Genomic DNA, 101,129 nt, shown 5'->3' on the forward strand with positions numbered 1-101,129 from the left:
GTCTTGTACACTTCAGAATTCATCCGGCTGCTTCTGTCTTCAGTCACATCATCAATAACCACCAGTGCCCCAGGTCATTGTTAGCCCTGCATGCCCGCCCGCACACCGCCTCCGCCATGTGTTACAGAGGATGTACTGTGCTCTGGATCAGGAGCTGCTCCAAACCTTCTCCAGACTTTCTTCTTCCATCATTCTGCAGTGGCGAGTCCAGGGGGGCAGGCAGGGCATTTACCCCGGGCAGTGTTATAACCAATTTATGGGAAATACTACCCCAGACAGCAGGGGAGATTTTCCTCCTCTGTTCTCAAGGTACTAGATCTCAGAGAGCCTCAATACCGATATATCACTATCAATGTCCTGTCTACTGTAGGTCTCATGTAGACCTGGTACCCACTCAGTATCCTGTGTGATACTGTCTGCTGAGCTGTGTATCTAATCCTATCCTGTGTGATACTGTCTGCTGAGCGGTGTATCTAATCCTATCCTGTGTGATACTGTCTGCTGAGCCGTGTATCTAATCCTATCCTGTGTGATACTGTCTGCTGAGCCATGTATCTAATCCTATTCTGTGTGATACTATCTGCTGAGCCGTGTATCTAATCCTCTCCTGTGTGATACTGTCTGCTGAGCCATGTATCTAATCCTATCCTGTGTGATACTGTCTGCTGAGCCATGTATCTAATCCTATCCTGTGTGATACTGTCTGCTGAGCTGTGTATCTAATCCTATCCTGTGTGATACTGTCTACTGAGCTGTGTATCTAATCCTAACCTGTGTGATACTGTCTGCTGAGCTGTGTATCTAATCCTAACCTGTGTGATACTGTCTACTGAGCTGTGTATCTAATCCTATCCTGTGTGATACTGTCTGCTGAGCCGTGTATCTCATCCTATCTTGTGTGATACTGTCTGCTGAGCCGTGTATCTAATCCTCTCCTGTGTGATACTATCTGCAGATCCGTGTATCTAATCCTATCCTGTGTGATACTGTCTGCTGAGCTGTGTATCTAATCCTATCCTGTGTGATACTGTCTGCTGAGCTGTGTATCTAATCCTCCCCTGTGTGATACTGTCTGCAGAGCCATGTATCTAATCCTGTCCTGTGTTATACTCCTGCTGTCCTTGGTGACACTTTAGACATTTCTGGTCACCAACAAAATGGCTCTGCACTGTGTCCCTACATTTCATCTTCCCTTATTCTTTGGAAACACCCAGGTTGGGAGGGGGAGGTGACATCACACACAGGAGAGCAGACTCCGCCCACTTTACTGCAGCTGTAATCCAGGCTATTTCTACAGTAGGATTTCTGTAGGATTTCAGCAGCTGCTCCCCTTAGTATTTAAGAGTGGAAAATATCAAACTTTTTTTTTTTTTTAATATTTTGCTCAATTAAAAACAAATAATATTTAAACAAAACATTAATACTTTACATTTTTTGAGTTAGGCTGCTTTCACACTACGTTTTTTAACATGTGTCCTGAACGTTTTTTTAACGCAAAAACAGATCCAGTACAAATGCGTTTTCATTTCAATGCATTTGCAATGGACTCGCGTCAGCATGCGTTCACATGCGTTTGCGTGCGTTATAGTGAGGATCCAGCGACTTGCAGTTTTTTAACATTTTTCAAAAACGCTACTTGTAGTGTTTTTGAGCTGCGTCCAAATACTGCAAATTGCTGGATCCTGACTATACTGCATACAAACGCATGTGAACGCTGGCATGCTGATAGACAGGATCCTGCTTGCTCTACTGAGCATGCCCAGAAACCAGCCTGGCGTGATCAGTCTCTCTCTCCCCCTCCCCCTCTCCCCCTCCCTCTCTGTCTCTCTCCCCCTCCCTCTCTCCCCCTCCCTCTCTGTCTCTCTCCCCCTCCCTCTCTGTCTCTCTCCCCCTCCCTCTCTCCCCCTCCCTCTCTGTCTCTCTCCCCCTCCCTTTCTCCCCCTCCCTCTCTCTCTCTCTCCCCCTCCCTCCCTCCCCCTCCCTCTCCCTCCCTGTCTCTCTCCCCCTTCCTCTCCCTCTCCTCTCTCTTCCCCGCCTGAGAGCTGCGGACACTCGTAACCAAGGTAAATATTGGGTAACCAAGCAAAGCGCTTCTCTTAGTTACCCGATGTTTACGTTGGTTACGTGTGCAGGGAGCAGGAAGCCCTGCTCCTAGCAGCTGCAGATGCTCGTAACCAAGGTAAATATCGGGTATCCAAGCAAGTTACCCGATGTTTACCTTGGTTATGAGCCTCCGCAGCTGTCAGATGCCGGCTCCCAGTCTATCACGTTCAGTTCCACTGACTCCCGATCACATGACTCCAATGCCCGCCCATAAACTTAAAGTGGCAGGATCCTGCAAAATAACACATGCGTTTGCATGCGTTTTTTTGCTGTAAAAGCAGGATCCGCTTTTACAGCAAAAAAACGTTTATGACGCATGTTAAAAAAAACGTAGTGTGAAGGCAGCCTTATTGAATTTTTTTTTTGCCGACACCTTCCCTTTAAGGAGACCAGATATAGATATCAGTAAAGGATTCCAAGTAACCAAGTGAAAATAATCCACGTATTAGTACTTAGAAAATGATCTTAGATGCATCAATTAGATCCATCGTTATCTCGATACGCCAAAATTGATCTCAAATCAAAAACTAAATTACATGCAATAGTTCAAATAGTTAGGTTAAGTTGATGAGATAAACCAGAAGTTGATTAATTGTAGCACCCTCCGGGGTTACTCACTAGTAGTAGATACCCGACTGTAGTTCATTCATATTGTGGAGGTGGCACTAAGCAATAGCTTGTTTGTTCAAACGTAATAAGAATATCTGTGTATATAAATAATCAAAATATAGATGTAGTTGTATAATAATCTGTCTGTCTATGCAGCCATCGCATAGACCCATAATATATATTTTTAGGTTGTATAGCCATGAAGGAGTTAACCAAAAATAATGAAGCCAGAATGTGAAGCTGCAAAAGTGTTATCAGTAATGTTCACACAGAAGGAATGTACGGGAGGCAGGCAATGTGCTGTGAGAAATTGGGGAGTGAAGCACTCCCTGTTTAGCTTCAAGGTTATTCATGCTTACTGTATAATTGGATCTATCGAATACACGAGTCAGTTGATGACGCTAGCTGAAAGAGAGAGCATGTCTGTGTGTTCATTGTCGGATACATTGATATATCGGCACTGGTATACAGCTAATACGGCACCGTCTCTGGATATCCCAAACGAAGACTCCATTAGCAGTCTTCAACCCAAATTCCTCCCTTGACAATATCTCAGAAATATATAAAAAAAATCATTCCTGCATGGAGATAAATAAATCTACACTCCAACTCTAATATGTAAACCCACAACTGAGAATGACCCGACGCGTTTCCCCTCGACAATAGAGGAGGTTCATCAGGGGTTCAACAGATCATTTTTCGATGTAGTTACATACAGTTTGAAAGAGATAAGTCCATCCTCAGCCACCTTAGATATAAATCACTATTCACATTAAGCAATGATAGTCCAGAGGGATTTCCTGGTTCATAGGAATCATATTTATATCTTCTCCTGATCTTTTTCATTCCAGCTTCATATAGCATCTGTTTCATTCCTCTCTGATAAAAAGATCTAATTTTCTCCCTGTGGGATGATGATCTAACTGGTATACCACGGCAGGAACATGGACCTTAATCTCCAAAGGAGTATACTCAGAAGACTCGCTACCAATACTGGGTCAGAATAGATAACCTTTTAACCCTTAATGTATATTACGTTGTATGTACCCACTAATAATGAAGGGGATTTGGGAAGCACCCCCAAGGTCACAGGTGAACCATCACTGCAAAAAACCCACCTAATCTCAGATGCTAGAATGCTGTATATAAGAGCCCAGTGGTGGTGGCCGCAGCTTATTGCCAAACAAAGTGGTGACAGGTTCCCTTTAATGTTTTCAAATGCACAAAGGAACAAAGCTTTATTTTTGGAGATGTCGTGTGGTCTGACAAAACTAGAATGGAACGGTTTGGCCATAATGACCATTGTTACGTTTGGAAAAAAGGAGAAGCTTTGAAGCCTAAGAACCCCATCCCAACTGTGACACACGGGGGCCGCAGCATCATGTTGTGGGGATGTTTTGCTGCAGGAGATACGAGTGCACTTCACAAAATAGATGGCGTCATGAGGAAAGAAGATTGTGGCAATACTGAAGAACATCTCAAGACATCAGCCAGGAACTTAAAGCTTTAGTGGAAATGGGTCTTCCAAATGGACAATGATCCAAAGCTACTGCCAAACTGGTTACAAAGTGGCTTAAGAATAACAAAGTCAATGTTTCGGAGTGGCCATCACAAAGCCCTGATCTCAATCCTATTGAACAGTTATGGTCAAAGCTGAAAAGGCCGGTGCGAGCGGCGACCTACAAACATGGCTCAGCTACACCAGATCTGTCAGGAGGAATCGGCCCAAATTCCATCAACTATTGTGAGAAGCTTCTGGAAGGATCCAAAACGTTTCCCCCAAGTCACACAGTGTAAGGGCAATGCCACCAAATACTAATGACATGATTGTAGAAGTGGCACTGACATGTATGTGCCGCTGAATGAACTGTTCATGTTAAACCTTTATGTCCAGAAGAGGCAGATTTAGTTGTTGAAGGATGAGCCCCTCTTGTGTGATATTGCAGGCTGCTCCCCCCGGGGGTCTCCAGCACTCACATCCCCCCACCTATTAGTGGTGGTGCAGCATTACCATGATAGATGATGGGAGTCATCCTCTTATTGGCGAGCCGCAGATTAGCTCAGCATGAACGTAACAAATGATCCAATATCCTGAAATAGATGATTGCCTGGATTATGTAACAACTGCAGACACCGGATTCCCACGGTCGGGCGCTGGGCAGAGCGATGTCCTCCGAGGAGGGGTCCATCCTATACCAGGACGCGGTTATATCATATTGCTGGGGTGGGCTGCACAAAAATGCTTTATCAGGAGGGTGAACGTCCCTTATGTGGCGACAACTCAGGATCAGTAATGTATGTACACAGTGACTGCAACAGCAGAATAGTGAGTGCAGCTCTGGAGTATAATACAGGAGGTAACGGGATCAGTAATGTAATGTATGTACACAGTGACTGCACCAGCAGAATAGTGAGTGCAGCTCTGGAGTATAATACAGGAGGTAACTCAGGATTAGTAATGTATGCACACAGTGACTGCACCAGCAGAATAGTGAGTGCAGCTCTGGAGTATAATACAGGAGGTAACTCAGGATCAGTAATGTGTGTACACAGTGACTGCACCAGCAGAATAGTGAGTGCAGCCCTGGAGTATAATACAGGAGGTAACTCAGGATCAGTAATGTATGCACACAGTGACTGCACCAGCAGAATAGTGAGTGCAGCTCTGGAGTATAATACAGGATGTAACTCAGGATCAGTAATGTATGTACACAGTGACTGCACCAGCAGAATAGTGAGTGCAGCTCTGGAGTATAATACAGGAGGTAACTCAGGATCAGTAATGTATGCACACAGTGACTGCACCAGCAGAATAGTGAGTGCAGCTCTGGAGTATAATACAGGAGGTAACTCAGGATCAGTAATGTGTGTACACAGTGACTGCACCAGCAGAATAGTGAGTGCAGCTCTGGTGTATAATACAGGAGGTAACTCAGGATCAGTAATGTAATGTATGCACACAGTGACTGCACCAGCAGAATAGTGAGTGCAGCCCTGGAGTATAATACAGGAGGTAACTCAGGATCAGTAATGTATGTACACAGTGACTGCACCAGCAGAATAGTGAGTGCAGCCCTGGAGTATAATACAGGAGGTAACTCAGGATCAGTAATGTATGTACACAGTGACTGCACCAGCAGAATAGTGAGTGCAGCTCTGGGGTATAATGTACACTCATGATTACATTACTTATCCTGTGACACTGATGATGCACCTTCCACAGATCTATGACTGGGCAGTTTGTGGAAGGATTTGCTCATCTGATCATTGTGACTTCTGCCTTTAGTCTACTTGTTTTCTTCAGTAACTTCCTGACTACATCACTGTCGGCCATTATACTCTTATGGTGCTTTGTTTTCTGTCCAGCGGTCCCCCAGAGACCCCACGTCTTGCGTCTTCAGCTCTGCCTGGCAGTGAACCATGGTGAATGGACCCCAGACATGATTGATTAGGGCCTTATCTGCTGAGTTCTTGGGGTGCAGTTGCTTTCTGGGTCTAGTTGTGTCTGTTCTTCTCATTGATACAGATGTGCCCGGTGTTCCTGACCACTCTTCTTATCGCTGCGCCCCACCCTGACCTCCGGCTGCCGGTGATACGCGTGACGTACGTATTGTCACCTCTGCTTTTCCAAGGCAGGGGTGACGATCTGTAATATTGGATGTATCAGTCACACAATAGTGTAAACTTTCCTCTTTATACAAGAAGCCAAATATACAGCCCCGTGCAGTAAAAGTAGGTGATGTCGCGAGGAGAGTCTCTGTAAACAGTACGTCACCCAATAACATCATATATCACCGGGCGGAGTTACATTTATGACAGCGACTCATATATCTTTACAGGACACGTCCGCTAAGAGCCGATGTAATGGCCGTACAAAGTAATGTTTATCCCAATCCTCCGAGTGCATGAATAGAACAGAAGAGCGGTAAAGACTGACACATCCAGAGAAGCAGAGGACGGGAACAAGCTGTCCCTGATCTCAGAGATACCCCTTATGGTGGAGATGTCTGAGCCGCCTTCCTGGCCCTCAGGTTATGGAGACCCTAGCTATACCTTAACTCAGATATACCCCTGAAGGTGGAGATGTCTGAGCCGCCTTCCTGGCCCTCAGGTTATGGAGACCCTAGCTATACCTTAACTCAGATATACCCCTGAAGGTGGAGATGTCTGAGCCGCCTTCCTGGCCCTCCGGCTAGGGGGACCGTAGCTATCCCTGATCTCAGATATCCCTTATGGTGGGAATGTCTGAGCCCCCTTCCTGGCCCTCAGGTTATGGGGATCCTAGCTTTCCCTGATCTCAGACATACCCCTTATGGTGGGGAAGTCTGATCCCCGTTCCTGGCCCTCAGGTTATGGGGATCCTAGCTATCCCTAATCTCAGAGATACCCCTTATGGTGGAGATGTCTGAGCTGGCTTCCTGGACGCAGGCTTGGGGGATCCTAGCTATCCCTAATCTCAGAGATACCCCTTATGGTGGGGATGTCTGAGCCCCCTTCCTGGCCCTCAGGTTATGGGGACCCTAGCTATCCCTAATCTCAGACATACCCCTTATGGTGGAGATGTCTGAGCCGCCTTCCTGGCCCTCCGGCTAGGGGGACCGTAGCTATCCCTGATCTTGGAGATGCCCCTTATGGTGGAGATGTCTGAGCCGCCTTCCTGGCCCTCAGGCTAGGGAGACTCTAGCTATCCCTGATCTCAGACAAACCCCTTATGGTGGGGGTGTCTGAGCCACTTTCCTGGCCCTCAGGCTAGGGGGACCCTAGCTATACCTTAACTCAGAGATACCCCTGAAGGTGGAGATATCTGAGCCGCTTTTGTAGCCCTGCTCCTGACCAGCCCTGATCTTATACCCCCTCTCCCCTATCCCAGGGGAGAGCCGGGACACAAGTGTAATAAAACCAACAAAGATAGACAAACTCTATCTTACAGCACGCTCACACAGACGTAAGGAGGAAAATAAGAGCAGGGAGGAAACAACAAGATGATGGGTGAATTCCACACTTCCAAGCTCCATGCAATATAATCACCAGCAGGACTGGGACACAACAATAAACTATTGTCGGCATGGGTAGACAGATTCCACTATCCTAAAAAGGCGGGAAGTAAATGTGATAGGTTTCTAATGACATATATTAGAGGTAACCTGCAGACTAGCAGAGGTTAACTCTTGCTAGCCTGACTATAAATGAGCACACAGCTGGTCAACACCCGAGCCTGCCTGTGTAACTTAGAAACAGCAGACAAACCATAGTGTGGAGTGTCAGGATCTGTAGTGTGAACAGCGTCTGATGCCGCCCATGACAAACGGTGCGTTTTGAGCAAAACTCAGTGTGACAATATATAGCTGCCATCATGGCAGTATTTCAGATTTTGCCCGTAAAGCCCAGATAAATGTGACAAAGACCAAATATCACATGGAGGAGACTTACCTAGACAGGGGTGGAGGTGCGGGGGACGGGTCATTGGGAGATTTGGCATGCAGGGGCACGTGTATTTGTTCCTTACTGTTGCGGAGGGTCCTCCACCATTGTCACAGTAGTGATGAATCAGTTATGAACAAAAACGCAAGGCACCAGCTCCGGCGAGCGACGAGCGCCCTCCACACCCATCACCATAGAAACTTGTTTTGAATGAATTTTATAACAATAGTCACGATGAGGGTCCGATACGTGACACCCCCCGCTCTGGTCGATAGCGCCTCGAATTGTAATGTCTTACGATCTGACATTCCATCTGTATAGGACCCCGCAATGTCACTCCCACCGGGCTCCAGGAAGCTGAGATGTGTTTGTAGAGCACTTCCAATGGAGTTCACACGCTCTTGATCACTGTCTGATGTACACTCGCTCCTGATCACTGTCTGATGTACACTCGCTCCTGATCATTGGTCCATGTACACTCGCTCCTGATCATTGGTCCATGTACACTCGCTCCTGATCATTGGCTGATGTACACTTGCTCCTGATCATTGGCTGATGTACACTCGCTGCTGATCACTGTCTGATGTACACTCGCTCCTGATCACTGTCTGATGTACACTCGGTCCTGATCATTGGTCCATGTACACTCGCTCCTGATCATTGGTCCATGTACACTCGCTCCTGATCATTGGCTGATGTACACTCGCTCCTGATCATTGGCTGATGTATGCTCGCTCCTGATCACTGGCTGATGTACACTCGCTCCTGATCATTGGCTGATGTACACTCGCTCCTGATCATTGGCTGATGTACACTCGCTCCTGATCATTGGTCCATGTACACTCGCTTCTGATCATTGGCTGATGTACACTCGCTCCTGATCATTGGCTGATGTATGCTCGCTCCTGATCACTGGCTGATGTACACTCGCTCCTGATCATTGGCTGATGTACACTCGCTCCTGATCATTGGCTGATGTACACTCGCTCCTGATCATTGGTCTATGTACACTCGCTCCTGATCATTGGTCCATGTACACTCGCTCCTGATCATTGGTCCATGTACACTCGCTCCTGATCATTGGTCCATGTACACTCGCTCCTGATCATTGGTCCATGTACACTCGCTCCTGATCATTGGTCCATGTACACTCGCTCCTGATCATTGGTCCATGTACACTCGCTCCTGATCATTGGTCCATGTACACTCGCTCCTGATCATTGGCTGATGTACACTTGCTCCTGATCATTGGCTGATGTACACTCGCTGCTGATCACTGTCTGATGTACACTCGCTCCTGATCACTGTCTGATGTACACTCGCTCCTGATCATTGGTCCATGTACACTCGCTCCTGATCATTGGTCCATGTACACTCGCTCCTGATCATTGGCTGATGTACACTCGCTCCTGATCATTGGCTGATGTATGCTCGCTCCTGATCACTGGCTGATGTACACTCGCTCCTGATCATTGGCTGATGTACACTCGCTCCTGATCATTGGCTGATGTACACTCGCTCCTGATCATTGGTCCATGTACACTCGCTCCTGATCATTGGCTGATGTACACTCGCTCCTGATCATTGGCTGATGTATGCTCGCTCCTGATCACTGGCTGATGTACACTCGCTCCTGATCATTGGCTGATGTACACTCGCTCCTGATCATTGGCTGATGTACACTCGCTCCTGATCATTGGTCTATGTACACTCGCTCCTGATCATTGGTCCATGTACACTCGCTCCTGATCATTGGTCCATGTACACTCGCTCCTGATCATTGGTCCATGTACACTCGCTCCTGATCATTGGTCCATGTACACTCGCTCCTGATCATTGGTCCATGTACACTCGCTCCTGATCATTGGTCCATGTACACTCGCTCCTGATCATTGGTCCATGTACACTCGCTGTAAAAACATTAAAATTAATACATCTAGTTATCAAATATTTTATAGAAGGACATATAAGTTCACAGTTCTGTTTATGTTGGAGGGCATAGTTTATTAATTAAGTTTTTATAAGGAATAAGTATTAAAATATCTATATTGAGTATACTTGAGTACTGACATGGAAGGATATATATAAATCCTTCCCGAAGCTTCCAGAAGGTTACGTAATATGGAATTATATATTCAACTAAACACCCTATATGGACTGAACAGCTGGTATATAATACACGATGGAGGGGGCTACTCGCTCGCTCCTCCACATTGCCTGCGGTCAGAAGACTCCAGTGCTGCAAGATGAAGACACGCTGTCCGGCCTAAGGGATGACACCCCCTGCCTTGCCATTCAGGACCCAAAGAGAGATGGGTAAAGACTTCCCATTGATCAGTATGGACTAAATGAACTCTTTGCGTAAGCTATCAAAGTATATTATTTTTCCTTTCTGTAACTGAACCCTGGCAACCATTTTTAAATAGATAAAATATTTATTTTTTACATTTTTGAAGTCCTTTCTTTCATGCGCCTTTACGTATTTGAAGAAAAATATATTTAAGAGTATATTTTTTAACACTCGCTCCTGATCATTGGCTGATGTACACTCGCTCCTGATCATTGGCTGATGTATGCTCGCTCCTGATCACTGGCTGATGTATGCTCGCTCCTGATCACTGGCTGATGTACACTCGCTCCTGATCATTGGTCCATGTACACTCGCTCCTGATCATTGGTCCATGTACACTCGCTCCTGATCATTGGATGATGTATGCTCGCTCTTGATCATTCGTCTGTGTACATCCGCTCTAATCATTGCCGGTGTAGTCACACGGACAATATTTGCTCTCTCCTGATGACTGGCCGGTGCACTCTGCCTATCGATCATTGGCTAGAGCACGCTAGCTCCCAATGATTGGCTGTTGTGCGCTCGCTGCTGATCATTGGCAGGTGCACACTCGCTACAGATCATTGGTTAGTGTGTGCTTGCTTCCGATCATTCGCCGATCTACACTAACTCTTGATCTTTGGCCGGTGTACGCTAGCTCCCTATAACTGGCAACTGTATGCTTGCTGCCAATCTTTGGCCGACAAACGTTCGCTACTGCACTCGCTCCAGATCATTGACTATTCTATGCACGCTGCCCACCATTGGCCAATGCATACTTGCTGACGATCATTGACTGGCGTATGCTCATTGCCAATGTACAATCACTTCGCAAAGTACATCCTCTCCCGATCATTGGCTGACTCGCTCTCCATCACTGGCCGCCGGTATTCAGTCCCAGTCATTGGCTAGTGTACACGATCAGTGGCCAGTGCACACTTGCTGCCGATTATTGGCAGATGTATACTCGCTCTCGATCACTGGCCACCATATGCTTGGTACAGATATTGGCTTGTGTACAGTCGCTCCCGATTATTGACCAATGCACTCTTGTGCCTGATCATTGGCAAGCGCACACTCACTCCTGATCATTGGCAAGCGCACACTCACTCCTGAATATTGGCTGGTGAATGCTTGCTCATGATCATTGGCTGGTTTTCTCTTGCTCCTAATCATTGGCAGGTTTACATTCGCTCCTGATCATTGGCCGGTTTGCATTCTCTCACCATTAGTGGTGGGTGTACGCTCGCTCCTGATCACTGGCCGGTGTACGCTCGCTCTCAATCATTGGCCGGTGTACGCTCCCTCCTGATCATTGACCAGTGTACGTTCGCTCCTGATCACTGGCCGGTGTATGCTCGCTCCCGATCACTGGCCGGTGTACGCTCGCTCCCGATCATTGGCCGGTTTGCACTCTCTCACCATTACTGGTGGTTGAATGCTCGCTCCTGATCACTGGCCGGTTTGCGCTTGCTCCTTATGACTGGCCAGTGTACGCTTGCTCTCGATCATTGGCCGGTGTACACTCCCTCCCGATCACTGACCTGTGTACGCTCACTCCTGATCATTGACCAATGTATGCTCATTCCTGATTACTGGCCGATGTATGCTTATCTTGATCACTGGCCGGTGTACGCTTGCTTCTGATCATTTGACGATGTAGGCTCACTTCTGACCACTGGCCGACATACGCACGCTCTTGAGCATTGGTCGGTGTGCGCTCGCTCCTGGTCACTGGATGGTGTATGCTCGCTCCTGATCACTGGCTGGTGTACGCTTGCTCCTGATCACTGACCGGTGTACGCTCGTTCCTGATTACTGGCCTGTGTTTGCTCACTCTTGATCATTGGTCGGTGTATGCTCACACCTGATAAATCATACACTCGCTCTTGATCATTGGCTGGTGTACGATGACTCCTGCTCACTGGCCGGTGTACGATCACTCCAGCTCACTGGCCGCTGTACGCTTGCTCCTGATCGTTGGTCGGTTTGCGCTCGCTCCTGATCACTGGCCGGTGTACGCTCGCTTCTGATCACTGGCCGATGTACGCTCGCTCCTGATCACTGGCCGGTGTACGCTCGCTCATGATCACTGGTCGGTGTACGCTCGCTCCTGATCACTGGTCGGTGTACGCTCGCTCCTGATCACTGGCCGGTGTACGCTCGCTCCTGATCACTGGCCGGTTTGCGCTCGCTCCTGATCACTGGCCAGTTTGCGCTCGCTCCTGATCACTGGCCGGTGTACGCTCGCTCCTGATCACTGGCCGGTGTAGACTCGCTCCTGATCACTGGTCAGTGTACGCTCGCTCCTGATCACTGGTCGGTGTACGCTCGCTCCTGATCACTGGTCAGTGTACGCTCGCTCCTGATCACTGGTCGGTGTGCGCTCGCTCCTGATCACTGGCCGGTGTACGCTCGCTCCTGATCACTGGCCGGTGTACGCTCGCTCCTGATCACTGGTCAGTGTACGCTCGCTCCTGATCATTGGTCCATGTACACTCGCTCCTGATCATTGGTCCATGTACACTCGCTCCTGATCATTGGATGATGTATGCTCGCTCTTGATCATTCGTCTGTGTACATCCGCTCTAATCATTGCCGGTGTAGTCACACGGACAATATTTGCTTTCTCCTGATGACTGGCCGGTGCACTCTGCCTATCGATCATTGGCTAGAGCACGCTAGCTCCCAATGATTGGCTGTTGTGCGCTCGCTGCTGATCATTGGCAGGTGCACACTCGCTACAGATCATTGGTTAGTGTGTGCTTGCTTCCGATCATTCGCCGATCTACACTAACTCTTGATCTTTGGCCGGTGTACGCTAGCTCCCTATAACTGGCAACTGCATGCTTGCTGCCAATCTTTGGCCGACAAACGTTCGCTACTGCACTCGCTCCAGATCATTGGCTATTCTATGCACGCTGCCCACCATTGGCCAATGCATACTTGCTGACGATCATTGACTGGCGTATGCTCATTGCCAATGAACAATCACTTCGCAAAGTACATCCTCTCCCGATCATTGGCTGACTCGCTCTCCATCACTGGCCGCCGGTATTCAGTCCCAGTCATTGGCTAGTGTACACAAGCTGCCGATCAGTGGCCAGTGCACACTTGCTGCCGATTATTGGCAGTTGTATACTCGCTCTCGATCATTGGCCACCATATGCTTGGTACAGATTATTGGCTTGTGTACAGTCGCTCCCGATTATTGACCAATGCACTCTTGTGCCTGATCATTGGCAAGCGCACACTCACTCCTGATCATTGGCAAGCGCACACTCACTCCTGATCATTGGCAAGCGCACACTCACTCCTGAATATTGGCTGGTGAATGCTTGCTCATGATCATTGGCTGGTTTTCTCTTGCTCCTAATCATTGGCAGGTTTACATTCGCTCCTGATCATTGGCCGGTTTGCACTCTCTCACCATTACTGGTGGGTGTACGCTCGCTCCTGATCACTGGCCGGTGTACGCTCGCTCCTGATCACTGGCCGGTGTACGCTCGTTCCTGATCACTGGCCGGTGTACGCTCGCTCCTGATCACTGGCCAGTGTACGCTCGTTCCTGATCACTGGCCGGTGTACGCTCGCTCCTGATCACTGGTCGGTGTACGCTCGCTCCTGATCACTGGTCGGTGTATGCTCGCTCCTGATCACTGGCCGGTGTACGCTCGCTCCTGATCACTGGCCGGTGTATGCTCGCTCTTGATCACTGGCTGGTGTACGCTCGCTCCTGATCACTGGCCGGTGTACGCTCGCTCCTGATCACTGGCCGGTGTACGCTCGCTCCTGATCACTGGCCGGTGTACACTCCCTCCTGATCACTGGCCGGTGTACGCTCGCTCCTGATCACTGGCCGGTGTACCTGATATCTTGATGAATGCCATTGTTTACTTGTGTGTGGTTGTTACTGACACGTCGGGGGAAGCACATTTACTGTAAACACTAATGGCGGAGAGGGAGCCGCGAGTCTACCCCGCAGTGTCCGGTGTGGCGGTCTCCTCGGTGTCTCCCCCTGTCCGGTGTATTATCGCCGGTGACTATCAGTCCGGGCCCGGGGAGGAGACGGACGCTCCTCACTCTCCGGGTCTCTCCTCCTCCCTTTGCCTCAAGTGAAAAACAACCCGGATCAGTCCCAGTGACGTCACTGTCGCCATGACAGCCGCTGAAGAGACTCAGGCCAAACCCAGCGCTATTCATCCTCCTTCGGAGTCTCCATGACAACGGGCGGGTGGCGGGGCGGGGCTATGGGGAAGAGCGCGCAGAGCAAGGACGCGGACCGCAACTGAAGCCGGGGGTGTGGCCGGGAGGGGGGGGGGAAAGAGCGGGATGCCTCCAAAGCCCCTCCTACAAGGGCGGGGCTGGAATTAGACATTATTTGTTCCCGCCCACAGTTTGTGTTTCTGCCCACTCGCCATTGTTTCTGTGAAGGAGGCGTGGTTCTTTTACGTGACGCCCTCTTAGTAGTGATTGGCTGCCCCTCCGCCGCTGTCCCCGCCTGCTGGGCGTGTCCATATCGTGTTGTGACGCGGCTCCGCCCGGCTTGCACTGCTCGGCTCTGGTGGTGGACGGTGAGGGAAGCGCAAAATGGCGGACGGAGAGCTGAACGTGGACAGTCTGATCAGCCGCCTGCTGGAGGGTGAGTGTCCGCGGCGGGGCGAGGAGGCGGAGGGGCCGAGGAGCAGCCGGGGGTGAGAGGCGGCCGAGCGGAGGGCGCTGAGGGGTGAGGGAAGCGGGAGGAGGGCGGGGAGCGGGGCCTGGGGCCGAGGCCCGGAGCGCAGGAGGCAGTGACGCCCCTCACGGCTGCCTCTGACTGCTCCTAGGCTGCTGGTGGTTACCATGGAGACCCGGGGGCCATTACCATAGAGACCCAGGGCTCGGGGGCCATCACTGAGGGGACCCCGGGGGCTCGTTACCGAGAGGAGCGCCGGGGCCTGTTTCCGAGGGGACCCCCGAGCGCCATCTCCGAGGGGACCCCCCGAGTGCATGGCGGGGTATGAATACTTGGGGGTGCTCAGATTCCTGTCTTTGTGTTGCCCTTTGGCAGCAGGGCCGATGCTCTAGAGAGATGGGGGAGTGAGTACTTGTATCTCCCTGGTCACTGGTGCCGGGTGTGAATACTTATTAGTATGCGGTTCTTTCTTCTCTAATGCCTGGTGTCGGAGAGCTGGAGATGGGGGTGTGAGTACTTATTAGTATGCGGTTCTTTCTTCTCTAATGCCTGGTGTAGGAGAGCTGGAGATGGGGGTGTGAGTACTTGTATCTCCCTGGTGCCGGGTGTGAGTACTTATTAGTATGCGGTTCTTTCTTCTCTAATGCCTGGTGTAGGAGAGCTGGAGATGGGGGTGTGAGTACTTGTATCTCCCTGGTCACTGGTGCCGGGTGTGAATACTTATTAGTATGCGGTTCTTTCTTCTCTAATGCCTGGTGTCGGAGAGCTGGAGATGGGGGTGTGAGTACTTATTAGTATGCGGTTCTTTCTTCTCTAATGCCTGGTGTAGGAGAGCTGGAGATGGGGGTGTGAGTACTTGTATCTCCCTGGTGCCGGGTGTGAGTACTTATTAGTATGCGGTTCTTTCTTCTCTAATGCCTGGTGTAGGAGAGCTGGAGATGGGGGTGTGAGTACTTGTATCTCCCTGGTCACTGGTGCCGGGTGTGAATACTTATTAGTATGCGGTTCTTTCTTCTCTAATGCCTGGTGTAGGAGAGCTGGAGATGGGGGTGTGAGTACTTGTATCTCCCTGGTGCCGGGTGTGAGTACTTATTAGTATGCGGTTCTTTCTTCTCTAATGCCTGGTGTAGGAGAGCTGGAGATGGGGGTGTGAGTACTTGTATCTCCCTGGTCACTGGTGCCGGGTGTGAATACTTATTAGTATGCGGTTCTTTCTTCTCTAATGCCTGGTGTAGGAGAGCTGGAGATGGGGGTGTGAGTACTTGTATCTCCCTGGTGCCGGGTGTGAGTACTTATTAGTATGCGGTTCTTTCTTCTCTAATGCCTGGTGTTGGAGAGCTGGAGATGGGGGTGTGAATACTTATTAGTATGCGGTTCTTTCTTCTCTAATGCCTGGTGTAGGAGAGCTGGAGATGGGGGTGTGAGTACTTATTAGTATGCGGTTCTTTCTTCTCTAATGCCTGGTGCTGGAGATGGGGGTGTGAGTACTTGTATCTCCCTGGTGCCGGGTGTGAATACTTATTAGTATGCGGTTCTTTCTTCTCTAATGCCTGGTGTCGGAGAGCTGGAGATGGGGGTGTGAGTACTTGTATCTCCCTGGTGCCGGGTGTGAATACTTATTAGTATGCGGTTCTTTCTTCTCTAATGCCTGGTGTAGGAGAGCTGGAGATGGGGGTGTGAGTACTTGTATCTCCCTGGTGCCGGGTGTGAATACTTATTAGTATGCGGTTCTTTCTTCTCTAATGCCTGGTGTAGGAGAGCTGGAGATGGGGGTGTGAGTACTTGTATCTCCCTGGTGCCGGGTGTGAATACTTATTAGTATGCGGTTCTTTCTTCTATAATGCCTGGTGTAGGATTGCTGGAGATGGGGGTGTGAGTACTTATTAGTATGCGGTTCTTTCTTCTCTAATGCCTGGTGTAGGAGAGCTGGAGATGGGGGTGTGAGTACTTGTATCTCCCTGGTGCCAGGTGTGAATACTTATTAGTATGCGGTTCTTTCTTCTCTAATGCCTGGTGTAGGATTACTCGAGATGGGGGTGTGAGTACTTCTGAGATTTCTGTCCTGTGTTGTGTTTGGCTACTGGGGTGATGGGGAGAGTCACTGAGTCCTTGCAGGTGTCAGACCTGTCACCCAGTGGCCGTGTGTGGTCTCTTGGCCGCAGAGCTTGCCATCTGCTGACGAGCCGGCGCGGCCACTGTAATGTGCTGGGTGATGTGCAGTAACAGACGGGACCAGTGTGAGCAGTTGTTCCTCTGTCTGGGGGTCTTGGCTCCTGCAGTGTCAGTGCCGTCCCCTCATACAGCACACATGCTGCAGTCACACACCACGGACTGCACGGGTGTGTGATCTATGGTGGTCCGTAGGCCACACCGGATCCTTATAAGCAGTTATGGGTTCTAGTCCTGTCCTGGCAGTGGACGTTTTCCGGGTCGGTTCCTTTTGGGTTTGCAGACTGCGGTGACGGGAGATGCTATGCTAAGTATGGGGGACGGGCTGCTGACCAATAGGGGATTCAGTACTGAGTCTTCTATGCTTAGTGGGGTGTAAGTACCCGGACCCCCCACTCTTTTTGACCTGGTGCTCGGAGTCTGTGGTTGCCCCTGACAGATTTTGTCACCACCTTGTCGGATCTGCGGCTGCATAGTGACCGGTGCTTCCAGTGCAGACACAGTGTGGCACACAGGACCCTGCTTCCTCCATAGTGGGATTACCCAGCATGCCCTGAGGGTGACCACTGCCTGACTGTATATTCCAGGTCTTCTGTAGCTTGTGGTTGTCCTCATGTGAAAACTACAAGTCCAAATGTGCATGGCATGCTGGGACTGTCTACATTGGAAAGTGGCTGCCTGGAAGAACTAGCAGAGGGACGATCAAGCCTTATATACAGATTGACATTGGCCCTTTATCGCCAACAAGAAGCAGCTGAACAGTTTATGGGTACAGACAGGGGCCGGGGGAGCACCTGATGTCTGGTAGGGGGGGCTACATTATAATTAGACTTCAGGCTGGTGCTGTGGTACTGATAACTTTGACATGTTAGTAACAACCTGTGGACGCGGCGGCTGGCCCCCTAGTGCAGGCGGCTGGCCCCCTAGTGCAGGCGGCTGGCCCCCTAGTGCAGGCGGCTGGCCCCCTAGTGCAGGCGGCTGGCCCCCTAGTGCAGGCGGCTGGCCCCCTAGTGCAGGCTCTGCAGTTTTGAACTACAACTCCTATAATGCCCTTGGTTCCGCAGATGTGTTTGATCCTTCTCTGTATGTGACGCTGTCGATGTCAGGCGCTCGGTGTCTTTAGGGCGTGCGGGGTGTGTTTTCTTTGCTTAGTGACTGGTGTGTTTTAGTAATGCATGGGCGAGGGTCTGATAAGACTGGCATCTAAGAGGTGCTGCAGCGGCCTCAGTAATCAGTTTCCTCTGTCTAAGGGCTCATGACCTCTGTGGATTTGGGGGGGGGGGTCTTTTCACTGATGGCTCTTGTCAGTGTGGCTGTGCACATCTCTCACCGTTGATCTACAGATGGAATAATCTAGGCCAGGACCCTTTGGCCAAGCACAGAAACCCGAGGATTTACATCCCGGGAATCCTCCTGCGCTCTGACGCCTCCGTGGCTCAGGGAGAAGACGCTTCTACTATATTTGGCCTTTGTTTGGAGAGAGCCGAGATTTCCACCCGAGACTCAGGAGGAATTAGTAAGCGGCTCGTATCTGCTCTGCAGGAGCCTCCTCCCGATCATGGGGGAGAGCTACCGGGGTCACCGTCATCTCCACCAGTGCATGTGACAGCGATGATCTGGTCTGACCAAAGTGGAGAATGTTAGTGACCCCATGTTATCTGGTGATGGAGTGTAACAGACGTGAAGCTGCAGGGGATGGGATTCGTTAGCGGGAAGGGGGTTATTTATGGAACTCGTTTTCTTATGGTCAGGATGAGATGCCCTGAGACGCGCGCACCTCTGACCCCAGCGCTGCTGTTGGCACCTTTCTGTTTAGGAGGGGTGACTGCAGTCACCACCATGGGGTAACTTCTTCACACCAGTGGATGGCGCTTGGCCTAGATGTGTGCATGATCAGCCGTGTCCTGACAGAATACATAATGGCATAGACAACTGCATATTATAAAGTATACATATATATTGATATATATATCAATAAAATATACACATCATATGCTACGCAGAAAGGGACTGTAATATGTGAACCAAATCGCTAACAGCAGACAAAAACAAACACAAGTGAGGGGCGATCAACGGTTCAACTCATTTTTATTTTCATATTGAGATTTAGAACATGCAGAGAGGTGATGGGGGAGAAGAAACGGTATACATCACCACAGACAGTACAAAAATGGTAGCAATGTACCAGTTATATACAAAAAATGGTATATTGTCATATCTAACCAGGGAATGGTGACCCACAGATCAGAAACACATGCTCACAGAGATGGTGCGCCAGGGCAACTCTTAATATAAGATGTAATATAGAAATAAACTAGAGAACCTAGTATATATAAGAGGAAGCCATGGATAACAATATTTAACCTCTCAATGTAGAGAGGAATGTATCATATAGAATACACCATGTAAGCATGTATCCATGTTGGTGGTGGAAAACCACACCGCAGCGGGAAGGCACAAGGACCACAAAAAATAATTATAGTGAGAGAAATTTAAGATAATACAATATATATGTGTATTCTCACATTAGGGTCAATGTGTTTTTCCAGCAGCAGTGGTGTAGATCAGTCCAACAGGGGCATGCAATGCTACTAGTTGCTGGAGATCAAAAGATCCACATAATTCAATTACAGCATGGCGGTAAAAAGCAGCATGCAGCCACCAATTCAAGGGTAGTAACCACTGATTAGAACAAGGCAATCATACGATAATAACATTACCTAGATTAGAAGACTGCGGAGGGAATGCGCCCGATGCGCATTTCGGAGTGTACCTTCGTCAGGGGGTGTGACCGGAAACAACGGGGGTGCCATTAAAATAGGCCTTCATCCCCCAGCTGATTGGGCAGACAATCAGACGCGTGCGCCGCCAGCCGACCGGAAGTCCCGCCTCACGGACACGTCATGGCCACTCAGAACGCCGGGTAATTAAACCCGGCGTCCCCGTCGCCATAGAGACGCGCCCGGGAGAACAAGGAAATCCAGGCAAACGGCACATGCGTCAACCACCCAGCCATAAGGGGGATGAAAAATATAGAAAATAGGAAATGCTATGCAAGCAAATAGACTCGGAAGGATCACTGCACAATGGCCGGATCATGATAAGAAGATATATATCACATAGTCTCATAAGAGAGAGAATATATCTGAACAAGGAAAAAGAAATAATACAGCTAGCGGGACATACATATCATGATCACAACTTCAATTGTATAATACACATAATAGAGCTATTAAGTGCAGAAATTACATCTATACATTTATTACATGAAATTGTACAGATATGCATGTAGTACAGTATAGAAAACAAAAAATAAAATAAAAAATAAAATAAATAAAAAATGGGAAAAACAGGCAGATTATCGAAGAGTGAATGTAGATTGATTATTGTTAAGGGTCAGTGCTTTTCTTTGCACATGTCATGCCAAGTGCGGCTCTCAGTGCTTGTGTAATACCGTCTGCCTCCTGTAGTGGCCGCTGCTGGCGGAGCTGTGATCTGCTCTGCTTGCGATCAGGATTGTGATGGAGACAGAACTGGTCACGTTTCCTGTCCTGGGTTTAGACGGTCAGCTCTTTGGGGCAGGTTGTGTCTCGCTGCTGGTACAGCGCTGTGGGTGTTATAATTGCGGGAGGTTGCAGCGCCACCTAAAGGTATGTAGTAGTTTGGGGGCATTGCGAGTTTCTGATCTTGTTTTTACACGACTATGTTGATAAATGGTTTCCGCTGACTTGCCGGACGCGCTGTCATCTATCTACTGCCCCGGGGTGTTGGGCTGCCGGCTCTGCCGTGGCCTTGCTGTGCTGTTTTTAGCCTTCGTGCGGGTGGTAATGTCAATGTCATCAGATCCTCCTGGTATATTTATCCCACAAGTGACTGTTGTTCCGGTGGCGGCGGCTCAGAGGGTTGCTCTGGAAGTCGCCCACCCAGTGAAGTGTCGTATGGTGACGGGAGGGGGCCGCAGCCTGAGTACTGACCTGTGGCCATGCTGAGCTGATCACTGGCCCATTATCAAGTTTAATCACGTAGTACAAAGTGCAGAGAGATATCAAACCTGCAGAGATCAATGACCGGAGCATTCGGCTCCTCCATACGGGAGTTTGGTGGAAATCCTGGACATTAGCGACTGCTCCGAATAGTGGGAACACCTATCCATGGGAACCGATGTCGGCCTGGTTCTGCATACATATGTATGTGTATGTGCAGCATTGGTGCAGGACATCAGTAATGTGTCGGGGGTTCGCGTCTCGGGACGTAGTGCTGCTGTATACACTGGGCCCCGTGTATGTGCAGCATTGGTGCAGGGCATCAGTAATGTGTCGGGGGTTAGCGTCTCGGGACGTAGTGCTGCTGTATACACTGGGCCCCGTGTATGTGCAGCATTGGTGCAGGGCATCAGTAATGTGTCGGGGGTTAGCGTCTCGGGACGTAGTGCTGCTGTATACACTGGGCCCCGTGTATGTGCAGCATTGGTGCAGGGCATCAGTAATGTGTCGAGGGTTCGCGTCTCGGGACGTAATCCTGCTGTATACACTGGGGCCCCGTGTGTGTGCAGCATTGGTGCAGGGCATCAGTAATGTCGGGGGTTTGCGTTTCGGGGCGTAATCCTGCTGTATACACTGGGCCCCGTGTATGTGCAGCATTGGTGCAGGGCATCAGTAATGTCGGGGGTTTGCGTTTCGGGGCGTAATCCTACGGTATACACTGGGCCCCGTGTATGTGCAGCATTGGTGCAGGGCATCAGTAATGTGTCGGGGGTTAGCGTCTCGGTACGTAGTGCTGCTGTATACACTGGGCCCCGTGTATGTGCAGCATTGGTGCAGGGCATCAGTAATGTGTCGGGGGTTAGCGTTTCGGGGCGTAATCCTGCTATATACACTGGGCCTCGTGTGTGTGCAGCATTGGTGCAGGGCATCAGTAATGTCGGGGGTTCGCGTTTCGGGACGTAATCCTGCTGTATACACTGGGCCCCGTGTGTGTGCAGCATTGGTGCAGGGCATCAGTAATGTCGGGGGTTCGCGTTTCGGGACGTAATCCTGCTGTGAATGGAGTGTTTCACTACAGCTGATCCTGGAAGAATGAGCTGGGAATTCTCCCTGCCATCATTTATTTATTTCCCCTTCTCTAATTTGTTTGCTCTGCGCCTGAAAAGGATATTGGTTTTCGGATTTCACAACCTCCTCAGATACAGAGCTGTTTGTTTCAAGCAAAGACACAAATTAAAGGGGCTCGCGGACAAGGATCTTACTCAGCAGCGATGAGATCAGTGGCAGCGGCTTAATCTGGTAAACAGGTTCACGTGGCACCGCAGGACCGGGACATGCGCCTTTATAGCGACGGTCAAGTAACTGAACCCATGGGATTAGGAACTGCACAATGGAGACCAAGTACTGGAGTGTAATTGGTTTATCAGCTTTATTAGGATCGTAGATCCTATTACTGGGGGCCGCGCAGCACATTGCACATATAGGGCTGATCTGCAGCGAGTGTCGGGTACAGGGGCAATCCGAACTGTTCTCCCCTTCATGACAAGGGTCTTTAGTAATGAGTAGAGCCCCTCTGGCTGTTATAACCTGCTACATATGTGATGCATCAAACACCCATCACTAGCTATGGCAGCGTTCCTGAGGAATCTTAGCCCAATTATTGATGATCTGGAGATTGTGTTCGGCACTTCACATCCCACTAAAGATTTTACAGGGGCTCTGGCGATTAAAAGTTACAGGTTCATCACTCAACTGTTTTTTGGTTTCTTATGATGTTAATCTTTTCCAAGATGACTATTCTTGTGTGGTTTGGGTGAGTAGAGGTGACGTCTTGAGGCTCGGGCCTAGAGACCTTCAGTGTTTACTGTGACATTCGCTGCCGGCTGCCCCCTAATCTTGCTTTTTTTGCGGTCAGTCGAGGGGTTTTGACTACCTGCCTCATCTGGACTCTGGTGGCCGCAGGTGATGGCTTCCCCTTACTGCCCCATCAATGTCTTGTAGCTGACTTTCCAGTGACTTTGTACTTGTTGCAAACTCTTCTCCCAGCAGTTTCTTTAGGGCCATTATGTCAGAACTCCCCCCCCCCCCCATGCAATCCAAAAGAGATTCAGTGGGTCTGTATTCGCTCCCACCTACATATAAAGCAGGCAAGTGCAATGCAAAAAAACAAACACATTGCACTTGGACCCATGATATCCAATGAGACAGGGCAGGTCTTCTTTTATTTTTGTTCCCCTCCTCAGCTGTAATCGGCCCGAGGAAAATATTGCACCTGGCCGTGTATATGGGACGAGACTCTCCAATGAGTGTATGGGTGCAAGAGGAAAAAAAGTACTGTTTTGTACTGACATATTACAGTTCTGTAGCATAGAACACTGTAAGTGACTGTAGAAATTGAGGGGGGAAAAAACATGTCATACTAGACAATGGCACAATTGCCACATAGATAGCAATCACCCCACTTTTCTTGGCTGAGAAATAAAAAAAAATATTATATATATCTCTATCTCTGAGAGTTTGTAAGCTTTGTTAATCAAATATTGATTGCACCTAGACATCCTGTATTATACACCAGAGCTGCACTCACTATTCTACTGTTGCACTCGCTGTGTACATACATTACTGATCCTGAGTTACCTCCTGTATTATACTCCAGAGCTGCACTCACTATTCTGCTGTTGCACTCGCTGTGTATACATAATTACATTACTGATCCTGAGTAACCTCCTCCAGAGCTGCACGCACTATTCTGTTGGTGCAGTCACTGTGTATACATAATTACATTACTGATCCTGAGTTACCTCCTGTATTATACTCCAGAGCTGCACTCGCTAGTGTGCGGGTGCAGTCACTGTGTACATTTACTTATCCTGAGTTACATCCTGCATTATACTCCAGAGCTGCATTCACAATTCTGCTGGTGGCCTTGCTGTGTAAATTGCTCTTGTTACCTGGTGCAGGTGACAGATCAGATAACTGTATGGGATCTGCAGAAAAGATGACAATTGCTGGAATGCAATCAACCATGTGAAGCTGTGTGCAGGGAATGTCAGAATGTGTTGGTAGATTTCAGCTCTGAAGCCTGCAGAGTACTGCCCACATAGATTACATTGTACAGAAGGTGTTGTGGCTTTGTCGTTTACCCCAGTTCTTTGCATAGATGTGGAGCTCTCCTTTTATTAGCCCTATATAAGCAATGTATGTGGGGGGACGACCCTCTGTCCTTTCACGTCTTTACAGATCGTCGTTGTGCTTTAAGGCCACTTTACACACAGAGATACATCTTTGGCTGATCTGTGGTTGCAGCAAAATTGTGGACAATCAGTGTCAGGTTTGTGGCTGTGTACAAATGGAACAATATGTCCATGATTTCACTGCAACCACAGATCTGCCAAAGATTTATCTGTGCGTGTGACGGGGCCTTTACACTAGCGGTGTGTGTTCTCCTCTGCTCTATAAACTCTTCTCCGAGGCAGTGACCAGGTCGCCCCCTATTACTGTTCTTGGTCACACCGGCTGCTTTGTGGGCCGCCATGCTGCAGGGGCCTGTGCTGTGTCCTGTGCTCGGCCGTACATGTGCAGTGCTGGTTCATTCTTCCCTTTTTCCTTGCAGTAGTCACATGCGTTGCCGACACAAGGACTAATTACTAATCGCAGTGTGGCCCTCCAGCTCTTGCCAGCCCGGTAAAGTTCCGCTGTCTGAGCCAGTGATTTTCCAGTGACTTGTTGCATCCCTTTAAAGCAGCCGGCTGGACAGAACAATGGATCGGCTCATCTGCTGCTGATTGAATATTAAGACCAGCTCTCGAGGGGTTAATGTCCGGATTTTTTTTATTTTTAATCATGAAAGAATCGGTCTATGGTCCTAGTGACACATAAAAGGATTTTCCGGCACCACTCATGGCGCGTCTGTGTGCACCTTCCGAAACGTTGCTGTTGTGTTCCTGTACTGATACTGGAGGAGGCGTCACAATAAGGACAATCTGCACCATTACCTGGGATTGCAGCAATCCTTGCTACCTGTACATCCTCAGCCCCCACCTGTCCGCCCTCGGTGACGTGCCCCGGCCTGCGCTCGCTGGTGTAGGGTGTCCCCCGCTGTATCGCTTACCTCGCTGTGTGGCTGCCGGGGACGCAAGGTGTTACCCTGGATCGGCTTTTATGAATAGCTCATTGTGTTGCTGCACACGCTGACGATCTCGCCATCTAAGGGAATGAACGAGAAGATGACGGCGCAGCAATAAATTGATTTTTAGTAGGAATTATCTCACTTACAGGAAAGGCACCGCCATTCAGAGAACATGATCGTCTGCACAAGTTGTGGACCACTGCCCGCCAGAACGTCATTCATTACACCCCAGCTAGTGACTGCTCGGGGTACTGCTGGTCAGACCAGAACCATATGGTGTAATAGTAGGGGTGGGGGGCGTAGATTGGGTCTCTGGTCATGCCTGGTACATAGGACTGGTGCACATATCTGCAGCATTATTTCTGTGTGTAACATGTGGGTTTCTCTTCAGGGAGTGTCCAACCATTAGGACACCCCTTGCAGTGGGGCTTTTGGTATTGTGTGATGGATTTGGCGGTGTGAACAGAACCAGAGCGGACGGAGACTTTCTTCCCCTGAATAGAGTAATAGGAGCGGACCTGTCTGCAGGAGATAGGATCGTCCATATTCTCGTTTGTTCCCCCTGTGCCAAACAGAAGCATAAATGAAGTGGAGGGCCGGGGTAAACCGTTCACTGCTCTGGATCCAGTCTGTGCACAAGGCAGGAGCTCTGGTAAAATCCCAGGCAGGAGGCAGCCATAAATGGTCAGGAGCCGCCGCTCCGGAGAAGATTTCCACATGGAAGGAGACTTTTCCTCCTGACTGCACGTTTAAAAATAGAAAATCTGCCGACGTCTGATTCCGCAGCACGTTCTCCGCTACATGCTGGCTGGAGGATAGAAAGGGGCAACTAGCGGGCACGGTCTGCGCTGATCATTGCTGTGGCTACTTACCTGTCCCTACACAGCGGTGAATGACGTTCTGTGACCCATTAAGACGAGCGCAGATTGGCAGTTGTATTCCTGGACAAGCCTTTTTTTTTTCTTTAAATTAAGTAGTTTCCCTTGTAAAATAAAAATACCTCCTGCAGGAACAGCACTGGCACTCATGACATGCCAGGGCTCCTGTGGCATGATGTCATAGACCTGGTACTGACGTCACTGATACAGAGCGAGAGGTGAGGGATTTTGGCATTGGGTGTCCCTGGAACCCAATTGACACCCCAACATAAGGCGAGCCCCGATGCCAGCTCCAATGGTCAATTACAGTGGAACTTCGCTATATGAGCAAAGCTTGGTAGAAATTTGTAACTGAGTTTACGAGCAAGCTTTGGCGTACAAGGAAATACTCACCGCACACACTTCCGGTTCCGTACATCCACCGCACTCTAACCTGCTCTTGCAGTCCGCACAAACGCGCACACATTATGCTCACCTTACCTTCTGTTCCATCGCCGGCCTCCTGGTTCTTGTAGTTCGCTGATACAGGATGTGTATCGGGTAACCATCGTGACGATGGAGGAACTTCTGTCAGCTGCTACTCAAAGGCAGCGCGCTGACCAATCAGAGGCAAGCAGAACATGCCTTTGACGTCAGTGCGCTGGCAGCGGAAGGTCCGGCATCGGTTGTGATGGTTACCTGATACACCTCCAGTACTGGCGAACTACAAGAACGATGAGGCTGGCGATGGAACAGAAGGTAAGGGGTGTGTTTTGTGTGTGTTTTGGTGGAATGGGACATTGAACAAGTTGTGAAACGAATTGTTTGTGTGACGCCCCTGGACTGTTCAGGTCGTCACAGGGTACTGCACGCTCCTTCTCTTTAGTGGAGTATTCCACCTCCCTCTTGGTTCTGGGTCCCCATCTTACAGTGCTGCCTCCAACAGCAAATCAAATCCTAGATACACCCTGCACCAGACACACCAGTGGACGGCTTAAGCGGAATAGGGTCGCCCACCTAGGGGTCAGGTAGGGGAGGTGAGAAGTGGAAGAGGTGAAGTGAGGTAGCCCTCGAGCTGAGGGGAGCTCAGAGGAAGCTGGGAGTAGTGGCTCCCAGGAGAAGCTGACTAGGTTGCAGACGGTGATCTGGCCCTAGAGGAGTCGGTCGGTCACAGGGGATTTAGGCTAGGTGCCTGGACCTGTCACAGGACGGCCAGCAGCCTGGTCCTATCACCGGTCCGGAACCAAAGGCACGTCGGGGTCCACGGACCCTAGGTCGGGGAGAAGCTTCAGGCAACCCAGCATTTAACCTGCGGAGAACGGAGCTTTTATGGACTGTTCCCACTAGCTCCAGAATCAGGGCATTAGCACAACGAGGGGGGGGTAGGGCCTTCCAAACAAGCGGCCTACTAAAATCCCAAGTGTGAGCCCTGAGAGCAGGCTCCCACACTTGGCCATAGTGGGGAGCGAGGCTCGGCAAGTTCCAGACTACTGGGCCAGTACCGTGAATTTAAACTTAGTGCCAGGAAGCAGGTCATGGATCACCAGGCAACACCATAGTGGACGGGACCCGGTCGAGCTCCCCTTTGAGCAGCAGCGGTACCCAGAGACTTGGTTTACCTGGTTGTCAGCGTCTGCTTTATGGCTGAGGGATTACCTGAGAGGATTTTCCCCTTCACGGCACCGAGTATCACCATCCAGAGTCTTGGTGTCTACCCCTACCCGTGGAGGGCAACGACACCTTGTTGTCCCCACTCAATCACCCCGGGTACTCCCAATTACCGCACACCACGGGTGGTGTCACAAACTAGAACTCCCCTGTAAATATTCCTTCTTTTACTTTAGAGTGTGGCCCCTAAGCCCCTGGGTCCGGAGACCCTCGAGCCACGAACGGACACTACCCCCGGATCCGAGCGGTTCGATCTGCTGCTGGGGCGGCACATTTGCATTTCAATGATTTCCTATGGGAAAGTTAGCTTTGCTAGACGAGTAACTTGGTTTACAAGCACACTCCCAGAACGGATGGTTCTCGTAAACCAAGGTTCCACTGTAAATCAAAATGAATCCGCCATTGTTTATCTGCAGACCATCGCTCCATACGCTGGGGTCTCATCAGCGTAGCACTCGCAGACTCGGCCGTGCAGTTCTCCAGCTATGGCTTTTGCTCTTGCGTACTAGGTTTGTTTTCCTGATTGCGATTATCTCCTTTCTGTGTTTGTTTTCTTGTGAGGGTTTTTTTTTTTTTTGTGCAGGAAGTCTCCCTCGTCAATGCTGTTGATGGTGGCCCCTGTCATATAATCTTCCAGCCTGGAAAAGGGGCACAAGGGGCTCCACCCTGCACCAAACTAAAGGGCCCTTTCATCTCTGGCAGATCTTGTCCGGTTCATGACTTTGGGGCTGTTTAGGAGCTACTTTCATGGGTTGCTGCACAGATACGGCTCAATGACCTGTTTTAGGGTTTCCCTATCAGGCTTGGTTTTTGTTTTGTTTTTTTTTTCCCCTTCTTCTAGGGTTACTGCACCACCCATCATTTGCATGGGCGCTTGGCACATTTGCCACCTTTATCCCCTCGGCTTTTCTGTGTGGATGAACCACCTGTTTATCTCTTGTTATTGCTTTATTAGGCTGGGGATTTATTGACCTTGGCACTGTCTGCCCGGCTCAATGTATTGTATCACATAGCAGTGCCTACCTTTGCCAGCGCTGAGTTGTTTGTGACAATCGCGTGAACTCCAGACTGATACATTGCAACAACCAGGGCAGAGATTTTTACTGCTGATTATTTCTCCCCCAAACTATTTCTATGCACATCTAGCTCTTACGAAAGCAAGTCAAGCTATTACTGATCAGCGTTTGGGTTGATATGCGCATGAGGCTGAAGAGCAATGGTAGATGTGAAGCCTCCGTCACTCCAGCTCTATTCCACACCTCCTGCTTGACTGATGGCTCCTTTGGCTGACGTCACACAAGAAGGCTGTCAGTTGAGGAGGTGGGCAGGGAATAGAGCTGGAGTGTCCGAGGCTGAAGAGCTACGGTAAATCTGAAGCCTCTGTCACTCCAGCTCTGTTTCCCATCCCCTACTTGACTGATGGCTGGTGTCACACAAGGGCTGTCAGTTGAGGAGCTGGTTCTGTGTGGCGAATAGAGCTGGAGTGACTGAGGCTGAAGAACTATTTGTAGTTCAATCCGAATGCTGAATTCTCAGGAAAGGACATGCCATGTTAAGGAATTGCTGGACTTTATCTTTGAAAGTTTAACATGTGCATATAAATTATTTGTGGGGTGGGGGGATTTAAATCCTGCTGTCAGGTTCCCTTTAAAGGTGTTGGCTGGGACTTGAAGATTGATTAGTGGGATTGGTAATCTCAGCTGAGTGGGGGTCTGGCACCCAGCGCCCCCAGAGATCAGTTTTCTGTGGCATTGGCAGCCGGGTATGAAGAGCGCCGTAATCCGTGCAGTGGCCATTCCCTGGTACTGCAGCTCAGCTCCTGTTCACTCTCATAGGAGTTGGTGCAGTTATTGCATGAATAATGCTACTTTCACACTACGTTTTTTTAACATGCGTCATGAACGTTTTTTGCTGTAAAAGCAGATCCTGCTTTTACAGCAAAAAAACGCATGCAAACGCATGTTATTTTGCAGGATCCTGTCACTTGAAGTTTATGGGCGGGCATTGGAGTCATGTGATCGGGAGTGAGGGGAACTGAACGTGATAGACTGGGAGCCGGCTTCTGACAGCTGCGGAGGCTCGTAACCAAGGTAAACATCGGGTAACTTGCTTGGATACCCGATATTTACCTTGGTTACGAGCATCCGCAGGTGCTAGGTGCCGGGCTGCCTGCTCCCTGCACACGTAACCAACGTAAACATCAGGTAACTAAGAGAAGCGCTTTGCTTGGTTACCCGATATTTATCTTTGTTACGAGTGTCCGCAGCTCTCAGGTGGGGGGGAGAGGCTGATTACCCGAAGCTGGTTTCTGGGCATGCTCAGTAGAGCAAGCAGGATCCTGTCTATCAGCATGTCAGCATTCACATGCGTTTGCATGCAGTATAGTCAGGATCCAGTAATTTGCAGTATTTGGACGCAGCTCAAAAACGCTACAAGTAGCGTTTTCGAAAAATGTTAAACTGCAACTCGCTGAATCCTCACTAAAACGCATGTTGACGCGAGTCCATTGCAAATGCATTGAAATGAAAACGCATTTGCACTGGATCCGTTTTTGCGTTAAAAAAATCCGTTCATGACGCATGTTAAAAAAAAAAACGTAGCGTGAAAGCAGCCTAAGTTATCTGGTAGCGTTTTATTCCCCTTCTCCTGCTCAGGACACATGCACGGTTGTGTGAACTGTGCACGTGTATGGGAGGTTTGGTGGGACTCGCTCAGTGTGTAGCCACCATAGAAGCCCTAATGTGCAGGCGGTCTGCCCTGGAGCGGCCGTCCCTTCTTTAAGTGCGCTGTTTTCAGTGACTGCCGCTCCTATTTTCCTGGCTTCGCCGGCTGTTGTTGTCTCTGCTATTATGGGTTCTGTGATGCATGAGCTGCCATCTGTTGTGCCCGGCACCTGTAGTATGGGCACACGCACGGCTCCATGATGGCTGTGATGGATCCCCTAAATTTAAAGGGTTAAGCAGCACTTATTCAGGTGGCTTCTGAGTGATCACTTCAGTGAGTGCTCAGCTGATGGGCACAACCTGGACAGCACGGGGCTTAAAAATATCCATATAATAGAGGGGTCTCCAGCAGATGATTATACTGTGGTGTAAGCAACGTGCAGACGGAAGCCTAGAGTTCAGCCATTTGGCCTTCATCTGGTAATATGGGGAGATAAGGTATGCACACCAGTGACTATGGAAGGGGAATACATGGAATAGCAGAAACTGCTGTGTGAATACTGACATGAAAAATTCAATAGCTATTTGTTAGAATGAAATGTGAAAAATGGAACCTGCATTACTGCCATGAATATATGAATAAAGAGATAATATATTCATGGCAGTAATGCAGGTTCCATTTTTCACATTTCATTCTAACAAATAGCTATTGAATTTTTCATGTCAGTATTCACACAGCAGTTTCTGCTATTCCATGTATTCCCCTTCCATAGTCACTGGTGTGCATACCTTATCTCCCCATAGTGATGTTTTTTAGGTTTTTTGCACCCAGTTCAGACATAGAATGGAGTTCCAAACGTTATTCCTTAATGTTAGTAGTTTTTCGTTTGTGAACCCTCCCCATACACACCTATTGCCAATCCACATTATACGCATATATAGCCTGGGTCTCAGCGTCCCATACACGGTAAGTTTTTTAACTGCATGAGAGGACACACACAAGCTAGGGACCCCAACGTAGAGAAATACTTTGGCGTAGTGTTGGGGCTCTTCTGCATTGATCAATTCAGTAGCTAAATTTCTCTTTATTCATATATTCATGGCAGTAATGCAGGTTCCATTTTTCACATTTCATTCTAACAAATAGCTATTGAATTTTTCATGTCAGTATTCACACAGCAGTTTCTGCTATTCCATGTATTCCCCTTCCATAGTCACTGGTGTGCATACCTTATCTCCCCATAGTGATGTTTTTTAGGTTTTTTGCACCCAGTTCAGACATAGAATGGAGTTCCAAACGTTATTCCTTAAAATTCATCTGGTAATGACTCTCTATGGGTAGGATTAGTATGTGTCGTCTTTCCCTGTAGTACACACTAACGTGTAGAAAAGCAATGTGAACAAGCGCCTAACCGTACGTGATGGGGTCAGCATTGCTGGGTCAGGGTCCCGGCGAGGGATGAGGCAGCAGTGTAATGTGCAGCTGTGCTGCGGGGGCTTCGTGTGACGTCCCTCTGCGCTCGGCTGAGACGCTGCTGCTGCTGGGCGGCTGCCAGGACTTTCCATACATCTATAAATAGTCTGCCGGTTGTCCGTGCGGAGCAGAGATTTGGCTCCGGAATGACTGGCCGCTCGTCAGAGGCGCCCGCTCCGGCACATGATGATGATTTCTGCATGTCCTGGTATCCTCCATTGAGAACAGTCTGCACAGAGATGAGCGGTGCTTATCGAGGGGCAGAATACGGGCATAGGTCCTGCCTGTAGGAGATGGCGAATGCCCCCCGATCCCAGTGCAGCCCACCGTGTGACTGCCCCCCGTCCTAACCTTAGTCTCTAGGGAACATGTTGTGTCTATGGTGGAGACATGAAGACCCTCGAGTCTAGTGATTGCGACCCCTTAATTTCCACTTGCACATGATACATCTGTCCCCGGTGAGAATATTGGACGCCACAGGCTCTCGCCATGTTTTTCATCATGTTAGGCCTCACGCCGTGTTCTCCTTCTTCCCACAGTGCGAGGATGTCGCCCCGGAAAGATCGTGCAGATGACGGAGGCCGAGGTGCGGGGTCTTTGCATAAAATCCAGGGAAATCTTCCTCAGTCAGCCCATCCTGCTGGAGCTCGAGGCCCCTCTGAAGATTTGCGGTGAGTTTGCTTTATCTCGCGCCCAGCAATGTACGGTACATAATGTATCGGAATACTGCTACATATTTGTGGGTTAGAATGGAAAAAATACAACAGTTCTGCAAATTTTGGGATAAATATTTTTTTTTTACAATGTTGACAGTGATGCCTGTACTAAGCAATCACCGACCTGTATACAATTCTCTCAGTGCCGACGTGACCGCTCCATGTGCCATTTCTCTCCGTGCCAACCTCCATCTTTTCCAGACTGAGAATTGGAAGAGATGGTGATTGGCACATGATCGGGTGGAGAAAAATTGCACATGGTGCGGTGATGAGCGCCGGCAGCGTGGCAACTGTAGAGTCCGAACCCTTACTACATGACACTGTTGGGATAAAGCATGTTACAGTCCTGGTGAAAATTGCCTTATAGCTGGGGCAATGCAGCATGGTATGACAATATATACGGCATTGCTGCAGTGTGGGCACAGGGCCCCTGGTCCAGACAGCACAGTCACATGTTACACAATGGAAACATACTGACTACATACCGTGATATGGTATTTCCAAGCACCGCCCACTAATAAGCCACTCCGCTAGCTGATCGACACGTGGCCTGGTTGTGATGAGCCCTCTCTCCTATCGGGGCCCATGTTCCAGTCCCGGGAGGAGAGCACACAACCTGGAGGATACCAGTGCAGGCTCCTGGCACGTCTATGAGCAGGTGTATTGCAGTCTGTCAGATGGCCGCAGAGCACGTTGTATCGGCACACGGCCCAGTGATGGTTGACTGCGGAGAAACGGACACCATTATGTTTTTTCAAATTGCCTCTTACCGAGGCCCTGCTGTGTGTAACGTAATGAGGCAGCAGACAGCGGCCCCCTGATGACAGGACCAGCTGCACCGGGCCCAATCATGCACCGGGCCCAATCATGCACCGGGCCCAATCATGCACCGGGCCCAATCATGCACCGGGCCCAATCATGCACCGGGCCCAATCATGCACCGGGCCCAATCATGCACCGGGCCCAATCATGCACCGGGCCCAATCATGCACCGCCCTGATGGTGACCCTGCAAACGTATTGTACTTTGAAGAAAAATTACTCATAAACCTGCACGAAATTAAGAATCCCAAATAATTCTTCTCTTGCTGACATTCATAGGAGCCGCAGCATCTCGAGGGTACAGTACATTATTCAGCACTGATAAATTGAGGTTTCAGGCCCATATAGACTAATGGACACGCAAATAACCAGACTACTCGTGTCACCGCACAGTGCCCATACAGATGGGACGCTGCCGCTGTCCTGTTTATTTTTTAGGCCTTTGTTCCACTAGAGTTTTGCATGGACAAGTGCGATACGATAAAACATTGGATTGTTCTCACTTTAGTGGAAAACTGTGGGGCAGTGTCAATCTGTGATCTCATGCTAGATCTGCCTGAGCAATGAATCGCAGCATGCAGAGTTTGGCAGTGAATCTCGGTGAAAGTGCTCTCCTCCCCCCCCCCCCCACCCCCGTCCCTATTCTCTGCAGCTGTGATCCGATCTGCAAGACCCTCGGCTCACACTCTCAGCAGAGGGTCGTTATCATATCACTTCTACTGCACTCGCATTGAAAGGTATGTGCATTACGCTCAGTATTCCCGGTGCAGGGCGGCACAATGTGCTGTGATCTAGGGCTAAATCTGAGATCCATCCTGTCCATTTTCTCCCATTTACCCTTGTGGTCAAAGATAACTCTACTTCTTACTTCATGCTTCCCCCCCCCCCCCACATTCTCAGGATGAAGGGGTACAGTTCTGCCCCCTTTATGAATCCGCTTTGCACCTGGTCGTCTCCTCGGAGCTGAACAGCCCGGCTGCATTGTATTTCCACCGATTCATTGTAAGGCATCATTCACACAAACACCTTTTATTTAATAACCACCGGCTCCAGCTGAAGCCCTGGAAATTGGGATTCGGACCTCTGTGCTGACAAATTTGCTGTAATGACTCAGTCGGTGTGCGCACACACGATATCCCACAATTTTCTGCATTTGCCTATTTGAGGTGGCCTCCAAAGCGCAGTAGACCATGTTTTTGGTTCCTGCCTCAGATAGGCGAGTGCAGAATCTTCTTTGATTTTGAGCTTATAAAAGCCAAACAATGCAAAACGGCACACAGATGATTACCCTTAATTAGATGCATTTGAGAAAAATTGTCTCCAGATGTAGATAAGCCCCTCTAAGCGTCCAGAAGACTACTAAGAATGTATCTCATTTAGAGCCGTAGTTTGTCTTCTCTGGGTGCACCGGTGATCACGGTCTTCTCCTCTTTCCACAGGTGATATCCACGGACAGTACACAGACTTACTCCGGCTGTTTGAATATGGCGGCTTTCCCCCAGAAGCCAATTACCTCTTCCTGGGGGATTACGTGGACAGAGGGAAGCAGTCGCTGGAGACCATCTGCCTGCTGCTGGCGTACAAAATCAAATACCCCGAGAACTTCTTTCTGCTCCGAGGAAACCACGAGTGCGCCAGCATCAACCGCATCTACGGCTTCTACGACGAGTGTAAGTCCCCGGCCGTCCTCGGCCCGCACCGGTAACCTGCGACCTGGAAAGATCTGTAGTATTGGGTCACTTCGCCGTTCAGGGGAAGCTGCCAATTAACATTATTAACATTTTCTACTAGGTTGTCAGGTCCAGGAACACACGGTATATTAAAGAGTTGACATATTTCTCCTTATACATTGTATCAAAGATGCTGAATGATCCAATGTAAACTGATACGCCATATGTTCGTTGCTCATCATCCGTAAACCAGCAAATAAATTGTCTCCAAATCTACGTGAATATCCTAAGACAATGTTGTGTAACCCATTGGGCTGGTTCTGAGTATAAGCGTAAAGTTTCCTGGCCCAATAGTCGTCTTATCACCGTGGGCTCGGATACTCTGCCCTTATGGCTACTAGGTCTATATTGCATACTGAAAAAGAGAAGAAGACCCAGCATCACCTAGCGCAGGAAAAATGGGAGTACAAACAAAATGAAAATAACTCCGGCACACTGTTATTTCTCTAAATGTATAAATGGACAACAAAAAGTCAATTCTTGATTCGTTTTCTTTTATTGAGGTGCAAAAAAGTGCTATACAAAACAGAGTCCGCCGGGTGACAACGTTTCGGCCAAGAGGCCTTCCTCTGGTCGGACAGACTGGATGAGGTGTTATATACAATAAAACAAAAATGGACGACAGTCCATTTTATAGCTGCTTTTTCACATGTCACTATACTGTCTCATATGTATTATGTTTGCATGGGACTTCCTCTCTCGCAATTGAATATATACTATAATACCCTAACGTGGTGTTGCGATTCAACGATTCTCTGCTGTAACCTCATTGTTTTGTTGAAGCAATTCGTACTGTACTATTTTGACAATTGTATGTATCCTCATATTTGATTGTTGTTCTTTTGTTTTATTGTATATAACGCCTCATCCAGTCTGTCCGACCAGAGGAAGGCCTCTTGGCCGAAACGTTGTCACCCGGCGGACTCTGTTTTGTATAGCACTTTTTTGCAATAAAAGAAAAAGAACCAAGAATTGACATGGTTGTCCGTTTATACATTTAGGGAAATAACAGTGTGCCGGAGTTATTTTTATACTTTCTTGCAGGTCCTCCTCTGAACAGCCAGGGTAGCAGAAATGTTCCCTTCTGTGCAATGTGTGGTAGGAGAGCAGTGTCGCCTCCTGCCGGCAGATGCTGGGGTGGAGGGGGTCTATAGACGGCCTCATAACTGCAGCATTAGTCAGTTATATACCTGCTTGCACGGCCATAATCACAAAAAAAAATAAACTGAAGTACAAAGACGGGCCTGCAACTTTAAGGCTTAGATGTAGGCGCTTTGCTGAGTGTGTGATGTCCAAGACTTATTAGAGATGTTACCGCATTAATGAATGTGCTGATGCCTCCGCTTTCCCTCGCCGCGCTCCTGACCTACTTTTAACAAGAAAAACGATATATAACTACCCATCTTCTCTGTTTTAGGCAAACGGAGGTTTAATATAAAGCTGTGGAAGACGTTCACCGACTGCTTCAATTGCCTGCCGATTGCCGCCATCGTGGACGAGAAGATCTTCTGTTGCCACGGAGGTGAGGGCGGAAATGTCAGGAATGTCCATCATTGCAGGCTGCGCCGGCAAGAGCTGCGCCCCCCCCCCCCCCCGGGGTCTCTCCGAGGCTCGGATATATTCCTGGGCGGTGAGGGCAGCGCTCCCCAGAGGTTTAGATAGTGAAGGGCTTTCCATTATTATCGCAGCGGGCACGTGTGCTACTGACGGGAATGTCCCCACGTCTGCAAAATGACTGTGCAGATGAGGGCGCTGACTCTGCACCCCTCACACCCTGCGCGCATCTGTCACTGGGACCAGAAATGGCCATCACTGCCTTTTTTTTTTTTTTTTTTGCAGTTCTCTTTTGAGTTCTACTTTTGAATAACTGATCATTTTACCATATAATGTACTGCAAGAAAGTAAAATGAAATGTTGGAAAGAATGCACTCCAGCTGATGGTTTTTGGGGTCTAAGGGGCGCTTTACACGCAACGACATCGCTAACGAGATGTCGTCGGGGCCACGGAATTCGTGACGCACATCCGGCCTAGTTAGTGACGTTGTTTCGTGTGAAACGCAGGAACGGCCGTTAACTATCAACAATACACACCATATCGTTGACACGTAGTACTAATCTCAAATATCGTTGCAGGTATGATGTTGTTCATCGTTCCTGCGGCAGTGCACATCGCTGTGTGTGACACCGCAGGAATGAGGAACAACATCATACCTGCGGCCGCCGCCAATGAGGAAGGAAGGAGGTGGGCGGGATGTTACGGCCACTCAATCACCCCCCGGCCCCCCTGCTTCTATTGGGTGGCCACTTAGTGACAACGCTGTGATGCCGCATGAACCTCCTGCTTAGAAAGGAGGCGGTTCGCTGGCCACAACGACGTCACTAGGCAGGTAAGTCCTGTGTGACTGGTCCGAGCGATGTAGTGCGCCACGGGCAGCGATTTGCCCGTGACGCACAACCGACGGGGGCTTTCACCAGCGACATCGCTAGCGATGTCGCTGCGTTTAAAGCAGCCTTTAGGCTATGTGCACACTAGAAAAATGATTTTTCTTAAGAAATTTCTTAAGAGTGAAGGATTAGTGCACCTGCGTTAAAAAACGCACCAAAAACGCACCTGCGTTTTCGGTGCGTTTGCGGTGCGTTTTTACCGCTGGTTGCTCCCTGCGTTATTGTGCCAATTATCTATGGCAAATAACGCAGTTAGCTGCGGAAAAGAAGTGACTGCTCATTCTTTTTCTTAAGAAAATCTACTGAAAGAATTTTCTTAAGAAAAAAACGCAGTGTGCGCACAGCTAATTTTTTTTGCAGCAAAAACGGACCAAAAACGCAGGTAAAAAACGCAGTGTGTGAACACAGCCTTAGGATGCTCACCTCGCTGTAAAAAAAAAAAAAAAAAAGATTTTTAGGTTATTAATTGCATAAAAGCTTCTTTTTGCGACACTTGCATTATAGTTTCGTAATGTTTAAGGTAGACTTAAGTCCATAGAGTTCAACCCATGACCGAACCTAACATGCTGATCTGGAGAGAGGCAAAAACAAAAAACATGCGTCAGACAGCGCCATGTTAGGGGGGGAAAAAAAAATCCTTCCCTACTTCACATACGGCAATCCGACTAACTCCCTGGATCAACGCCAAGTCCCAGAATCTAGTGCACATGACCAGTAATATATTTATCACAAAATATTCTCACTGCTCTTACAGTAAAGAATCTGCATTTGCTTAAACCTCTTTTCCTCTAACCGCAGTGGATGACCCCTTGTCTCAATCGCTGGCTTGGATATAAAAAGAACATTATAGAGCGTTCTGTACTGTCCCTTTATATATTTGTACATTGTAATAAGATCGCCACTAAGCCACCTTTTTTCCAAACTGAATAACCCCAAGTTTAATAACCAGTCTTCTGCATTCCACCCATTCCTTTAATGACCTTTGTTGCTCTGCTTCTTTTAATGTGTCCCATTATTTTATTTGCCTTGGCAGCAGCTGCCTGGCACCAGTCAGTAAAGTTGAGTTTGCTGTCTGCCCATACACCCAAGGCTTTTTCAGTGACTGTTTTACAATTGAATAAATAGTTTATATATTTTATTTCTTTGTCGCTCCTAATTGGGAGACCCAGACAATTGGGTGTATAGCTATGCCTCCGGAGGCCACACAAAGTATTACACTAAAAGTGTAAAGCCCCTCCCCTTCAGCCTATACACCCCCCGTACTGCTACGGGCTCATCAGTTTTGTGCGAAGGAGGTCAGACATGCACGCATAGCTCCACAGCTTAGTCAGCAGCAGCTGCTGACTATGTCGGATGGAAGAAAAGAGGGCCCATAACAGGGCCCCCAGCATGCTCCCTTCTCACCCCACTTTTGTCGGCGGTGTTGTTAAGGTTGAGGTATCCATTGCGGGTACGGAGGCTGGAGCCCACATGCTGCTTTCCTTCCCCATCCCTCAATTAGGGCTCTGGGTGAAGTGGGATCCCATCGGTCTCCAGGCACAGGAGACCGTGCTCCATCCACAGCTCCTGAGGACCCTGCTGGATAGGAGCCGAGTATCGTTCAGGGACATGGCCCTGCTACTTGGAGGTACTCTGTGTCCCCGTGGGGACCGCGCACAGCAACACTCCAGCATTGCTGGGTGTGCTAGTGCACCGGGGACAGCAGCGCTGGCTGCATTTGTGCCACTATACACTTCAGCGTCGCTGAGTGTGTTTGTGTCTTTCTTCCCGCCCCCAGCCCTGCCAGTCAGGGGAAGGGCGGGACGCTGTACAGCACGGCAGCACTGAGGGCTGGAGCATGCTTTGCATACTCCACCCCCTCACTCTGCACAGTGGGGCACCAGTTCCCGCACTTTTCTGGGTCACGCCCACGGCTCCCTCCTCTCCTCAGGACGCTGGCAGCCATTCCTCTCAGCTCTGCTAACGCTGGAGAGGAGAGACAAGCTCAAAGAGACCCAGGCAGGAATTCTGGTGCCCACACAAACGCTTGGCGCAGGCGGTAAGCAGCACCTGTGGTGCTGGCCCCACTAGTGCAGAAGTGTACTTATAGATTACATGATTATAGACTATACTTTACACTGTATGGTGCACTGTTGATTTTTGTCTATATACCCTCCTGTATTGCTCAGAGGAGACAACAGCATGTCGTCCACAAATAGCAAGGGTGCCAAGGCACAGACTTACTATGCTGCCTGTGCAGCATGTACGGCTATACTGCCGGCAAGTTCCACTGACCCTCATTGTGTGCAATGCTCGGCCCCTGTGGCACTTTCTCAGCCGGAGCCTCTGCTAGGGGTGGCCCAGGGAGAACCACCTGTTGACACTGTCCAGGTGACAGAGACGGAGTTTGCAGTTTTTACTGAAAGACTTTCTGAGACTATGGCTAAGGTATTAGAAGCCTTGCAGTCCAGGCCGGCATCTCAAGCCAGGGGCACTGTGGAATCATTGTCCCCTGGTTCCCCTCAGTGGGAACAGCAATGTCTTCCCGGGGTGTCCCATGGATCCCAGGGTGAGGTCTCTGACACGGACCGCAGCCCCAGACCGACTAAGCGAGCTCGCTGGGAAATCCCCTCGACCTCATCACATTGTTCAGGGTCTCAGAAGATGAAGCGGAGGTAGCTGATCAGGATTCTGATCCTGAAGCCGCTCTCAACCTTGATACTCCTGATGGGGACGCCATAGTGAATGATCTTATTGCGTCCATCAATGAAATGTTGGATATTTCTCCCTCAGCTCCTCCTGTGGAGGAGTCAGCTTCTCAGCAGGAGAAATTCCGTTTCAGGTTTCCCAAGCGTACAAAGAGTATGTTTCTGGACCACTCTGACTTCAGCGAGCTTGTCCAGATAAGCGTTTTTCCAAGCACCTTAAGGATACACGTTACCCTTTCCCCCCTGACGTGGTCAAGGGCTGGACTCAGTGTCCCAAGGTGGATCCTCCAATCTCCAGACTGGCAGCTAGATCCATAGTTGCAGTGGAAGATGGAGCTTCACTCAAGGATGCCACTGACAGACAGATGGAGCTCTGGTTGAAATCCATCTATGAAGCTATCGGCGCGTCTTTTGCTCCAGCATTCGCAGCCGTATGGGCACTCCAAGCTATCTCAGCTGGTCAGGCGCAAATTGACGCACTCACACGTACGTCTGCGCCGCAGGTGGCGTCCATAACCTCTCAAACGTCGGCATTTGCGTCCTACGCTATTAATGCTGTCCTGGACTCTGCGACCCGTACGGCGGTTGCAGCCGTCAATTCGGTGGCAATACGCAGGGCCTTGTGGCTGCGGGAATGGAAGGCAGAGTCGGCTTCCAAAAAAGTGCTTAACTGGATTGCCATTTTCTGGCGACCGTTTGTTTGGTGAGAGATTGGATGAAATCATCAAACAATCCAAGGGAAAGGAAACATCCTTACCCCAGGCCAAACCAAAAACACCCCAACAGAGGAGGGGACAGTCGAGGTTTCGGTCCTTTCGGGGTACGGGCAGGTCCCAATTCTCCTCGTCCAAAAGGCCTCAGAAGGATCAGAGGAACTCCGACGCATGGCGGTCTAAATCACGCCCTAAAAAGACCGCCGGAGGTGCCGCTACCAAGGCGGCTTCCTCATGACTTACGGCCTCCTCACACCGCATCCTCGGTCGGTGGCAGGCTCTCCCGCTTTTGCGACACCTGGCTGCCAGAAGTAAAAGACCGTTGGGTGAGAGACATTTTGTCTCACGGTTACAGGATAGAGTTCAGCTCGCGTCCTCCGACTCGATTCTTCAGAACATCTCCGCCTCCCGAGCGAGCCGAGGCTCTTCTGCAGGCGGTGGGCATTCTGAAGGCAGAAGGAGTGGTGGTCCCGGTTCCTCTTCAGCAACAGGGTCACGGTTTCTACTCCAACCTGTTTGTGGTTCCAAAGAAGGACGGGTCCTTCCGTCCTGTTTTGGACCTAAAACTGCTCAACAAACACGTAAGGACCAGGCGGTTCCGGATGGAATCCCTCCGCTCCGTCATCGCCTCAATGTCCCAAGGAGATTTCCTAGCATCGATCGATATCAAGGATGCTTATCTCCACGTACCAATTGCTCCAGAGCATCAGCGCTTCTTGCGCTTCGCCATAGGAGACGAACACCTTCAGTTCGCGGCACTGCCGTTCGGCCTGGCGACAGCCCCAAGGGTTTTCACCAAGGTCATGGCTACAGTAGTTGCGGTCCTCCACTCTCAGGGTCACTCAGTGATACCTTACTTAGACGATCTGCTGGTCAAGGCACCCTCTCAAGAGGCATGCCAACACAGCCTCAACGTTACTCTGGAGATTCTCCAGAGTTTCGGGTGGATCATCAATTTTCCAAAGTCAAATCTGACACCGGTCCAATCACTGACATATCTTGGCATGGAGTTTCATACTCTTCCAGCGATAGTGAAGCTTCCGCTGGACAAACAGCGTTCACTACAGACAGGGGTACAATCTCTCCTTCAAGGTCGGTCACACCCCTTGAGGCGCCTCATGCACTTCCTGGGGAAGATGGTGGCAGCAATGGAAGCAGTCCCTTTCGCGCAGTTTCACCTGCGTCCTCTTCAATGGGACATCCTACGCAAGTGGGACAGGAGGCCGACGTCCCTAGACAGGAACGTCTCCCTCTCTCAAGCAACCAAAGCTTCCCTTCGGTGGTGGCTTCTTCCCACCTCATTATCGAAAGGAAAATCCTTCCTACCCCCATCCTGGGCGGTGGTCACGACGGACGCGAGCCTGTCAGGGTGGGGAGCAGTTTTTCTCCACCACAGGGCTCAGGGTACGTGGACTCAGCAAGAGTCCTCACTTCAGATCAATGTTCTGGAGATCAGGGCAGTGTATCTTGCCCTAAAAGCGTTCCAGCAGTGGCTGGAAGGCAAGCAGATCCGAATTCAGTCGGACAACTCCACAGCGGTGGCTTACATCAACCACCAAGGTGGGACACGCAGTTGGCAAGCCTTCCAGGAAGTCCGGAGGATTCTGCTGTGGGTGGAAGCCACAGCATCCACCATATCCGCAGTTCACATCCCGGGCGTAGAAAACTGGGAAGCAGACTTTCTCAGTCGCCAGGGCATGGACGCAGGGGAATGGTCCCTTCACCCGGACGTGTTTCAGGAGATCTGTTGCCGCTGGGGGATGCCGGACGTCGACCTAATGGCGTCACGGCACAACAACAAGGTCCCAACATTCATGGCTCGATCTCAAGATCACAGAGCTCTGGCGGCAGACGCCTTAGTTCAGGATTGGTCGCAGTTTCAGCTTCCTTATGTGTTTCCTCCTCTGGCTCTGTTGCCCAGAGTGTTACGCAAGATAAGGGCCGACTGCCGCCGCGCCATCCTCGTCGCTCCAGACTGGCCGAGGAGGTCGTGGTACCCGGATCTGTGGCATCTCACGGTCGGCCAACCGTGGGCACTGCCAGACCGACCAGATTTGCTATCTCAAGGGCCGTTTTTCCATCTGAATTCTGCGGCCCTCAACCTGACTGTGTGGCCATTGAGTCCTGGATCCTAGCGTCTTCAGGATTATCTCAAGAGGTCATTGCCACTATGAGACAGGCTAGGAAACCAATGTCCGCCAAGATTTCCTCCCTAAGGTGGTATCACCTTTTCATCTCAATCAGGACATCTCCTTACCCTCGTTTTGTCCTCATCCAGTTCACCAATGTGAAAAGGATTTGCACTTGTTAGATCTGGTGAGAGCACTCAGACTCTACATTTCTCGTACGGCGCCCCTGCGCCGCTCCGATGCACTCTTTGTCCTTGTCGCTGGCCAGCGTAAAGGGACACAAGCTTCCAAATCAACCCTGGCTCGGTGGATCAAGGAACCAATTCTCGAAGCTTACCGTTCCTCGGGGCTTCCGGTTCCCTCAGGGCTGAAGGCCCATTCTACCAGGGCCGTGGGAGCGTCCTGGGCCTTGCGACACCAGGCTACGGCTCAGCAGGTGTGTCAGGCAGCTACCTGGTCGAGCCTGCACACTTTCACGAAACACTATCAGGTGCATACCTATGCTTCGGCAGATGCCAGCCTAGGTAGGCGAGTCCTTCAGGCGGCAGTTGCCCACCTGTAGGACGGAGCCGTTACGGCTCTATTATGAGGTATTATTTACCCACCCAGGGACTGCTTTTGGACGTCCCAATTGTCTGGGTCTCCCAATTAGGAGCGACAAAGAAGAAGGGAATTTTGTTTACTTACCGTAAATTCCTTTTCTTCTAGCTCCAATTGGGAGACCCAGCACCCGCCCCTGTTTTTGTATACACATGTTGTTCATGTTAAATGGTTTCAGTTCTCCGATATTCCTTCGGATTGAATTTACTTTAAACCAGTTTATAATTTTTTCCTCCTTCTGGCTTTTGCACCAAAACTGATGAGCCCGTAGCAGTACGGGGGGTGTATAGGCTGAAGGGGAGGGGCTTTACACTTTTAGTGTAATACTTTGTGTGGCCTCCGGAGGCATAGCTATACACCCAATTGTCTGGGTCTCCCAATTGGAGCTAGAAGAAAAGGAATTTACGGTAAGTAAACAAAATTCCCTTCTTCCTTTGCCCAACTGAATGACATTACATTTATCTACATTAAACTTCCAATTGCTGTTTCTCAGCCTAAGCCTCCAGCCTACTCAAATCCCTCTGCAACATTAGATTATCCTCCTCTGTCTTCATTACCTTGCATAGTTTAGTATCATCTGCAACTATTGAAATTCTACTTTGTATGCCCCTTCAAAGTCATTAATAAATGTTATAAAGAAGGCCCAATACTGACCCCTGTGGTACTCCACTGTTAACTGTGACCCAGTCCGAGTGTGTTCCATTATATCCACCCTTTGCGTCCGGTCACTGAGCCAGTTCTTAACCCAGTTGCACATATTTTCCCGTATTCCCATGAATCTCGTTTTATGTATCAAACACCTTAGAAAAGTCCATATAGACGACATCCTCTGCATTTCCCTGATCCAGTGTGGAACTGACCTCCTCATAGAAGCTGATCAGATGAGTCTGGCAGGACCGATCCCTCATAAACCTAGGATTATACTGAAAGCCATGTTTATATATTTTTATTTTTTTTTTATTGGTAACATTTTGCAGTCCATATGATTTTGTTTTTGTGTTGTGGGTGACAATGATTTGGAGAAATCTATGTAGATGGAGATGCATATATTTTTTTTTTTTCTTCTAGCAAAGTCTGTCTAAATCTACTGTGAACTCTGTAAGATAAAAGAAAAAAAATATATATTGTGTATGTATGTATATTTGTATGTATTAATGTGTTTATGATTAGTGTTGAGCGGACCCGAACTGTAAAAGTCCGGATCCGTCCGATCTGGGTCCGACCTGGATCCGGGAATTCGGCTGCACTATCCGGGTTCGGGATTTTTTTTTTTTTTTTTGTCTTCCCCCGTCTTCCCCCGTCCATTGACTTACATTGGTCCGGATTCCAGATCGGATCCGGACTTCTCTCACAACCCGCCACGGATCTGCCGGACCCGGAGTATAAGCAATCTGCTCAACTCTAGTTATGATTATATAATTTTTTTTCTTTGTCGCTCCATTGGGAGACCCAGACCATTGGGTGTATAGGCTATGCCTCCGGAGGCCGCACAAAGTATTACACTAAAAGTGTAAAGCCCCTCCCCTTCTGCCTATACACCCCCCGTGCTCCCACGGGCTCCTCAGTTTTTTGCTTTGTGCGAAGGAGGCAGACATGCACGCACAGCTCCACAGATTGGTCAGCAGCAGCTGCTGACTATGTCGGATGGAAGAAAAGTGGGCCCATATAGGGCCCCCAGCATGCTCCCTTCTCACCCCACTTTTGTCGGCGGTGTTGTTAAGGTTGAGGTATCCATTGCGGGTACGGAGGCTGGAGCCCACATGCTGCTTTCCTTCCCCATCCCCCTCAGGGCTCTGGGTGAAGTGGGATCCTATCGGTCTCCAGGCACTGAGACCGAGCTTCATCCACAGCTCCTGTGGAGCCTGCTGGATAGGAGCCGGGTACCGTTCAGGGACATGGCCCTGCTACGTGGAGGTACTGTGTCCCCGTGGGGACCGGCGCACAGCAACACTACAGCTTTGCTGGGTGTGCTAGTGCACCGGAGACCGCGGCGCTGACCGGGTTAAAATGTGCCATTACACACTCAGCGTTGCTGAGTGTGTTTTATGTATAGGGACTGCCGCGCTGACCGCCGCTGCCACGGAAACACTGCGGCGCGGCTGGGACTTGTAGTTCGCCGGGGACTTCCGCGCTGGCCGCGCATATACGGCGGCCGCGCTTATTACTCGAGTCCCCGGCTTTTTGCGGCCTAGTTTCCTTTTTCCTCCCGCCCTCAGCCCTGACAGGCAGGGGAAGGGCGGGAAGCTGCACAGAACGAGCAGCACTGAGGGCTGGAGCATGCTTTGCATACTCCACCCCTCTCACTGTGCACAGTGCGGCTCCAGTTCCCGCACTTTCTCGGCCACGCCCACGACTCCCTCCTCTCCTCAGGACGCCGGCAGCCATTCCTGTCAGCTCCTCGGACGCAGCAGAGGGGGACAAAGTCTGGGAGACCCAGGCAGGGACTTGGGGGGCCTCACAACCGCTTGAAGCGGGTGGTAAGCAGCACCTGTGGTGCTAGCCCCATTGTGCAGTAGTGCAACTATACTGTATATGTTTATGGTATATACTTTACACTGCATGGTGCACAGTTGATTTCTGGCTATATACCCTATTGTGTTGTCAGGGAAGATAATAGCATGGCGTCCACAAAAGGCAAGGGTGCCAAAACACAGGCATATTATGCTGCCTGCGCCGCATGTACGACCCCGCTACCGGCAGGTTCCACTGACCCTCATTGTATACAGTGTTCGGGCCCTGTGGCACTTGCTCAGCCAGAGCCTCTGCTAAGAGGGGCCCAGGGGGAGCCACCTGCTGACAATGTCCAGGTGACGGGGACAGAGTTTGCAAAACTCTCTGAGACTGTCTAAGATACTAGAAGCCTTGCAGTACAGGCCGGTATCTCAGCACAGGGACTCTGTTGAATCTTTGTTCCCTGGCCCCCCTCAGTTGGACCAACAATGTCCTCCCGGGGTATCTCATAGATCCCAGGCTGAGGGTTCTGACACAGACCCCAGCCCCAGACCGACTAAGCGAGCTCGCTTAGATTTTCCCTCGACATCATCATATTGTTCAGGGTCTCAGCGAGGGGAATCTCGGGTTGATGAAGCGGAGACAGCTGATCAGGATTCTGATCCTGAGGGCGCCCTCAATCTTAATACTCCAGACGGGGACGCCATAGTGAACGATCTTATTGCATCCATCAATCAAATGCTGGATATTTCTCCCTCAGTCCCTCCAGCAGAGGAGTCGGCTTCTCAGCAGGAGAAATTCCGGTTCAGGTTCCCCAAGCGTACACCGAGTATGTTTCTGGACCACTCTGATTTCAGAGAGGCAGTCCAGAATCACCATGCTTGTCCAGATAAGCGTTTTTCTAAGCGCCTTAAGGATACACGTTATCCCTTTCCACCTGACGTGGTTAAAGGTTGGACTCAGTGTCCCAAAGTGGATCCTCCAATCTCCAGACTGGCAGCTAGATCCATACTTGCAGTGGAAGATGGGGCTTCACTCAAAGATGCCACTGACAGGCAGATGGAGCTCTGGTTGAAATCCATCTATGAAGCTATCGGCGCTTCTTTTGCCCCAGCATTCGCAGCCGTATGGGCGCTACAAGCTATCTCAGCAGGTCAAGCGCAAATTGAAGCAGCCACATGCACGTCCGCGCTACAAGTGGCGTCCATTACCACTCAGACCTCGGCATTTGCGTCTTACGCTATTAATGCTGTCCTGGACTCTGCGAGCCGTACGGCGGTGGCAGCCGCCAATTCGGTGGTACTCCGCAGGGCCTTGTGGCTACGGGAATGGAAGGCAGATTCTGCTTCCAAAAAGCGCTTAACCAGTTTGCCAATTTCTGGCGACAGATTGTTTGGCGAGCGTTTGGATGAAATCATCAAACAATCTAAGGGAAAGGATACATCCTTACCCCAGCCCAAACCGAACATACCCCAACAGAGGAGAGGGCAGTCGAGGTTTCGGTCCTTTCGGGGCGCGGGCAGGTCCCAATTCTCCTCGTCCAAAAGGCCTCAGAAGGATCAGAGGAACTCCGACGCATGGCAGTCTAAATCACGCCCTAAAAAGACCGCCGGAGGTGCCGCTTCTAAGGCGGCTTCCTCATGACTTTCGGCCTCCTCACACCGCATCCTCGGTCGGTGGCAGGCTCTCCCGCTTTTGCGACACCTGGCTGCCACAAGTAAAAGACCGTTGGGTGAGAGACATTTTGTCTCACGGTTACAGGATAGAGTTCAGCTCTCGTCCTCCGACTCGATTCTTCAGAACATCTCCGCCTCCCGAGCGAGCCGAGGCTCTTCTGCAGGCGGTGGGCATTCTGAAGGCTGAAGGAGTGGTGGTCCCGGTTCCTCTTCAGCAACAGGGTCACGGTTTCTACTCCAACCTGTTTGTGGTTCCAAAGAAGGACGGGTCCTTCCGTCCTGTTTTGGACCTAAAACTGCTCAACAAACACGTAAGGACCAGGCGGTTCCGGATGGAATTCCTCCGCTCCGTCATCGCCTCAATGTCCCAAGGAGATTTCCTAGCATCGATCGATATCAAGGATGCTTATCTCCACGTACCAATTCCTCCAGAGCATCAGCGCTTCTTGCGCTTCGCCATAGGAGACGAACACCTTCAGTTCGCGGCACTGCCGTTCGGCCTGGCGACAGCCCCAAGGGTTTTCACCAAGGTCATGGCTACAGTAGTTGCGGTCCTCCACTCTCAGGGTCACTCAGTGATACCTTACTTAGACGATCTGCTGGTCAAGGCACCCTCTCAAGAGGCATGCCGACACAGCCTCAACGTTACTCTGGAGATTCTCCAGAGTTTCGGGTGGATCATCAATTTTCCAAAGTCAAATCTGACACCGGTCCAATCGCTGACATATCTTGGCATGGAGTTTCATACTCTTCCAGCGATAGTGAAGCTTCCGCTGGACAAACAGCGTTCACTACAGACAGGGGTGCAATCTCTCCTTCAAGGTCGGTCACACCCCTTGAGGCGCCTCATGCACTTCCTGGGGAAGATGGTGGCAGCAATGGAGGCAGTCCCTTTCGCGCAGTTTCACCTGCGTCCACTTCAATGGGACATCCTACGGAAGTGGGACAGGATGCCGACGTCCCTAGACAGGAACGTCTCCCTCTCTCAGGCAACCAAAGCTTCCCTTCGGTGGTGGCTTCTTCCCACCTCATTATCGAAGGGGAAATCCTTCCTACCCCCATCCTGGGCGGTGGTCACAACGGACGCGAGTCTGTCAGGGTGGGGAGCAGTTTTTCTCCACCACAGGGCTCAGGGTACGTGGACTCAGCAAGAGTCCTCACTTCAGATCAATGTTCTGGAGATCAGGGCAGTGTATCTTGCCCTAAAAGCGTTCCAGCAGTGGCTGGAAGGCAAGCAGATCCGAATTCAGTCGGACAACTCCACAGCGGTGGCTTACATCAACCACCAAGGTGGGACACGCAGTCGGCAAGCCTTCCAGGAAGTCCGGCGGATTCTGCTGTGGGTGGAAGCCACAGCATCCACCATATCCGCAGTTCACATCCCGGGCGTAGAAAACTGGGAAGCAGACTTTCTCAGTCGCCAGGGCATGGACGCAGGGGAATGGTCCCTTCACCCGGACGTGTTTCAGGAGATCTGTTGCCGCTGGGGGATGCCGGACGTCGACCTAATGGCGTCACGGCACAACAACAAGGTCCCAACATTCATGGCTCGATCTCAAGATCACAGAGCTCTGGCGGCAGACGCCTTAGTTCAGGATTGGTCGCAGTTTCGGCTTCCTTATGTGTTTCCTCCTCTGGCACTGTTGCCCAGAGTGTTACGCAAGATCAGGGCCGACTGCCGCCGCGTCATCCTCGTCGCTCCAGACTGGCCGAGGAGGTCGTGGTACCCGGATCTGTGGCATCTCACGGTCGGCGAACCGTGGGCACTGCCAGACCGACCAGATTTGCTGTCTCAAGGGACGTTTTTCCATCAGAATTCTGCGGCCCTCAACCTGACTGTGTGGCCATTGAGTCCTGGATCCTAGCGTCTTCAGGATTATCTCAAGAGGTCATTGCCACTATGAGACAGGCCAGGAAACCAACGTCCGCCAAGATCTATCACAGGACGTGGAAAATATTCCTGTCGTGGTGCTCTGCTCAGGGGTTTTCTCCGTGGCCATTTGCCTTGCCCACTTTTCTGTCCTTTCTTCAATCCGGATTGGAAAAGGGTTTGTCGCTAGGCTCCCTTAAGGGACAAGTCTCTGCGCTCTCTGTGTTCTTTCAGAAGCGCCTAGCCAGACTTCCACAGGTACGCACGTTCCTGCAGGGGGTTTGTCACATCGTCCCTCCATACAAGCGGCCGTTAGAACCCTGGGATCTGAACAGGGTGCTGATGGTTCTTCAGAAACCACCGTTCGAGCCAATGAGGGATATTTCGCTCGCACGCCTTTCGCAGAAAGTGGCCTTCCTAGTAGCAGTCACATCACTTCGGAGAGTGTCTAAGTTGGCAGCGTTATCATGCAAAGCTCCTTTCCTGGTGTTTCACCAGGACAAGGTGGTTCTGCGTCCGGTTCCGGAATTCCTCCCTAAGGTGGTATCCCCTTTTCATCTCAATCAGGACATCTCCTTACCCTCGTTTTGTCCTCATCCAGTTCACCAGTGTGAAAAGGATTTGCACTTGTTAGATCTGGTGAGAGCACTCAGACTCTACATTTCTCGTACGGCGCCCCTGCGCCGCTCGGATGCACTCTTTGTCCTTGTCGCTGGCCAGCGTAAAGGGTCACAGGCTTCCAAATCAACCCTGGCTCGGTGGATCAAGGAACCAATTCTCGAAGCTTACCGTTCTGCTGGGCTTCCGGTTCCCTCAGGACTGAAGGCCCATTCTACCAGAGCCGTGGGCGCGTCCTGGGCTTTGAGGCACCAGGCTACGGCTCAGCAGGTGTGTCAGGCGGCTACCTGGTCGAGCCTGCACACTTTCACGAAACACTATCAGGTGCATACCTATGCTTCGGCGGACGCTAGCCTAGGTAGACGAGTCCTTCAGGCGGCGGTTGCCCACCTGTAGGAAGGGGCCGTTTTACGGCTCTATTACGAGGTATTATTTTACCCACCCAGGGACTGCTTTTGGACGTCCCAATGGTCTGGGTCTCCCAATGGAGCGACAAAGAAGAAGGGAATTTTGTTTACTTACCGTAAATTCCTTTTCTTCTAGCTCCAATTGGGAGACCCAGCACCCGCCCCTGTTTTTGTATACACATGTTCATGTTGAATGGTTTCAGTTCTCCGATTTTCCTTCGGATTGAATTTACTTAAAACCAGTTTATAATTTTTTCCTCCTTCTTGCTTTTGCACCAAAACTGAGGAGCCCGTGGCAGCACGGGGGGTGTATAGGCTGAAGGGGAGGGGCTTTACACTTTTAGTGTAATACTTTGTGCGGCCTCCGGAGGCATAGCCTATACACCCAATGGTCTGGGTCTCCCAATTGGAGCTAGAAGAAAAGGAATTTACGGTAAGTAAACAAAATTCCCTTCTTTAATTTTTTTTTTTTTTTTTCTGAAGCATTCCAAACATAACCCCTTAACGACCCATGACGTACTAGATACGTCATGGATCGTTTTCCGGTAAGCCCTGCCGCCGGCGGGCGGCGGCGATCGGCGCACATATCAGCTGTTATCAACAGCTGATATGTGTGCCTGCTAGCCGCGGGTGGAATCGCTTCCACCCGCGGCCATTAACCCCTTACATTTCGCTGCCAAAGTCTTGGCAGCGATATGTATATGGGCGCCGCCATTACAGTGACTTACCCCGCCCCCGCCGGAAGTCACGTGACATGATCACGTGACTTTCGGCGGTTGCCATGGTAGCACAGGGTCATGTGATGACGCCTGTGGCTAACATGAGTCACTTCCTCTCAATGCCGGAATACAGCCGGCATTGAAAGTGAAGCAGCAAATCTGCAGTTCTCAGCTCTGTAGCTGAGATCTGCAGATTGTGCAAAGCGATCAGATTGCTGATCGCAATAGCCCCCTAGGGGGACTAGTAAAATAAAAAAAAAAAGTAAAAAAAAAAGTTTTAAAAAATTAAAAAAAAATAAAAAAACCTAAAAGTTCAAATCACCCCCCTTTCACCCCATTGAAAATTAAAGGGTTAAAAAAATAAAAAATACACACATATTTGGTATCGCCGCGTTCAGAAATGCCCGATCTATCAAAATATAAAATCAATGAATCTGATCAGTAAACGGCGTAGCGGCAAAAAAATTCCAAACGCCAAAATTACGTTTTTTGGTCGCCGCAAATTTTGCGCAAAATGCAATAACAGGCGATCAAAACGTAGCATCTGCGCAAAAATGGTACCGTTAAGAACGTCAGGTCAAGACGCAAAAAATAAGCCATCACTGAGCCTCAGATCCTGAAAAATGAGAACGCTACGGGTTTTGGAAAATGGCGCAAAACGTGCGCCACGTTTTTCGGACAAGCTTGTGAATTTTTTTTAACTTCTTAGATACAAGTAAACCTATACATGTTTGGTGTCTACAAACTCGCACCGACCTGAGGCATCATACCCACACATCAGTTTTACCATATAGTGAACACGGTGAATAAAATATCCCAAAAACTATTGTACAATCCCAGTTTTTTTTGCAATTTTTCCGCACTTGGAATTTTTTTGCCATTTTCCAGTACACTATATGGTAAAACTTATGGTTTCATTTAAAAGTACAACTCGTCCCGCAAAAAACAAGCCCTCATATGGCAAGATTGATGGAAAAATAAAAAAGTTAAGCCTCTCGGAAGAAGGGGAGCAAAAAACAAAAACGCAAAAACGGAAAGTGCCCGGGGGCTGAAGGGGTTAAAGAAAAAACAACAAAAAAATATGGGGTCTGTCTTATAATCTGGTTGTGTCTTACTGGAGGAGGGGCGGTGCAGGTGTCCCAGATGCTTGCTGTGGGCTCTGCTGCGTTGCTGGTGGTGAGGCAGGGGCTGCCAAAGTGAATGTCAGTGGTGTAGGCTTCAAAGTTGGGGCTTGTGCAGATTGCGTTATCTGCGCACGCACCACCACCAGGCTCTGTTTTCCTTAAGTCCACTGCTTGGAGATCACTGGGCCTGAGGTGGCACGTGCACAGATGAGATCTTAATCCGAGAGCTCCATTTGTTTACGTGTTGACTCCGGGCGCCATTGGTTGAAGCCCACACAGCCGCAACGCCCGCAGTACAGCACACCGCCCAGCCCGCAGCATCGCCCCTGCCTCCTGTGACCATTCTGAGTGCTTTGTCCATGCTGCGGTTACGTGCGGCTGCGGAATATGCTGTGGATGTCCCACAGCCGCACATAACTGCATGTCAATTATTCATGCGGAAGTATCTGTGGAATTCCCGGCCCTCCACTATGGAGATAGAGGCCAGGACTTCCGCAGGTAAGCCGCATGAATGTCCGCAGGTTTGCTGCAGATTCCGGCCAACAGCTGCGGGAAACCTGCAGAAAAGTCCGCGGGTACGTTGTCCCATGGGCACATAGCCTTAGTTGTGCCCAGCCTAGACAATCCTCATGGCCTTAACGTTTCTGCAGCCGGCGCTGTTCGCAGCCTCTGCCGCTCATACAGTGACTGCCTGCAGCTGTGTGATCGGCGCTGTTCGCAGTCTCGGCCGCTCATACAGTGACTGCCTGCAGCTGTGTGATCGGCGCTGTTCGCAGCCTCGGCCGCTCATACAGTGACTGCCTGCAGCTGTGTGATCGGCGCTGTTCGCAGTCTCGGCCGCTCATACAGTGACTGCCTGCAGCTGTGTGATCGGCGCTGTTCGCAGCCTCTGCCGCTCATACAGTGACTGCCTGCAGCTGTGTGATCGGCGCAGTTCGCAGTCTCGGCCGCTCATACAGTGACTGCCTGCAGCTGTGTGATCGGCGCTGTTGGCAGTCTCGGCCGCTCATACAGTGACTGCCTGCAGCTGTGTGATCGGCGCTGTTGGCAGTCTCGGCCGCTCATACAGTGACTGCCTGCAGCTGTGTGATCGGTGCTGTTCGCAGCCTCGGCCGCTCATACAGTGACTGCCTGCAGCTGTGTGATCGGCGCTGTTCGCAGTCTCGGCCGCTCATACAGTGACTGCCTGCAGCTGTGTGATCGGCGCTCGGGCGGGATGCTGGCTTCAGTCTCTGAAAAAAAACCAGTTTCCATTCACTGGCTGCAAGCAGAGGTTTTATAAATGTGCAGAGTGTATTATAAAGTGCTCTGACTCTTCATCACGAGCTGGGCCGGCCTCTTCTTCTTTCCATCCTGTGTGTGTTTGCCTTGTAAATCCTGGTTGCTGAGCCCGTCGTCCTTGTCATGGGGACAGGGTGACAGAACGCGCCAGACCGGTTCCCACAAGACAAGCTTGCACTTGGAAACCGAGCTGTCATAAAGCAGCACTAACACTGACCTATCCGGACTCTCGTAGCTCCAGGCATACCCCAATAAAGGCTCCGTTATTAAGAGGGCTCTGTCATGGTGTCAGACCTTTTTATATCGCTGACCTCTTGTCCAGGCCTGTAGTGTGCGGCACAGACCATCGTATAGCCGTGATCCCGGTGCCAGGGCACCACCCCTGCCGGCCGGCCTCCCTGCTCTCCCCGCAGCTATTTCCGGCCTTCTCGGGGGCTGTGATGTCTGCGGCAGCTGATTCTTCTACTAAGACAATGTTTTCTTTCCTTCAGGTCTCTCACCAGATCTACAGTCCATGGAACAGATCCGCAGAATCATGAGGCCCACGGATGTCCCTGACACAGGTAGAGTCCGACATGTACAGGTTGACCGCTCTCCAAACCTTGCTCATCCGTCATGGACCAAAAATAGTCCCAAATCCGATGTACAGGAATGTACCCCTGCTAAAAAAAAACAATGAAGAGGTGACGCGGTGTTTTATCTGTGATCAGCGTCATCCTTGTAGATGAATTCCTGGGCTCCGCTCCTGTCTGTCTACATGTCGCTGCTGGTTGGGCTTCCCTGTGGACCGGCGGCGGTGGCGGGTGTGGGCTGCAGCAGCTGCCTGCTGTACTGGACGCTGTGTGCTGTATGCCTGGAATTCAGGGACGGCCGTAACTCGACCTCCTCCCAGCGACGTCTTTACATGCAGGAGATTTTGTCGCTGAAATCTTGGTGACCGCCCCATTTATTTTTCTGTACAAAACTCTCATAAATCTGGGGGCTCCGGCCACGACGCCCCCATCCATGTGACAGTCACCGCATTTTATGCTACAAAATCTGCTGCTTTTGTTTTTATTTTACAGATATTAGGTAGTGAGAGCAAAGGCTTGGACCCCGGCTGTAGGGACCTAAATAAGGACCAGACGGGTCCTGTTCCCCACTCTTAGGCGGGCTTTGCACACTACGACGTCGGTGGGGTCAAATCGAAAGTGACGCACATCCGGCATCGCTCTCGACATCGTAGTGTGCAAAAGCGTCATTATTGTATCATCGGTGTAGTGTCCGACATTTCCATAATTTGCCAGCAGTGACAGGTACGATGTTGTTCCTCGCTCCTGCGGCAGCGCACATCGCTGTGTGAGAAGCCGCAGGAGCGAGGAACATCTCCTTACCTGCGTCACCGCGGCTCACGCCGGTTATGCGGAAGGACAGAGGGGGGCGGGATGTTTGCGTCCCGCTCATCTCCGCCCCTCCGCTTCTATTGGCTACCTGCCGTGTGACGTCGCTGTGACACCGCACGACCCGCCCCCTTAATAAAGAGGCGGGTCGCCGGCTAGAGCGACGTCGCCGGGCAGGTGAGTGCGTGTGAAGCTGCCGTAGCGATAATGTTCGCTATGCCAGCTATCACAATATCGCAGCTGCAACGGGGGTGGGGACTGTCGCGCTCAACATCGCATCGGCTTGCGCATCGGCTTGCTTGTCGCAGAGTGCAAAGTACCCCTTATTCTTTAAAAACAAATAGTCCAGTAAAGATTTGTCATTTGTATATATTAAAAAAAAGTTCTTGTTTTTTTTTTTTTTTTTTTTTTTTTTTTTAATTCCCCCCCCTCTTTTTTTCACTATTTAAAGATCACTGCTACCTGTCAGTGAATGAACACGTTCCTGTTCACATCCTGAGGCTGAGCAATGCTAGTACTTTACCTATGGAGATGGATTGTAGTTGTCCTCTTGGAGTCGGGGGGTTTGTGATCCTGACACATTCAGCTCTGAGTATTACAGTATTCGCTAGGTGCCGTGTCATTGTAACAAACCTTAAGCTGTGGGGATTAGCATATCTTTCAATTTATAAAAGGCATCGGATTATAAAACGCACCCCAAATTTAGAGGAGGGGGGGGGGGGAGAATGGGGTCGGTCTTACAATCTGGGCGTGTCTTACTGGGAGCGGGCGGTAGCGGAGCAGGGTCACTGGAGGCAGGGGTGGTGGTGCACCAGGGCGCTATACTGGGGCTGTGCGGGCACCATTCTGAAAATGTCAGCAGACATCAAATAATGGCACCCGGAGTAGCACGTGCGCAGATGGAGCTCTCGGCTCAAGACCTCATCTGCGCACGCGCTGACACTCCGGCCCATTGCTCTCCCAGCAGCGGACTTAAGAAAAATGGCACGTGCGCAGATGAGGTCTTGAGTCGAGAGCTCAATCTGCGCACGCGCTGTCAGAGCACCTTTTTATATTTTTTTTTTTTTTTTTTTGTCCACACCGGTGACATTTTCAGGATGGCGCAGCTCCAGCACAGCACCCGCTGCTACGACCCCTCTCCACCATCCCTGGTAAGCAACATTCTGATTAGAAGACGCACCCCTCCATTTTCCTCCCAAATTTTTGAGGAAAAGTGCGTCTTATAATCCGAAAAATATGGTTGGTGGCTTTCACTTGTAGTCAGTTTATCTACAGTTCTTAAAGCCGCCATATCCTAAAGTTCACAACTAAACCGCACTGGAGAGACAGCAATCAAAGGGTGTTGCATACATTTTTGGCCGAAACGCGATGCTGTCCCCTCTGTGACGGGTTACTGCAACCAGAGTGTCATGCAATGGATAATGTCCCTGTTAAAAAAAAAAAAAAATCAGCCATGAAAATAAGAAAATCTGTCCATAAAGAAGAGAGTCCTGATCTGTGCAGGATTTTAGATTTACCCCTCTGGATGGGGCCGTGTAAACCATCTCCTGCCCCCCTAGGATTTAGCCGGCCCATCAGTGTCATTGTTGTGGCAGGACGCACACCGCACCAGGCCTGTAATTGGGAGAGGGCCTCACATCCAGCTCAGTAGACTGTTATCTGATGGCCACTGGACTGCTGATGTGGCCACTGGACTGCTGATGTGGCCACTGGACTGCTGATGTGGCCACTGGACTGCTGATGTGGCCACTGGACTGCTGATGTGGCCACTGGACTGCTGATGTGGCCACTGGACTGCTGATGTGGCCACTGGACTGCTGATGTGGCCACTGGACTGCTGATGTGGGATGTGGCCACTGGACTGCTGATGTGGCCACTGGACTGCTGATGTGGCCACTGGACTGCTGATGTGGCCACTGGACTGCTGATGTGGCCACTGGACTGCTGATGTGGCCACTGGACTGCTGATGTGGCCACTGGTCCACAGTCCTATGAATCAATTCCCTTCTCTTATATTCAGCATTTTTGTATTTTCCAGCAAGCAGTGATCTTGACTGATGAGGAACTTATTCTAGTTCTTAAGGCATTTTGTGCTTCATTGCACAAAGCTGAGGCTTTCTTTAGACGGCCGGGGTCGAGCGAGTGGAGGCCGTGGTATTTTTAGTGTCCGGGTCCCATAATAGAGACCGGAAGCGTTGTCTTAACCTGAGGATCTGGAGCAGATTAGTCCTTGAGGATTGAGGGCTCAGTGTCACCGGCGTCTCGGTCACACACAGGTGTGGATTACATGTCCTGACTGACGCCTTTCTTCTCGCTGACCCCGACGTCTCAGGACAGTTGTGTAACTCTTTCTGGGGCAGACGAGGTGCCCCGTCCTGATGAGACTCCTCTTCTTCCGGCAGGTTTGCTCTGTGACCTCCTGTGGTCAGATCCTGATAAAGACGTGCAGGGCTGGGGCGAGAACGACCGCGGGGTCTCCTTCACCTTCGGAGCGGACGTGGTTAGCAAATTCTTGAATCGACACGACCTGGATCTGATCTGTCGGGCTCATCAGGTAGGTGGTAGAACCTGCGGGGGGGGGGTCCGCAGACCTTAGTAGATATCTGCCATTTATTGGGTGCATCACCCAGCTTTTCCCCAGTCACCCGTCCAGACTCCTAGTCTAATCTCCCAGTAATAAATTTCCCTCTGTGTCTGATTTATTAACCCATCGTTTAATCTTGTGCATCTTAGATCCTCCGTGTGACTGGTCCCGGTGGTGTTACTGGTCCGCTGACAGTTTTTTGTTGTCTCCGCTCACAGGTAGTAGAGGACGGCTACGAATTCTTTGCCAAGCGGCAGCTGGTCACCCTGTTCTCCGCTCCAAATTACTGCGGGGAGTTTGATAATGCCGGCGGCATGATGAGCGTGGATGAGACCCTCATGTGCTCCTTCCAGGTAAAGCATGACCTAATTCTGCACTCTGGCGTAGGGGTCTGTGCCCAGTGAGGCATTTAAAGGGGCGCTGCCTACCTGACTGCTACACCACTGAGGTACTAAGCTCAAAAATATCCTTTCTTCGGCGCTCCATTGGGAGACCCAGACGATTGGGTGTATAGCTACTGCCTCCGGAGGCCACACAAAGCATTACACTAAAAAGTGTAAGGCCCCTCCCCTTCTGGCTATACACCCCCCGTGGGAACACGGGATGCTCAGTTTTCAAGCTTTGTGCGAAGGAGGTCAGACATCCACGCATAGCTCCACTGTTTAGTCAGCAGTAGCTGCTGACTATATCGGATGGAAGAAAAGAGGGCCCATACTAGGGTCCCCAGCATGCTCCCTTCTTACCCCACTTGTGGTTTAAGGTTGAGGTACCCATTGCGGGTACGGAGGCTGGAGCCCACATGCTGCTTTCCTTCCCCATCCCCCTGAGGGGCTCTGGTGAAGTGGGATCTTACCGGCCACCAAGCCCTGAGGCCGGGCTCCATCCACAGACCCAGAGACCCTGCTGGATATGGAGCTGAGTATCGTCAGGGACAGGGCCCTGCTACTTCAAGGTACTCTGTGTCCCCATACACATCGCGCACACACACACCAGCATTGCTGGGAGTGTTAGTGCGCCGGGGACAACAGCGCGGAGCGCTTGTGCCATTATTCACTGCAGCTTGCTGAGTGAATTTATGTGATAGAAACGGTCGCGCCGGCCGCGGCTGCGTGTTTTTACACTGTGGCGCGGCTGGGACTTGTGGTGCGCCCGGGACTTCCGCGCTGGCCGTGCACATGGACGGCCGCGCTTATTACTCGAGTCCCCGGCTTTGCGGCCTAGTTTTCGTTTCGTTCCCGCCCCCAGCCCTGCCAGTCAGGGGAGGGGCGGGACGCTGTACAGAAAGTCAGCGCCGAGAGCTGGAGTCTGCTTTGCATTCTCCAGCCCCCTCACTGAACACAGGGGACGCCAGCTTTCCCGCTCTTGTCTGGGGCACACCCACGGCCCGCCCCTCTGCACAGGACACCGGCAGCCATTACAGTTTGCAGTCTGGGCTGGAGAACGGAGACAAGCTCTGGGCAACCAGTCACAGGATTCTGGCGACCTCACACCCGCTTTTGTGCGGGCGGTAAGCAGTGCTGACCCCACTAATGCCGGTGTTCATTTGTACTGTATGCTTGTACACTGCACTGTACGGTCGCTATTCTTGGCTATATACTCTCCTAGATGGCTGGACTACAGCAGCAAAAAAGCAAGGGTGCTAAGGCACAGGCTTTCTATGCTGCTTGTATTGCATGTGCTGAAGTGTTCAGTTGTACTTTATGCCTGTATGCTATACATGGCACTGTACGGTCGCTATTCCTGCCTATATACTATCCTAGAGGGCTAGACGACAGCAGCAAAAAAGCAAGGGTGCCAAGGCACAGGCTTTCTATGCTGCTTGTATTGCATGTGCTAAAGTGTTCATTTGTACTTTCTGCTTGTATGCTATACACTGCACTGTACGGTCGCTTTTCTTGGCAGCAGCAAAAAAAGCAAGAGGCAGCAAAAAAGCAAGAGTGCCAAGGCACAGGCTTTCTATGCTGCTTGTACTGCATGTGATACTGTTCCACCGGCAGGTTCCACTGATCCCCATTGTATGCAATGCTCCCCTGTGGCATTTGCTCAGCCGGGGTCTCTGCTAGAGGTGGCCAAAGGAACCACCTGTGAACCCTGTCCAGGGACAGGGACGGAGTTGCAGTTTCGGCTGACAGATTGTCTGTGACTATGGCTAACATCTTAGAGACTTTGCAGTCCAGACAGACCATGGGCAAGGTTGATTCAATGCTCCCTAGCCACCCTCATTTGGAACAAATCATTGCTCCGGGGGGGGGGTCCCATGCATCCCAGGGTGGAGGCTCTGACACGGGCGACAGTCCCAGACAGCCTAAGCGAGCTCGCTGGGAGCGGCACTCGGCTTCATCACTGGTCAGGGTTCCAGCAGGAGGACTCTCCGTATGATGAGGCAGAAGTGGCTGTTCAGGACTCTGATCCTGAGACCGCTCTCAATCCAGACTCTCCGGATGGTGACGCCATAGTGAATGATCTTATAGCGTCCATCAATGGAATGTTGGATATTTCTCCCTCAGCTCCTCCAGTAGAGGAGTCAGCTGCACAGCAGGAGAAATTTCCGTTTTCAGTATCTCAAGCGTAAATTGAGTACTTTTCTGGCCACTCTGACTTCAGAGAAGCAGTTCAGAAACACCACGCTTATCCAGATAAGCGTTTCTCCAAATGTATTAAGGATACACGTTATCCCTTTCCACCTGACGTGGTCAAGAGCTGGACCCAGTGTCCAAAGGTGGATCCTCCAATCTCCAGGCTTGCGACTAGATCCATAGTTGCAGTGGACGATGGGGCTTCCCTTAAAGATGCCACTGACACAGATGGAGCTCGGGTTGAAATCCATCTATGAAGCTATCGGCGCGTCGTTTGCTCCAGCATTCGCAGCCGTATGGGCACTCCAAGCTATTTCAGCTGGTCTTGCGCAGATGGACACTGTCACACGTACATCTGTGCTGCAGGTGGCGTTCTTAATCTCGCATATGTCTGCATTGCGACTTACGCTATTCATGCTGTCCTGGTCTCTACGAGCCGTACACGGGGGCGTAAGCCAACTCCGTGGTTTTGCGCAGAGCCTTGGAGTTAAGGAAATGGAAGGCAGAATCTGTTTCCAAAAAAGGGCTTAACCAATTTGCCATTATCTGGTATCAGACTGTTGGGTGACCGATGGCATAAAATCGAACAGTCCAAGGGTAAGGATTCGTCCTTACTCCAGCCCAGATCAAACAGTCGAGGTTTCGGTACTTTCCAGGCTCGGGCAGGTCCCAATTTCCTAGTCCAAAATGACTCAAAAGACTCAGAGGGGCTCAGATTCCTGGCGGGCTCACTCACGCCCAAAGACGGCAGCCGGAGGAACCGCTTCCAAGGCGGTTTCCTTATGACTTTCAGCCTCTCTTTATCTCCGCATCCGCGGTCAAGGGCAGATTCTCCCGCTTGGTGACATTTAGCTGCCACAGGTCAAAGACCGGTGGGTGAGAGACATTTGTCTCACGTGTACAGGATAGAGTTTTGTTCTCGTCCTCTGGCTCGATTTCTTCAAACGACCGAGCCGCTGCTCTTCTGCGAGCAGAAGGAGTGGTAATCCCTGTTCCACTTCAGGCAATCACGATGCTTATCTCCTTGTGCCGATTGCTTCAGAGCACCAGCGTTGCTACGATTCAAGAAGACGAGCATCTTCAATTCGTAGTCCTGCCCTTAGGTCTGGCGACAGCCCCACGGGTTTTCACCAAGGTCATGGCAGCAGTGGTAGCAGGCCTGCACTCTCAGGGTCACTCTGTGATCCCTTACTTGGACGATCTACTTGTCAAGGCACCCTCTCAATGGGCATGCTAAAGCAGCCTGAACATGGTGCTGGAGACGCTCCAGAGTTTCGGGTGGATCATCAACTTTTCAAAGTTAAATCTGACCGACCCAATCACTGACATATCTTGGCATAGAGTTTTCATACTCTCTCAGCGATAGTGAAGCTTCCGCTGGACAAACAGCGTTCACTACAGACAGGGGTGCAGTCTCTCCTTCAAGGCCAGTCACACCCCTTAAGACGCCTCATGCCCTTCTTAGCAAGATAGTGGCAGCAATGGAGGCAGTCCCTTTCGCGCAGTTTCATCTGCGTCCAATTCAATGGGACATTCTCCGCCAAGGGGATGGGAAGTCGACGTCCCTAGACAACAACGTCACCCTTTCTCAGACGGTCAAGGACTCTCTTCAGTGGTGGCTTCTTCCGCCTCATTGTCAAAAGGGAGGTCCTTCCTACCCCCATCCTGGGCGGTGGTCACGACAGACGCGAGTCTGTCAGGGTGGGGAACAGTCTTTCTCCACCGCAGGACTCTGGAAATCTAAGCAGTGTATCTTGCCCTGCAAGCCTTCCAGCAGTGGCTGGAATGCAGACAGATCCGAGTTCAGTCGGACAACCCCACGGCGGTGGCATACATCAACCACCAAGGTGAAAACACGCAGTCGGCAAGCCTCCCAGGAAGTCCGGCGGATCCTGATGTGGGTGGAGGACAGAGCATCCACCATATCCGCAGTTCACATCCCGGGCGTAGAAAACTGGGAAGCAGACTTCCTCAGTCGCCAGGGTATGGACGCAGAGGAATGGTCTCTCCACCCGGACGTGTTGCAGAAACTCTGTGGCCACCGGGGGAGACCTGACGTCGACCTAATGGCGTCTCGGCACAACAGCGTAGTCTTACGATCAACGAGCTCTGGCGGCAAGCGCCTTAGTTCAGGATTGGTCGCAGTTCCAGCTACCCTAGGTGTTTCCCCCTCTGGCAATGTTGGCCAGAGTGCTACGCAAGACAGCTCCGATTGCCGCCGCACCATCCTCGTCGCCCCAGACTGGCAGAGGTGGTCGTAGTTCCCGGAGCCGTGGCATCTCACGATCGGCCGGCCGGGGGCACTATCAGACCGGCCAAACTTTCTGTCCCAAGGGCCGCTTTTTTCCATCTCAATGCTACGGCCCTGAACCTGACTGGGTGGACTTGAGTCCTGGCTCCTAGCGTCTTCAGAATTATCTCCAGACGTCATTACGCCCATAAGACGGGCGAGGAAGCCGACGTCTGCCAAGGTCTACCACAGGACGTGGAAGATATTCTTATCTTAGGGCTCTGCTCAGGGAGTGTCTCCCTGGCCATTTGCATTGCCTACTTTTCTTTCCTTCCTGCAATCTGGTTGGAAAACAGGGTTGTCGCTCGGCTCCCTTAAAGGGCAAATCTCAGCGCTGTCTGTATTCTTTCAGAAGCGCCTAGCACAACTTCCTCAGGTACGCACGTTCCTGCAGGAGGTTTGTCACATTGTCCCTCCGTACTGAGGCCGTTAGACCCATGGGATCTGAACAGGGTACTACTTGCTCTCTAGAAGCCGCCCTTCGAGCCTCTGAGGGATGTTTTCACTTCTCGACTTTCACAGAGAGTGGCCTTTCTGGTAGCGGTCACGTCTCTGCGGAGAATGTCTGTCTGAGCTAGCAGCGCTGCCATCCAAGGCTCCCTTCCTGGTGTTCACCAAGGCAAGGGAGTGCTGCGCCTGATTCCGGGGTTTCTCCCTAAGGTGGTATCCCCCTTTTCAGATGGATCAAGGAACCATTTCTTGAAGCCGACCGTTCTGCTGGGCTTCCGGTTCCATCAGGGCTGAAGGCCCATTCTACCAGAGCCATGGGTACATCCTGGGCATTACGGCACCAGGCTACGGCTCAACCGGTGTGCCAGGCGGCTACCTGGTCGAGTCTGCACACCTTCACCATGCATTAGCAGGTGCATTCCTACGCTTAGGCGGATGCCAGCCTAAGTAGAAGACTCCTACAGGCGGCGGTTGCCTCCATGTAGGGAAGGACTGTTTTACAGTCCAAACTTGAGGTATTAATTTACCCACCCAGGGACTGCTTTCGGACATCCCAATCGTCTGGGTCTCCCAATGGAGCGCCGAAGAAGAAGGGAATTTTGTTACTTACCGTAAATTCCTTTTCTTCTAGCTCCAATTGGGAGACCCAGCACCCGCCCCTGTTTCCTTCGGGATTTTTGGTTGTTCGGGTACACATGTTGTTCATGTTGAACGGTTTTCAGTTCTCCGATGTTCTTCGGATTGAATTTGTTTAAACCAGTTATTGGCTTTCCTCCTTCTTGCTTTGGCACTAAAACTGAGCATCCCGTGTTCCCACGGGGGGTGTATAGCCAGAAGGGGAGGGGCCTTACACTTTTTAGTGTAATGCTTTGTGTGGCCTCCGGAGGCAGTAGCTATACACCCAATCGTCTGGGTCTCCCAATTGGAGCTAGAAGAAAAGGAATTTACGGTAAGTAACAAAATTCCCTTCTTTTATATGTAGGGGAAACCTGACTGCCCCCTCAGCACTAATAGCAGAAGACCCCTTTAATCAGACACTGATTTAATTTCTCTAGTTGCAGATGTTGTTTCAATTTTGACCAATTGAAATCTGCTCCCTTTGGCTTTTAATGCAGTTCCTTTTACAATAGCAAAAAAAAAAAAATTTTTTTTTTTTTTTTTTTTTGCTATTGTAAAAGGAACACTCCTGCATTAATAAAGCCAAAGGGAGCAGATTTCAATTGGTCAAAATTGAAACGACATCTGCAGCGTGCAAAGTGAAATATCACAAGTGGACCAAGAGGAAAAAAATATATATTAATAATATATATTAATAATATATATAAATAAATTTTTCCTTTTGGTCCACTTGTGATTTTTCACTTTGCACGCAGCAGATGTCATTTCAATTTTGACCAATTGAAATCTGCTCTTTTTGGCTTTATTAATGCAGGAGTGTTCCTTTTACAATAGCAAAAAAATATATATTTTTTTTTTTTGTTCCCCCCCCCCCCCCCCCCCCCCTCTTGGTCCACTTGTGATTTTTCACTTTGCACGCTGAACTCCCCACTTCTTCTCCCCTGGTTTCTCCTGCCCTCCAGCGAAAATTTGGGTTTACGGCTCTGAGCGAAGACAATACGGCCGCGATGGATCCCACAATCCTCCATGTGAGACCATCAAGGGCTCTAATAGCACACTACAGCTTGCGCAATTAGGTTCTGCAGAAACGTTTATGAATTTATACTCTGCAAAATCCGGAGACTGAGGAAAAAGTCCATTACAAACGTTACTCGTCACATTCCTTGGCGACTGGTCTGGTTTTTAAGGCTTATTTGCTAGAACACACCCTAAGAATATAATCTTTCTTCAGCGCTCTATTGGGAGACCCAGACGATTGGGGTATAGCTACTGCCCTCCGGAGGCCACACAAAGCACTACACCAAAAAGTGCAAGGCCCCTCCCCTTCTGGCTATACCCCCCCGTGACATCACGGGTTCTCCAGTTTTAGCTTTGTGTGCGAAGGAGGTCAGACATCCATGCATAGCTCCACAGATTTTAGTCAGCAGTAGCTGCTGACTATGTCGGATGGAAGAAAAGAGGGCCCATATAGGGCCCCCAGCATGCTCCCTTCTCACCCGTGGATGGTGTTGTAAGGTTGAGGTACTTATTGCTAGTACAGAGGCCGGAGCCCACATGCTGTTTTCCTTCCCCATCCCCCCTCAGGGCTCTGGGTGAAGTGGGATCTTACCGGTCTCCAGGCACAGAGACCGAGCTCCATCCACAGACCCAAAAGAACCTGCTGGATATGGAGCTGAGTATCGTCAGGGACAGGGCCCTGCTACATCAAGGTACTCTGTGTCCCCGGGCAAGCGCGCACACACACACCAGCATTGCTGGGAGTGTTAGTGCGCCGGGGACAACAGCGCGGAGCGCTGGTGCTATTATTCACTGCAGCTTTGCTGAGTGAATTTATGTATTGAAAACGGCCGCGCCGGCCGCTGCTGATTGTTTTTTACATTGTGGCGCGGCTGGGACTTGTGGTGCGCCGGGGGACTTCGGCGTCGGCCGTGCACATAGGACGGCCGCGCTTATTACTCGAGTCCCCGGCTTTGCGGCCTAGCTTTCGTTTCGTTCCCGCCCCAGCCCTGCCAGTCAGAGGAGGGGCGGGACGCTGTACAGAAGCTCAGCGCAGGGAGCTGGAGTCTGCTTTGCATTCTCCAGCCCCCTCTCACTGAACACAGTGAGACGCCGGGTTCCCGCTCTTGGCTGGGGCTCGCCCACGGCCCGCCCCTCTGCACAGGACGGGGAAGAGAAGCCGGCAGCCATTATGGTTTCCACTCTGGGAGAACGGAACCAGTCACAGGTTTTTGGGCGACCTCACACCCGCTCTTGTGCGGGCGGTAAGCAGTACTGACACCACTAATGCTGAAGTGGGCTTTTGGGCTGTGTGCTGATATGATATGCACTGTACTGTACTGTCGCTATTCTGGGCAACAGCAGCAAATAAGCAATGCTGCTGAGGCACAAGCTTTCAATGCTTCGTCGTTTGCATGTGCTGCAGTGTTTACTGTCAGATTGGGCAACAGCAGCAGTAGAGCAATTTGTGCTAAGGCACAAGCTTTCAATGCTGCTTCGCTTGCATGTGCTGCACGGTTTATTGTTATGCTATACATTCACTGTATGTCGCTATTCTTGGCTAATGCGCCCAGATAAACAGACAAAAGCAGCAGTAGAGCAATGGTGCTACGGCACAAGTTTTCAATGCTGCTTGACTTGCATTGGCTGCAGTGTTTACTGTCATGCTTGTATGCTATACATTCACTGTATGTCGCTATCCTTGGCTAATGTTCCTGGATAAATAGACAACAGCAGCAGAAAGGCTAGGGTGCTAACGCGCAAGCTTTCAATGCTGCTTGGATTGCATGGGCTGCAGTGTTTACTGTCAGGCTTGTATGCTATACATTCACTGTATGTCGCTATCCTTGTCTCATGCTCCTAGATAAATAGACAACAGCAGCAGAAGAGCAAATGTGCCAAGCCACAAGTTTTCAATGCTGCGTGTACTACATGTGCTGAAGTGTTTATTTGTACTTCATGCTTGTATGACTATTCACTGTACGGTCGCGATCCTCGGCTAGGCTCTTAGATAGCTAGACAACAACAGCAGAAAAAGACAAGTTGCCAATGCACGGGCTTTCTATGCTGCCTGTAATGCATGTCATACGGTTCCAGGACCCCCAGTGCGTGCAATTGCTCAACGGGGGTCTCTGCTTTATGTGGCCAAAAGAACCACCTGTGATCTCTGTCCAGAAACAGGGACGAAGTTGCAGTTTTTCCGCTGATATATTGTCTGTGACTATGACTGACATCTTACAGACTTTGCACCCCAAGCAGACCGTGGGCAATATGGTTGCAATGACCCTGGCCGCCCTGATTTGGAGCATCTCAAGGCGCCAGAGTGATTCCAGGCATCCCAGAGAGCAGGCATCCGACACGGTCGACAGTCCCAGATGGCCTAAGCGGGCTCGCTGGGATTAGCCCTCGACTCCATCACTGGTCAAGGTCCCAGCTGCAGTACTCTCTGTACGTTGAGGCAGACGTAGCTGTTCAGGACTCTGATCCTGAGACCGCTCTCAATCCGGATACACCGGATGGTGACGCTATAGTGAATAATCTTATTGCGTCCATCAACGAAAGGTTGGGTATTTCTCCCTCAACTCCTCCAGTGGAGGGGTCAGCTTCACAGCAAGAGAAATCTCTATTTCAGTATCTCAAGCGTATATTGAGTACTTGTTTAGCACTCTGACTCCAGAGAAGCAGTCCAGAAACGACACGCTTATCACGATAAGCGTTTCTCCGACCGTATTAATGAGACACGTGTCGCTCCCCCCTGACGTGGTCAAGCGCTAGACCCAGTATCCAAATGTGGATCCCCCAATCTCCATGCTTGCAGCTAGATCTATAGTTGTAGTGGTGGATAGGACTTCACTTCAAAATGCCATTGACAGGCAGATTGGCCTCTGGTTGCAATCTGTCTATGAAGCTATCGGCAGGTCGGTTGCTCCGGCAGTCGCAGCCGTGAAGGCACTCCAAGCTATTTCAGCTAGTATTGCGCAGGGGGTCGCTGTCACAGGTACTCTCGGTCCCAGCAGCGTCTTTAACTCGCAATGTCGGCATGGCGAATCATGCTGTTATTGCTGTCCGAGACTCTACGAGCCGGACGTCAGTGGCACCCCGCCAACTCCGTGTTTTTACGCAGAGGCTAGTAGTTGAGAGATTGGAACAGAGGCTGCTTCCAACGAAGTGCTTAACCAGGTTGCCTTTATCTAGTGATAGTCTGTTGGTAAGGGTTGAATGAAATCATTCAACTATCCAAGACGACTCAAAAAGCCCAGAAGGGCATAGATTCCTAGCGGGCTCAATCACGCCCGGGGAAGGCAGCCAGAGGACCCCGCTACCAAAGTGTTTTTCCTCATAATTTTCAGCCCTCTCACTCCGCAACCGCGGGGGGGGCAGACTCCCCCGCTTTTAGCGCGCATTTACCTACCGCAGGTCAAGGGCCTGTGAGTGAGAGTCAGTTTGTTTTCAAACTACCCGCACCGACCGAGCCGAGGCTCTTCTGCAGGCGGAAAGAGCGGTAATCCCTGTTCCTCTTCAGGAACCAGATACGCATCTTGCTTCGACCTGGTCGTGGTGCCAAAATAGGACGGCTCCTTCCGTCCCGTCTGGCATTTATACTGCTTAACAAGCACGTGAAAACCAGCGGTTCCGGATGGCATCACTCCGCTCCGTCATTGCCTCTCTGTCTCAAGGAGTTTTCCTAACATCAATAGACATCAGGATGCTTATCTACACGTGCCGATTGCTCCGAGGCACCGGCGTTGGCTACGATTCGTTATTAAAGACGAGAATATTTCGTTTCGTAGCCATACCCTTTGGCTGGCGACAGCCCCACGGGTGTTCACCAAGTTCGTGGCAGCAGAGGGAGCAGTCCCGCGCTCTCACGGTCACTCTGTGATCCTTTACTTGGGCAATCTACTGGTCAAGGCACTCTCCTTTAGAAGCATGCCAACACAACCTGAACATGGCGCTGGACCCTTCCCAGAGTTTCGGGTGGGTCTTCAACTTTTCAAGGTTGAACCCAATCGCTGGCATCTCCTGGAGAGTTTTCACACTCTCTCAGCGATAGTGAAGCTTCCGCTGGACAAACAGCGTTCACTACAGACGAGAGGGCAGTCTCACCTTCGAGGAGGCGCCTCATCCAGAGGCGAGCTTTTTTCACGCAGTGTCATCTGCGTCCGCCTCAATAGCACATTCTTCGCTTATGGGAGGGAAGTCGATGTCCCTACACAGGAACGTGTCACTTTTCCAGACGGTCAAAGACCGTCTTCAGAGGAGTCCACTCTTCAACTCAGTGGTCTGGAGCTCTGGGCAGTGTATCTTGCACTGCAAGCCTTCCTGCAGTGGCTGGAATGCAAATAGATCCGAATTCAGTCGGACTATCCACAGTGGTGCATACACCAACCTCCAAGGCGGACTACGCAGTCGACAAGCCTCCCAAGAGGTCCGGCGGATTCTGCTATGGGTAGAAGACAGAGCATACACCATATCAGCTGTTCATATCCCGGGCGTACAACACTAGGAAGCAGACTTCCTCAGTCGCCAGGGCGTGGACGCAGGGGAATGGGCTCTGCACCCGTTTGTTTTCAAGAAATCTGTAGCCGCAGGATGAAGACGGACGTCGACGTCATGGCTTCTCGGCAACAACAAGGTCCCGATTTTCATGACGCGGTCTTACGATCAAAGAGCTCTGGCGACAGGCGCCTTGGCTCAGGATTGGTCACAGTTCCAGCTACCGATTGCTGCCACACCATCCTCGTCGCCCCAAACTGGCCGGGGAGGTCGTGGTACCGAGATCTGTGGCACCTCACCGTCGGTCGACCGTGAGCACGACGTCATTGCCACCATGAGACGGGCTAGCCAGCCCGCGGTCTGCCAAGATCTACCACAACTCGTGGAAGATATTCTTATCTTAGTGTTCTGCTCAGGGAGTGTCTCCCTGGCCATCGGCATTGCCTACTTTGCCTTCTCTCCTGCAATCTGGTTGGGAAAGAGGTTGGTCGCTCGGCTCCCTTTAAGGGCAAGTCTCGGCACTATCCGTGTTCTTTTCAGAAGCGTCTAGCACGTCTTCCTAAGGTGCGCACGTTACTACAGGGGGTTTGTCATATTGTGCCCCCGTACAAGCCGGCCGTTAGATCCATGGGATCTGAACAGGGTACTAGTTGCTCTCCAGAAGCCGCCTTTCGAGCCTCTGAGGGAAGTTTCCCTTTCGCGCCTGTCACAGAAAGTGGCCTTTCTGGTTGCGATCACGTCGCTTCGGCGAGTGTCTGAGCTGGCGGCTCTGTCATTCAAGGCTCCCTTCCTAGTATTCCACCAGGACAAGGTGTGCTGCGCCCTATTCAGGAGTTTCTTCCTAAGGTTATATCCGCGTTTCTTCTTAATCAGGATATATCCTTACCTTCCTTTTGTTCTCATCCGGTTCTCCGGTATGAAAAGGATTTACAGTTGTTAGTTCTGGGGAGAGCACTCAGAATCTACATTTCCCGCACGGCGCCCATGCGCCGCTCTGATGCATTTTTTTGTCCTTGTCGCTGGTACGCGCAAGGGGTTGCAGGTTTCTAAAGCCACCATGGCTCGATGGATCAAAGAACCAATTCTTGAAGACTACCGTTCTGCGGGGCTTCCGGTTCCTTCAGGGCTGAAGGCCCATTCTACCAGAGCCGTAGGTGCGTCCTGGGCATTACGATACCAGGCTACGGCTCAACAGGTGTGCCAGGCAGCTACCTGGTCGAGCCTGCACATTTTTTCACCAAACATTATCAGGTGCATACCTATGCTTCGGCGGACGCCAGCCTAGGTAGAAGAGCCCTGCAGGCGGCAGTGGCTTCCCCATAGGGGAGGGCTGTCTTGCAGCTCTAACATGAGGTATTTCTTTACCCACCCAGGGACAGCTTTTGGACGTCCCAATCGTCTGGGTCTCCCAATAGAGCGCTGAAGAAGGGAATTTTGTTACTTACCGTAAATTCCTTTTCTTCTAGCTCTTATTGGGAGACCCCAGCACCGCCCTGTTGTCCTTCGGGATTTTTTTGTTGTTTGCGGGTACACATGTTGTTCATGTTGAACGGTTTTTCAGTTCTCCGATGTTACTCGGAGTTAATTTGTTTAAACCAGTTATTGGCTTTCCCCCTTCTTGCTTTGGCACTAAAACTGGAGAAACCCGTGATGTCACGGGGGGGGTATAGCAAACTTAGCCAGAAGGGGAGGGGCCTTGCACTTTTTGGTGTAGTGCTTTGTGTGGCCTCCGGAGGGCAGTAGCTATACCCCAATCGTCTGGGTCTCCCAATAAGAGCTAGAAGAAAAGGAATTTACGGTAAGTAACAAAATTCCCTTCGTCCTTAAAGGGAACCTGTTACCAGATTTGTGTCCCTATAAACTGCGTCCACCACCAGTGAGCTCTTATATACAATGTTCTAGAATACGGTATATAAGAGCCCAAACACCTTTTATTATACTCCCTTGCAGGGTGGTCCGGTCTGATGGGCGTCTGTGGTCTCAGTCCAGGGCCTACTCTTCCATCGCCGTCCTCCTTCACAGCTTCGTGTGGATAGGACGCGTGGATAGGACGCGTCATCCACACAAAGCTGGGAAGGATGGACGGCGATCAAGAGAAGAATAGGAGGTGCGAACAGAGACCAGTGGCACCCATCAAACCGGACCATCCCGCAGGTGAATATAATAACAGCTTTTATTTCTTCAGCGCTCTATTGGGAGACCCAGACGATTGGGGTATAGCTACTGCCCCTCTGGAGGCCACACAAAGCACTACATTAAAAGTGCAAGGCCCTCTCCCCCTCTGGCTATACCCCCCGTGGTATCACGGGTACTCCAGTTTTAGCTTTGTGTGCGAAGGAGGTCAGACATTCCATGCATAGCTCCACAGATTTTAGTCAGCAGTAGCTGCTGACTATTTCGGATGGAAGAAAAGAGGACACATATAGTGTCCCCAGCATGCTCCCTTCTCACCCCTGGATGGTGTTGTAAGGTTGAGGTACCTATTGCTGGTACAGGGCTGGAGCCTGACATGCTGTTTTCCTTCCACATCCCCTGGTAGGGCTCTGTGGAAGTGGGATCCTGCCGGCCTCTCAGCTCTGACGCCGGGCTCCATCCACAGACCCATTAGAACCTGATGGAGACGGAGCAGGAGTACGATCAGGGACAGGCCCTGCATCATACAGGTACTCTGTGTCCCCGGCAGGCACAGACACACTCCCGGGCTGGCTGGGTGTTGTAGTGCGCCGGGGACCGCAACGTTGGAGCTAGTGTCCCTACAGATTACTGGGGGATTGTTTGTGTATGGGAACGCAGCGCCGACCCCCTCTGGACCGGGCGGGCGCTGCTGTGACTTGTGGTGCGCCGGGGATCCGCCGTCCGCGCTTTTACGGCGGCGGCGGTTATAAATTGAGTCCCCGGCTTTTTGGGCCTAGGACGCCGGCAGCTCCGATTCGTTCCCGCCCCCACCCTGTCATTCAGGGTAGGGGAGAGACGCTGTTCGCTAGCAGCGACGAGGGCTGGAGCCTGATTTACATGCTCCAGCCCTCACACTAGGCACAGAGGGAAGCAGGCTTCCCGCTCTTGGCCAGGAACGCCCAGGGCCCGCCCCCCTTCTCTCTCAGGATGCCGGCAGCCATTACATGCAGTCTGGCTGGAGGAAGGACGCAAGAGCTCTGGGAGACCTGGACTAGGGGCTATCTGGCGACCACACACCCGCTTTTTAAGCGGGCGGTAAGCGTTTTTTCTGTGCTGGGTCCCTCTAGTGCCTCACGGTGTATTGGTGTACTGTGTAGGATATAGAGATATGTATTTCTTGCACTGTAAGGTCGCTTCTGGCTGCATCTCCCAGATCACTCTGTGGAAGCAACAACATGTCATCCTCAAAACGCAAGGCGGCCAAGGCAAAAGGGCTGTGTATACTGCGTGTGCTGCATGTGGGGCTAATCTACCAGGCAGGCTCCGATGACCCCCATTGTGTGCAATGCTCCGACCCGGTGCTGCTTCGCCAGCCGGAGTCAGGAGGGAGAGTGACCCAGGCTGAGACGCCTGTAAGTCTGCCCCGGTGACAGGGACAGACTTTGCAGTTTTTGCTGATAATATGTCTGTCTCTATGGCAAAATACTTGAAACCTTGCAATCTATGCATGGGGCTCAGTCTTTGGGCACGGCGAGGCCTCTGTCCTCAAGGTCCCCTCACTTGGAATTAATCCAGCCCACAGGGGAGTCCCCGGCTTCACAGGCCGAGGATTATGAGTCAGATGATAGCCCCAGCCACCCTAAGCGAGCTCGCTGGGAAAGACCCTCGACGTAATCACACTGCTCAGGGTCTCAGCGCAATCAGTCTCCCTGTGATGTGTCTGATGAGAGTGATCAGGAATCCATTCCTGGAACCCCTCTCAACCTGGATACCCCTGATGGGGATGCCATGGTAAACGACCTTATCTCAGCCATCAATAGGCTGTTGGATATTTCTCCCCCAGCCCCTTCAGCAGAAGAGGCGGGCTGCGGAGCAGGAGAAGTTTCGTTTCCTTTATCCCAAGCGTAAATTGAGTGCTTTGTTGGATCACGCTGACTTCAGAGAATCAATCCAGAAGCACGACGCTCACTCCAGAAAGGCGTTTCTCTAAACGATCTAAAGATACGCGTTTCCCTTTCCCCCCTGAGGTGGTCAAGCGCTGGACACAGTGTCCAAAGGTAGACCCCCCCGATTTCCAAACTCGCAGCTAGGTCCATAGTTGCAGTGGAGGATGGCGCTTCACTTAAAGATGCCAATGACAGACAGATGGACCTTTGGTTAAAATCTGTCTATGAAGCTATCGGCGCGTCGTTTGCTCCGGCATTCGCAGCCGTATGGGCACTCCAGGCTATTTCAGCTGGGCTTAGCAAAAGTGGATGCTATCATACATCAGCAGTGCCGCAAGTGGCGCACCTTACCACGCAGATGTCGGCGTTTGCGTCTTACGCTATCAATGCGGTCCTAGAATCTACCAGTCGCACCTCAATGGCGTCCGCCAATTCGGTAGTTTTGCGCAGAGCCTTGTGGTTAAAGGACTGGAAAGCAGATGCTGGTTCCAAAAAATGTTTGACTGTTTGGCGAGCCATTGGCTGATATCATTAAGCAGTCTAAGGGTAAAGACTCCTCTTTACCACAACCCAGAACAACCAAACCTCAGCAGAAAAAGTGGCAGCAGAGGTTTCAGTCCTTTCGAGGTTCGGGCAAGACACCATTTACCTCGTACAAAGGGACTCAGAGGACGCAAAGAAACTCAGATTCGTGGCGGGCTCACACGCGCCCCAAGAAAGCAAATGGAGGGTACCGCTTCCAAAGCGGCTACCTCATGACTTCCAGCCCCCTCCCTCCGCATCGCCGGTCGGGGGCAGGCTCTCCCCGCTTTTCCGGCATTTGGATGTCACAGGTCAAAGACCGGTGGGTGACGGACATTTTGTCTCGCGGGTACAGAATCGAGTTCAATTCTCGTCCTCCAGCTCGGTTCTTCAGAACCTCCCCACATCCAGACCGAGCAGATGCTCTGCTGCAGGCGGTGGGCTCCCTAAGAGCGGAAGGAGTGGTGATCCCAGTCCCTCCTCAGGAACAAGGGCAAGGGTTTTACTCCAATCTCTTTGTGGTTCCAAAAAAGGACGGCTCGTTCCGTCCTGTTCTGGACCTAAAACGGCTCAACAAACATGTGCACGCAGGAAGTTCGGATGGAAACCCTGCGTTCTGTCATTGCCTCAATGTCCAGAGGAGACTTCCTTGCCTCAATAGACATCAAAGATGCTTATCTCCACGTGCCAATTGCTACAGAACATCAACGTTTTCTACGTTTTGTGATAGGAGACGACCATTTTCAGTTCGTAGCTCTGCCATTTGGTCTGGCGACAGCCCCAACGGGTCTTCACCAAGGTCATGGCGGCGGTGGTAGCAGTCTTGCACTCTCAGGGACACTCGGTGGATCCCTTACCTAGACGATTTATTGGTCAAAGCTCCCTCTCAAGAGGCATGTCAGCACAGCCTGAATGCTACGCTGAGACCCTACAGTCTTTCGGGTGGATCATCAACTTTCCAAAGTCGATCCTATCACCGACTCAATCACTAACGTATCTTGGCATGGAGTTTCATACTCTAGCAGCGATAGTGAAGCTTCCGCTGAACAAGCAGCGGTCCCTACAGACAGGGGTGCAATCTCTTCTGCAGGGCCAGTTGCATCCCTTGCGGCGCCTCATGCATTTCCTAGGGAAGATGGTTGGCAGCCATGGAAGCAGTTCCCTTTGCGCAGTTTCATCTGCGCCCACTTCAATGGGACATTCTCCGCCAATGGGACGGGAAGTCAACGTCCCTGGACAGGAAAGTCTCGCTTTCCCAGATGGCCAAGGACTCCCTACAATGGTGGCTCCTTCCACCTCATTGTCTCAGGGAAGATCCTTCCTGCCCCCATCCTGGGCAGTAGTCACGACAGATGCGAGTCTGTCAGGGTGGGGAGCAGTGTTTCTCCACCACAGGGCTCAGGGGACGTGGACCTCCGCAGGAGTCCATCCTTCAGATCAATGTTCTGGAGATCAGAGCAGTGTATCTTGCTCTACTGGCCTTCCAACAGTGGCTGGAAGGAAAGCAGATCCGAATCCAATCGGACAACTCCACAGCGGTGGCATACATCAACCACCAAGGAGGGACGCGCAGTCGGCAAGCCTTCCAAGAAGTCCGGCGCATTCTAATGTGGGTGGAGGACAGAGCATCCACCATATCCGCGTTCACATCCCAGGCGTAGAAAACTGGGAAGCAGACTCCTCAGTCGCCAGGGCATGGACGCAGGGGAATGGTCCCTTCACCCGGACGTGTTTCAGGAAATCTGTCGCCGCTGGGGAGTGCCGGACGTCGACCTAATGGCATCCCGGCACAAACAACAAGGTCCCGGCATTCATGGCGAGGTCGCGCGATCAAAGAGCTCTGGCGGCAGACGCCTTGGTTCAAGATTGGTCGCAGTTTCAGCTCCCATACGTGTTTCCGCCTCTGGCGCTCTTGCCCAGAGTGCTACGCAAGATCAGATCCGAGTGCAGCCGCATCATACTCGTCGCTCCAGACTGGCCGAGGAGGTCGTGGTATCCGGATCTGTGGCATCTCACGATCGGTCGACCGTGGTCACTGCCAGACCGACCAGACTTACTGTCCCAAGGGCCGTTTTTCCATCAGAATTCTGCGGCCCTGAACCTGACTGTGTGGCCTTTGTGTCCTGGATCCTAGCGTCTGCAGGATTATCTCAAGGAGTCGTTGCCACAATGAGACAAGCTAGAAAGTCGAATTCGGCTAAGATCTACCACAGAACGTGGAAGATTTTCTTATCCTGGTGCTCTGCTCAGGGAGTGTCTCCCTGGCCATTTGCATTGCCCAAGTTTCTTTCCTTCCTGCAATCGGGGTTAGAAAAGGGCTTGTCGCTCAGCTCCCTTAAAGGGCAAGTTTCGGCACTATCCGTGTTTTTTCAGAAGCGTCTAGCACACGTCTTCCTAAGGTGCGCACGTTCCTGCAGGGGGTCTGTCATATTGTGCCCCCGTACAAGCGGCCGTTAGATCCATGGGATCTGAACAGGGTACTAGTTGCTCTCCAGAAGCCGCCCTTCGAGCCTCTGAAGGAAGTTTCCTTTTCTCGGCTGTCACAGAAAGTGGCGTTTCTTGTTGCGATCACATCGCTTCGGCGAGTGTCTGAGCTGGCAGCTCTGTCATCCAAGGCTCCTTTCCTGGTGTTCCACCAGGACAAGGTAGTGCTGCGCCCTATTCCGGAGTTTCTCCCTAAGGTCGTATCCTCTTTTCATCTTAATCAGGATATATCCTTGCCTTCTTTTTGTCCTCATCCGGTTCACCGGTATGAAAAGGACTTACGTTTGCTAGATCTGGTGAGAGCACTCAGAATCTACATTTCCCGCACGGCGCCCATGCGCCGTTCCGATGCACTTTTTGTCCTTGTCGCTGGTCCGCGCAAGGGATTGCAGGCTTCTAAAGCCACCCTGGCTCGATGGATCAAAGAACCAATTCTAGAGGCCTACCGTTCTGCGGGGCTTCCGGTTCCTTCAGGGCTAAAAGCCCACTCAACCAGAGCCGTGGGTGCGTCCTGGGCATTACGTCACCAGGCTTCGGCTCAACAGGTGTGCCAGGCAGCTACCTGGTCCAGTCTGCACACTTTCACCAAGCATTATCAGGTGCATACCTATGCTTCGGCGGATGCCAGCTTAGGTAGAAGAGTCCTGCAGGCGGCAGTGACACCCCCGTAGGGGAGGGCTGTTTTGCAGCTCTAACATGAGGTATTTCTTTACCCACCCAGGGACAGCTTTTGGACGTCCCAATCGTCTGGGTCTCCCAATAGAGCGCTGAAGAAGAAGGGAATTTTGTTACTTACCGTAAATTCCTTTTCTTCTAGCTCTTATTGGGAGACCCAGCACCCGCCCTGTTGTCCTTCGGGATGTTTTTTTGTTGTTTGCGGGTACACATGTTGTTTATGTTGAACGGTTTTTCAGTTCTCCGATGTTATTCGGAGTTAATTTGTTTAAACCAGTTATTGGCTTCCTCCTTCTTGCTTTGGCACTAAAACTGGAGAACCCGTGATACCACGGGGGGGGTATAGCCAGAGGGGGAGGGGCCTTGCACTTTTAATGTAGTGCTTTGTGTGGCCTCCAGAGGGCAGTAGCTATACCCCAATCGTCTGGGTCTCCCAATAAGAGCTAGAAGAAAAGGAATTTACGGTAAGTAACAAAATTCCCTTCTTTTTTTACGCTCCTACAGATCAGCCAGGCCTCTTATTTACAGTATTCTGGAATGCTGTATATAAGGGCTCACTGGTGCTGCCAAATCCCATCCCATTATGTAGTAGGTGTAGTAATAATTTTGACAAGTACCACAAAGTAGAAATGTAGTAAAATTTTCCAGATATAGCCTTGTCTCTTACCTCATGTGCAGGGCATTGTAGTAGCTTAAGTATCCATGGTTATAACTAGGGGTGATCGAATACCTCAAATATTTGGCTTCGCGAATATCTGACGAATAGGACGCCGCTATGCGAATATTCGATGCACAGTGTAAGTCTATGGGAAGCCCAAATAGTTGTTCGGGTTTCCCATAGACTTACATTGCGCATCGAATATTCGCGAATAGTCAAATAGCGGCGAGGTATTTGGCAAATATTTGTGAAGCCGAATATTTGAGGTATTCGATCATCCCTAGTTATAACCATGAGACCCTGTCACTATATGAGTGGACATAATCATGGATAGCTAAGCTGCTATGCTCTGCACATGAGGTAGGAGACAAGGCTGTATCAGGAGCACTATAGTCAATTTCTATTTGAAGGCATTTGCTAATATTTTATTATGCATATTAGGAGAGGATCTTAGACATGGGAATAACACTTTAAATTAAAAACCTGGAGGATGACCAGCGCCGAACAAACCCCGGGGTCAGGACACTTGTCCCTGCTTCCCCCTTATAGTCTTACTCTTCAGCGGTGCAGTGATATAATGGCTTGTATTTCTGCAGGAACATCAACTATCAGATCGCGGCAAACATTCTACACCTCAGCCTTCACTAGGAATTTGCTGCCTTGCTGTGTGTTGTGTATTTGTCCAACAAGCCTGCCCAAATGTCACCATACAGGAGCTGCCCCGCCGGCCGGGTTTGCTGCGGCCCGCCCCGCCGGCCGGGTTTGCTGCGGCCCGCCCCGCCGGCCGGGTTTGCTGCGGCCCGCCCCGCCGGCCGGGTTTGCTGCGGCCCGCCCCGCCGGCCGGGTTTGCTGCGGCCCGCCCCGCCGGCCGGGTTTGCTGCGGCCCGCCCCGCCGGCCGGGTTTGCTGCGGCCCGCCCCGCCGGCCGGGTTTGCTGCGGCCCGCCCCGCCGGCCGGGTTTGCTGCGGCCCGCCCCGCCGGCCGGGTTTGCTGCGGCCCGCCCCGCCGGCCGGGTTTGCTGCGGCCCGCCCCGCCGGCCGGGTTTGCTGCGGCCCGCCCCGCCGGCCGGGTTTGCTGCGGCCCGCCCCGCCGGCCGGGTTTGCTGCGGCCCGCCCCGCCGGCCGGGTTTGCTGCGGCCCGCCCCGCCGGCCGGGTTTGCTGCGGCCCGCCCCGCCGGCCGGGTTTGCTGCGGCCCGCCCCGGAAACTTACCCCAAGTGCTTCCTGCTTGCGGGTTTAGTCGGCTCCGTTCACACTTAATTCATGGTGTCACAACTTTGTTCTTCTCTCCTGTAGATCCTGAAACCTTCAGAAAAGAAAGCAAAGTACCAGTACGGGGGATTGAACTCTGGGCGCCCCGTGACGCCTCCCCGGACAGCCAATCCTCCCAAGAAGAGGTGAAGAGCATATCCTGCCGACGAGACATCGCCAGATCCTCCATCAAGAAAACAAAAAAAATAAATAAAAAATCCACCTTATAATAAGTGTGCACTGTTAACATCACCCAGCCATTCTGACCCCCTTATACAATGTTGCACGCGTTTACCTCCTTGAGACAGGTAAAAGGATTCCAGAAAGAGTTAAATGTCCAAATCTGCTTCACCCCTCTCTACCCCCCCCCCCCCAAATTAACAAGTATATTATGCACATGATATCTTAAGCCCCAAACAACATTGCAAAGGGGTCCATACTTTTAGTACTGCAGCTAGTCCTCTTCCCCCCCCCCCCCCCCACCCCAAGCCCACCAAGGACCCCGCAAGTCACAAAAGGGGTCGTTCCGCTCGCCTCACCGCAGCGGCGTTTGTCATGTTAACCCTTTCAGTGCCGGCTGGATCTGCAGGACTTAACTGTGCTAAATAAATGTTACGGTGCAACCTTTTCTCCGTTGCTATATCCAGGGCGCAGCCCCCCCACCCCCCATTCCTCCTGGCATTGAAGGGGTTACTTTACCTTTGTCTCTTCACTTCACTGCTTTATTTTTGTTTTTTTTTTCTAGCATTAGTTGTATATTCTGAGAGAAGAAACGATCACCCGTCGTGTGTGCCCTGTGGTATTTTCGGCTTTCCACGCTTTTAGCATTTTTCTTTCTTTTCTCCATGTTTTTGTGTCACCCCCCCGCCGCTCGTTTCGTTCTGTTGACAGACTACCACTTTTTTTTTTTTTCCTGTTCTAATCTGCTTTTGACATTAAAGATGACTTTTCTTAGTACATGTGGTTCGTGTACAGCTTGCTTTCTAAAAGCCTGACATTAACAGAGAATGTGCCGGTGACTGCGGCGTACCCATCATGTAACGATCACTCGGTGTTTCCATGTATTTCATACTGACATTCAGCGTCTCGGGGGCATCTGTGGTCACGTCTCTTCCCCCCCCCCCCCCCCTTCCCTTATCCTCTCCCGTTTTTCAGTTGCGATCTATTACAGCATGTGTAGAGTTAATGTTGGTTTGCATATGACGCACCTCCTCCACGTTCCCGCGGCACATCCCGCATTTGCACTTCTAGATGCGTATTTTTTTCTAGAATCATGTTGCGTTTTGAGCTCTGGAATTAGAGTTTAGAAGTGACAGTTTGCAAAAGTGAATGTGCTGCCGGTCTCCTTCCGCCCCGTTGTCAGGATTAAAGGGTGCATGCGGCCTACACGCACCGTGGATGTGACGCGGCGGCGCACACGCTGACTGGGTACCGGTGGGGAAACCACGTGTGGGCTGCATGGACACTTTAATTTATTTGCGAGCAGCAGTCACTCTATCAACAGTAAATTGTATTCTTTACAAGCAATCTACTAACTGCTTTAAGTATCTTACTTTTTTTGTTTTTGTTTTTGTTTGTTTTTTTTCATTTATTTCTTTCGGTTTTAATTCAATAAAATGTCATTAGAAACAAAACCGCCCGTGTCTCCTGTCTGCAAAACGATCACATCAAATGCCATATAGAAGAAGGTGACCGGTCCAAATTCAGACACATTAGTGACGCCTCTTCATTTTCGTTACTTTCCTAATTGGATGTTTCTGCACATTCTGTGAGATCGGATGAAATACAGCTCTGAGGTTAATTACACTAATGCGTTACATCAAAAAGGTTGAACTAAACAGGCCTAGATGGTTTGTTTCAACCTATGTAACTATTGGTCCATCAATGCATAACATCTTAAGAAAATATTTCTATCACTTATTCTGTACTGATCCTGAGTTACCTCCTGTATTATACTCCAGAGCTGCACTCACTATTCTGCTGGTGCAGTCACTGTGTACTTACAGGATGTAACTCGATCTGTAATTTATGTACACAGTGACTGCACCAGCAGAATAGTGAGTGCAGCTCTGGAGTATAAGGGTATATGCCCACAATCAGGACAGAATGCGTCCTGGATGCGGCGAGTCCTGACCTATGGGGCCGCAAGTCTCCTCTGCAGGAGATCAGTGGCCCGTGCTTACGATCTGGGCTCAGGCAGTTGCGGTCTCTTCTGCGGAGAACACTCGCGGCTTCACTGCAATAAACTGACATGTTTGCAGCACAGTAAGCTGCACCGCAGGTCAGTTTACGCTGCAGGCCATACATGGCACAGTGGGCATGGGATTTCTAGAAATTCCATCCACTGTGCTTGTACTGTACATTGCAGCCTTTTGGGTGCAGCTGAAGTATGCTGCGTCCAAAACTGGGAACGCAGCCTTATACAGGACGTAACTCAGGATCAGTAATGTATGTACACAGTGACTGCACCAGCAGAATAGTGAGTGCAGCTCTAGAGTATAATACAGGAGGTAACTCGGGATCAGTAATGTAATGTATGTACACAGTGAGTGCAGCTCTGGAGTATAATACAGGAGGTAACTCAGGATCAGTAATGTATGTACACAGTGACTGCACCAGCAGAACAGTGAGTGCAGCTCTGGAGTATAATACAGGAGGTAACTCAGGATCAGTAATGTATGTACACAGTGACTGCACCAGCAGAATAGTGAGTGCAGCTCTGGAGTATAATACAGGAGGTAACTCAGGATCAGTAATGTAATGTATGTACACAGTGACTGCACCAGCAGAATAGTGAGTGCAGCTCTGGAGTATAATACAGGAGGTAACTCAGGATCAGTAATGTATGTACACAGTGACTGCACCAGCAGAACAGTGAGTCCAGCTCTGGAGTATAATACAGGAGGTAACTCAGGATCAGTAATGTATGTACACAGTGACTGCACCAGCAGAATAGTGAGTGCAGCTCTGGAGTATAATACAGGAGGTAACTCAGGATCAGTAATGTAATGTATGTACACAGTGACTGCACCAGCAGAATAGTGAGTGCAGCTCTGGAGTATAATACAGGAGGTAATCTAGACTGATAGTGTATGTAGATTCATTCTATAACTCATCTGTAAAATTATTTCTGGCATTAGTCACATGCTTTGGAGAAGTTATACGCGGTTAACTGGAACACACCCTAAATAAAACATGCACCCTCTGAAATGTCCTGGAAACAATCTACCGTCGCTCCTCTATAGGCCTAAGTTCAGCCGCATCAGAATGTGCCCTCTGCGCTGCAGTGCAGATCAGTGTTTTCTGGTGTAAAGCTGTTCATAACAGAAAAGCTTTATTTCCTCAGAAAACAAAGCTCTAAACCGGCATTACTTGGCACAAAGTCCCCCCCGTAACACAAGGAGTCTCCTGTGGATTAGAAAAGCTCAGATCACGGGGTTTTTTTTTGGGGAGGGGGGGGGGTTTGTTTGTGCGGTCAATGAGTTTTGTGGAAACTGCATGTTTTGGAGTTTTTCATTTTGTAAAGCAGTTTTGAAAACTTTGTTGTTTTTTTTTTGTTTTTTTTTTTTTGCTGCCTTTTGATCAGATGGTATGTGACCTGCAATTTATATTTATATTTTCAAAGGGGGAAATAAACAAACAGTAACATTTTCTTCAGGCCATGTGCGCACTAGAAATTAACTATTTCTGAAGGAAAAACCTAACTTTCTGAAAGAATTTCGCCCCTGAGGTAAAAAACAAAACGCAACGGTTTTACTGCGGATTTGCCACAGGTTGGTCCCTGACTGTTTTTACCATTATCTATTGGGGAAAAAAAACCACAGGTACTTGCGGAAAAGTAGTGACATGCTCATTAATTCTGCAGCGGAAATTCCGCGGGTATAAAAGTGTGCGCAAAGCTTTTTCCTTTTTTTTTTTTTTTTTTTATACCCATAGGTTTTGCTGGGGAATGAATGCAGAAATGTTAGAAATATTTTCTGCAGCAAATCTGCGGTAAATCCGCAGTGTGCGCACATAGCCTCAAGCAGCTTTTTCAGGCTGTGGATAGGTGGCTATAAACTACATTAAACATATCCCTAAATTGCATTTTGGGCCTATACATGGGCCATCCACCTGCTGTATACGTGGAGTGATTAGCGCCTTCGTCCTATGCAGAGCGATCGGCTCCGTTGCACACAGCAATGAGCTGAGAAGTGGAAGCCGCTGAAAATAATTCAATTATGGAACTAATTAAAGGCCGCACCATCTGACTAGTTCTGCTTCTTCTCTAGGAGGGGGGGGGGGGCGCCCCGCCTGGCACAGATCCGCACAGCGCCCCCTCTATTAATGAGCGCGTCTCTGCTGGCCGTGCTATTTGGGGAAATTGCGGTGTTAATTTGTGCTTTGTGGATTTGATTGCAGCGTTCTTTTTTGCTTGAAATAAATTGGACACATGAACTGCGCACCAGAGATGAGACGGGGCCGGATCCATCCTCTGCCCCCGCAGCTGATTGACAGGTCGTCCATTATCATTTATTGCTGGAATAGTCTCGTCCCCGGCCAGATCCTTAAAATACATTATATGTGCTGCAGACAAAATAATACCTGGCTGTGACCGCGCCGGCCATGGCTTCACTATAAATTGGGTGACTGGTTCCTTTTTGTTTTGTTGCAAATTGTCAAAATTCTGGCACATACAAGTATTCTGTAAAATACATTAATCGTGCAATAACAAATACTGTATGAGCTCCTTTGTGATGGGTCACATGGGCATGCTGGAACTTGTAGTCTCTGGATATGTCCCATGTTGTCCTGTAAAGTTGGCCTCTACATTTGGAGGCTGTGGCCAAGGGAAGAGCCAAACTAAAGGTGTAGAAATGCCAAAAAGCAAATGCTCAAATCCTGGACGGCAACGGATGTATGGGCCGCACAGAGGAAAAAAATAATTTGGGGGGGCCACATTCTTTGCAGGACAGTGACAATTTTATTGGTACCATATTTTTTTTTGTTTTGTTTTTACACACCTTTTGGATCACTGATTTTGAACATTTCTTCAGCGCTCTATTGGGAGACCCAGACGATTGGGGTATAGCTACTGCCCTCCGGAGGCCACACAAAGCACTACACTAAAGTGCAAGGCCCCTCCCCTTCTGGCTATACCCCCCCGTGGTATCACGGGTTCTCCAGTTTTCAAGCTTTGTGCGAAGGAGGTCAGACATCCATGCATAGCTCCACAGATTTTAGTCAGCAGTAGCTGCTGACTATTTCGGATGGAAGAAAAGAGGGCCCATATAGGGCCCCCAGCATGCTCCCTTCTCACCCGTGGATGGTGTTGTAAGGTTGAGGTACCTATTGCTGGTACAGGGGCTGGAGCCCCACATGCTGTTTTCCTTCCACATCCCCTTGTAGGGCTCTGTGGAAGTGGGATCCTGCCGGCCTCTAAGCTCTGACGCCGGGCTCCATCCACAGACCCATAGCACCTGATGGATACGGAGCAGGAGTACAATCAGGGACAAGGCCCTGCATCATACAGGTACTCTGTGTCCCCGGCAGGCACAGACACACTCCGGGCTGGCTGGGTGTTGTAGTGCGCCGGGGACCGTAACGATTGAGTTGGTGTTCCTGCAGTTTACTGGGGGACTTTTGTGTTGTGGGAACGCAGCGCCGACCCCCACTGGACCGGCGGCGCTGCTGTGACTTGTAGTGCGCCGGGGACACGCCGACCGCGCTTTTACGGCGGCGGCGTTTATAAATCCAGTCCCCGGCTTTTGCGGCCTAGCTCCGCTTCGTTCCCGCCCCCACCCTGTCAATCAGGGTAGGGGAGAGACGCTGTTTCGCAGCAGCGACGAGGGCTGGAGCCTGATTTACATGCTCCAGCCCTCTCACTAGGCACAGAGGGAAGCAGGCTTCCCGCTCTTAGTCAGGAACGCCCAGGGCCCGCCCCCCCTCCTCTCCCAGGACGCCGGCAGCCATTACATGCAGTCTGGCTGGAGGAAGGACGCAAGGCTCTGGGAGACCTGGACTAGGGGGCTTTTGGCGACCACACACCCGCTCTTAAGCGGGCGGTAAGCGGCTTTTCAGCTGGCCCCTCTAGTGCCTCAGTGTGTATTGGTGTACTGTGTCACCAGATATATATATTTATTTATGTCTTGCACTGTGAGGTCGCTTCCTGGCTGGATACCCCAGATCGCTCTGAGGAAGCAGCAACATGTCATCCACAAAACGCAAGGCTGCCAAGGCTAGGGCTGTGTACACTGCGTGTGCTGCATGTGGGGCTGCTCTACCAGCAGGTTCCAAAGACCCCCATTGTGTGCAATGCTCAGATCCGGTGCTGCTTCGCCAGCCGGAGTCCGGAGGGGTAGTGACCCAGGCTGAGACGCTTGTAAGTCCTGCCCCGGTGTCAGGGACAGACTTTGCAGTTTTTGCTGATGGAATGTCTGTGACTATGGCAAAAATCCTTGAAACTTTGCAATCCATGACTGGGGCTCAGTCTATGGACACGGCGAGGTCTCTGTCCTCTAATCCCCCTCAGTTGGAATTAATCCAGACTGCAAGGGGGTCCCCGGCTTCCCAGGCTGAGTATTATGACTCAGATGATAGCCCCAGCCACCCTAAGCGAGCTCGCTGGGAAAGACCCTCAACGTCATCACACTGCTCAGGGTCTCAGCGCAATCAGTCTCCCTGTGATGCGTCTGAAGAGAGTGATCAGGAGTCTTATCCTGGAACCCCTCTCAATCTGGATACCCCGGATGGGGACGCCATGGTAAACGAGCTTATCTCAGCCATCAATAGACTGTTGGATATTTCTCCCCCAGCTCCTTCTGCAGAGGAGGCAGCTGCAGAGCAGGAGAAGTTTCGTTTCCTCTATCCCAAGCGTAAATTGAGTGCTTTCTTGGATCACTCTGACTTCAGAGAGTCAATCCAGAAACACGACGCTCATCCAGAAAGGCGTTTCTCTAAACGTTCTAAGGATACACGTTTTCCTTTCCCCCCTGATGTGGTCAAGCGCTGGACCCAGTGTCCAAAAGTAGACCCCCCGATTTCCAAACTTGCAGCTAGATCCATAGTTGCAGTGGAGGATGGCGCTTCACTTAAGGATGCCAATGACAGACAGATGGACCTTTGGTTAAAATCTGTCTATGAAGCTATCGGCGCGTCGTTTGCTCCAGCATTCGCAGCCGTATGGGCTCTCCAGGCTATTTCAGCTGGTTTAGCAAAAGTGGATGCTATCATACATCCAGCGGTGCCGCAAGTGGCGTCCCTTACCTCGCAGATGTCTGCGTTTGCGTCTTACGCTATCAATGCGGTCCTAGAATCTACCAGCCGCACCTCAATGGCGTCCGCCAATTCGGTAGTTTTGCGCAGAGCCTTGTGGTTAAAGGACTGGAAAGCAGATGCTGGTTCCAAAAAATGTTTAACCAGCTTGCCTTTATCTAGAGATAGACTGTTTGGCGAGCCATTGGCTGACATCATTAAACAGTCCAAGGGTAAAGACTCTTCCTTACCCCAGCCCAGATCAAGCAAACCTCAGCAGAAAAAATGGCAGCAGAGGTTTCAGTCCTTTCGAGGTTCGGGCAAGACACAATTCTCCTCGTCCAAAGGGACTCAGAGGACGCAAAGAGTCTCAGATTCCTGGCGGGCTCACGCACGCCCCAAGAAAGCAAATGGAGGAACCGCTTCCAAAGCGGCTACCTCATGACTTCCAGCCCCCCCCCTCCGCATCTCCGGTCGGGGGCAGGCTCTCCCGCTTTTCCGACATTTGGATGTCACAGGTCAAAGACCGGTGGGTGACAAACATTTTGTCTCGCGGGTACAGAATCGAGTTCAGTTCTCGTCCTCCAGCTCGGTTCTTCAGAACCTCCCCACATCCAGACCGAGCAGATGCCCTGCTGCAGGCGGTGGACTCCCTAAGAGCGGAAGGAGTAGTGGTTCCTGTACCGCCTCAGGAACAAGGGCGAGGGTTTTACTCCAATCTCTTTGTGGTTCCAAAAAAGGACGGCTCGTTCCGTCCTGTTCTGGATCTAAAGCTGCTCAACAAACATGTGCACGCCAGACGGTTCCGGATGGAAACCCTCCGCTCTGTCGTTGCCTCAATGTCTCAAGGAGACTTCCTTGCCTCAATAGACATCAAAGATGCTTATCTCCACGTGCCAATTGCTACAGAACATCAACGTTTTCTACGTTTTGTGATAGGAAACGACCATCTTCAGTTCGTAGCTCTGCCATTCGGTCTGGCGACAGCCCCCCGGGTCTTCACCAAGGTCATGGCGGCGGTGGTAGCAGTCTTGCACTCTCAGGGACACTCGGTGATCCCTTACCTAGACGATCTACTTGTCAAGGTACCCTCTCAAGAGGCATGCCAACTCAGTCTACATGCTACGCTGGAGACTCTACAGACGTTCGGATGGATCATCAACTTTGCAAAGTCGAATCTGTCACCGTCACAGTCGCTAACGTATCTTGGCATGGAGTTTCATACTCGAGCAGCGAGAGTGAAGCTTCCGCTGAACAAGCAGCGGTCCCTACAGACAGGGGTGCAATCCCTCCTTCAAGGCCAGTCGCACCCCTTACGGCGCCTCATGCACTTCCTCGGGAAGATGGTGGCAGCCATGGAAGCAGTTCCCTTTGCGCAGTTTCATCTGCGCCCACTTCAATGGGACATTCTCCGCCAATGGGACGGGAAGTCAACGTCCCTGGACAGGAAAGTCTCTCTTTCCCAGACGGCCAAGGACTCTCTACAATGGTGGCTCCTTCCCACCTCATTGTCTCAGGGAAGATCCTTCCTGCCCCCATCCTGGGCAGTGGTCACGACAGATGCGAGTCTGTCAGGGTGGGGAGCAGTGTTTCTCCACCACAGGGCCCAGGGGACGTGGACTCCGCAGGAGTCCACCCTTCAGATCAATGTTCTGGAAATCAGGGCAGTGTATCTTGCCCTACTGGCCTTCCAACAGTGGCTGGAAGGAAAGCAGATCCGAATCCAGTCGGACAACTCCACAGCGGTGGCATACATCAACCACCAAGGAGGGACGCGCAGTCGGCAAGCATTCCAAGAAGTCCGGCGCATTCTAATGTGGGTGGAGGACACAGCATCCACCATATCCGCGGTTCACATCCCAGGCGTAGAAAATTGGGAAGCAGACTTCCTCAGTCGCCAGGGCATGGACGCAGGGGAGTGGTCCCTTCACCCGGACGTGTTTCAGGAAATCTGTCGCCGATAGGGAGTGCCGGACGTCGACCTAATGGCGTCCCGGCACAACAACAAGGTCCCGGCATTCATGGCGAGGTCGCGCGATCAAAGAGCTCTGGCGGCAGACGCATTAGTTCAAGATTGGTCGCAGTTCCGGCTCCCATACGTCTTCCCACCTCTGGCACTCTTGCCCAGAGTGTTACGCAAGATCAGATCCGATTGCAGCCGCGTCATACTCGTCGCCCCAGACTGGCCGAGGAGATCGTGGTATCCGGATCTGTGGCATCTCACGGTCGGTCGACCGTGGTCACTGCCAGACCGACCAGACTTTCTGTCCCAAGGGCCGTTTTTCCATCAGAATTCTGCGGCCCTGAACCTGACTGTGTGGCCATTGAGTCCTGGATCCTAGCGTCCGCAGGATTATCTCAAGGAGTCGTAGCCACAATGAGACAAGCTAGGAAGTCAACGTCTGCTAAGATCTACCACAGAACGTGGAAGATTTTCTTATCCTGGTGCTCTGCACAGAGAGTATCCCCTTGGCCATTTGCATTGCCCACCTTTCTTTCCTTCCTGCAATCGGGGTTGGAAAAGGGCTTGTCGCTCAGCTCCCTTAAAGGGCAAGTCTCGGCACTATCTGTGTTTTTTCAGAAGCGTCTAGCACGTCTTCCTAAGGTGCGCACGTTCCTACAGGGGGTCTGTCATATTGTGCCCCCGTACAAGCGGCCGTTAGATCCATGGGATCTGAACAGAGTACTAGTTGCTCTGCAAAAGCCGCCCTTCGAGCCTCTAAAGGACGTTTCCTTTTCTCGCCTGTCACAGAAAGTGGCGTTTCTTGTTGCGATCACATCGCTTCGGCGAGTGTCTGAGCTGGCAGCTCTGTCATCCAAGGCTCCCTTCCTGGTGTTCCACCAGGACAAGGTAGTGCTGCGCCCCATTCCGGAGTTTCTCCCTAAGGTCGTATCCTCGTTTCATCTTAATCAGGATATATCCTTGCCTTCCTTTTGTCCTCAGCCGGTTCACCGGTATGAGAAAGACTTACGTTTGCTAGATCTGGTGAGAGCACTCAGAATCTATATTTCTCGCACGGCGCCTATCCGCCGTTCAGATGCACTTTTTGTCCTTGTCGCTGGCCAGCGCAAGGGGTCGCAGGCTTCTAAAGCCACCCTGGCTCGATGGATCAAAGAACCAATTCTGGAAGCCTACCGTTCTGCTGGGCTTCCGGTTCCTTCAGGGCTGAAAGCCCACTCAACCAGAGCTGTGGGTGCGTCCTGGGCTTTGCGACACCAGGCTTCGGCTCAACAGGTGTGCCAGGCAGCTACCTGGTCGAGTCTGCACACTTTCACCAAACATTATCAGGTGCATACCTATGCTTCGGCGGATGCCAGCTTAGGTAGAAGAGTCCTGCAGGCGGCAGTGACATCCCCGTAGGGGAGGGCTGTTTTGCAGCTCTAACATGAGGTATTTCTTTACCCACCCAGGGACAGCTTTTGGACGTCCCAATCGTCTGGGTCTCCCAATAGAGCGCTGAAGAAGAAGGGAATTTTGTTACTTACCGTAAATTCCTTTTCTTCTAGCTCTTATTGGGAGACCCAGCACCCGCCCTGTTGTCCTTCGGGATTTTTTTGTTGTTTGCGGGTACACATGTTGTTCATGTTGAACGGTTTTTCAGTTCTCCGACGTTATTCGGAGTTAATTTGTTTAAACCAGTTATTGGCTTCCTCCTTCTTGCTTTGGCACTAAAACTGGAGAACCCGTGATACCACGGGGGGGGTATAGCCAGAAGGGGAGGGGCCTTGCACTTTTTAGTGTAGTGCTTTGTGTGGCCTCCGGAGGGCAGTAGCTATACCCCAATCGTCTGGGTCTCCCAATAAGAGCTAGAAGAAAAGGAATTTACGGTAAGTAACAAAATTCCCTTCTTTTTACTTGTTTATTATAACAAATGTGCACATTCTTTGTTTAAATATAAAAAAAAGTTGATGCTAAAAAAGTCATGCCATATTTTGTTTGTTTTTTTTTACATTTTATCCCTTTCTTGTATCTAATAGTGTTGCAATTATCACTATATAGAAATTTTGGCCAACATCTTTTAGTAATGTTCCCCATCCTATAGTAATGGTCTCCATCCTATAGTAATGTTCCCCATCCTTGTCTCCATCCTATAGTAATGGTCTCCATCCTATAGTAATGTTCCCCATCCTTGTCTCCATCCTATAGTAATGTTCCCCATCCTTGTCTCCATCCTATAGTAATGTTCCCCATCCTTGTCTCCATCCTATAGTAATGTTCCCCATCCTTGTCTCCATCCTATAGTAATGTTCCCCATCCTTGTCTCCATCCTATAGTAATGTTCCCCATCCTTTTTCCCCTTGTAGCAATCTCCGTATCCTGTAGTACTGTCCCCATCCTATAGTAATGCCCCTTGCCTTGTCCCCATCTTATCATAATGTCCCTATCCTTTAGTAATGTCCCCAGCCTTGTCCCTATCCTATAGTAATGTTTCTTTGTCGCTCCATTGGGAGACCCAGACAATTGGGTGTATAGCTTCTGCCTCCGGAGGCCACACAAAGTATTACACTTTAAAAAGTGTAACCCCTCCCCTCTGCTTATACACCCTCCCGTGCATCACGGGCTCCTCAGTTTTATGCTTTGTGTGGAAGGAGGCACACATCCACTCATGCATTCTCATTTTAGTTAATCGGTTGGAAGAAAAGTGGGCCCCCACGGGGCCCCCGGCATGTTCCCTTCTCACCCCACTACGTCGGCGGTGCTGTTAAGGTTGAGGTACCCATTGCGGGTACAAAGGCCGGAGCCTCATGCCGTCTCCTTCACCATCCCTTAGCGGCTCTGGGAGAAGTGGGATCCTGAGCGGTCATCCATTCACTGGGACCGTGCTCCCTCCGCAGCCCCTGTGGGAATCTGTCGGACAGGAGTCTATTTATCCTCAGGGACCGGGCCCTGCATCACTAAGGTACTCTGTGTCCCCATGGGGGATGTGCATGGAGCGCCTTCATCCCGGACGCTGCAGCAGCTGCTTATTGGTGACGGCCGGCGGACTTCCGCGCCGACCGCGCCTGCTTGTCGGCCGCGGTCTTAAATTTAGTCCCCGGCTTCAATTGCGGCCTAGTACCAAAACTCCCGCCCCCGGGCCTATCAGGGGTAAGGGCGGGACTGCCGACCTGACGTCGGATGTGAGGGCCGGAGCATCCTGTATGTTTCCTCCCCCCTCACTGATCACTGTGGGGACTCCAGATTCCCGCACTTTTCTAGCGCCGCCCACGGCCCCACTCCTCCCCAGAGAGCTCCGGCAGCCATTTTTTGGCATTCTGCCAGTGGAGGATTTCCAGGAAAGAGCTCTGCAACACTGGGAGACCTAAGGCAGGGAATCTGGAGGACACACGCTCCGCTTTTTAGCGGTCGGTAAGCCACACCGGTCACCCGGTGCTGGTCCCCTTAGGGTGCCGGAATAGATACTATATATTTATATTCGGTCGGGCTGTATACCCTTTCCCATATACCCTCAGTGATCACTCTCCTAGGAGACAACAGCATGTCGTCCACAAGGAGCAAGGGTGCCAAGGCACAGGGTTATTTTGCGACCTGTACCTCTTGTGCGGCTAAGTTACCTGCGGGTTCCACCTACCCTCACTGTGAGCAATGCTCAACCCCTGTTTTGCTTGCTCAGCCGGAGCCTCGGTCACTAGTGGGCCCCTCGGCTCAGGCAGACCCCCCTGCTCCCCCTGTCCAGGCGGCAGGGACAGAGTTTGCCGTTTTTGCTGAAAAACTCTGAGTCACTCTCACAATCCATGGCTCAGTCTATGGACAAATGGTCTGCCAAGCTGCTTGAAGCTTTGCAGTCCAGACCGGTCCTTACACAGGCCCCGGGCCCTGTTGGATCGTCGCCTCCAGGCCCCTCTCTGTCCGCGCCGCAGCGCGTTCCCAGGGGGGGCCCTAGGTCTCACGTGGAGGACTCCTGCCCGGACCACAGTCCCAGACCGGCTAAGCGGGCCCGCTGGGAATCTTCCCCGACTTCTTCACGCTGCTCGGGTTCCCAGCTTGAGGACTCTCTGGAGGACGAGGCGGATGTCGTAGCTCAGGGCTCTGACCCTGACGTTGCTCTCAATCTTGATACACCTGAAGGGGACGCCATAGTAAATGACCTTATCTCGTCCATCAACCAGGTGTTAGATATATCTCCCCCGCCTCCACCTATAGAGGAGTCGACTTCTCAGCAGGAGAAACACCAGTTTCGGTTCCCCAAACTGACACGTAGTGCGTTTTTCGATCACTCTAACTTCAGAGATGCTGTCCAGAAGCCCAGAGCGGTTCCGGACAAGCGCTTTACTAAGCGCCTCACTGACACACGTTACCCCTTCCCCGCTGACGTAGTTAAGGGTTGGGCTCAGTGTCCCAAGGTGGATCCTCCAGTCTCTAGATTAGCGGCTAGATCTGTGGTATCGGTTGCAGATGGCTCATCGCTAAAGGATGCCACTGACAGGCGCAGCTCCTGGTAAAATCCATCTATGAAGCCACGGGCGCGTCTTTTGCCCCGGCTTTTGCAGCCGTGTGGGCACTCCAAGCTATCTCAGCTTGTCTGGCTGAGATTAATGCGGGCACACGTAATTCTGCTCCGCAGGTTGCGTCTTTGACTTCTCAGGCGTCAGCTTTTTCTTCCTACGCCATGAACGCAGTTCTAGACTCTGCTAGCCGTACAGCGGTAGCATCCGCTAATTCTGTGGCAGTCCGCAGGGCCATGTGGCTGCGCGAATGGAAGGCAGACTCGGCTTCCAAGAGGTTCTTAACCGGTTTGCCGTTTTCTGGTGACCGCTTGTTTGGCGAACGATTGGATGAGATTATTAAGGAATCCAAGGGAAAGGACTCCTCCTTACCCCAGTCCAAACCGAAGAGACCTCAGCAACGGAAAATACAATCGAGGTTTCGGTCCTTTCGTCCCTCCGCCAAGCCTCAATCCTCTTCGTCCATCAGGCCGGAGAAAGGCCAGAGGAACTCCTATGTGTGGCGGGCTAAGTCGCGCCCCCAAAAACCCGCCGGAGGCAATGCCTCCAAGGCGGCCTCTTCATGACTCTCGGCATCCCCGAACCGCATCCTCGGTCGTTGGCAGGCTCTCCCGCTTTTGCGACGCCTGGTGGCCACATGTTCAAGACCGATGGGTGAGAGACATTCTGTCTCACGGTTACAGGATAGAGTTCAGCTCTCGTCCCCCGACTCGTTTCTTCAGAACCTCTCCGCCCCCCGAGCGAGCCGATGCACTTTTTCAGGCGGTGAACGCTCTGAAGACAGAAGGAGTTGTGATCCCTGTTCCCCCCCCCAGGAACATGGTCGCGGCTTTTACTCCAACTTGTTTGTGGTGCCAAAGAAGGACGGCTCGTTCGGTCCCGTTCTGGACCTCAAACTGCTCAACAGACATGTGAGCACCAGACGGTTTCGGATGGAATCTCTCCGCTCGGTCATCGCTTCGATGTCACAAGGAGACTTCCTAGCATCGATCGACATCAAGGACGCTTATCTCCATGTGCCGATCGCATCCGAACATCAACGCTTTTTGCGTTTCGCCATCGGGGACGAACACCTTCAGTTCGTGGCATTGCCTTTCGGCCTGGTGACAGCCCCACGGGTGTTCACCAAGGTCATGGCATCTGTTGTGGCGGTCCTACACTCTCAGGGTCACTCGGTGATTCCCTACTTAGACGATCTTCTGGTCAGGGCACCCTCTCAGATGGCGTGTCAAAACAGTCTTTCCGTCGCTCTGGCGACTCTCCAGCAGTTCGGGTGGATCATCAACTTCCCAAAATCCAAGTTGACACCGACCCAATCACTGACGTACCTTGGGATGGCGTTTCATACTCAGTCAGCGGTAGTCATGCTACCGCTGGACAAACAGCTTTCGCTGCAGGCAGGGGTGCAATCTCTTCTTCGGGGTCAGTCACACCCCTTGAGGCGCCTCATGCACTTCCTGGGGAAGATGGTGGCAGCGATGGAGGCAGTGCCCTTCGCGCAATTCCATCTGCGGCCACTCCAGTGGGACATTCTCTGCAAATGGGACAGGAGGTCGACTTCCCTCGACAGGAACGTCTCTTTCCCCTGCAACCAAGACGTCACTTCAGTGGTGGCTCCTTCCCAACTCTCTGTCGCAGGGAAAATCCTTCCTACCCCCAACCTGGGCTGTGGTCACCACGGACGCGAGCCTGTCAGGATGGGGGGCGGTTTTTCTCCACCACAGGGCTCAGGGAACCTGGACTCCGATAGTCATCCCTTCAGATCAATATTCTGGAGATAAGGGCAGTGTATCTAGCCCTATTGGCCTTTCATCGGTGGCTGGAGGGCAGGCAGATCCGGATCCAGTCGGACAACGCCACTGCCATCGCATACATCAACCACCAAGGCGGCACTCGCAGTCGTCAAGCCTTCCAGGAAGTCCGACGGATTCTGCAGTGGGTGGAAGCCACAGCTTCCACCATCTCCGCAGTTCACATCCCGGGCGTAGAAAACTGGGAAGCAGATTTTCTCAGTCGTCAGGGCATGGACGCGGGGGAATGGTCTCTTCACCCAGACGTGTTTCGAGAAATCTGTCGCCGCTGGGGAACGCCGGACGTCTATCTCATGGCGTCACGGCACAAGAACAAAGTCCCGGCATTCATGGCCCGGTCTCAAGATCACAGAGCTCTGGCGGCGGACGCATTAGTTCAGGATTGGTCGCAGTTTCGACTGCCTTATGTATTTCCTCCTCTGGCAATGCTGCCCAGAGTGCTGCGCAAAATCAGGTCCGACTGTCGTCGCGCCATTCTCGTCGCCCCAGATTGGCCGAGGCGGTCATGGTACCCGGATCTGTGGCATCTCACGGTGGGTCAACCGTGGGCGCTCCCAAACCGCCCAGACTTGCTGTCACAAGGGCCGTTTTTCCATCTGAATTCTCTGGCCCTCAACCTGACTGCGTGGCCATTGAGTCCTGGCTCCTAGCGTCCTCAGGGTTATCTCAAGATGTCATTGCCACCATGAGACAGGCCAGGAAACCAACGTCCGCCAAGATCTATCACAGGTCTTGGAGGATCTTCTTATCCTGGTGCTCTGATAAGGGTTTTACTCCCTGGCCTTTTGCCTTACCCACTTTTCTTTCATTCCTTCAATCCGGAATGGACAAGGGGTTGTCTCTCGGCTCTCTCAAGGGACAAGTATCGGCGCTATCCGTATTTTTTCCAAAGCGTCTAGCCAGGCTTCCGCAGGTCCGCATGTTCCTGCAGGGAGTTTGCCACATAGTCCCACCTTACAAGCGTCCGCTGGAACCCTGGGACCTTAACAGGGTGCTAACGGCTCTTCAGAAACCACCTTTCGAGCCGCTGCGGGATGTCTCTTTATCACGTCTTTCGCAGAAGGTGGCATTTCTAGTGGCAGTTACATCGCTCCGTAGAGTGTCGGAGCTGGCAGCGCTGTCATGCAAAGCCCCCTTCCTGGTTTTTCACCAGGATAAGGTGGTTCTGCGTCCGGTCCCGGATTTTCTCCCTAAGGTGGTATCTCCTTTTCATCTCAATCAGGATATCTCCTTACCTTCATTTTGCCCTAATCCAATTCACCAATGTGAAAAGGATTTGCACTCATTAGATCTGGTGAGAGCACTCCGGCTCTACGTGTCTCGCACGGCGCCCCTGCGTCGTACAGATGCGCTCTTTGTCCTTGTCGCTGGCCAGCGTAAGGGTTCGCAGGCTTCCAAGTCAACCTTGGCTCGGTGGATCAAGGAACCGATTCTTGAAGCCTACCGTTCTTCTGGGCTTCCGCTTCCTTTGGGGCTGAAAGCCCATTCTACCAGAGCCGTGGGTGCGTCCTGGGCATTGCGGCACCGGGCTACGGCTCAGCAGGTGTCAGGCAGCTACGTGGTCTAGTCTGCACACTTTCACAAAGCACTATCAAGTGCATACCTATGCTTCGGCAGACACCAGTCTAGGTAGGCGAGTCCTTCAGGCGGCGGTTGCCCACCTGTAAGAGGGGGTCGTTTTCGGCTCTTTTTATCGAGGTATTCTTTTACCCACCCAGGGACTGCTTTTGGACGTCCCAATTGTCTGGGTCTCCCAATGGAGCGACAAAGAAAAAGGGAATTTTGTTTACTTACCGTAAATTCCTTTTCTTCTAGCTCCTATTGGGAGACCCAGCACCCGCCCCTGTTCCCTTCGGGCTGTTGTTCTTTTGTGTACACATGTTGTTCATGTTGAATGGTTCTTTTGGTTCATGGTTTTCAGTTCTCCGAACATCCTTCGGATTGAATTTACCTTAGACCAATTTATAAGTTTCCTCCTTCCTGCTTTTGCACCAAAACTGAGGAGCCCGTGATGCACGGGAGGGTGTATAGGCAGAGGGGAGGGGTTACACTTTTTAAAGTGTAATACTTTGTGTGGCCTCCGGAGGCAGAAGCTATACACCCAATTGTCTGGGTCTCCCAATTGGAGCTAGAAGAAAAGGAATTTACGGTAAGTAAACAAAATTCCCTTCTTCTCATCCTTGTCCCCTTGTAGTAATGCCCCTATCCTGTAGTACTGTGCCCACCTTGTTCCCATCCTATAGTCATGTGCCCACCTTTTCCCCATCGTATAGTCATGTGCCCAGCCTTGTCCCTATTGTATAGTCATGTGCCCATCCTGTAGTAATGAGGGGGGGGGTTGGCGGCGGCAGCTGAAAGGGGGCAGTGGAGCTATAACTTAGGCGGCTTTCACACTACGTTTTTTTAACATGCGTCATGAACTTTTTTTAACGCAAAAACGGATCCAGTGCAAATGCGTTTGTGTGCGTTTTAGTGAGGCTCCAGCGAGTTGCAGTTTTTTAACTTTTTTTTCAAAAACGCTACTCGTAACGTTTTTGAGCTGCGTGCAAATACTGCAAATTGCTGGATCCTGACTAAACTATGCAAACGCATGTGAACGCTGGCATGCTGATATGCTGATAAACAGGATCCTGCTTGCTCTACTGAGCATGCCCAGAAACCAGCTTCGCGTGATCAGTCTCTCTCCCCCCCCCCCCTTCCTCCCCGCAAGGTAAATATCGGGTAACCAAGCAAAGCGCTTCTTAGTTACCCGATGTTTACCTTGGTTACGTGTGCAGGGAGACTGCTCCTAGCAGCTGCAGGCTCGTAACCAAGGTAAACATAAGGTATTCAAGCAAAGCACTTCACTTAGTTACCCGATGTTTAACTTGGTTACAGCTTACCGCAGCTGTCAGATGCCGGCTCCCAGTCTGTCATGTTCAGTTCCCCTCACTCCCGATCACATGACTCCAATGCCCGCCCATAAACTTCAAGTGACAGGATCCTGTAAAATGCTCTCCAGTCCTCAGCAGCAGACGCCGGAGTGAAGCTGAGGGGAGCGGTCACCGGCCCCAGATCCACAGTGATTGGAGATATCGGTCACATGGCCGCTCTCCAATCAGAGCAGGGGGCGGGTGAAGGAGAGGTCACCCAGCTCCAGCCAATGATCGGTGCTATAGCTGCACTGATCATGGCTGGATGTCAATGTTTTAGCCATTTTCAATGGCTGAAATATTACAGTGGCTGTGATTTGGCTGAGCGGCGTTCGTCAGCCAATCACAGCCTCCTTAGGTCCGGGGAGGAGACACCACCCCTCCTGAGGACAGGCAGAGGTCTCCTCCTCCCCGAATCTAAGGTATTTGCAAAGCGATCGCAGCCACCGGGGTACTGGGTACGTCATGGGTCCTTAAGTACCAGGGAGCTATGACGTATCCAGTACGTCATAGGTCACTAAGGGGTTAATGTGCCGTCCTTCACACACACACAAAAAAAACCCCACCATTTTTCTCCCCTGTCCCGCGTTCCCTCCGCTGCCCCATCTCCGCTTCTTGCTGTCTGCAGCCCGTGCCCCGGTGACTATCGCGGCCGGTGCAGGGGCCGCAGCCATTGTCAGCGATTTGTCAGATGAATGTTTTGCCGGCGCTGCGCACGCAGAGCCCTTGACTCTGAGAGCGCACACCGGCAAAACATGGCCGCAGGAAGAAGCCTGAGGGGCCGCATGCGACCCGCAGGCCGCGTGTTTGAGACCCCTGATGTAGAGGATACTGACCTGTGAGGAGGAGGTCAGCTGAACATCACCTATTATCTTGTATAAGTGTTGTCGGTGTACTCTGCGCTAAGGACACTGAGCTGTGTAGAGGAGGAGGAGGTGAGCTGTGACATCACCTTATCTATGAATATTGTAGGTGTGGTCTGTGCAGAGGAGACTGAGCTGTGAGGAGGAGGTGAGCTGTGACATCACCTATTATCTTCTCAGTGTTGTGGGTGTACTCTGTCCAGAGGAGACAAAGCTGTGAGGAGAAGGTGAGCTGTGATATCAATTATCTTTTAAGTGTTGTGCATGCTCTGTGCTGAGCTATGGGGAGGAGTAGGTAAGCTGTGATATCACCCATTATCGTCTGAGTGTTGAGCGTGCTCTCTACAGAGGACATTGATTTGTGAGGAGGAGGTGGTGAGCTGTAACATTACCTATTCTCTTCTATGAGTGTTAGGTGTGCTGTGTGCAGAGGACACTGAGCTGTTGGGAGGAGGAGGTGAGCTTTGATATCTCATATTCAGATCCTGTGTTATCTCTATATTATTGTTACCCATCACTGTGGTCTTGCCTGTGATGATAATGAGACGACTGCTGAGAAGTGATCGTTACAGAACAGCGTTGTTTCTGAACAAAGAGGAAAAAAAAAAGTTACATGTGAATAAGCCCTAAAAATCCTAAGACATTTTTACTCATTTTGTTTGGTTAATTCTATTTTTTTTTATACGTTTAAAACATAAATTAAAACATGATGACATTTTTACATCCACCGATGCACGGCGGCTAAACTGCAGATTTTGTCTATTTTACAGCATATGATACAGTGGGCAGCGTCCAAAAGGGGTCCAGCCTCTAGTAACGGAGAAAAAAACAGTTGAAAGCAGAAGTTTCCCTCCTCTCTCTATACAGACACATCTGTAGGTTTTTTCCTCCGCTCTCTATACAGACACATCTGCAGGTTTTCCCTCCGCTCTCTATACAGACACATCTGCAGGTTTTCCCTCCGCTCTCTATACAGACACATCTGCAGGTTTTCCCTCCGCTCTCTATAAAGACACATCTGCAAGTTTTCCCTCCGCTCTCTATACAGACACATCTGCAGGTTTTTCCCTCCGCTCTCTATACAGACACATCTGCAGGTTTTTCCCTCCACTCTCTATACAGACACATCTGCAGGTTTTTCCCTCAGCTCTCTATACAGACACATCTGCAGGTTTTCCCTCCGCTGTCTATACAGACACATCTGCGGTTTTTCCTTTCCTGTTTTAGGTCAATTAGGAACCAAAATTATTTCTATTTGTGAAGTCAGAAGTTTCCATTCACTAAGAGTACTGTGACTTTATACAATATGGGACCGCCCATATGATGATGTCATGTCTTTGGAAGCTTCTGATAGGTTTATTGACAACATCTGAGTTAATTACAGTTAGGTCCAGAAATATTTGGACAGTGACACAAGTTTTGTTATTTTAGCTGTTTACAAAAACATGTTCAGAAATACAATTATATATATAATATGGGCTGAAAGTGCACACTCCCAGCTGCAATATGAGAGTTTTCACATCCAAAGCGGAGAAAGGGTTTAGGAATCATAGCTCTGTAATGCATAGCCTCCTCTTTTTCAAGGGACCAAAAGTAATTGGACAAGGGACTCTAAGGGCTGCAATTAACTCTGAAGGCGTCTCCCTAGTTAACCTGTAATCAATGAAGTAGTTAAAAGGTCTGGGGTTGATTACAGGTGTGTGGTTTTGCATTTGGAAGCTGTTGCTGTGACCAGACAACATGCGGTCTAAGGAACTCTCAATTGAGATGAAGCAGAACATCCTGAGGCTGAAAAAAAAGAAAAAATCCATCAGAGAGATAGCAGACATGCTTGGAGTAGCAAAATCAACAGTCAGGTACATTCTGAGAAAAAAGGAATTGACTGGTGAGCTTGGGAACTCAAAAAGGCCTGGACGTCCACGGATGACAACAGTGGTGGATGATCGCCGCATACTTTCTTTGGTGAAGAAGAACCCATTCACAACATCAACTGAAGTCCAGAACACTCTCAGTGAAGTAGGTGTATCTGTCTCTAAGTCACCAGTAAAGAGAAGACTCCATGAAAGTAAATACAAAGGGTTCACATCTAGATGCAAACCATTCATCAATTCCAAAAATAGACAGGCCAGAGTTACATTTGCTGAAAAACACCTCATGAAGCCAGCTCAGTTCTGGAAAAGTATTCTATGGACAGATGAGACCAAGATCAACCTGTACCAGAATGATGGGAAGAAAAAAGTTTGGAGAAGAAAGGGAATGGCACATGATCCAAGGCACACCACATCCTCTGTAAAACATGGTGGAGGCAACGTGATGGCACGGGCATGCATGGCTTTCAATGGCACTGGGTCACTTGTGTTTATTGATGACATAACAGCAAACAAGAGTAGCCGGATGAATTCTGAAGTGTACCGGGATATACTTTCAGCCCAGATTCAGCCAAATGCCGCAAAGTTGATCGGACGGCGCTTCATAGTATAGATGGACAATGACCCCAAGCATACAGCCAAAGCTACCCAGGAGTTCATGAGTGCAAAAAAGTGGAACATTCTGCAATGGCCAAGTCAATCACCAGATCTTAACCCAATTGAGCATGCATTTCACTTGCTCAAATCCAGACTTAAGACGGAAAGACCCACAAACAAGCAAGACCTGAAGGCTGTGGCTGTAAAGGCCTGGCAAAGCATTAAGGAGGAGGAAACCCAGCGTTTGGTGATGTCCATGGGTTCCAGACTTAAGGCAGTGATTGCCTCCAAAG

The 101,129-nt window shown here is 50.8% G+C and overlaps 1 protein-coding gene across 1 annotated transcript; it reads left to right on the plus strand.

Annotated features, from left to right (window-relative positions):
• Window positions 1–14,933: 14,933 nt before the first annotated feature.
• Window positions 14,934–80,739, plus strand: PPP1CB (protein phosphatase 1 catalytic subunit beta). Its single transcript, XM_075339037.1, has 8 exons — window positions 14,934–15,104; window positions 32,620–32,751; window positions 35,057–35,287; window positions 36,765–36,869; window positions 54,559–54,630; window positions 57,849–58,000; window positions 58,249–58,383; window positions 79,151–80,739. Exons 1-8 carry the CDS (start codon window positions 15,053–15,055, stop codon window positions 79,253–79,255), a joined length of 984 nt encoding a protein of 327 aa, XP_075195152.1. The 5' UTR covers window positions 14,934–15,052; the 3' UTR covers window positions 79,256–80,739.
• The last annotated feature ends 20,390 nt before the right edge of the window (window positions 80,740–101,129 follow it).

Source organism: Anomaloglossus baeobatrachus, chromosome 3, assembly GCF_048569485.1.
Source record: "Anomaloglossus baeobatrachus isolate aAnoBae1 chromosome 3, aAnoBae1.hap1, whole genome shotgun sequence".
Taxonomy (NCBI): Eukaryota; Metazoa; Chordata; class Amphibia; order Anura; family Aromobatidae; genus Anomaloglossus; species Anomaloglossus baeobatrachus.

Bases quoted from the DNA above. Each gene is read 5' to 3' on its own strand.
- PPP1CB (XM_075339037.1), top strand. From the start codon at position 15,053: ATGGCGGACGGAGAGCTGAACGTGGACAGTCTGATCAGCCGCCTGCTG. The intron at 36,870-54,558 runs GTGAGGGCGGAA...TCTTTCCTTCAG, and splicing joins GATCTTCTGTTGCCACGGAG to GTCTCTCACCAGATCTACAG. The intron at 54,631-57,848 runs GTAGAGTCCGAC...TTCTTCCGGCAG, and splicing joins CACGGATGTCCCTGACACAG to GTTTGCTCTGTGACCTCCTG.